Source organism: Pan troglodytes, chromosome 19, assembly GCF_028858775.2.
Source record: "Pan troglodytes isolate AG18354 chromosome 19, NHGRI_mPanTro3-v2.0_pri, whole genome shotgun sequence".
NCBI lineage: Eukaryota > Metazoa > Chordata > Mammalia > Primates > Hominidae > Pan > Pan troglodytes.
Window position 1 is genome coordinate 27020271 of NC_072417.2, and position 144179 is coordinate 27164449.

General features: G+C 40.3%; 14 protein-coding genes across 27 annotated transcripts in view; all 14 read left to right on the forward strand.

The window, feature by feature from the left end:
- Positions 1-16521: 16521 nt before the first annotated feature.
- LOC468245 (keratin-associated protein 2-1) lies at positions 16522-17286 on the forward strand. Its single transcript, XM_523636.7, has one exon. It carries the CDS (start codon positions 16558-16560, stop codon positions 16942-16944), a length of 387 nt encoding a protein of 128 aa, XP_523636.4. The 5' UTR covers positions 16522-16557; the 3' UTR covers positions 16945-17286.
- Positions 17287-22285: 4999 nt separating this feature from the next.
- On the forward strand, positions 22286-23162 carry LOC468247 (keratin-associated protein 2-1). The gene has a single exon (XM_523638.7). It carries the CDS (start codon positions 22350-22352, stop codon positions 22734-22736), a length of 387 nt encoding a protein of 128 aa, XP_523638.1. The 5' UTR covers positions 22286-22349; the 3' UTR covers positions 22737-23162.
- Positions 23163-27107: 3945 nt separating this feature from the next.
- Positions 27108-27938, forward strand: LOC468246 (keratin-associated protein 2-1). Its single transcript, XM_016931076.3, has one exon. The coding sequence runs from the start codon at positions 27195-27197 to the stop codon at positions 27579-27581; it is 387 nt and encodes a 128-aa protein (XP_016786565.2). The 5' UTR covers positions 27108-27194; the 3' UTR covers positions 27582-27938.
- Positions 27939-34662: 6724 nt separating this feature from the next.
- On the forward strand, positions 34663-35450 carry LOC107969030 (keratin-associated protein 2-1). Its single transcript, XM_024350325.2, has one exon. The coding sequence runs from the start codon at positions 34709-34711 to the stop codon at positions 35093-35095; it is 387 nt and encodes a 128-aa protein (XP_024206093.1). The 5' UTR covers positions 34663-34708; the 3' UTR covers positions 35096-35450.
- A 5086-nt stretch (positions 35451-40536) lies between these two features.
- LOC468244 (keratin-associated protein 1-1) lies at positions 40537-41446 on the forward strand. The gene has a single exon (XM_523635.6). It carries the CDS (start codon positions 40590-40592, stop codon positions 41121-41123), a length of 534 nt encoding a protein of 177 aa, XP_523635.4. The 5' UTR covers positions 40537-40589; the 3' UTR covers positions 41124-41446.
- A 5608-nt stretch (positions 41447-47054) lies between these two features.
- LOC743364 (keratin-associated protein 1-3) lies at positions 47055-48045 on the forward strand. Its single transcript, XM_001147177.4, has one exon. It carries the CDS (start codon positions 47107-47109, stop codon positions 47608-47610), a length of 504 nt encoding a protein of 167 aa, XP_001147177.4. The 5' UTR covers positions 47055-47106; the 3' UTR covers positions 47611-48045.
- A 3684-nt stretch (positions 48046-51729) lies between these two features.
- Positions 51730-52573, forward strand: KRTAP1-4 (keratin associated protein 1-4). The gene has a single exon (XM_001147248.6). The coding sequence runs from the start codon at positions 51847-51849 to the stop codon at positions 52210-52212; it is 366 nt and encodes a 121-aa protein (XP_001147248.4). The 5' UTR covers positions 51730-51846; the 3' UTR covers positions 52213-52573.
- Positions 52574-54752: 2179 nt separating this feature from the next.
- Positions 54753-55341, forward strand: LOC743449 (keratin-associated protein 1-1). The gene has a single exon (XM_003315445.5). It carries the CDS (start codon positions 54788-54790, stop codon positions 55310-55312), a length of 525 nt encoding a protein of 174 aa, XP_003315493.4. The 5' UTR covers positions 54753-54787; the 3' UTR covers positions 55313-55341.
- Positions 55342-72808: 17467 nt separating this feature from the next.
- Positions 72809-73443, forward strand: KRTAP3-1 (keratin associated protein 3-1). Its single transcript, XM_001169319.4, has one exon. It carries the CDS (start codon positions 72890-72892, stop codon positions 73184-73186), a length of 297 nt encoding a protein of 98 aa, XP_001169319.1. The 5' UTR covers positions 72809-72889; the 3' UTR covers positions 73187-73443.
- A 7077-nt stretch (positions 73444-80520) lies between these two features.
- On the forward strand, positions 80521-81234 carry LOC745232 (keratin-associated protein 3-2). Its single transcript, XM_001169297.5, has one exon. It carries the CDS (start codon positions 80574-80576, stop codon positions 80868-80870), a length of 297 nt encoding a protein of 98 aa, XP_001169297.2. The 5' UTR covers positions 80521-80573; the 3' UTR covers positions 80871-81234.
- Positions 81235-86248: 5014 nt separating this feature from the next.
- On the forward strand, positions 86249-87028 carry KRTAP3-3 (keratin associated protein 3-3). Its single transcript, XM_001169339.4, has one exon. The coding sequence runs from the start codon at positions 86362-86364 to the stop codon at positions 86656-86658; it is 297 nt and encodes a 98-aa protein (XP_001169339.1). The 5' UTR covers positions 86249-86361; the 3' UTR covers positions 86659-87028.
- A 9100-nt stretch (positions 87029-96128) lies between these two features.
- On the forward strand, positions 96129-107271 carry KRT40 (keratin 40). Its single transcript, XM_054670915.2, has 7 exons — positions 96129-96628; positions 97329-97411; positions 97996-98152; positions 99304-99465; positions 99545-99670; positions 101428-101648; positions 102156-107271. The coding sequence occupies exons 1-7, from the start codon at positions 96182-96184 to the stop codon at positions 102253-102255; spliced, it is 1296 nt and encodes a 431-aa protein (XP_054526890.1). The 5' UTR covers positions 96129-96181; the 3' UTR covers positions 102256-107271.
- Positions 107272-113327: 6056 nt separating this feature from the next.
- KRT39 (keratin 39) lies at positions 113328-123233 on the forward strand. 2 transcript variants are annotated; one of them, XR_010153224.1, is made up of 8 exons: positions 113328-114060; positions 115980-116062; positions 116724-116880; positions 117943-118104; positions 118219-118344; positions 120008-120228; positions 121650-122003; positions 122666-123233. XR_010153224.1 is itself a non-coding variant. In XM_054670908.2 (7 exons), the coding sequence occupies exons 1-7, from the start codon at positions 113593-113595 to the stop codon at positions 121906-121908; spliced, it is 1476 nt and encodes a 491-aa protein (XP_054526883.1). In that variant the 5' UTR covers positions 113328-113592; the 3' UTR covers positions 121909-122092. The 2 variants fall into 2 exon arrangements, 1 of the variants encoding a protein (XP_054526883.1); XM_054670908.2 differs by lacking the exon at positions 122666-123233 and having other exon boundaries at positions 121650-122092.
- A 19741-nt stretch (positions 123234-142974) lies between these two features.
- Positions 142975-144179, forward strand: part of KRT23 (keratin 23) — a 14937-nt gene continuing 13732 nt past the window's right edge. Inside the window, exons 1-2 of one of the 13 annotated variants that reach the window (XM_054670913.1) lie at positions 142975-143274; positions 143667-144179. The exon at positions 143667-144179 is cut by the window's right edge and continues 233 nt beyond it. In XM_054670913.1, coding sequence (XP_054526888.1) covers positions 144017-144179 — 163 coding nt within the window. In that variant the 5' untranslated portion in view covers positions 142975-143274; positions 143667-144016. The other 12 variants (XM_054670911.1, XM_063799607.1, XM_054670914.1 and 9 more) reach the window with 12 other exon arrangements.

Here is a 144179-nt window from a genome sequence, read left to right on the forward strand (position 1 = left end):
TTAATCCACTCATGAGGGTGGTGTCACCATGACCCAAACATCTCCTGTTAGGCCCCACCTCCCAACACTGCTGCATTGAGGATCAAGTTTCCAACACATGAACTTTGAGGGACACATTCAAACCATTGCATTCCACCCTTGGCCCCCCAAATCCATGTCCTTCTCATACGCAAAATATATTCCTTTTATCCCAATAGTCCCAAAGTCATGTTCCATCACCAACTTAAAAGTCAAAATGTAAATCTAAGAGTCTCATGTGACTCTAATATGAATGAGACTCAACACAGGACTTATCCTGAGGCAAATTCTCCTCCATATGTGAACCTATTAAAGAAGTTATCTAGTTCCAAAATCCAATGGTGGGAGAGGCATAGGATAGACAGGCCCATTCCAAAAGGGAGCAACAGGAAAGAAAAAAGGGTAACTGGCCCCAGGTGAGTCCAACAGGGAAGACAGCATTAAATCTTAAGACTGGAGAATAAACTTCGACTCCATGTGCTGTCCCCTCCTGGATGTGCCCGACATGGGGAAGGGCTGCCTGGGGCCTTGGTGTTAGGCCCCAAATGCCCTCAGATAGCCCTGCCCCATGGCTTTGCTGGGCTCAGCCCATACAGCAGCTATCTGATTGGAGTCTCTGCTGCAGCTCTCTCAGGCTAGTATTGCAGGCTGATAGTTCTACCGTTCTAGGGTCTCAGTGGCTGCTCTGACCCCCCGTTTTCCTGAGCATGGCCCTAGGAGGACCTCTCTGCTGTGGCTATAGCCCTAAGGCAGGCTGTCAGAAACATCCTTTCAAACCTAGGTGGACCACCATTGCCCCACAACTCCTGCAGTCTGTGTATCTACAGTCAGTACTACATGAACATCACCAAGGCTCACAGTTTGTGGCCTCTGCAGCAGCAGCACAAGTCTCATCTAAGCCCACTTGAGCCACAACTGGAGCAGCAAAGGGGCACTGTGCTAGAATGTGGAGAGTACCAAGTCCTTTCTGACCTCAAGATTCTCTCATTTGGAGCCTGTGATGGGAGGGATAGCTTCAACGATCTCTGAAATGCCTTCAGAGCCATTCTCCCATTGATCTGATGAACAGCACCTAGCTTCCTTCTATTCATATCAATCCTTGTATCAAAGCATCACTTGGCCACACCCTTGCATGCTTTTTCATTCTTTTTTTAAAATTTTATTATTATTATACTTTAAGTTTTAGGGTACATGTGCACAACGTGCAGGTTTGTTACATATGTATACATGTGCCATGTTGGTGTGCTGCACCCATTAACTCGTCATTTACATTAGGTATATCTCCTAATGCTAACCCTCCCCCCTCCCCCCACCCCACAACAGTCCCTGGTGTGTGATGTTCCCCTTCCTGTGACCATGTGTTCTCATTGTTGGTCAGGCTGCACATTTTCTACATCTATATTCTCTGTTTCCCTTTTAATTGTGAATTCCACCTTTAAATCGTTTCTTTCCTCTTGCATTTTACTATACGCAGTTCAAAGACACCAATCAGCTCCTTCAACATTTTTCTTGGAAATTTCTTCCCCCGATATACTTGTTCATCTTTCTTTAACTCTGCCTTCCATAAAGCCTTTAGACATGAACATAATTCAATCAAGTCCTTTGCCACTTTGTGACAAGGATGGCCTTTACTCCAGTTTCCAATTCTTGTTCCTTATTTCCATCTGAGATCTCATCAGAATAGCCTCTATTGTCCATATTTCTCTCAGCATTCTGGCCACGACCACCTAAATAATCTATAAGAAGATTCATACTTTCCCTACAGCTATTATTTTCTTCTGAGCCCTGACCAGAATCACCCTTAATGCTCTCTTCATAGCATTACAGTATTCCTTCCCTATCTGTGGATTTACTTTCCATGGTCTCAGTTACTTATGGTCAACCACGGTTCTAATGTATTTAATGGAAGATTCCAGAAATAAACAATTTGTAAGTTTTCAATTGCATGCCATTCTGAGTTGTATGATGAAATATCACCAATCCTGCTCAGTCTTGCCTGGGACAAATGTCCTCCCCATGTCCATACTGTATATATGACCACCCTTTAATCCCCGAGTAATTATCTCAGTTACCAGACTGACTGTTGCAGTATTGTAGGATATGCAGTGCTTGCTTTCAGATAACCCTCATTTTACTTAATAATGGCCCCAAAGTGCAGGCTACACTAATTTGGTTGACTTGGACTTTAGAAAATAACGTCACTTAATGCTATTCCGCCATAAAATCATAATAAAATCATGTATTTTGCAGCAACATGGATGGAACTGGAGATCATTATCTTAAATGAAACAAATCAGACACAGAAAGACAAATATCGCATATTCTCACACATGGGGGCTACATAATATGTGCGTATGGACATAGAGAGTAGAATGATAGACCATGGACACTCAGAAAGCTTAGAGAGTGAGAGTGGGGTTGACAATGAGAAATTACTTAATGGGTACAGTTTATGTTACTCATGTGATGATGGCCTAAAAGCTCTGACTTGCTAATTATGCAATCTATGCATGTAACAAAGTCACACTTGTACCTCAAAACTTAAAAAAGAAATAAAATGATAATGTCATTTAGCTTCTTCCCAATACATTTAAACATAATTAAGCATCATAGCTAAAGAATGCTTCTAAGTGATGAGGTTCAAGGCTCAAGTACAGAATAATATGATTCACTTGCAATTAGCGCAAAGTACATTCACGCTAGGTTAAATATATCTTCTGTAATTACATTTACCTTCCCAATTTGTCCATGAATTTTGTGGAAGATGCCAATTTTCCCTTGGTACAGGCCAGGGAAAATTAGCCTGCACATGTCCCAAATTAATAAGATTTTGTTGTATGATGATCAATTATAGCAAGACATTTAGGAAGCGTAGGAGATATTCAGGACATTGTCCTAATTCTTTTCTATGATGTAACCTGATCATCAGAATTTCAGGTAATATGTTAGTCAAGTAATGAATTATTGCCCCAACACACAATACTTCTAGGAATGCATAATGCCAATAGAATAGAATAGAATAGAGCAAAAGTGAATCACTAATGCCATAGTCTTCAATGTTCAGAATATTCACAGGGTCATGTAGGGATTGGCTTAGGGCCTTGAAAAGCCCTGTGTAACTCACAGGTGGGATCACAATAGCAGGTCCATGTGTGCAGATGAGCTTTATGTTGGCCAGAAATGTTCTTTTGGAAGGTCTTTGTTGGGTTTGATATAATCGGAAATTAGGAGTCCTATACAGCTATAGATCATCATTCACTTATCTATTCAACAGTGGTGAGAACTCTCTCATTCTGTTCTACAGACTATGCAGGAACCTCCATACTACTTGTTCTTTAAGACTTAGGTGCTGTTACCTCCACAAGCAAACCTTTCCTGATGCTCTCTGCCCAAGCCACCTCTCCCTTAAGTTGCCCTCTTCTAAGATCCTGGCAGCATGTTTCTCATGTGTTTCATATTGTTGAATTTATTGTTAGCTTTTTGAAAGCTTTTTGGAGATATAATTGACAAGTAAAAATTGCATATATTCAAGGTGTACAAAATAATGTTTTGATATACATATACATTGTGAAATAGATGACCACAATCAAACTAATTAACATATCAATCACCTCACATAGTTATTCTTTTTGTGGTGAAAATACTTATGTTCTAGCAAATTTCAAGTGTACAATACAGTATTGTTAACTATAGTCACATTGCCATACATTCAATTTCCAGAACTTACTGATTTTGGATAGCTGAAACTTTATACTCTTTGACCAACATCTACCCATTTCTTCCTCATTCCACCCCAGGCAACCACCATATAAGTCAGATCATGCAGTATCGGTCTTTGTGTGTCTAGCTTATTTCACTTAGCTTAATGTCCTCTGGGTTCATCCATGTTGTTATAAATGACAGGATTTTCTTCTTTTTAAAGGCTGAATTGCATTTTGAATAATGACATTTATATACATTTTCTTTATCCACTCATCTGTGGATGGGCATGTAGATATTTCTGTATCTTAGTAGTTGTGAATAATGCTGCAATGTACATACAAGTGCAGATATCTTCAAGATAGTGATTTTATTTACTTTGGATATGTATCCAGAAGTGGAATTCCTGGTTCACAGGTGAGTTCTATTTTTAATTTTTTGAGGAGCCTCCATACTGTTTTCCATAATGGCTGCATCAAGTTACATTCCCAACAACAATGTATAAGAGTTCCCTTTACACCACATCCTTGCCAACACTTATCTTTTGACTTTTTGATAATAGCCATCCTAACAGGCATGAGGTAATATCTTATTGTGGTTTTCATTATCACTTCCCTGATTATTAGTGATGTTGAGCACCTTTTCAAAGACTACATTTGACAGTACTTTAGAATTCTCAGGTCAGTTGGGAAGTTGGAACACAAAGGGAGAGGAAGAATGGTGGCTGTTGGATAGAGAGGGATGTAAGAGCTAAATTCTTGTCACACATAACAGTGGGCCAATAGATAATATCTAAACTTTAAAAGTCAAGAAATAGTAGTGTAACCACACCATTTAGAAAGATCTTTTTCCTAGAGTTCTCCCTCCAAAATCCTCATCTTTCTGTTCTCCTCTGCACTGATTGCTTTCTAGGCTTGATGTACGGTTGCCATTTTTGGATTTACCTTGAATGCAATTCTGATTTTCTGACTTGAAATTCCTGTTTTCTGAATCTGTGTTCTCCTCTTTGTCAACTTCTTCTTCATGTTGGTGGTGCACATCCTCCAGACGTTACTTTAGAAAGGGTGCAGGGACAATAAGGATTTTTTTGGACTTTTCATATCTGAAAATGTTACTATTCCTTTGTTTCTGTTTGGTAGTTTGGCCAGGCATGGAATTCTAGGCTAAAAAACATCCCACTGAGAAATTTTAAGGCATTTCCCATTGTCTTCTGGCTTCCGGTGTTGATGTTGAAAAGTGTGATGCCATTTCACCTCCTGAACCTTGGTATGGGAACCACATATTATTTTCCTCATTGGACGCTTTTAGTACCATTTTCATATCCCTAATATTCTGAGATTTCACAGTGATGTATCTTGATGTGAGCCTTACATTCACTGTTCTCAGTGCTGGTGGTCTTTTAATCTGGAGCTCCCCTCTGAAAGAAATTTTCTTATACTATTTCTTTGATAGTTTTCTCCCTTGTATTTCCTTCCTTCCTTCCTTCTTCCTTCCTTCCTTCCCTCCCTCCCTTCCTCTTTCTCTATTTCCCTTTCTTCCTGTCTTCCTTCCTTTCTTTTTCTTCCTTGTCTTTCTTTCTTTTCCTTCCTTCCTCTTTCTCTTTCTTTCTCTCCTTTCCTTCCTCCCTCCCTTCTTTCCTTCCTTCCTCCCTCCTTCCTTCCCTTCTTCCTTCCTTCCTCCCTCCTTCCTTCCCTTCTTCCTTCCCTTCTTCCTTCCTTCCCTTCTTCCTTCCTTCCCTTCTTCCTTTCTTTCTTTCTTTCTTTTCTTTCTCTTTCTCTCTCTCTCTTTCTCTCTCTTTCTCTCTCTCTCTCTTTCTCTCTCTCTCTCTCTTTCTCTTTCTCTCTCTCTTTCTTTCTTTCTCCCTTCCCTTCCTGTCTTCTTTTTTCCTTTTGAGACAAGACTTCTCTATGTTGCCCAGGCTGGCTTCAAATCCCTGGGCCCAAGGGACCCTCTCACCTCAGCCTCCCAAGTAACTGGGACTATAGGCACAGGCCACCATTACACCTGATTCCTTATGTTTTCTCATTTGTCTTTCTAAAATTTTTCTTCATTGAGTGGTAGATCTCCTGAATTGATCCTCTGTGTTATTATAGTTTCTTTAATGTCCATTTATTTCACTTCTTTTTATAATTTTTTTTTACATATCTTCAAGACAGGAGAACAAATTATTTGACTTCTTGTTCTACTTTACCTTCCAAACATTTTACTGAACGTTTTTCTAATTTTTTCTATCACATTTTAATTCTCAAGGTTTCACTCAACTTCTCTGACTGCTCCTGTTTCTTAGAATCTTGTTTTTATTTCAAACAATTTCTTCTCTTAGCTCTCTTGAGTATTTTATTTACAATAGTTCTTGTTTTATAATTTTTTAGTTCTATTCTGCTCCCTGTAGTTTCTATTCCTGTCAAATTTGTTTTTCCCCCTTTTTCTTTTTTTCTTTTTAAATTACTGTGAATTGTCAGGCTGGAGACATTTCCAAAGTGTCTGCAGCATATTGGTTAACATGGCACTAAAAAGCCAATTGAAAGTTCTGTGTGGACAGCAGGGCTTGTTAATTGATCTCTTCACCTCTCCTCCCCTTCATCCACAAAAAGGAAGTCAAGATTTATATGTTTAGTTTCTTTAGAGGAGAATCTTCCAATATCCTGCTTGGAAGGCTTATGGCCATCAGAGTCCTGGATGCTGAGCACAGTGCTCAGATTTTCACTGCATGAGTCTGTTTTCTGTTCTATTCTTGACTTTTGTTCACTCTAGTATTCCCAAATCTGGAGTCTCTGTCACTAAATTTTCTGGAAGATAACCCTTGTTTCTCCTGGTTGGAAGTGGGGGAAGCCTAATGACCAACTTTGTAGGGTGGGGTAGGGATCCAGGGGTCAAAGCAGCCTGCTGCCTACCCTGCCTTCAGGGGTATTACCTGGTGACTCCGGGTTCTGAGCCTTTCTGAGGATTCAAGGAAAACCAGCTTTACACTCTGTGGTACTCTCTCTGCATGCATTCACATTGTAGCTCCTTTTGTTATCTTTAGTTGACCACCATTGCTCTTGCCCCAAATTTGCTACACTTTCTTATCTGCTATTGTCTCCTGTCCTGAGAAAGTAAGATGAGGGTTTCTGTTTTTTAACACCTTTTAAAAGTTGGTGTATCATAATGGATTCAAAGAGGATAAGAGGACATAAAAGTTAATTTTCTGACATTTTAAGGACCTGCTATTACTAAACTGTTAAAATTAGACTTAGTATCTCATATATACACTCCCCCTTAAATGTTCCTGAAGTAAACTAGTTCCCATGCTCCAGATGTTGGTGAGATTCTTTCTCTGTGTTTCCAAAGCATGTTAAATAATCCTGAAGGTTAATTTTATTTTTCAATATTTTATTCACGCCTAAACTGCATTGAAGGGCGAAAAAATTGTGGCATGCCTGTGGTCCCAGCTACTTGGGAGGCTGAGGTGGGAGGATGGCTTGAGTCCAGGAGTTGGAGCTTGCAGTGAGCTGAAATGGTGCCACCACACTCCAGCTTAGGTGACAGAACCAGACCCTGTTATTTTGATCCACACAAGCTATTGGTCATGTGTGAAGGCAATGGAAAGATTTCCTCATAGATTCAAGGACTCGGGATATATAACTTCCCTTTAAAATTCCTTTAAGAAATATTCCCATTGACTGAAATACAAGTCAAAATAAAGAATTCCATTACAGTATAGATGTCATGCATAAAATAATGGTTCTGAGAGATGAAGCTGATAAAATTTTAAAAGATTCAAATATATTCTAAAAGTGGTAGGGGACAAAAAATAGCAAAGAATACACAAGTGGTAGGCAAATTAAAAAATGGGGTAACAATACCTATATTTTCTGGTAATAAAGTGGGTGTGGTGGCTCGCACCTGTAATCCCAGCACTTTGGGAGACCGAGGTGGGTGGATTGCTTGAGCTCAGGAGTTCAAGACCAACCTGGGCAACATAGTGAGACCCTGTCTTTACAAAAAATACAAAAATTAGCTAGACATGGTGGTGCATGCCTGCAGTCCTAGCTACTTGGGAGGCTGAAGTAGCTAGGGGAGGTTGGCTTGAGCCATGGAGCTGAATTTTGCAGTGAGCTGACATGGTGCCACTGCACTCCAACTTAGGTGACAGGGCCAGATCCTGTCTTTTAAAAAAAGGAAAAAATTCAAAAATGAAGATAACATATTTATAAATGTTTATGTGCCATAGAAGAGGTCACAGAAATGAACAAAACAAATACAGTTTTGCAATATGCAGATATGACAGAATAGGCATCATTACTAGTTTGAGGCTCTGATAGATTTCTCAGGCCTAGGTACTTAAGCAATACTGAAATGAGAAACAGCTTGTATAGACCATTTATGGTCCTGGAATAAATTGAAGAGGGATGCCTGAGCCCAAAGATACGATTCTCACGTCGCATTACCATATCAATTTCTGAATATGTTGTTTTGAGTTTTTTGCTTACTTTACTTTTTTATTTTCCTCTTCAGCTAAAAGTTTTGCCTAGAGCTCTTGAGCCTACTGATATCATTTTGATTGATATCATTTTGAAATGGAAGGAAATGGCTTGAAAAGACACAGGAAATACAATATGAACTGAACTCCCAATGCAAAAGGGAATCTCAAAGTTATAAAGGAAACACAGGTAGCTGGGTGACTTGATCCAGGTCATGTGGAGTGAGCCCTAACCTTTGCATGTCTCATAGGTAGACCTGCATGCAAACTCTGCAATTGGAGCTTTAATGGAGCATGAGTGGATGAATATCATTAATGGGTCAGTGAAGCATCTCAAAAATAGAACTCAACTGCAATTCCAATTTGGTTTCCATCACTTTCTTTCCCATAATGACGTGTTTCATCACTCATGCTCGCTGATTTTCCCACTGACTGTATGGCTTCAGCCTAAAATTATGCCTCTTATTTTTCCATAGAACTCACCATGAATTAATCTTGACATATCCCTCCTCCTTAAAAGGACTATAATTTTTAAATGTCTTTTTAATAAGACTAGCCTTCATAAAGATATAAATATTCGGCTGTGATCTGATTCTCCTTCACATAATCTTACGTGTTTGAGACCTGTGCATGTTAACCTGAATTTTCAGAATTGACACATTTTATTTCTATGAATCAATCCTTACGTATGTATTACTTTTCTCTAATAGAATAGAGTCCTTTTTCTCACTAATATTACCAAAATACTCTCCCTGACATATGCATTTAAATTAAATTCATGATTAATTGAATTAATTGAGTGGAGAGGGAAAGGAAAGAAAAATAACTTTCAGACCAGGTGTGGTGGCTCATGCCTGTAATACCAGCACTTTAGGAGGCCGAGGCAGGCGGATCACCTCAGTTCAGGAGTTCGAGACCAGCCTGACGAACATGAAGAAACCCCGTCTCTACTAAAAATACAAAATTAGCCGGGCATGGTGGTTCATGCCTGTAATCCCAGCTACTTGGGAGGCTGAGGCAAGAGAATCACTTGAACCCGAGAGGCAGAGGTTGCCGTGAGCTGAGATCATGCCACTGCACTCCAACCTGGGAAACAAGAGTGAAACCCCATCTCAAAAAAAAAAAAAAAAAAAATCCATGATTATGTTGTGAGTTACCTAAGGGACAAGAAGTGGGTCTCATTCATTTTATGCAATTCCCAGAACCCAATAGCTTGCTAATTGGTTCTTAATTTAATTACAGTAAAAATTGAGTTCTTGTTTTGTCTCAATAAACTTGATGGCAGGTAAAATGAGCAATCTGTTTTGGATAAAAAAATGAATTATTTGGCATTTTCTCTAATACGGGCTTTGGCTGATACATATAATATCAATTTTTTTTTTATTGCCCATACAATAGGAACTCAAACCATTTTACAAATAAATAATCAACAGTAAGAAATACTGAAAGGTCACAAATGTTTTTGATACCAAAAGAGTGTTTATTGAGATATAGTTACTCTACTAGACGTAATTCATTGCAAAGTCCAGACCACACTCGGCAATTGTAAGCTTAGAAGCCTGTTCCAATGAAATAGTGTGAGATATCTGGTCATCTGACTGCACACCAAGCATAGAAGTTGGAGGTTTTGTAAGATATGCATTTAAATTGTTGCTTTTAAAATAGTTGCTTGGTGGAATGAACAATGAGCTATATAAATGTAGTGGTGGATCAGGGCAAGGCCAGGTCCAGTGGAGAAGGGGAATGAGAACGACTGGTACACTGACAACAAGGTGGCTGAACCAGGGCTGGTGGTCAGGAATGAAGTTCAACAGCAAGAGGATTCATAGGAGACTGGACCACAGCAGGTGGTCTGGTAGCAGACTGGACAGCAGCAGCTGGACACACAGCAGCCAGGGTGGCAGCAGCTAGAAGTGCAGCAGAAGGGTGGCAGCAGGAGGGCTGGTAGTACTGGGGATTATAACAGCTGGGCCTGGAGCAGGTGGACACACTGCAGCTGGAGCGGCAGCAGCTAGAAATGCAGCAGCTGGGGCGGCACAGGGACTGGCAGCACTGGGGCCTGCAACAGCTGGACACAGAGCAGCTGGGATGGTAGCAGATGGTTCTGCAGTAGGTGGTCTGGCAGCAACTGGGGCAGCAGCAGGTCTGGCAGAGGCCTTGGCCACAGCTCTATTCAGAGCAGACAGAGCTACAACAGAAGCTGACCATGGTGTCAGATGAGAATCACAGATGACGAGCAGAAGGAGGCACTTCTTCCTGTACAATGTGTCTCCATGTGGTTCAAGGAAGTAGCCACACTCATCAAGCAACAAGATAAATGGTCTTTGACCCACACAAGATTCACCGGAAATACTGATATCCTTTCAAGTCACTAAGTCTTTGGTCTTTCCCGCCTTGTAAAAAAGCTTGGCTCTTTATACCATACTTCACAGAGCCCTACTCCTGATTCATCTCCTTGAGAATACAAAGTCGCAGTTATATTTGAATTTAGGCCACAGTCTTATGGATGGAATTGCACCCAGCAAGGAGTTGATGAGAAGGTCATGGCCTTGGACTCTTCTTGGCATCTTCCTAGAACATCTCAGGCAGTTTTGTTTTTAATAAACATAGATTTCTAGGCAATGCTCTTGGATATGCTGTGTCACTTGATTATTATCCTGAGTAGCTGGGATTACAGGCACCTGCCACCATGGCCAGCTAATTTTTGTATCTTTAGTAGAGACAGGATTTCACCATGTTGGCCAGGCTGGTGTTGAACTCCTGACCTCAAATGATCAGCCCACCTCGGCCTCCCAAAGTGCTGGGATTACAGGCATGAGCCACCACTCCCATCCCAAAATAGAATTTCTAATGAAATAGACATAATCTAATTTGATCTTCTAGAAGTCTTTTCCAAGCCTCACACAAAGATTATTAAAATAATTGATTCTCTACTTTGGTAGATTAGATTATTCCTTATTAATGTTTACTCTCCCCCCTCCTCCCACCCAACTCCAGAAGTATCCTCTCCCACCCTCTGACTTGGACTTTGCCATGTGAGTTGCTTTGACCAATGAGATGTCAGAAGGCATGACCCGAACACTCAAAATGTGAGATTGTTCCCTTGGGCCTTTGTTCTCAGAGGAGGATGGCCCCTAAAATACCGGACACTCCATTAAAATGGAATTCCAGACAAACAACAAATAATTTTTAAATGTAAGTATACCCATGCATAATCAGATATAATTGTAATAAAATTATTTGTTGTTTTTCTGAAATTGACATGTAACTGGGGAATCTGTATTTTTATTTGCTAAATATGACAACTCTCATTCAAAAGAAAGTCCCAAACCAACCTGTGGGCAGAAGCTAAGGCCAGCCTTAATCAACCAAACCCCAACTAACCTACAAATATATGACCAATAAATAAATACTTATTACAATAAGCTATGAGAGTTTGTGGTTGCTTGCTATGCAGCAATAGCTGTCTAATTCAACCATGGTAGCAATGTGAAGCCAGCTTAATACACCAATCAATACACAAGGATGAACAGATGGCTTTCTACAAAGAAAATAAAAATAGAACAGTGGCCAAGTATTTGTGACAGGGTTGGTTTTATGGTAAATTTTGATAAATTTTCTGGAGGGGATAGTTAGTTAAATTTTTAGCTTTATCAATATAATGAGGGTTAATGGATAGTGCAAAGTGAGCCTATTCAAATTAATTCGAAGGAGAATCTCATTTTCATAAGCGTATTTGTGAAAACACAGCTTTCGATTTAGACATGCTTGGATTTGAATCTAGACTGTTATCTAAGAGCCTACAGTTCAATGCTGTTCTGGTCAGGCTATGGTAGAAGCTCAAGCTGGAAGAGTGCTTCACAAAGGAGCCTCAGGCTCAGCCCGCTGCCCTCCCACAGAGGAATGGCAGGTGCCAGCCCCTTTATACTAGGATGAAGGCCAAGGTCCCAGAATCCCAAGGGCCTTTGCCCCTATCTGATGGCTTCCGCTACACCTTGACTTGTGCAGACACCTGCATGGGGCTACTGTAGGTGTATCCCAGCAAGTATGTTACCCAGAAAACCACCATAAAAAGACTGGAGTTATATGTGGCCTGTGGCATCCCCACTGATATCAACAGTGCCCAGGGCTCTCACTTTACCATATACAAAGTGCAGGAATCGGTGGAGGCCCTGGATATCCATTGGCATTTCTACCTGCCATACAACCCTATAGCAGCGGGGCTGATTGAATGGATGAAACAACCATTGAAGAAACAACTCTGGCAGGAGACGCCCTCTCTGGCTCTGTGGACACACTGCTTACCAGCACCCATCTGCGCCCTGAATGAAACTATCCAAATTAGATGTATCACTTTGCAAAATCACATGCCCTGGATGCTTAGTGTGGATCTTCTGCATTAATTAAAACTGAATGTTGCGTATATATATCCCTGATTACTCTCACAATGTAACTCAGGCCGTGCAGGCCCAAGATATCCCTGAATTAACAGGTGTGCTCTCATCTCCCCAGTGCACACACTCTTCTGGCTCAAGGACCTGATACCACCATCACGATCCAGGTTGACCATCCCAGTGTAAGGGATGGTCCCCCACTCCTTTGCCTCAACCTGGGACTCAACCTGGGGCTATGCCCTTGCCATAGGACCTACCCACTGGAGAGCACATCATTACATGGGCCCGGAAATCACAAACCAGCCCCAGTTGATACAGTTTTTTCGCTCCATGGGGCAAGGGCATAGAAAATGATATACAGATCACACCTATTTTACATCCTATTCCTCCTTGTACTTCTAAAATAATCAATCCTAGTCCCCACTTGTGCAAGGGGGTGATCATCCTGTCATTATGGGACATTACAATATCCACACTGTCTTACTGTGGCTGCAACATGTTGCAGAAGTGGGCAATCCATGTGGTATTGCAAACCAGGCACAGGTTGCTGCTGGGGGTGGTGATCTCTCAGAACGACACAACTTCCTGTCTTGTTAGATGGCCTGACTTGCCCTTTCTTCTTTTTTTTTTTTTTTTGGAGATGGAGTTTTGCTCTTGTTGCCCAGGCTAGAGTGCAGTGGCATGATCTCGGCTCACTGCAATCTTCGCCTCCTGGGTTCAAGTGATTCTCCTGCCTCAGCCTCCCAAGTGGCTGGGATTACAGGCATGCACCACCACGCCTGCCTGATTTTTTTGTATTTTTGTAGAGACGGGGTTTCACCATGTTGGTCAGCTGGTCTCGAACTCCAGACCTCAGGTGTTCCACACGCCTTGGCCTCCAAAAGTGTTGGGATTACAGACGTGAGCCACTGTGCCCGGCCAACTTGCCCATTCTTCTACCCACTAGGTATCTCACCTGTCGCCCATAGGTGGTGTACCTCTTCACCAACTGGGTGCAAATGGCAACCTTTCCCCAAAACAAAACAGACTGTTGCATCTGCAGGGAGCTGCCCTTCTCCTCCAGCATCAGCCTGCCATGGTGCATCCAAGCAGCTAACCTCAGTATCTGGAGCCATTTCTATACTTGGTAAAATGACCCTCACCCATTTCCCTTTAGCAATAACCACACTTCATGTGATAAGTTTCCCACCATCAGAGATGAGACAACATATTTTCCACCTAGTATAGGAGCAGGTTAATGTCACCCCTACTGTGGGGTATTCTGTAGATGATGGGCCAGGGTGGACAACAGCAGTATAGATACAGCTTGTGGGCTGTGCACCCACATGTATTAAAAGGCATGATAATAGCATGCCACAAGCTAAAACCAGTAATATGTGATGGCTACCCCCACAATGTAATGTAATCTATTTCTTCAGGTAATAGACATGGAATATGACAGCAATGAAACCAATCTCTTCAGGTAACCAGTGATACTTGACTGCGACGACAGAGTGACTCTCCACGTGGGGGCCTACCACACCCCTTAGGATGGCTGTGGGCATGCGGCATCCACAGTTGGCCTTACTTACCCTATCATTGGACTGGTAGATGCACCTGGGGACATCCTCATTTGCTGGGATACATCGTGCCCAGTTTAGACACCATTCTTACTAATTGGGAAATTGTAAAAGCCAGGCACTGCTGGAAGCATGCATCCCAGTGGTTTTACCAGTTGGCCACTTTTGCCATGTCCCCCTCCCCCCGCCCTCCACCACTCACCACCCAAGTGGTGACAATAGACATACAGCTGCAAGTTGAGGCCCTGGCTTAACATAGGGCTGCAGTCTTTAATGATATCTGCCATGATATTACTCTTCTCACTGAAGAAACTGCCCAAATTAGGTGTGTAACTTTGCAAAATTGCATGGCCCAGGACATCTTAACCGCTTATCAGGGCAGAACCTGTGCATTAATTAAAACTGAATTTTGTGTATATATCCCTGATTACTCTCACAATGTAGCACAGGCCATGTGGGCCCTAGATACCCAGATTTCTGCTATAGAATCTCTATCATATGACCCTGTAACCACATGGTTTAATCAACTCCTGAGTGCTTGGAAAAACTTTCTATACAGTACAATTGTTGTTACATTCATTATTCTTTTTTGTTGTAGTAGTTTATGTTGCTGCTGAAACATCTGGTTGCAATGCTCCTCTGCATATCCTAGCCCCAGGGAAATCTCAGAAGAATGGTGTGATTAGAATGTAAGGGCTATTCAAGGGTATGCTGAGGTGGAGGGTATGGCAGACACATCTGGCAGCAATAACTTAACTTAAGCATACCCTGAGAATGATCCTACAATCAAAGAAGAATGTATGCTTGGAGTTCTGAGCTAAGGATCTGGGAGTGGCCAACCTGGAGATCCACTCCTTATCTATGAAGGACATTTGAGTCCCCACCTCATCCATTAGAACACAGGTCATACTGGGGATTGAGGCCCTTTGTTTTGGATTAAATGGAGGTTGTTAGGTGGAGGGTTCTAATGAAAATACTATGTGAACTGCATGCTTTTTACAAATAGTAGCAGTTCTCCTGTCCAGATACCACCACTGGACCACCCTTGTATGTAAGTTCCACTAATAAACCCTGCATCCTGTTAGCTTTCTCCAGGTCCCTTCTCTAGCCTCTCAGACACATTGTCATCCTTATTGGAGTCAATGGGCGTCCAGGATGACAATGTGTCATCTGGGCAAAACATTTCCCTAATTCTCTTCCAGTACCACTTCTAACCTTGCTGCTGAAAGGAAAGTTCATTACTTTCCTTTTTTTTTAAAAAAGGAAATTTAAAAAATTTAAATTTAAAAAAATTTAAAAACATAGTTTTTAAATCTATGTTTAATATGTATAAATGTAAGAGGTTCAAATGCAGCATTGTTACATGGATATATTGCATAGTGGCATGAAGTCTGGGCTTCTACTTTAATATATGTTTTCTTTCCTGTCTAAAGACCATGGTTTACTGAATCCAATGAGCATAAAACTCATAGTAGAGGCTACTTACTGCAGACTGAGGAGACCTGGATGTCAGACCTCATATGGTGACCTCATTGTGTGACCTTGGTACACTCTCAGGACCTCAGCTGTAGAGTGAGGGCATAGGCCTACATATTCTCCGCAATCCCTTCCCAGACTCTACAGATGCAACGACTAATTCCAAACAAATTACAAATATAATAATTGCAATGGATCCTTGAAGAGGGTTTTACAATCAAGGTAGAAGTTGAGTTTCGATTGGAAGGATGAGGAGGGCATTCCAGGTGAATGATGACACATCAAAACCAAGGCAGGAAAGCCCAGGTCCTAGTCAGGGGAGAGTGACCACACCAGTGGCCAGGGATCCGCATTTCGTGTGGTCCCTGCTCACATGAAAAACCACAAGCCTATCTTTAAGTGAGTCACGGAAGGAGCTATCTGTGAAGCAGATGACTACTGGTCTGCACTAGGATGATGCAATTAACCTGCTACCATCATGCCCATGTGCATTAATAAGGCAAGTCACTGCTTGGGTGCCGGTGATGGGAGCCTTTGAAGACAAGGAATAACATGCTAATTTTAGCGCCAAAGGGCAGAGCGATTAGACACTAATTTAGAAAACACATTCTTTTCTCTCTTATGGGTTAGGAATATTTCAAAGGAAAATTAATCAGAAGTGAATCCAATGTCTAAATTTAGTGAGGTTAAACAATACAAGAAAATGAGCGAATATTTGTGGTGTATGTACATGAATATGTATGAGGTGAAGAGTGACCAAAATACCATTAGTCAATGCTAAATCTTCACTTAATTGGCCAGAAGATGCACAAGAAAATGATCATACGTTGAAGGGTCATCAGCTCCCAGCCAGGGTATATAAAGGGCCCAGAAGGGAACGAGGACATTCACACCTGAGAACACCCAGCTCCTCTCAACAGCCCAACCCACACCAGCCTCAGACACCACCATGACCGGCTCCTGCTGCGGCTCCACCTTCTCCTCCCTGAGCTACGGGGGAGGCTGCTGCCAGCCCTGCTGCTGCCGCGACCCCTGCTGCTGCCGCCCCGTGACCTGCCAGACCACCGTGTGCCGCCCCGTGACCTGCGTGTCCCGCTGCACGCGCCCCATCTGCGAGCCCTGCCGCCGCCCGGTGTGCTGCGACCCCTGCTCCCTGCAGGAAGGCTGCTGCCGCCCCATCACCTGCTGCCCCTCGTCGTGCACGGCTGTGGTGTGCAGGCCCTGCTGCTGGGCCACCACCTGCTGCCAGCCTGTGTCTGTGCAGTCCCCCTGCTGCCGGCCCCCCTGCGGCCAGCCGACCCCTTGCAGCACCACCTGCAGGACCTCCTCCTGCTGAGACCCCAATGCCCCCACAGAGCAATACACTGAAGCCTAAACATCTATCTGGTGTTTTTAAAAAGTTAAAAGAAAAATAGATTTTTTTCACAAGGTGACAATAGTGATTTTTACCATCTGGATACAGCCTGGTGTAAGCAGACGTCCATTACCACCCTCACCCACATTTTCAGGGGTCTACATCAGCCTTAGTCATCATGGATAGTAAATCGACCTTTAAGAATTCCTGGGGTGGACTTTGCAAACACATTCTACAACCTGATGGTTTTTACTGCTCAAACTATCACCATCATCTTTTGCAATGTGTTGCTCACTGTTGTCAATAAACTAATTTTTCCTGGCATAGCAGACTGCCCTGCTCCCTGATTTGTTCGTTAGTACATGTTTATTAGCGTACACAGATAAGCAAGATTTTGGAACCTGCAAAAGGGAACCAAAGCTCAACCTAAGCAAAACCTTATCCATAGAAATCTCATCTATTCAGTCATTCAGGAATTGTTTATCAAGGGACCTCCAGTTGACAGGTGCTGCCTGATTAGTGATGAACAAGCTACATGCCTTGTATCCAAGAAGCTTATGGTCTAATGGAATAGACAAAAGGAAAGACAATGTTCATGAAGAGGGGTAGAAGTGGGAATAGCATATGCCAAGCCCAGAATGACCACTGGTAGTAAACTGACCAGCACAGCGCATCTCATCTTCTTACCACAGTTCCTAGCGTAGCATTTTTCAAAGTGTGGCCCATGCATCATACACAATAGAATCTCTTGCAATTACCTATTAAAATGCACATTCTTAGGCCCCAAACCAAACCTAATGAATCAAAATCTCTGGGAGTGGGGCCCAAGGCTGTTTATTTTCTATCACTTCCATGTAAGTCATTAGAATTTCAGGACCATTACTTCAGAGGAAGACCAGGATTTGAGCTCCTTGAGGGCTTAACAAGCATGGCCTGGAAGCCTTCCAAGAATAGTCACCAGGACAAGCCACAATGAAGACACCCAAAGTGAAGAAAAAATGTAATATAATAATAAGTATGAAACAGCACCTGCTAAACTGTAATCAGAAGAATCGGTTTGGCAGAGAAGTGAATGTAAATGAATGTGCAAAAAAAACAGTATCTTGAGTTTGTCATAGGTGGAATAAAATGACAACAAAAAAAGAGAGACAAAAAGTAAGAGATAAGGAATGAATAAAAAGTGAAGAGGGGAGGCAAGGCAATGAATAGGAGGAAGAGTGAAGAGGAAGATGATGGAGATGATGAGAAAGACAGAAGAGGAACAGAGACAGGCACTAGGATTCCTGGTACAAGTATTTGGTATTTGAAGATGTTACAGGAGAGCTAGGCTAGTCCTCAGATTACCCACGTGGCTAGGAAGTGTGTGCACATCAGGTGGTCTGCTGCCTGTCCTTTGCCCATCTCTACAGATCCATGTCTCACTGCTCCCCACTAAGATTCACTTCAAGCAACACTGACCTTATAGTTATTAAACATTTGCAGTTCTAAATGTTTTGCTTTTCCTCATGTTCTTTCACTTATCTGTTCTTTTACACACTCTCTCTTCACCGTCATCACCTACTTAACTCTGATTCATTTCCAAGATTCAATTGAGTCTTCTCCAGTAGTCCTGTCCCAACCCCTGTATCACACAAACACATGTGCAAATGCATACACACACACACACACACACACACACACACAGGTTAGGAGCTCTCAGCAAGTTCCAATAGCTTACCTCCCTCCCCATAAGGCATTGTATTGAGATTATATGTTTTTTTGCCTCCAAGGAGGGGACCACAGTTTGTTTTTGGCTTCCAATACTGAGCTCAACGTTTAATACGTAGCCAGTACTTAATTTCTGTTTGTTTAGTTGTCAAAATAAAAGGAAATTGTCTTTACCACAAGAATTTTAAAAGGTAGATAATTATTTAAGGCAAAAATTTTGGCATTAGTGTAACTTAACCTCTCTGACTCTCGAGTTTTCTCATCCGCAAAATGGGAAAAGCAACATTTACCAATGTAGATTGACAGGGAAGTTAAATAACAATTATAACTTTTTATGTATGCAAGATGCCTGGCACATAGTTAAATGCCCAGTAACATTCATTTATATTCCTTGTGGTGCATTTGGACATCACTGTATCGAACAGGCTCAAAAGATGTGCTATCTACTGCATATCAACTCATTGGGAATGGGAACAAATTCAGGGGAGGGCTTTACTAACCAAACTTAAATTGTAATTTTTTTTTCAGGATAGTCCACATCTACCATTAGGAATAGATTTTCTAATAAATATAATGAAGAAGGCAAAAAAAAAAAAACCCACAACAACTTGGCATCAGATTAAGGCTGTCTCAGAATGAAAATAATCTTTAAAAATTCATTTTACAAGTCCACAGGAATGAGTCCTAGATTATAGGATTTATGAATAGGAGTGCAGCATCAGGTAAAAGAAGGATTGAGCAACATGTAAGTATCTGATGGTTCGACTCTTTCTTTCACATTGAATCTTCCAAGGGAATTAAACAACTCAAAGCTGTAATAGACCTCAAAAGATTACTTTGCCTTCCCTGACTTTAGGCAAATGAATATCTAAAAACTCAGATGAAATTTTTAAAAAAATTCTAGCAACAAATTCCACCAGTCCCCTGATCATTTAGTTTTTCTGTCTCTCACAACTAAACTATTTTCTTTTCTAATTATATCTAATTAATTATATCCCTTTCTCTGTCTTCCATGTTTGCATGGATTTTATGATAAGCCAGCCTCTGAAGAACACCAGGCGCCGAAGACTCTGCCCATTTTACAGATGAGGAAACCTGGCTAAGGGTAAGTCATTTACTCTAAGTTAGACAACTGCAAAGAGGTGGAGAAAGGACTGGAATCCTTCTTTATCTTCTCCATTTTCCTCCTGCCCTGTGCCCATCAATATTCCCCATCCCATCCCTGACTCTTATGATTGGAGGATATTTTTAAGATTATTTCTGAGAATGAAGTCCTTAAGGAATGTATATTCTAATTTTAGAATTTTAATAATTTTCCTAACATCTAGTGGCTTCCAGACTAGTTCCTAACGAAATATAATTCATAAAACTATTAAGAAGAGGGCATGGCCCACCATCACAAGAGGTCACCAACACTACATTCTTTATCTATCCAACTACAAAAATCTCACAAGTTATTTTCACTGTGCTTCAGATTTACTTGTTTCCATCCTGGTGATTATGCACTTGAAGAATGTGTGGAACTTGAATAACATGACTAAAAAAGTCCATGTGGTAAAGACCAGGGATACACCTCTTGTCCAATAGCTTAGGACTATTAATGTGCTACAGCAAGGGAGACCACATGGCTGAGGACCATGGGGCATCCTCCCAAACAAAGGAGGAGAAATGTTATTACAAAATGTTGAGGAATGGTGGGGTAAAATTACGTGACGTAGTGTTTTCATAGGCTCAAGAAAAACAGGGCTGTGTATAAAAAATAATTAACACCAGACCTGAGCTGTGAAACAGACTTATGGTCCTCTTTCACTGGAAACTGCATAGTTGAGACAAATGGGGAATGTTGTGTCTGCAAGTCACTTGTCTGAAATTCTGTACCTGGGTTGGGTACTGAGGTTGCTTCTCTGTCCAAATGACTTAGATCCTGTCTAGGCAAGAGTGGAATGTTTCCTTCTTACTGATGTGGCTTGGAAGAGCAAGGTTTCTAACAGCCTATAATTTTAGAAAACAGTATTTCTTAGTACTGTGTTCTTTTGTTAACAAAAGCAGTGGATTTACAGACATATTTCTCTTTTTAGTTTGGCATCTCTGTATACATTCCAAAACAAAGAACAGAATGCTAAACCATGTATCAAGTGAGTACTTATTTTATTTCACTAAAGGGAATAAAACTTTTTAATAACTACTGCTACATGTTATCTATTTTGAGTGACTCCGAGTTGGAAAAAGACCGGGAGGCATCACCAGTGTTTCTACTCCACAGAAGACCTGTGGTATTGCTAAATATTTTCCACTCTTTGATCTGTACGACTTTGGAGGAATTCATTTTGTAAATCTGGTCTTCCAAAAACTGTGATGGACTATGATGGATCATAGACTCAAAGGCCTTCAAAGATCAGGGATATGATAGACCAAAGGGTGTATTTTTAAAAAGAGAAAACAAAACAAAACACACCTCAGAGGTAAATTTGCACTGAAGACCATCAGCATTCCTTGGACAATGTTATCTTTAATCTACCTTCCAACTCTAAATTTATTTTCTGTATTCCTATTCGTCTTCGCTATGGCTGGAAAAGACAAAGCTATTTTATTGGTCACCAGCTCAACTAATTCCCCTTGTCTTTTTCATAATGCCACCTTCCCACCTCATAAGCAAACAAAACCCTCAGCCAACAAACTAAAGAAGCTGTGACAGAAAGATAATTGATTCCTTTGTAGATATTGTCCATAGATTTTTAAGTATGTAATACAAAGTGCATATGTCAAAGCAAGAAAGCAAGAAATAGCCCAATTTCAATTTTATTTCTAGGACAATAATCAGGGAAGGGCATTCAGAAAGGCACAGAATGAATGAAATCCCCATTTAGTTTGACCTTATTGTTCCCAGAAAAGTTCTTTCCCTTTAATTGCTTGATTTATCTTTGTCTTGCCTTACTAAAATTTGTGATTACTATGTGATAGGAAACTATTTGAAAGCTATTTTTCTTTCCTTTCCCTCTCCACCCCCAAATAGTACAGTACCATCTACATAATAAGTGTCTCATAAGTGTTAATGAGTTATAAACCAACTCAGATTACTAAAATAAAATCAGTCTAGCAGCTTTGGTGATGATTTTCTTATAAACAAGGTTAGGCAGTGTGTCATTAAACACTGGGCCATTCTTTCCATAGCAGAATCAATACACATCTGCTCTTATGAGCCATTTTGGTTTTTTAGAAATTCTTGCTTGATCTCAATGCCAATCAGAAACCCAGCCTGTGACTCATGAACATTCCAGTCCCATGCTTAAGTCACGGATGGCAGCGAACAAGAGGAAAGTGTGATGGTGGCTGGATTCTTCAAACTTGCACCTTCTCACATGGCATGGCCTGGAAGGACTAGCTGATAGATGAGCAATTGTTCTGATGATATACATGACCAGGTATTCCGTTCTAGGGAAAAAACAGACAGGTAGAAAACAAAGCATTCTTTAGTGATTTAGGGATCGCTGCCTCAGCAGTTAAATCCAGAGTTCTCATTTCAACGGGCAGCTACAACTCCAGGAAATGACCTCATGTCCTGGGGGTCATCAGCATCCAGCTAGGGTATATAAAGGGCCCAGAAGGGAACGAGGACATTCACACCTGAGAACACCCAGCTCCTCTCAACAGCCCAACCCACACCAGCCTCAGACACCACCATGACCGGCTCCTGCTGCGGCTCCACCTTCTCCTCCCTGAGCTATGGGGGAGGCTGCTGCCAGCCCTGCTGCTGCCGCGACCCCTGCTGCTGCCGCCCCGTGACCTGCCAGACCACCGTGTGCCGCCCCGTGACCTGCGTGCCCCGCTGCACGCGCCCCATCTGCGAGCCCTGCCGCCACGCGGTGTGCTGCGACCCCTGCTCCCTGCAGGAAGGCTGCTGCCGCCCCATCACCTGCTGCCCCTCGTCGTGCACGGCTGTGGTGTGCAGGCCCTGCTGCTGGGCCACCACCTGCTGCCAGCCTGTGTCTGTGCAGTCCCCCTGCTGCCGGCCCCCCTGCGGCCAGCCGACCCCTTGCAGCACCACCTGCAGGACCTCCTCCTGCTGAGACCCCACCTCTCCCCTCAAGGCACGAAACATTCCCAGGTGCACAGAAGCTTGTGCAGACTCTTCTACCCCTTCTGGATCAGAAGAGAGACTCCGCCTTTGCAGCCTAGCTGATCCTCAAGCACGAATTCAACAATAACGTCCTATCTATTTTCCCACATAATTATGCAGCTAATCCTGGCCCTCTCTGACAATCTTGAGAAAAATTCCAGCTTTCATCATTCGAATTCCTGGCTTGAAAAAAAAAAAACGAGTAAATAAAAATCAAAGCTCCTCTTGAATAGAACTCTGTCCCACTGACTCATCACCCTTTTTTCTACTGTTTCAAGGTTCTCAGATGAGATTTTTTTCTTCCAGGATAATACTACTTGTATGCTGTATTTTTGCACTGTAAAAAGAAATAAAATTATATTTCTGGGGAAGCAAACACATTTCTTTTTATTTATTGTTTATTGCTCTTCAAAAGCTCATATTTAGCTTACACTACAGCATGCAGAATCAGAAGAACGAAAGGAGAGATTTTCTAAGGGCCATTTTTGAGCTTTAGAATAGGAACAACTCAGGTGGAAGGTCTATAATTTTAATAGCATTTCAAATAAATCTGATCATCTTGTGATTCACCTTCATATTTCGAGTTGCAGGTTTTATGGTGATGCTGACGAAATGGTGAGACTACAGTAGGTCTCTGTAAACATAAACTTGACTTATGAATAATTCACACACATGATAAGGGGGAGGAAGTCTAAGTTAAGTTATAGCCCTATTTGTTCACCAATGTAGGAAACTGTACGGTAATTGATGTCAAACAGGACCTGGGAATCCCTAGCCACTGAACATCCTATGCTGGAGGAACCACTATCCCATCTTCTCCATGGTTCCCGTCAGCACCACCACGGCCAGTTCTACTTCCAGTGGAGTGGCTGCTGCTGAGAAGACAGGGAGAAATGAAGCCTTGGTTGTAATCATCCTAGTTTTGAGCTCCGCATACATCTTACCATTTAAACAACTGCAATGCGGTTGAAATGCTGATAACATTAATCCATACTGCATATATTTTTGATTTTGTTAAATACTTGTATGTTGGTAAGGAAGGCTAACCACTATCATTTTCCTGATAAATATCTTTTTAGTTCCTAGCATGTGATAGAAAAGAGGTTTCTTTGATTGTTCAGCATGTATTCCTGGGCATATCTACCTGCCCATTGAGAGAAGTGAAGCAAGGGAAGCTTTGTGAGGGCAGGGGTCTTTAGTCTTTTTAATTTAAATTTATTTCAAGTTCAGGGGTACATGTGCACGTTTGTTATATAGGTAAATTGTGTGTCACAGGGTTTTGGTATACAGATTATTTCATCACCCAGGTAATAAGCATAGTAACAGATGGCCAGGTGCAGTGGCTCAAGCCTGAAATCCCAGGACTTTGGGAGGCTGAGATGGGTAGGTCACTTGAGGCCAGGAATTCAAGACCATCCTGGCCAACATGGTGAAACCCTGTCTCTACTAAAAATACAAAAAGTAGCTGGACATGGTGGCATGCGCCTGTAATCCAAGCTACTCAGGAGGCTGAATCAGGAGAATCGCTTGAACCTGGGAGGCAGAGGCTTTGGTGAGACAAGGTTGCGCCACTGCACTCCTGCCTGGGTGACAGAGTGAGACTCTGTCTCAAAAATTAATTAATTAATTAATTTAATTAAACAAAAGCATAGTAACAGATAGATGGTTTTTTTATCCTCACCCTCTTCCCACCATCTGCCCTCAAGTAAGCTTCAGTATCTGTTGTTCCCTTATTTGTGTCCATATGTACTCAATGTTTAGCTACCACTTATAAGTGAGAACATGCCGTATTTGGTTTTCTGTATCTGTGTTAGTTTGCTTAGGATAATGGCCTCCAGCTTCATCCACATTGCTACAAAGGACATAATTTCCTTTTTTATGGCTGTATAGTATTCCATGGTGTATGTGTACCACATTTTCTTTATCCAGTCCACCCTTGATGGGTATTTAGGTTGATTCCATATCTTTGCTACTTTGAACAGTGCTGCAATAAACATATGCATGTATATGTCTTTATGGTAGAATGATTTCTATCCCTCTGGGTCCATACCCAATAATGGGATTGCTGGGTTGAATGGTAATTCTGTTTTAAATACTTTCAGAAATCGCCAAACTGCTTTTCACAATGACTGAGCTAATTTACATTGAGGGCCAGGATCTCAACTAACTTTGTTCACTACTAGATTCCCACTGATCTGCACAATATTTGGCACATTGAGTATAATCAGAAATGATGTGTTGAATGATAAATGAGTAAGTTCTAAGGGGATTGGTTAAAACAGAGAAAGACATTATCATTCCATCCCAACTCTCAACTCATGCTGGATATACATATTCTTAAAATAAAACAATAAACCAATCATGAAGAAAGATCTTTTTTCTGGAAATATGGTAAAAGTTTCTCAACAAGAAGACTGTTATATTCAAAACCTTTACATTTGCAGTACGTGCACAATGGAGTTTTATCTTTTTTAACGGTTTGGTAATTAACCAATGGATAGGCTCACAAGTCTAATTTCTTTCTATATATTCTTGATCACTGTTTTCAAAATTAGTTAAGTGCATCTGTTTTTCTCCTCTCAGAGTTTTTCTTGTTAGCCTTCTAGAGACCTCCTTATTTAAAAGTGTTTTCTCAAATGGACAATGCCTTGTTTCCCCTCAAACCTATCATTATTATTGGATCTCATTTATTCCCACAGTCACCCCATTCTCTGGTTGGCTGAAGTGGCTGGTGCAGATCTGGGTAAGCCTATAAGAAACCATGCAAGTGGTGTGATCAATAAGAAGGCTTACACTTGAACCTTCAACTTCAGATCTATTAGGCTGGTGCAAAAATAATTGTAGCTTTTGCCATTGAAAGTAATGCCAAAAACCACAATTACTTTTTGCACCAACCTAATAGAACAGTCTTAGTTGTAAAGGAAAAGGTCAGAACCAAGTAAATTAAGAGGCAAAGACTCAAAAGTGATTGAGTGACATAATTTGCCTACAAGTCATGACAGTTTGAAACAATTAAAAATGACAATTGGTTCCATAAGCAGAAATGAGCCCCAGCATAGCACACAGGGAGATGTTGAAGACACTGAGGTATGGGCCAGATGAGGCCCGAGAACACGTTCAAATGGGATCACTACTGAAGGGTTTTGTTATACCGCAAGACTGCAACCTTCCTCTACATAGACTTGTTTGACTTCCTCACCATATTGGTGGCTTTGTTCACAATACCCCATGATCATTCAGTTATGCCCAACTATGACACTATCTCCTTAGGGTATGTTTCGACATTTTCAGAAGGCTGAATAGAAGGTAATTCTTCCCATTCCTGAGGCTATTGGTAAGACATAGAGTCCTTTCAACCGACTCTAAAAATTAGACATATCATAAATAACAACTGTTTTCAAAGTAAATACACTGTAAAAGCTCCTAAATAAAATAGACATTCCTTAATACCTGGGAATGTGGTACCTACAATCCATTCTTTAGCTACAGTGAGTTCTTCAGCTTTTTGGGCTGATAAATAATGTTCCCACAGATATTTCTGAAATGAGTATTGGCTCCAACACTTACTAGGTACATGACCTTGGGTAAGTCACTTATCTGGTTCCTTATGTGTGAAATGAGAAATAAACAATATCCACATCCTAAGAATGTTATGAAGATTAGATTAATGCATGTATTTTTTAATATGATGCTTGGAACATAGTTACAACTTAATGATACTGGCTATCATGAAGATTACAGTGAAATTTACCTTGGTCTGGAAAGATACAACCATAGAAATCAATGAACATATCTCTAAGACAAAAACCACTGGATGATGGAAACGTACTAAAATGCATTCTTGTACCTCCAAAAAGGGGACAGGAAAATTCTTCTTTTACTGAGAAATCCTGACTTTTAAACTATCCCTGTAGTATTATCCTCAACTTGTTTTGCCCAGGAAGCTTAGCAGTGGCAAAGAATGCTAACAACTTGAGGTGCTCGCTTTACTTCAACTGCTAGCAAGTAATAACCCTCAGAGCATGCAGAGCACAGCAGCTGCTTTGAGCTATCAAAACAGCAACTAGCAAAAGCGTCATTGAATTATAACGATAATTGGAGACTTTGAAGTTAGGGTCATTAAATTCATATTTGAACCATAAATAGCAAAATATAATGGGTCTACACTAAATAAGGAAAATAGACTTTTACGTGTACCTGAGCATCTAAACAATGTCTACAAAACTTACTAATCTGCTGGTGTTATTTCAGGAAGAATAAGTGAAAACAAGGAAATGACCTTGTGTCCTGGGGGTCATCAGCTCCCAGCCACGGTATATAAAGGGCCCAGAGGGGGAGGAGGACATTCACACCTGAGAACACCCAGCTCCTCTCAACAGCCCAACCCACACCAGCCTCAGACACCACCATGACCGGCTCCTGCTGCGGCTCCACCTTCTCCTCCCTGAGCTATGGGGGAGGCTGCTGCCAGCCCTGCTGCTGCCGCGACCCCTGCTGCTGCCGCCCCGTGACCTGCCAGACCACCGTGTGCCGCCCCGTGACCTGCGTGCCCCGCTGCACGCGCCCCATCTGCGAGCCCTGCCGCCGCCCGGTGTGCTGCGACCCCTGCTCCCTGCAGGAAGGCTGCTGCCGCCCCATCACCTGCTGCCCCTCGTCGTGCACGGCTGTGGTGTGCAGGCCCTGCTGCTGGGCCACCACCTGCTGCCAGCCTGTGTCTGTGCAGTCCCCCTGCTGCCGGCCCCCCTGCGGCCAGCCGACCCCTTGCAGCACCACCTGCAGGACCTACTCCTGCTGAGCCACCACCTGCTGCCAGCCTGTGTCTGTGCAGTCCCCCTGCTGCCGGCCCCCCTGCGGCCAGCCAACCCCTTGCAGCACCACCTGCAGGACCTCCTCCTGCTGAGCAGCCCGTTATCACGAAGGGCCCCTCAGAAGATGGCCAGGTCCATCCCGCTGCCCCTCAGGGCTTCACCGCAGAGCAATACACGTTTCCTTGAGAAGCCCATTTCTCATCTCTTCATACTAGCTCACACTATGCATTGAAGACACCTTTTCAGACCAACCACAGATGAGAAATACTTTTCCTAGGACTCCAGTCTAACTCCTATATCATGTTGTCTGCTTTCTAATAAACTCAATACTCCTACCATAGAAATCATGGTCTTTGTGATATTTTCTTCTGGGAGATTGTCTCTTTTTTTCTAGAGATACTCAAAGCAAGATGCAGAATAATCCTCTTATACAGTTCTCATAACTTAAGTCTGAGTAGTTTTCTTATAATCATTGTAAATGGCATTTATGGAGCACAGCTGAGTCAGGAAGATGGATACAACTATGACTTTATCATGTGCACAGAGTCACTTGTGCCCAGAATTCCAGGCATGCATTGAACACCTGAGAAATGTTCTGCAACAAGAAACACGCTGGGAGGCCGCACCTGGGTTGAAACTTACATTCCCAGCCTAATGGTGTGTTTACTGATCCGACACCTGTTGGAACATCATAGAACGCCCAGGGTGTTAGAGGTGGAAGAAGCCTTAGGCAACCTCTGGCCAATTACCTCTGTTTTTGAAGTTAAAGAAACATGAGTAATGTAAGAGTAAATAAGTTACTTACTAATGTAATTATAATCCCAAAAGTTCAGAAAAGACCCTGGAGAATACAAGTTTCCTGCATTTAGACCTCAGGTCAAACACTTCTTAGTATGGTGAGAGACATGTTAATCACAAAATGGTTGCACATTCTACAACTTTATTTTACACTTCAATAGCCACACACACACATATACACACTTCCTAGGAATACATCTAACCAAGGAAGTGAAAAATCTCTACAGAGAAAACTACAGAACACAACTTAAAGAAATGATAGGTGACACAAACGAATGGAAAAACATCCCATGCCAATGGATTGGAAGAATCAGTATCATTAAAATGACCACACTGCCCCAAGCAATCTACAGATTCAATGCTATTTCTATCAAGCTACCAATGTCATTTTTCACAGAACTAGGAAAAAACTATTCTGAAATTCATATGGAACCAAAAAGAGCCCAAATAGCCAAAGCAATCCTAAATAAAAAGAAAACTGAAGGCATCACATTACCTGACTTCAAACTATGCTACAAGACTACAGTAAACAAAACAGCATGGTACTGGTACAAAAACAGAAAGTTTTAAAATATAAAGTGGCATAGACAAAAGGAACAGAATAGAGAACCCAGAAATAAAGCCATGCTCATACAACAATCTAATCTTTGATAACATTAACAAAAATAAGCAATGAGGATAGGACTCCCTATTCAATAAGTGGTGCTGGGATAGCTGGCTAGCTCTATGCAGATGATTGAAACTAGACCCTGACTTTCACCATATAGAAAAATTAACTCAAGATGGATTAAAGATTTAAATGTAAGACCTCAAACTTTAAAAACCCTAGGAGAAAATCTAGAAAACATCATTCTTAACATCAACCTTGGGAAAGAATTTATGACTAAGTCCTCAAAAGCAATTGCAACAAACACAAAAATTGGCAAGTGGGACCTAATTAAACTAAAGAGCTTCTGCACAGTAAATGAAACTATGAACACAGTAAATAGACAACCTACAGATTGAGAGAAAATATTCACAAACTGTGCATCCAACAAAGGTCTAACATCCAGAATCTATAAGGAACTTAAACAATTGAACAAGCAAAAACAAATAATCCCATTAAAAAGTGGGCAAAGGACTTGAACAATCACTTCTCAAAACAAGACATACAAGCAGCCAAACACACATATGAAAAAATGCTCCACATCATTATTCATCAAAGAAATGCAAAATCAAAACCACAATGAGATACCATCTTACACCAGTCAAAATGGCTATTATTAAAAAACTCAGTAACTGAAGCCCCATACTTTCAGAATAAAGAAAAAAATAGTAAAAAAACAACAGATGCTGACAAGGCTGTTGAGAGGAGAGAATGCTTATATGCTGTTGATGGGAATGTAAATTAGTTCAGCTACTATGGAAAGCAGTGTGGAGATTTCTCAGGAACTTAAAGTAGAACTATCATTTGACCCAGCAATCCCTTTACTTGGTCTGTAGCCAAAAGAAAACAAATCATTCTACCAAAAAGACACATGCACTTGCATGTTTGTCACAGTACAATTCACAATAGCGAAGACATGGAATCGACCTAGGTTCCCATCAGTGGTGGACTGGATAGAGAAAATATGGTACACATACACCATGGAATACTACTGACCCATAAAAAACAATGAACTCATGTCCTTCACAGTAACATGGATGCAGCTGGGGGCCATTATCCTAAACAAATTAACCCAGGAACAGAAAACCAAATGCCATATTTTCTCACTGACAAATGGGAGTTAAACATCAGGTACTCATTGACATAATGATGGCAACAATAGACACTGGGGACTACTAGAGCAGGGAGAGCGGGAGGGAGACAAGGGCTGAAAAACTGTTGGGTGCTACACTCAGTCCTGGGTGACAGGATCAATCATACCCCAAACCTCAGCATCACACAGTATACCCACATAACAAACTGGCACATCACAAAATATACCACCTGAATCTAAAGGAAAAGTTGAAATAATGAAAAAAAGATTTGTTCATAATGTTATTGTTAAATGATAATGTGAAATAAAACTCTAGAGTTTGTTACACAAAATCTGTTGTACATCACCATGAGAAATCTGTCTAAATCAATTTGAAGGCTTTTTTTTTTTAAGGATGCTTCTCTAAGACCCCATTCTGTATTGCATGGGCTGTGGGGTTCTCAGTAGGGGTCTTGTTGTTATACACAGTCCTGACAGATATGCCTTCTGTCAGTTCAACAATAGCCTGACTCCCTTCACAGAGGTAAGTGCTCAATGAGAAGGTGCTCTGTTTCTTCCTTCCAGGTGCTTTTATTTTATTTCATGCTATTAATGGAACTTACCACTGAATAATGTTATTTCATGTGTATTGTTTGGTGACTGAGCAGAGAACTAACCATTTGCCATAACAAATATGTTGGTCTTTGTTCTAAACTTAAAGTTTAGAATTTAGAAAGTACCAATGTAACATGACCTTTTGCTATATATACATATGGTATACATATAGTAAATATATATAGTATATGTAAAATACATATAGTAAAATATATATACATATTTGTATATATACATATATACTATATATAGTAAAATACATATAGTATATATGTATATATAAATATGTAATATATTATATTATATATATTTTACTATATAACATATTATATATATTTTACTATATAACATATTATATATATTTTACTATATATAACATATTATATATATTTTACTATATATAACATATTATATATATTTTACTATATATAATATATTATATATATTTTACTATATATGTAATATATATGTACCATATTATCGGGGGACCTGCCCCGATAATCACGTATGTTCTTTTCTATTTTCCTAAGCATCGGCTGGCTTGAGAAATAAAGGGACAGAGAACAAAAGAGAGAAACTTTAAAGCTGGGTGTCCGGGGGAGACATCACATTTTGGTAGGATCCGTGATGCCCCACAAGCCACAAAAACCAGCAAGTTTTTATTAGGGAGTTTCAAAACGGGAGGGAGTATACGAATAGGTGTGAGTGACAGACATCAAGTACTTAACAGGGTAATACAATATCACAAGGCAAGTGGAGGCAGGGCGAGATCAGAGGACCACAGGACCGAGGCGAAATTAAAATTGCTAATGAAGTTTTGGGCACCACTGTCATTGATAACATCTTATCAGGAGACAGGGTTTTGAGATCAACCGGTCTGACCAAAATTTATTAGGTGGGAATTTCCTCTTCCTAATAAGCCTGGGAGCGCTATGGGAGACTGGAGTTTATTTCACCTCTGCAATCTCGACCATAAGAGACAGGTACACCCCGGGGGGGCCAGTTCAGAGACCTACCCCTAGGTGCGCATTCTCTTTCTCAGGGACGTTCCACGCTGAGAAAAAGAATTCAGTGATATTTCTCCCATTTGCTTTTGAAAGAAGAGAAATATGGCTCTGTTCTGCCCGGCTCACCAGCGGTCAGAGTTTAAGATTATCTCTCTTATTCCCTGAACAATTGCTGTTATTCTGTTCTTTTTTCAGGGTGCCCACATTTCATATTGCTCAAACACACATGCTGTACAATTTTTGTAGTTAATGCAATTATTACAGGGTCCTGGAATGATATACATCCTCCTCAACTGACAGGATTAAGAGATTAAAGTAAAGACAGGCATAGGAAATCACAAGGGTATTGATTGGGGAAGTGATAAGTGTCCATGAAATCTTTACAATTTATGTTTAGAGATTTCAGTAAAGACAGGCATAAGAAATTACGAAAGTATTAATTTGGGGAACTAATAAATGTCCATAAAATCTTCACAATCCACGTTCTTCTGTCATGGCTTCAGTCGGTCCCTCCGTTTGGGGTTCCTGACTTCCCGCAACACCATATACATATATAGTATACATACATATATACTGTATACATATATACTATACATATTTTACTATATATGTAATACATATGTATATATACTATATATATTTTACTATATATATAGTAAAAGGTCATGTTACTATATATGTGTATATATGTGTGTATATATATATTTACTATATATATATATTTAACAAATACAAGACACTAAGTGCCAGACATTGTTTGTTCTTAGCACTTGACAAATATTAGCTCATGTAATCCTTACAATTCTGATATGATCTATTATTATGGCGCAAGGACACACAGCCAGTAAGTGGCAGAGCTTTAAATGAGCATTGTCCAGTTTCAGAATAAGTGGGGTCAGAAAATAGGATGTGACTTGCCACCAGTGTCAAACCGCAGAGCTGTCTGTGCTCTTACAACTCTGAGGCATGAATAACTGAAGCATGACCCATATTTTCTCTGCCTGAAAATGAAGTTTGGCTATGGGGTGTGGATAAGTGTCTTAGAGTGAATAAACACTAGAAAGGTTACTGAGTGATGCACAGATTATCTTTTTGGATCTTTATAAAGGGGAGACAGATCCTTATAAAGGGGAGAGACAGATCTTTATAAAGGGGAGAGACAGATCTCTTTAGAATGACCTTGGGTTTGAAGTTTCTGCAGTAGAGAAATGAGTCTTGTTAATGTGATGATTTAAGTCTTCCAAAGAGGCTCCCATTGCATAAAATGTGATTATCATGAAGACTCCACAGCAGCATGAAAATAAATTATGAGATAATATGTCTCGAAAAGAGCAGAATATACAACTTTTTACCTAGTTACCTCTGGTTACCACTTTGAAAAACAAAAATCCCACGTCCATAAACAAAGAAAAGAATGTAAAACAGGAGAGTCAAAGGTCTCTAGCGATGAGATTGTGCCTGATATCTCCCTCTTCTGTTTCCCTAATTGTGACTACCGGGTCCAGTCAATTTACATTCCTTTTAAAGTTTTGAAATTATGCTTGAAATTCCATTTGGGGAGCTTTAGATGTCCGGCCCCAAGGCACATTCTTTCAAATAAAGAAAATGATCCTGAAGTGATTCAAAATCCTGTCTGGTGACTAACAGGAGGAGTAAAGCTGGAAAGTAATGGGACTGTTTCCCCTATGTAGTTCCTGAACTGCCCCTGGCAACACTTCCTGAAGAAGCGCATCCATCACGCTTTTAGCAGTGTCACAGCAGAACACTGGGCAGCCTCCCAATGCGTCTACCCCTGAACAGTGTTCTGGATATGTGTGCAATGTTGGTTGAAAACCCCTTTCTTGTCACTTGCTAATCAGAGCACCTATGTCAAAGTATATATGCATATTTCCTTTTTGATATGGAGTCTCACTCTGTAGCCCAAGCTGGAGTGCAATGGCATGATCTCGGCTCACTGCAACCTCCGCCTTTGGGGCTCAAGTGATTCTCGTTCCCCAGCCTCCGGCACAGCTGGGACTACAGGCACCTGCCACCACACCCAGCTAATTTTTTGTATTTTATTAGAGTTGAGGTTTCACCATGTTGCCCAGGGTGGTCTTGAAATCCTGAGCTCAGGTGATCCACCTGCCTTGGCCTCCCCAAGTGTTGGGATTACAGGCGTGAGCCACTGTGCCCGGCCAACAAGGTATATTCAGAAAAATTTCCCATTACAGAATTCTTCATTACATGCACAAGAAAGGCAACGCTAAAAAATGACATGTTTCAGAGATAAAAATCAGCATCTTATGACCAGAAAGACCAGAGTTGCACAGAACCTGAACTAGAGAAAAGAAAACATGCAAGGCAGTCTTGGAGGTTTTATTCCAATACTTAGTGGTTTGCAAAAATTTTTGTCTGTCCTGTACAACTCCATGAGCTGCTATCCTATTCAAGGCCTATGTATCCCACTATATCAAGTGATAATCAAACGTATTCCCAAGCAGACTACATGAGAGGGTTTGTCTAACACTCGTGTGATTCACGTTTCAATGTAGGTGCTTCCAAGGACTTGAGTCCCCTATTGGGGTCAGGATAGGCTCTACTCAGTGTTCTATGTACTTCTCTATGTTTTTAATTTCTTTTAAAAACGGAAGTTTTTTAGACCGTTTTGTCCAGATTTGATCCAGTGTTATCTACTCAAAATAAGCATCAAGAGCTACTATCACCTCAAATGACGATGAGTTCTTAGATTTTCACCCAGTGTGAGTACATCCATACTTAGAGATAAAACAAGAGCTCTTTAATGAGATAATGAGTGTGTCACAAGCAACCATTAGTCAAAACAAAATTCTACTTAATTGGCCAAAAGGTAAACGAAAAGGGTCACCTGCACCCGGCCAGGGTATATAAAGGGCCCAGAGGGGGAGGAGGACATTCACACCCGAGAATACCCAGCTCCTCTCAACAGCCCAACCCACACCAGCCTCAGACACCACCATGACCGGCTCCTGCTGCGGCTCCACCTTCTCCTCCCTGAGCTATGGGGGAGGCTGCTGCCAGCCCTGCTGCTGCCGCGACCCCTGCTGTTGCCGCCCCGTGACCTGCCAGACCACCGTGTGCCGCCCCGTGACCTGCGTGCCCCGCTGCACGCGCCCCATCTGCGAGCCCTGCCGCCGCCCGGTGTGCTGCGACCCCTGCTCCCTGCAGGAAGGCTGCTGCCGCCCCATCACCTGCTGCCCCTCGTCGTGCACGGCTGTGGTGTGCAGGCCCTGCTGCTGGGCCACCACCTGCTGCCAGCCTGTGTCTGTGCAGTCCCCCTGCTGCCGGCCCCCCTGCGGCCAGCCGACCCCTTGCAGCACCACCTGCAGGACCTACTCCTGCTGAGCCACCACCTGCTGCCAGCCTGTGTCTGTGCAGTCCCCCTGCTGCCGGCCCCCCTGCGGCCAGCCGACCCCTTGCAGCACCACCTGCAGGACCTCCTCCTGCTGAGCAGTGCACTGACTGCCCGGAACGCGTAACTCACCTTCTGAAAAAGTCACACTCCCATTTCTCTACTTTAACAAACCTCCTGCCCTGAGCCCACAAAACCCCACATCAACCAAGCTGGGAACCGAGCACTGGGCTCATCTATTAAGACCTGGGCCATTCTGAAGTCTGTAAAAGAAGCAATTTCCTTCTTCTTAAGATTTCGTGGCATGTTTATTTTCTAATAAATATCTGTTCTTTGGCCTTGCAAAAAGCTTTGGTTTTATTTACTCATTCTAATATTTTGTATTAAATTAATTTTTTAATTAAAAAACTGACACATATTTGTACATATTTATGGGGTGCAATGTGATGTTTCCATACATGTATACATTGTGTAATAATCAAGTCAGGGTGTTTAGCATATTCGTCACCTCATACATTAATCATTTCTTCATGGTAAGATCATTTAAAATATTCTCTGATCGCTATTTTGAAATATATGATACAATATTATTAACCACAGTCACCCCACTGTACATCAGAATACCAAAACTTATCCCTCCTATCTGCCTGTAACTTTGTACCTGTAGACCAATCTCTGCCTATCCTCCCCTCCTCTCACCCTCCCCAGCCTCTGGTAGTCACTATTCTACTCTCTACTTCTATGAGATCAACTTCTTTAGATTTCACATAGGAGTGAGAGAATGTGCTATTTGTCTTTCTGTGCCTGGTTAATTTCACTTAACATAATGTCCCCCAGGTTCATCCATGTTGCTGCACATGACAGTATTTCATTCTTTTTCATGGCTGATAGTATTTCATTGTGTGTTTGTGTGTGAGTGTGTGTCACATTTTCTTTATCCATTCATCCATTGATGGACACTTAGATTGTTTTCATATGTTGGCTGTTGTGAATCGTGCTGCAATAAACATGGAAGTGCAGATATCTCCTCAACATACTGATTTCATTTCCTTTGCGTATATACTCCGTAGTGGGATTCCTGGATCACATGGTCGTCCTATTTTTAATTTTTGGGGAACCCTCCATACTGTTTTCCATAATGGCTATACTACTTTACATTCCCTCCAACCTTGTATGAGTTCCCTTTTTTCCACATCCACACCAGCATTTTTTATCTTTTTGTATTTTTGATAATAGCCATTCTAATTGTGGTGATATGGTATCTCATTGCGGTTTTGATTTGCATTTCCTGATGATTAGTGATGCTGAGCACTTCTTCATATATGTGTTGGCAATTTGTATGTTTTCTTTTGTGAAATATCTATTCAGGTCTTTTACCTATTTTTAATTGGATTTTTTATTATTATTCACTGTTGAGTTGTTCAAGTTCCTTATATATTCTAGATATTAACCCCCGGTCAGATGCATAGTTTGAAAATATTTTCTCCCACATTTTTGCAATCTACTCATCTGACAAAGGGCTAATATCCAGAATCTACAAAGAACTCAAACAAATTTACAAGAAAAAAACAAACAACCCCATCAATAAGTGGGTGAAGGACATGAACAGACACTTCTCAAAAGAAGACATTTATGCAGCCAACAGACACATGAAAAAAATGCTCATCATCACTGGCCATCAGAGAAATGCAAATCAAAACCACAATGAGATACCATCTCACACCAGTTAGAATGGTGATCATTAAAAAGTCAGGAAACAACAGGTGCTGGACAGGATGTGGAGAAATAGGAACACTTTTACACTGTTGGTGGGACTGTAAACTAGTTCAACCATTGTGGAAGACAGTGTGGCGATTCCTCAGGGATCTAGAACTAGAAATACCATTTGACCCAGCCATCCCATTACTGGGTATATACCCAAAGGATTATTAATCATGCTGCTATAAAGATACATGCACATGTATGTTTATTGCAGCACTATTCACAATAGCAAAGACTTGGAACCAACCCAAATGTCCATCAATGATAGACTGGATTAAGAAAATGTGGCACATATACATGGAATACTATGCAGCCATAAAAAATGATGAGTTCATGTCCTTTGTAGGGACATGGATGAAGCTGGAAACCATCATTCTCAGCAAACTATCGCAAGGACAGAAAACCAAACACCGCATGTTCTCACTCATAGGTGGGAATTGAACAATGAGAACACTTGGACACAGGAGGGGGAACATCACACACCAGGGCCTATTGTGTGGTGGGGGGAGGGGGGAGGGATAGCATTAGGAGATATACCTAATGTAAATGATGAGTTAATGGGTGCAGCACACCAACATGGCACACGTATACATATGTAACAAACCTGCACGTTGTGCACATGTACCCTAGAACTTAAAGTATAATTTTAAAAAAAGTACCAAAAAAGAAAATATTTTCTCCCATTATCTAGGCTGTCTCTTCACTCTGCTGATTTGATTGTTTCCTTTGCTGTGCAGAAGGTTTTAATTTTATATAATCCCATTTGTTTACTTTCACTTTTGTTGCCTGTGCCTTTGAGGTCTTATCCCCCCAAGAAAAAACCATTGTCCAGACCAGTGCCATAAAATGTTTCCTGTGTGTTTTCTTCTAGTTGTTTTATTATATGTGGTCTTATATTTAAGTATTTAATCCATTTTGGGTTGTTTATAAATGAATTGAGAAATAGGGTCTAAATGTGCTGCTTGCCTACCATATGCAAGTCACAGGCTATATGGTATAAAATAGAAAGTAAAATTGAATTAAAAATGTTCCCATATTCAAAAAGATTCTAGAGACATGAGTCATATTCACCTATAATTCATCTAAAAAGTAGAATATTAAAAAATAAAAGTACAACACTGTGTGGTGTCAACACAGAAGTCACTGTTGGTTGGGGAAAATAAGAAAGATTGAAAAGAGAAGCTAACATTTTATATAGGTTCAGATTGTGGTGTCCAGATCACAGGGATGGCATTCTCAGCAATAGAAATAGTATGAGCAAAGGTGTGGAGGGAGGGGAACCATAGGGTTGTTCAGAGTACGGTTTGGCTGGGGGCACTGGATATATATAGAGTGATAGTGAAAGAAAGATTTGGAAAATTTGTATGCTTTGAATACTAGCCAACGGAGTACATCCTTAATGCAATAAGCAGTAAGGAGTTGTTGAAAGCTTTGGGGCAGGAAAATGGCATAACAAGAGCAGGGCATTGGGACAATTCTCATGATAGCTCCTTATAAAGACAGAGGTCAAAAGCCAGAGAAATGAGTCGTACAGAACTATACAGAAACTAATCAGGAAGATATTGCCTTGGTCAAGTGATTACAATAAGAGCTCAACTAAGATAATACCCATGGAATAAAGAAGACACAATGAGTATAGCAGATGTAGAAACCCAGAAAGTATGTTAACTTAGTTGAATGTGGGAAACAAAAAACAACTAGGAGGCAAATGTGACTTATTCCAATTATAAGTCTCTCGTCCAGATACTTAAAAGAACTTTAACATATTTGTACTTATTTATTGTGTATTTAAAATCACTACTCCATAGTGCCATCTCTCTACCATCTAATATTTCTATTCTTGTGCTATTACAAAATACCTTTTTTTTAGAAAAAAGACAAAGACAAAGAGCCTTACTAACATTAATTGATTCTGAAAAGCAGCATGGTATAAAATAAAAAGAACTGGTCTAGGAACAAGTGATAGGAATTTTATACCCAGCTCTTCTGGTTGTGTACTGTGTGAATGGAACAAGCCACTTAACCTCTTCAAGACTCAAGAGTATTCTAACATCAACCGATGTTAAGTGAAAATGAAAAGTGCTCCATACCACATCACCAATGTTCCCATTTAGAACTTTGAGACTAAATGGTTCTATACTCAACTCTTTTCCTTGATTAATCCCTCCTATTGCTACTACACTGATTTTTATACTAGAGCAAGATACAAAACAAATAGATGGGATCTTGCTTTCTGTATAAGCCTTTAGTGCTCTGGGCATAGTAGAAGTTAATAAATATGTGCTATTTATAATAAGAATGATGTCAGTTTCTACACCTATAAAATTAAGTGGTGGAACAGGATAATTTACTACATTTTTGATCTCCAACATTCAGTGATTACATATAACCATTTTCAACTTCATACCTACAGTCATGGTTACCATATGACGTGAACATCTTTACTGAAGCTGGCATGACTCACACTGTGATATAACCCCATTCCTGTACAAACAAATGCCACCACCTCATAAAAAGCTAACTATGTGTTTCTATTCATGATTGGAAGGGAGAAATAAACCTACCCCAAGTAGAAATAATATGTTTTTGACCAGCCTTTTTTCATTTATCTCATGTAACCCTAAACTCCCAGTGAAAATTACATTCTTTCTTCTGGCAATGACCAGGAATTGTTTTAACTTTTATTTTGCTGAAATTTTTCTTAATCTCTTTGCATTTATTATACTACACCTCTTGAACTATATTTGGTCACCCATTTTCTAACCTGCCTTATAAAGCAGATAAAAGTATTTTCTAACTCTTGCTTTTTCTTTGATTTATTCCCTTTCCTAAATTCAGTTGTCATGCTCTTTGGTCTAATATCTTTTCACAGGACACATGGTTTAGTAAAGTGAAATGACATAAATTAAAATTAAATTCTGCCTTTGAAAAATTATATGCCAGATAATCCATATACAAGTGATTTTTGTCTTTCATAGAGAAGTGTAAATTTCATTAAAATATTTTGCAATTTTTTCCAATTATTGAATATGAATTTTAGCCTCTTTTTTAAGAGACATTGAAATTGAACAGGTTTTGTTTTATATATCCTCCTGAGTGATCAATGTTTCCTAAAATATGAATGTGAAGTTCAGGAGATATCACAGAAATTGGAAAGATTCCATTTCAGGGAAAAATCTATGAATTTCTATGAATATAGAGTTTATCAGAGTTTCTATCTGGCTAATAAGATTATATCGAGAGAGGATAATCTTATTAGTCCAAAAAATACAAAGCAGTCTTACATAAGGGCAATCATGATTAATAATTCTTTTCTGGAGACCTGAGGTTTGGTCAATATGATCTCCAAAATCACATCACCTTATGGGTGAGAGTCACTTTGTCAGGTGATATACCCACAAGTGCAAACCTGAAGCTGAAGCTCAAGTGGAAATTATACCATTGTCTGTAAACAAAATGTTAACACTTTTACCAAGGACAAACACATTTGGTGAGTATTAGCTGAGCAATAAGGAAAAATCAATTTCGAGATATATTTAAAACAATTCAGCATTTGAACCATCAGAGGGCCCTAGAAAGGCTGGTTTAAAGAGTAACAAGATAAAAATGTTGCTCGCCACAAATAGAGGAATTGGCCCAGACTTATAAAAAGCCGGCAGTGGAATAGGCAGCCATAATTCAGAAACTCCTCCAAGCAACCCAACCTTCAGATCAACTCCTGACACCATGGCCTGCTGTCAGACCAGCTTCTGTGGATTTCCCAGCTGCTCCACCAGTGGGACCTGCGGATCCAGCTGCTGCCAGCCAAGCTGCTGTGAGACCAGCTCCTGCCAGCCATGCTGCTGTGAGATCAGCTGCTGCCAGCCAAGCTGCTGCCAGACCAGCTTCTGTGGATTTCCTAGCTTCTCAACCAGTGGGACTTGTGACTCTAGCTGCTGCCAGCCAAGCTGCTGTGAAACTAGCTGCTGCCAGCCAAGCTGCTACCAGACCAGCTCCTGCGGAACTGGCTGCGGCATTGGTGGTGGCATTGGCTATGGCCAGGAGGGCAGCAGTGGAGCTGTGAGCACCCGTATCAGGTGGTGCCGCCCAGACTGCCGTGTGGAGGGTACCTGCCTGCCTCCCTGCTGTGTGGTTAGCTGCACACCCCCAACCTGCTGCCAGCTGCACCACGCCCAGGCCTCCTGCTGCCGCCCATCCTACTGTGGACAGTCCTGTTGCCGCCCAGTCTGCTGCTGCTACTGCTCTGAGCCCACTTGTTGAAAACCTCCTTCTGCTGGGGATCCTGATAAGATGGCACCTTAAAACTAGCCAAATTAGAATCCTAACAATCTTCTGAACTCCAGTACCTATAACTGGGCTTGCAACCTCTCATCACACAGCCACATAAATTCCCTAGGATGTAAATTCATTTACAATGGAAGACCAAAAATTTTTCCTAGACCTGGTTGTCAGCCAAAGTCCTACAATGTGAAAAGAGTTAGATACTATTTTACTATAAATATCACCTGAAATATTTCAACAGTTATTGGGACTTAAATTTAATAAAAGTTTTCATCTCTTCAATGATAAAGTTGTTGTTTGAACTTTCTTTGCTTTGGAATTTATTAAGAATATTGGGGTACTGGGATTTTTCAAAATATCAACATGACATGACACTATGGTTTTTCTGTACTTTTGCTCTTTTAATGATGATATTTAACAGCAATTTTCCTTTGTTTTACCATTAAATGGTCCAATATTTTGCAGCCAAGACATATGATTAAAGGAACTTGACAACATTTAGGAACTGTTTCCTAAGGTCCTTTCATGTGCAAAGTGGTGGGCTAGGTATTCCAACAGATTGATTCAGCTTCTTGAGGTTTTGCCAAATCTATTCATTCATCCATTCATATATGAGGTTGTATACAATTATTTCTGTCCTCTAAGATATACAAAAGCATAATAAAAATTGTGAAAGAATACAAACACAAGATTATAGAGTAATAGCACGTAACAAATATACACATTTCATTCAAGGTCTAGGCTCATAACTCCCATAGCCCTTTTATTGATGTTAGGGCACTTTACACTTCAGAAGCAGGCCTCAGAAAACAGAATCTCTCTCTCTCTCTCTCTCGCTCTCTCACTCTCGCTCACTCACTTGCTCTTGCTCTCTCTCTCTCTCTCTGGCCTTCTCCCCACCTCTTTTCACCTGCTCCTTTTACTCCTCAAGGCAAGAATCTTCCCCCACTGTTCTTGGCACTGGCCGTCAAGATATTCTCCTACCTACCTTGCCTGATTTTAGGTCATAAGATCCCCATTTCAGAAGAGGTTCTGCCCCATGCCCTGGAGGAAGGAAGGCTGCATAGAGAGACCAAGAAGGATCTGACAGACAGGCCTTACTGGGTTTCACCACTCACTCTACTAACATTAGATCATACTCTTTTTGTCCAATCACGTTTCTAATGGTTGTCCATCATGCCCATCCACTGAAGTCCCCATAAAATGTTCAAAAAAAAAAAAAAAAAACCACAGAGTTTGAGGAGCTTCCAGATAGCTGAATGTGTGGAGGTTCCTGGAATGTGCTGTTCCCAGAGAGGTTATGAAAGCTCCTCATACCCCTTCCCCCACACCTCACCCTATGCATCTCTTCTTCTGTACCGTTTGTAATTGTCTTTATAATAAACCAATAAGCTAAATGTTTCCCTGAGTCCTGGGACCTGCTCTAGCACATTCATCAAACTTGAGGGTGTCATGGAATTCCCAATTTATGGCTGGTTGGTCAGAAGCACAGGCAAAACAACCTGGAGCTTGTGCTTGGCACTGGAAGTAGGGGGCAGTCTTACAGAACTGAGCCCTCCCCCTGTAAAACCTGACACTATCACCAAGTAAATAGCGTTAGAATGGAATTGGAGTGGAAAACACGCAGCTGGTATCTGCTGCAGAATTTATTTCCTTGCTTCTTGATGGGGAGAAATCCCCACACATTAGCCACAGAAATCTTCTGTGTTGATTGTTGTTGAGTGAGAGAGTAGAAAGAACATTTGAGTGTGTTTTTTTTTTCCTTCTACCCAATAGCATAAGATGTAAAAATAGCTTATGCTATTGGGTAGAAGAACAAAAAGCTAAATCAAGACTCCTGAGTTCTAGTCCCAACTTTGTAACTAGCTATCCATGAGTCCTTGAGCAAGTCCCTTCACTTGCCTGGGTACCTATTTCTAATTTGGGAAATGAGAGAATTGAGTCATTACTGACAACATCCCTTCCAGGCATAAGAGGGTAGATAATTTCCTAAACAGGCTACACACTGACCAGTAATAGCTTCAGATGCCCAAAGAGGAAAAAATATACAGTGGTCAAATTATGTTGTATGCTTTATCACCTTTTTGCAAGTTTATAAAGCCACACTGGAATATTAAAGGGACTGAGATGCCCTGCAATAAAGAAAGCTCTACAACCAGTGGCCGGGCTCAGTGGCTCACACCTGTCATCCTAGCACTTCCGGAGGCTGAGGCAGGTGGATCACCTGAGGTCACAAGTTCGAGACCAGCATGACAAACATGGCAAAACCCCATGTCTACTAAAAATACAAAAATTAGCCAGGCGTCATGGCGGGCACCTGTGGTCTTACAGGCTGAAGCAGGAGAATCACTTGAATCCAGGAGGTGGAGGTTGCGGTGAAACAAGATCGCGCCACTACACTACAGCCTGGGTGACAGAGTGGGAGTCCATCTCAAAAAAAAAAAAAAAAAGAAAAGAAAAAAAAAAAAAACAACTCTATAACCATCACTCCCAAACTAACTTAGCCAGAAAACTCTCTATTTTTATGTTACCTGTTAACACCCTGTAACACAAATACTCCTCAAAATATACTTTGAAAAATGATGAAAGGGAGTATCAACTGATGTTTTTATAATACCTGTATAATCTTCTTATGTATTGTGAAGCAGAAAATAAATGTTCACTGCAAGGATGGATTTAAATGAATGTGATGTTGGCTATATACTGTCACCGTTCTTATTCTAATTTTCAGAGAGAGTTCTAGATGAAGCAAGCATTAAATAAAAGATGCATAGTGAGGCTTTCATTCCAAGGGATAAACTTTCGTCATTAAATCAAAGTGGTGAGCCAGTGCCTGGGGGTAGAGGGGTATGGGAAGTGATTGCTTAAAGGTCATGGGGGTGTTCTTCTGCGATGATGGAAAAGTTTTTGAAACTAGAGGGAGATGATGTTGCCCAACATTATAAATATACTATATGTCACTCAATTATACACTTTAAAATGGTTAATTGTAGGTTATGTGAATTTAACCTCCATTTTAAAAAATCAAAAGAATAGGACCTCTGCTAGCACAACTTTAAAAGAATTAGGAAAAGGCACCACTTTGGAGAAGATACAGACAGGGGGGTGCACAGTTTGTTGAGCCTCCAGCTTGATGTAAGAAATAATATGCTCCTTCCTCTGAGTGGACAGAGCCACAAGCCACACATCAGGGCGCGACCTGTACATCTATACACAATGGCCCTACGATGTAGTCAACATTTTATTCTCCTCATTTAGAGCTCTGTTGTCTCTGAGAGGGTTTAGGTTGGATGTACTTTTTAATTAAAAGGACTTTGGCTCAGCAGCACCCCAAAAAAGCCTGGTTGGCATTCAGGAGGGAAGAGATAGATCTTGTGACTTGGCTTAGGATAAAAGTTGGTAGTAAGAGGAGGTCCTTGAAGTTTATGTGTTATCTGGTCTAGATTACTAGGATGGAAGCCCAGAGCAGAAGCACAGAAGCCCTACATAGGAATGTTGTATTCATTTGACTGGTACATCAATCATGTTTTATTTCTCGAGAATCTAACTAAGGCAGTCACAACTGAATTAGAGAACAAGTAAAATGGAGATGAAGAAATTGGGAGAATCCCCAAAACTTGTAACTAGAAAACCAGAACCATGATATCTTAAAGAAAAATAATTTCAAACATTAGTATCTGTGTTAAACCAAAGCCACGTTCAGGAATAACAGACAAACACATTCTTTCTTCTTATGGTACTGGAATGGTCTAGAGCCCATCACTTAAATGAAGTAATGAAAGCCAGAGGGAATCAGCACAGTAATAAGAAATGTGGTATATACACACAACGGAATACTATTGAGTCTATACAAAGCAGGAAATTCGGTCACATATTACAACATACCTAAACTTGAAGGATATTATGTAAAGTGAAATAAAATAAATTTCATTTTCTTAATGTACTTAGAGGAGGTAAGGGAATGTTCAGATTAGTCTTCGTTCTGTGGCACAGGAGTCAAATTCTCAAGTAAGTGTCATACCTTAAATTTTGCATTGAGGAAGATGTTGAAAATAGTGCCACAGTAGAAAAGCCCAGAAAGGGAGAACTGATATGCAACGCCACTGTCTCCAGTGCTCTTATCAATAATGTATTTCAAGTCCTCAGATATCTGAGCCTTTTGCAAAAGGAGACACATCTGTTTAGTATCAAAGATTCTGCTAAATTTAGATCTGAATTAAATAGCTCCTGAGATTGTTGTCATGACACATCCACGTATTTCAAGCATCCAACATAAAAAATATTAGCTAATCAAAGAATCTGTGATGTAGCTTTGCTTAAAAAGAAGCAAGGAATTCACAAAGAATCATATCTTTTAAACCAAATTTGATGTGGGATTTGAAAATATGTCTTAATTCTGACTCAGAAAGAGTTATGATGTAAACTCAAAGCTGTCATTTCTAGAAAAGCAGAACTACCACTTGGTGTTCTGGTTCAAAATCCAAGAGTAGCATCGTAACTTGCATTTCTCTGTAATGAACCCATACTCCATGGAGGCCTGGTCACCTTTTATTGCATCTAAACAAAACCTTTATATTCACCGTCATCAGCTGTCTCATTCAAATTATATAAACTTTCCAGTTCACTGGATTAGTCTCTAATATCTATAATTAATAAACTGCATACAGCCGATCTAACACTCTGTAGTAAATCACATACTCCAGTATTAATATGTTAAAAAGTATAATTTTATGCAGTTAAAAAATCTAAATCTATAGAATATCCTAAGATAAAAGATGAGACAAAGTCACAAGGAGGTTAACTTTTTTAGCACTTAATATTTTCTTGAAGTGTGCTTATTATGCTGTTAATAAATAAATAAAATCTCTAGGAATGGCTCTAGTAAACAGTGTTATTACTTACCCTAAGCTCTCCCTTCCTTCCTTTTGCTCTCAAAAAAGTCTGTAAGAAAGGAAGCAAATTTTTATGGCTTGCTTTCACCCTTGGATTTTCCTTAGAATGACTGCTTACATAAAAAAAGAAGAAAGGAAAGAAAGAGAGAAGAAAGAAAGAAAGAAAGAAAAAGAAAGAAAGAAAAAGAAAGAAAAGAAAGAAAGAAAGAAAGAAAGGGAAGGAAGAAAAGAGGGAAGGAAGGAAGGGAGAAAGACAGAGAGAAAGAGAGAAAGAATTGACTATAGTGTTTAAAGAGTTTAGTCTGGAATCAGAGGGTGTGGATTCAAATTTCAGATTCACTAGATACTAGTGTGAACTTGGGTAAGTTACTTCAATCTGTTGTGGCTCAGTTTTCTCACATAGTTGATGGGAGTGGCAATGATATCTAGCCCATAGATTGCTGTGAAAATTCAGCAAATTGACACATATGAAGTACTCAGAACTATTTAGGCACATAATCAGCGATGGAAAAATGTTATCAATAGCAATTAATGCAAATCTCCCAGGCCCGAGAAAGCATCCCTTTCTGGCCAGCTGAATATAGTCTTGCTTCACAGTCAAAGGGAAGATAAGAAAGTTAGAGAAGGAGCCACAGTTAAAATTGGAGGGAATTAAACTGTCATGTGAGACCCAATCACCCAGTTGTAAGGGTCAACACTGAGTAATATTGACAATCCTTAAAAGTGAGGCATCAGTCAATTATTCCTTGACCATGAGGAAATTTTAAGAAACATGAGGAGTTAGGGATCACATTCCTAATTAATTCCAATGACTTCTTGACCATGGTAAAGAAGCCTAATTGCAGACCAAATAGAATCAACTTTCAAAGGCTCTCAGTAGGTTCAACAAATAATTCAGGGAGAGGCCAATTATCATTCAGAGACAAATTATCAAACGCAAATAAGGAAGAGACTTCAGGAATTATGTAAACAGTAGCTGGCCAAGGCTTATAAAAGGCCCAATGTGGCAGCCATCACCAAAACTCAGAAACTCCTCCAAGAACCCAGACTTCAGACCAGCTCCCAACACCATGACCTGCTGCCAGACCAGCTTCTGTGGATATCCCAGCTGCTCCACCAGTGGGACATGCGGCTCCAGCTGCTGCCAGCCAAGCTGCTGTGAGACCAGCTGCTGCCAGCCAAGCTGCTGCCAGACCAGCTTCTGCGGATTTCCCAGCTTCTCAACCAGTGGGACCTGCAGCTCCAGTTGCTGCCAGCCAAGCTGCTGTGAGACCAGCTGCTGCCAGCCAAGCTGCTGCCAGACCAGCTCCTGTGGAACTGGCTGTGGCATTGGTGGTGGCATTGGCTATGGCCAGGAGGGCAGCAGTGGAGCTGTGAGCACCCGTATCAGGTGGTGCCGCCCAGACTGCCGTGTGGAGGGTACCTGGCTGCCCCCCTGCTGTGTGGTGAGCTGCACACCCCCATCCTGCTGCCAGCTGCACCACGCCGAGGCCTCCTGCTGCCGCCCATCCTACTGTGGACAGTCCTGCTGCCGCCCAGTCTGCTGCTGCTACTCCTGTGAGCCCACCTGCTAAAAGCCAGTTTGCTGATTTTCAACTTGAAATTTCCACTTTCAGTTCCATTCATGAACAAATTATTTCTTCAAGCACTTATGGACAACTAACAAATTCTTCAACCTTTCTTTGGCTTTCTTATGGGGGCTACCAAATATTTTGGCCTCAGAGTTATCTGATTCCTTTCAATTCCAGAAAGACCTTACTCTTCTTTCTGAGGACGCCAAAATACAAATTTGACCCAAGAAATGAAAAAGCCGATTTACCTTGAAACTGAGCCTTTGCAAGCATTGAAGCCCACGCTCTGAGTCTCAGCGCCGACGAGACCATGGAAGAGCCATCTGTCCTTCTCAGGACACTCACTTCCTGTATCCCACCGTCCTGCAAATTGCACCCCCTATTGAAAGAGGAATAATATACCAAGGTCTAATAAATTTTAACTATTGGTGCAACAAACATATCTTTTTTTTTCATTGAGTGTACTCAGGATGTATATTTCATAGAATGTCATATGAAAAACTTTAATCTGCTTTTGATATCCCTTCTCTTCTAATACCACATTAGGAAATTTGTTATCCAGAGGTCCAGTGGAGGTTAATGACCATAAAAACATAGAGTAAATGTAGTTATTTAGGGCCTCAGAAATGGCAAAGGCTCTGTTACCATAACTTAAACTTACACAGTGCTTTCACAACCAGGAAGTTACAGAAATCAAAATCTCTGGCTGGGTACGGTGGCTCACACCTGTAATCCCAGCATTTTGGGAGGCCAAGGTGGGCAGATCACGAGGTCGGGAGTTTGAGATCAGCTTGGCCAACATGGTGAAACCCCATCTCTACTAAAAAAAATAAATTGCATTTCTATATACTAACCATGAAAAATCTGTAAGGAAAATTTTAAAAACAATTCCATCAAAAGAATAAAATACTTATGGCCGGGCATGGTGGCTCATGCCTGTAATCCCAGCACTTTGGTAAGCTGAGGTGGGCAGATCACCTGAGGTTAGGAGCTCAAGTCCAGCCTGGCCAATATAGTGAAACCCTGTCTCTACTAAAAATACAAAAATTAGCCAGGCATGTTCGTGGATGCCTGTGGTCCCAGCTACTGGGGAGGCTGAGGCATGAGAATTGCTTGAACCCAGGAGGTGGAGGTTACAGTGAGCCAAGATTGTGCCACTTCACTCCAGCCTGGGTGACAGAGTGAGACTCCATTTCAAATAATAGTAATAATAATAAAATAAAGAATAAAATACTTAGGAACAAACTTAGCCTTGGAGGGGAAAGACTTGTACACCAGAAACTACAAAATGTTACTGAAAGAAATTAAAGAAGATACAAATAAATGAAAAGACATCCTGAGATCATGGATTGTAGGATTTAATATTGTTAAGATGTCAATACTACCCAGAGAATCTACAGATTTAACGCAATCCCTATAAAAATCCCAATGATGTTTTTGCAGAAATTTTAAAAAAATCCATCCTAAAATACAATGAAATTAGAAGGGGTCCTATATAGCCAAAACAATCTTAAAAAAGAACAAAGTTGGTCTCACATTTTCCTATTTCAAAATTTACTGTAAAGCTACAGTAATCATAACAGTGTGATACTGATATAAAGACAGATATATAAAGCAATGGAAAAGAACAGAGAGCCTAGAAATAAACCCTCAAATACACATATGGTTAAATGAGTTCATTTATTTATTTATTTGAATTGACAAAAATTATATGTATTTATTGTGTACAACACATTTTTTTGGAATATGTATACTTCGTACAATGGCTAAATCAAACTAATTAACATATGCATTACCTCACATAAGTTTTTTGTAGTGAAAACACAAAATCTACTCTCTTAGCAATTTTCAGGACTGTAACATATTGTTATGAACTATAGTCTCTATGTTGTACAATAGATCTCTTGAATTTATTCCTCTTATCTAACTGAAATTTTGTAATCCTTTGACCAACATCTTCCCAACACACTCCACCACCACCCTACCCCCTGGTAACCACCATTCTACTTTCTACTTCCATGAGTTCAACTTTTTCTTTTTTTTGAGTTTTTTTTGTTTTTATTATACTTTAAGTTCTAGGGTACATGTGCACAATGTGCAGGTTTGTTGCATATGTATACACGTGCCATGTTGGTGTGCTGCACCCAATAACTTGTCATTTACATTAAGTTCCACTTGTAAGTGAGAAAGTGCAATATTAGTCTTTTTCTTTGTCTGACTTATTTCACTTAGTATAATGTTCTCAAGTTTAATCTGTGTTGCCCCAAATAGCAGGATTTCCTTCTTTTATGACCAATAATATTCCAGTGTGTGAGTGTGTGTGTGTGTATGTGTGTGTATCACATTTTCTTTATCCACTCATTTAATGATGGACATGGACACTTAGGTTGCTTCCATATCTTGGCTATTGTGAGTAATGCTGCAATGAACATGGGAATGCAGATGTCTCTTCAAAATACTGATTTACTTTCCTTCGGGTATATACACAGAAGTGGGATTGCTTGATTATATGACAGTTCTATTTTTAATTTTCTGATGAACCTTCATATTGTTTTCCATAATGGCTGTACTAATTTACATTTCCACCAACAGTGTGCCAGAGTTCTCTTTTCTCCACTTCCTCTCCAACACTTGCTATCTTTTGTTTTTTTGATAATAACTACCTAATATGTGTGAGACGATATCTCATTGTGGTTTCCATTTGCATTATCCGATGATTGGTGATTTTGAAAATTTTTCATATACCTGTTGGCAATTTGTAGATTTTTTTGAGAAATGTCTATTTAGATTTTTTGCCCATTTTTCAATTACGTTATTTGTTTTCTTACTACAGGTATTGAGTTGTTTGAGTTTCCTCTATACTTTGGATATTAACCCTTTATCAGATATGTGGTTTATAAATATTTTCTCCCATTCAGTGGTTTGCATCTTCACTCAGTTTAGTGTTTTATTGGCTGTGCAGAAGCTTTTTAGTTTGATGTAATCCCACTTGTCTATTTTTGCTGATGCTTTTGGATTCATGTTCACAATATCACAATATTGGCCAGGCAAAAGTCACGGAGTTTCCTCTGTTTTCTTCTAATAGTTTTATCATTTTGAGTCTTTCTTACATTTCAGTCTTTTAATCCATTCTAAGTCGGTTTTTGTATATAATGTGAGATAATGGTCTAATTTCATTCTTCTGAATGTGAATGTGGTCAAATGATTTTCAACAAGGGTGACAAGACTATTTACAAATGGTTAAGATGGTTAATGTAAATGGTTCATAAATTTTATGGTATGTATATTTTACCACAATTAAAAATTTGTAACTATAAACATGTGTAGGAGACCCAAACTTTTCTGAAATATAAGATATATATGTATATATGCTGGTTTATATTTGCAGAAGCAAGGATAAAGGTGTCAAAGAATGTGCACCAAATTCTTAATATTGATTACCTCTAGAGCATTAGTTTTGGAAGAGATGTGTGCATCTTCCAGGAAGGGAAAAGATACTAATTTTTCTTTATATACCTCTGTACTCTTTGACTTGTTACAATGTGTACTCATTACTAGCACATATGTTTAATTTAATAGAGTCAGAAAACAATCTACAAGCAAAAGTCATTAAAGATTTTAGTTAGCAATATGTACATTCACTACTACTGAAGGCAAGAATATTAGATAGAGCTCTGAGGATCCTATAACTTGCACAAATTGATCATAGAAAGGCATACTTGGTTTGAAAGTTGATACATCAGGTTGTAGTTCATGTTTTGATGACACTAATGTTAGTCTTTCCAAGTCTGGACAAATTGTTTATAAAATCATGATCATGGTTAAGTGACCATTTAAGGAAAAATGATCAGTTAAGATAAATTTTGCCTAAAGGTTATCAAAGGACAACTATGACAAAATGTGTCAGGGCGACACTTGGCTCAAGGCTAGTCTGTCATGTGACTTGCATAAAGAGGCACTTCGGTACTTGGCTTCCATGACGAGCCTTCACTTCGCCCAGAGGGCAAAGAAGAAACATAATGAGACTTAATTGTACAATGGAAAAAGGCTATTGAAATGCTATTTATAACTTTATAAACACCTCAGGTATTAGCCAGAGACTCACACTGAAATTGACATCAAGAAAAGGTGTTGGGTAAATATGCAGCTCTAGGGAACATATCAAAGGACAGATATAGAAGGTACAGCCCAAACTCAGAAACCTCTCTTAACACAGCTCTCAACCCAACTCCTGACACCATGGCCAGCTGTTCCACCAGTGGGACCTGTGGCTCCAGCTGCTGCCAGCCAAACTGCTGTGAAACTAGCTGCTGCCAGCCAAGCTGCTGCCAGACCAGCTCCTGCGGAACTGGCTGTGGCATTGGTGGTGGCATTGGCTATGGCCAGGAGGGCAGCGGTGGAGCTGTGAGCACCCGTATCAGGTGGTGCCACCCAGATTGCCACGTGGAGGGCACCTGCCTGCCCCCCTGCTACCTGGTAAGCTGCACACCCCCATCCTGCTGCCAGCTGCACCACGCCGAGGCCTCCTGCTGCCGCCCGTCCTACTGTGGACAGTCCTGCTGCCGCCCAGCCTGCTGCTGCCACTGCTGTGAGCCCACCTGCTAAAAGCCAGGTTGCTGATCGCTTAAGAATGAAAGGGGAAGCACAGAAAAATTGTGCTGATTTCTGAAGAACTGTCCGATTTTACTTGGATGCTAAGTACCATGATGTTGTTAAGCTGCTCAGAGATAATGAAACTCCTAGTTAGGACACGGTGGATGTGCCAAATTCACTTACTGAAACATGTATCAATCAGTGTTCTGGATAGCTTGCGTTGCTTGAGCAGAGGACCAGGATGGAATAGTTCATCATTTCAGTGACATCTCTGCTCCCCCAACTCTCTCTTGATGCTCATGCTCTTCAGACCTGGTTTTTCCTTGAATATCTCTGATTAATTCAAATAAAATGTTTTAATGTGCAAAGCAAACTGAGTTATGTCCTCCTTCTACCTTTAAACATGTCTTCTTGTAGCTGGTATTCAAGAGTGGATTTGCAATTTGATAATAATACCAAGGCATAACCATAAAGTCTAAACCAGAAAGATTAAATACAAAGTAAATTATGCTTGAATCCATCAGCTTAAAAATGCTCCATGAATTAAAGAATTTTTATAGTTCAGATATTTACATGCTCTAATCTATTATGATTAGGTCTAGACCAATAAAGGTTGACCTTTAGCTAAAATGTTAAGGTTGATCAAAGCTATTGATTTCTATCTAAATGTAATTCTACCATCTTTTGTCTCCTTCCATTTAATATACTAAATGTTCTCCTTCATTTATGCCCCAAAATCTAAAGAAATTGCATTACCTTCTAAATAGATTTAAAAATATCTACTAGATACTACCTATTTTCCAAGAGAATTTAGGTTTAATTTCTACACCTTAGCCTTTCACATTCTTCCCACTGATCCCTGAATTGCTCTCTAAGCTTCAACTCCCACTATTCACCTTCATTTGATGTACGTATGCGTAAGGTGTATCTTTGGTCTAAATGATAGTAGAAGAAACAGCTATAGAGAGCACCCGCTGAGTTCTACCATTGCCATTTGTCAGACAGAAGCATTAGAAATCTGAAACAGCTCGATTATATTTTGCACTTTGCAACCCAACTTAAAAGATATTCCCTTAAGAAGTTAACACGCTGGGCACGGTGGCTTACGCCTGTAATCCCAGCACTTTGGGAGGCTGAGATGGGTGGATCACGAGGTCAGGAGATCAAGACCATCCTGGCTAATATGGTGAAACGCACTCTTTACTAAAAATACAAAAAAAAAAAAATTAGCCAGGCATGGTCGTGGGTGCCTGCAGTCCCAGCTACTTGGGAGGCTGAGGCAGGAGTATGGCGTGAACCTGGGAGGCAGAGCTTGCAGTGAGCCAAGATCACGCCACTGCACTCCAGCCTGGGCAACAAGCAAGACTCTGTCTCAAAAAAAAAAAAAAAAATTAACACAACCTAGAACAAAACAAAACATATTTTACCATTTAATTTTTAAATTCTTCATTAGGCATTAGAGTGTAATACACAAAATACAATAGGATGCAAATATAGAAAGAAACACGTTTTCCACATTATTTACAAGCTCCCAGAACTTACCTCTATATTTAATTGGTAGAAATGATGGATTACACACAAAATTATGCAGTTTCCAAGAGGAATAAAGTAGATGGCAGTACATTCTTCAAAGTGTCATAACTCCTAGATATTTTTTCCCGAGCCCGGTTCCACTACTAAATCCAAAAAATAAAATAAAATAAAATAAAATAAACCAAAAAACACATTTCCTAGTCTCTTTACAGCAAATAACAAGACTCTTTCATGAGAAGTACTACAGCTTGAAAGTTCTCTTTAATCATGTTTGAGTGGTATTGATATCCATGAATCAAGCCTTTTACTCCACCTATTCAATAAACATTTATTGAATCAGATTCAGTAAACATTTATTAAGGTTCTACCACAAACTAAGGACTCTGCTGGATACCTTCCTAAATACTATGTCAGTTTGGTTCCCAAGAACAGATTTCTGGTCTGGAACAGGAATAATATTCACACATTCCAAATTGGTTGAAATCAAAGGAACTATAATCGGTAATTCAATAGGACATTGGAACAAAAAAAGGTGAAATCTGCGAATTATATATGACCAAAGGTATTCCTTCAGTTCAGTAGATATCCAGATACCCAAAATTCAATAAAATTTAGTCTATATATCTAGGAGGAAAAAATAATGGTTAAATATAACAGCACAATTATTACTCTTAGCCTTAGAGGTATGGATAGATTGTCACGTGGAATAACTATTATGTAAAATGAGAGCATTCATTTGGACTAAAATGGAAGTACTCTTTGAACATGGGAAACCACAAACATATTCCAAAGAGCAAAGGACTGATATGAGGAGTCCAGAAGAAACTATAAAACAGTAATTTCTAAACTATTGCTCATAATGTGTCACAAGTATTTCAACATAAGCCAATCAGAGATCCACGGAGTAACAAATTTAAACAAAAACAAAGAAAATATGTTAACAATTTTGTAAACAGCAGCTGGTTCAGATATATAAAAGGACCAACGTGGAAGTCACCACCAAACCTCAGAAACTCCTCCAAGCAACCTAACTCTTAACCCAACTTCCGACACCATGACCTGCTGCCAGACCAGCTTCTGTGGATATCCCAGCTTCTCCACCAGTGGGACCTGTGGCTCCAGCTGCTGCCAGCCAAGCTGCTGTGAGACCAGCTGCTGCCAGCCACGCTGCTGTGAGACCAGCTGCTGCCAGCCAAGCTGCTGCCAGACCAGCTTCTGCGGATTTCCCAGCTTCTCAACCAGTGGGACCTGCAGCTCCAGTTGCTGCCAGCCAAGCTGCTGTGAGACCAGCTGCTGCCAGCCAAGCTGCTGCCAGACCAGCTCCTGCGGAACTGGCTGTGGCATTGGTGGTGGCATCAGCTATGGCCAGGAGGGCAGCAGTGGAGCTGTGAGCACCCGTATCAGGTGGTGCCGCCCAGACAGTCGTGTGGAGGGTACCTGCCTGCCCCCCTGCTGTGTGGTGAGCTGCACGCCCCCATCCTGCTGCCAACTGCACCATGCCCAGGCCTCCTGCTGCCGCCCGTCCTACTGTGGACAGTCCTGCTGCCGCCCAGTCTGCTGCTGTGAGCCCACTTGCTGAAAGCCAGTTTGCTTATTTTCAATTGCCTAGGTCACAGTGTCTCTGAACTGTTCATCCCTTGACCACCCCTGGACCACTAACAAGTTCTCAGACTTTGCATTGCCTGTGATGGAGACTACTAAGTATATGAGCTCACAATTCTATCTGATTCCATTCTACAATGAATACCTTGACCCTTCACTGGGGACACAGAAATGCTACAAAGCCACCTGCTGATCATCAATTTGCTTGGGATATACTATTTCTGATATTTCTGCAGGATTAAAAATTACTGACATGTTGTGGAATTTATCCATGAGAACTATCCACAAGTCTAATGTTTCCATGCTTTATAATCTATTTTATCTTGTTTACCTAAAATTTTTTGCAACATCAAAGACACCAAATTATAGCCAAGTGACATTCCTCAAGTCACCAGAGAGAATGGAAGCTCATCACCCAACATTCAGCTTCTAAGAAGTAGGCTGGACTTTCCACATTTTAACATCTGATCCATCCCTTGGTTTTTGGATCATAATGATCTTGCCTGCTGGATATTTCAGTTATATCTGTGATACAATGTCTTCTGTCATTTCTTAATAAATATTATATACTAGGCAAAGAAACCATTGTCTTTGTTTTCACTTGTACATCACCTGGTTTAACTGCTTATAATTCAAGAATGTCTACTTGAGGCCAGGAGCAGTGGTTCACACCTGTAATCCTAGCAATTTGGGAGGCTGAGGTGAGCGGATTACCTGAGCTCACGAGTTTGAGACCAGCCTGGGCAACATGGTGAAACCCTGTCTCTACTAAAAATACAAAAACAAAAAAAAATTAGCTGGGCGTGGTGGTGCACACCTGTAGTCCCAGCTACTTGGGAGGCTGAGGCAGGAGAATCGCTTGAACCCAGGAGGCAGAGGTTTCAGTGAGCTGAGATCATGCTACTGCACTCCATTACACTATGCAATAAACTGCAGTAAGCTCTCAAAATGGCAATTTCCTATATATGACACCAAAGAAGACATAAAGTGCACTAAACAGTTAAGTAATGGTAAAAAGACACATATTTCCAAGTCGAAAGCAAATGTGGGAGCCTTTCTTTTATTGAGGATCATTGGCCATGTAAGGGTAGGTGGACAACGAAAGGGATGAAGCAAGATGAATTAAGGTATTAAAGGATGGAGACAAGAATGAAAAGGGGGAGAAGAGAACAAAATATAGGAGAAAAGACAGAGAGAAGACACAGTGAAAAAGGCTAGGTATGAGAGGCTGAAAGAAAAGGAGGAAGAGTGATGGAGAAGACACACCTGAAGGGAAAGGAGGTGAACCAGCGTGGCCTTGTTAGTACCATATGCTGTGCATGTGCCAGGTACACATCATGCGAACTTTGCTTCACATAACATCTATACTGATCCTGTGAAATAGATATTGTGATCCTGGCTTGTAGATAAGTAAGTCTAAAAGAAGTTAAATAGCTTGCTTACAGTCACATAGCTCATAAGTTTAGAAACAAAACTGAAATCTGAATGCAACTCTGTCTGACTCCAAAATTTATGGAGAGCATGAAATTAAGAAAATAGATATAAAGAAACGTGTGGGGAAGTTTGTAAGATTTAAAGATGGCTATTTCAGAGACTGTGGGCTTCAGAATAAGTTACTCTGTGCTGCTGGTTAAGTTGTGGTCTCAGAACTCCACATCCTCCCTACGATACTCAGCTTTATGATGTTAGTGATGAAATCTGCAAGCCACATTGTTGCTTTTCCAGCTCTCCATATTAGGCCTTGCTCCAGCCAGCCAGCACCCCATCCTCAGAATTCTGAGTCAGGTCCACTGGGACTATCCTCCAAGTTCAGAGACATCAGAATATGTCAAGAAAAAATATGACTGTCAGTTCTGCAGGACCCAGCCTCTAAACGTACACATGTTAATAACTCCTAACTCTTCCTTGTTCCTTCAACCCTAGGGTCAGTAGCTGCTTCCTATAGTTGCTACTTCCGTGTTCAAATAATTGGCATGGATTTTGTCTCCTCACTAGATGCTGACTGATAGAAAAGTTGTTACCAGGAGTGGCCCTGGAAAGTAGACCTTCATAGATGGGACTTGGGGATTGCTTTGGTAAAGTCCCTGAGCTTGAACCCAGTGTTAAACTCCTTGCCAATAAAAAATGAAATGCGTTGCATGCAATAACATCACCATTATTACTTTGGTTGTTTAAATAAAGCACCTATTGAAATAAGTGGCTTGGGGGCGCAAGTTGCTGCTGCTCTTGACTATTAAGACAGTCATGATGATTATAAGCATTGTTGTTGAGGATGTCTTCTGAGTGTACCGTGTGCTTTCAGAAAGAAAAATGGCAAATTCAAGACCTTAATATCTCAGGTCAGGTCATAATCAGAGATCCAGAAAAGATTCAGCAGCAGCCCTAAAATAATCACTTGTTTGTTATAGCCACAGGACTGATACTGCCCCATATTAAACACTAACTAAATTTAATTGTGTGAGTTGCATAATTGAAAGTTAAGCTGAATTCACAGCTTCAACAAGACTGTCACGTGAAAGTTAGGGAATTGATAAGGAAGAAGTTTTAGAATTGAAACCTGGCATAAGGATTTCTGTCTGAACTCAAAGGGGACTGAGGATCTTGAATCTCCAAGTCATTCTGAGCCTCCTTTACCAGTAAAAATAGATTTCCCTCCTGAGTCTGATGAGAACAGCTGTCCACTGCTGGAAAATCCTCTAATAACCTCACTTGGGAAATGTACTTATATGGAATGCCTATTGTGCTGAATAGCCACCATAACTATAACTTTTTCCTACTAGTCCTGTATTTCTGATCACATTTCAGATGCTCCACAGGGCAAATATGATGTATGATCCAGGAAAAATAGCTCATACATGAAAAAACATGCAATATAGGCCAAAATCCAGAATGCTGACAACACCAAATGCTGACAAGAATATGGAGCAACAGGAGCTCTCATTCATTGCTGGTGGGAATGGAAAATGGTACAGCCACTTTGGAAGACAGTTTGATGTTTTCTTACAAAACTAAACATATTCTTACCATACAATCCAGCAAGCATACAACTTGGTATATACCTTAAAAAGTTGAAAACATATGTCCACTCAAAAACCTGCATATGGATGTTTAAAGTAGCTTTATTCATAATTGCCCAAACTTGAAAACAATCAAGATGCCCTTCAGTGGGAGAATGGATAAACTGTGGTACATCCAGACAATGAAATACTATTTAGTGCTGAAAAGAAATGAGTTATCAAGTCATGAAAAGACATAGATGAGATTTAAATGCATATGACTAAATGAAAGAAGCCATTTGAAAAGGCTAAATACTGTATGACTCCAAGTATATGACATTCTGAAAAAAGTAAAACTATGGAGACTAAAAAAATGAGTGGTTGCCAGGGGTTAGGGGTAAAAGGGGTGGACTAGGAACAACAAAAAAGGATTTTAGCGCAGTGAAACTATTCTGTATGATACTATAAGGTGGGTACAAATTATGTATTTATCCAAACCCATAAAATGAACAACAACAAAAGTGAACCCAAATGAAAACTATGGACTCTGGGTGATTATGTGTCAATGTAGATTTATCAATTGTAAAAAATGTATCACTCTAGTGGGGGATGTTGATAATGGGGGAAGCTACACATGTGTGAAAACAGGGGGTATATAGGAAACCTGTGTGCTCGATTTTGCTGTGAACTCAAAACTACTCTGGAAATAAAGTGTATTTTTAAAAAGCATTATTGTATTATTATATATTAGCAGAAACCTGAAGAATATGTGTAAGTGTATTTTTGGGGGTAGTAAACCAAAGAAGATGGAATATGACACTCTAATAATCTCACTTGGGGAAGTTGCTTATAAGGAATGCCTAAATGATGTGATTACACTTAAAGATTCTGGATGTAAATTTTTTGTACAAAGAATTATTTGATTTGTTGGTTTAAACTTGAAATCAACCATGGCCTATGTTTACTGATGCTCAGATGTCAGGACTTTTTTGACATAACATAAAGGAAAGGAATCAAAGACTTAAGGAGATAGGAATTTTGGAGAAGATTTATCATGTTACACTGCACACATACACATCACCAAGTAACTTCCCAAAAGTCCCAGAGAAAACTGCCTTTACTCAAGGCTTTTATATTCATGGGGGACTCTTGCAGTAGCCTAGATATGATGGTGGAGATACTCCCTCTCTTTGATTTCAGTAGAGATAATAGGATCTCAGAGCACTGGAAGCTAAGTCACAAAACTTGACTACCAAAGTAAAAGTAAGTGCAGTTGGCCTGTTTGAATTGCATGGGTCCACTTACACGCAGATTTTTTTTCAACCAAACACTGATTGAAATACAGTATTCTCAAGATGCAAAACTTGCATATATGGAGGGCCAACTTTTCATAAACACTCCACAGGGCTGAGTGTGAGACTGGAATATGTGCAGATTTTGTATATGCAGGAGGCCTGGAACCAATCCCCCCCACCCAGTACACTGAGAGAGAACTGTACATTCACTGTAAAGAGAAACAGAGATATAGTGGTAGCCAGAATGCTTTGACCCACAGGGATCTGTCAGTAGTTAGTTTATTATGGTATCCTTGGAATGAAATTAAGGGGAAGCCTATTAAAATGTTGGTTGATATCTATACTCAGATGTTCAGGGGATTGTATTAGTTTCCAAATGCTCCTCTAACAAATTACCATAAAATTGGCAACCTAAAACAACACAAATGTATTATCTCACAGATTTTGTGGGTCAGGAGTACAGCAGGGCATGGTGAGATTCTTTGCTCTTAGTCTTATAGGAATAAAACCAAAGTATCAGCTGGTTCTCATCTGAGGCTCAGTCTTCTTCCAGGAATTGTTTTGTTGGCAGGATTCATTTCTTTCTCATGTTTTCATATAGTCCCCTCCATCTTCAAACCAGCAGTGGTAGGTCAAGTTCATGTTATACTTTGAATCTCTGATTTCCTACCCTACCCCAACTTCCCTCTCCAATGTCCTCTTCTGCTCTCAGCTGGGAAAAAAATGTTCTGCTTTTAACAGCACATATAATTACATTGGACACACCTGGATAATTCAGGCTATTGTCACTATCTTGAAGTCCACTGATTAGTAACCTTAATTACATTTGAAATGTCCCTTTTGTTATATCCCTTTTGTTATGTAGCAGACATGCTACATAACATCCCCAAGTCCCATCTATGAAGGTCTACTTTCCAGGACCACTCCTGGTAACAACTTTTCTATCAGTCAGCATCTAGTGAGGAGACAAAATCCGTGCCAATTATTTGAACATGGAAGTAGCAACTACAGGAAGCAGCTACTGACCCTAGGGTTGAAGGTACATGAACTTGGGTCATGACACAAGGGCTCAGAGGCCTTGGAGGCTGAAATTCTGCCAATCACAGGAACTATTAGACACTAAGTTGACACTAATTTCTAGAGAACCAAATGCCACTGGTCCTCCAAAAAAAAGTGGTGACTTTTGGTGGTCAGATGATAGTTAGAATCTTGGTCTATGTTTGAATCACAGTGGACCCAGTGGGCCTGCAGAACAATTCCCCAATTTGTGAATGTATAATTGGAATAATCATGCCTGACAACTGGCAGAATCCCCACGTTGGCACTGAGGAATAAAGCTCATTTGGTAAAAAAGGGCCAAGTTGAAGCCCCCAGAAGTTTCCTTGATACAAGAATAGTAAATAAAAAATAATACTATATTGATGGGAAAATTTTGAACATGGGTGCCATTATCAGAGACTTGGAAAAAGCTGGGTTGTGATACCTACCATCTCCCCATTGAGCTTGTTTATCCCGTGGACAAAGCAGATAAACCCTGGAGTATAACAGAACAGTTATGTATTATTATTTTAAATGAATTCAGGTGATGACCTCAACTGGAGATGATGTCCCAAATGTTGTATCTTGAATGGAGCAAATTAAGACAGCCCCTGGCACCTGGTATGCAGCTATTGACAAGAAAATGCATTTTTCTCTGTATCAGGGCAGCCAGAAGTACATTTCTTTGACCTGGCATGGCCAACAGTAACCTTCCAAGCATTGCCTCAGGGCTATGTCAACTATCCTGCTCTCTGTCCTAATACACTCATGCTATTAATCATCTTGACTTTCCATACAACATCATAACAGTCCACTACATCAATGACATCTTGCTGGTTACATTTGACGAGCAGGAAGTAACAAGTACCTTAGAGGACTTGGTAAAACATTAATGAACTCCAGGGCAAGAAACAAACTCTACAAAAATTAAAAAGCTCACAGCCTCAGTGAAGTTTCTTGAAGTCCAATTGTCTGGAACACACTGACATATCCTTTCCAAGGTGAAAGAAAAACTGCTGTATATTAAGCTAACTTCAGCTAAAAAGGCACAACTCTTGGTGGGCATTTTTGTATTTTGGGGTCAACATATGCCATATTTGAGTGTGTTATTTCAACCCACTTAATGAATAACTCAAAATGCTGCTGGGTTTTAGGGCAAGAGCAAGAGAAGGCTCTAAAGAAAAGTCCCAGCTATGGGCGTGGTGGCACGCACCTGTAATCCCAGCTACTTGAGAGGCTGAGGCAGGAGAATTGCTTGAACCTGGGAGACAGAGCTTGCAGCGAGCCCAGATCACGCCACTGCACTCCAGCCTGGGTGACAGAGCAAGACTCCATTAAAAAAAAAAAAAAAAAAAAAGAAGAAAGAAAGAAAAGTCCCAGCTACAATTCAAGCTGCTATTTCGTTTGAGCCTTATAATCCAGCACATCCAACCATATTTGAAGTGTCTATGGAAAACACATGCTCACTGTATATAGCCTCTGGCAAGCATCAATAGAAGAATTACAGGTCAGACTTATAAGGTTTTGGAGAAAATCCATGCCCTCCTCTGAAAATAACTACTGTCCTTTTGATAAACTACTTCCAGCTTGCTAGTGGGCAAGAACTGGAAAAAATGGAATGACTATGCAACCTGAGCTTCTCACGCTTAGCTGGGTGTTATCTACCCACCAAACTATAAGGCTGGATGTGCACAGGAGCAATCTATTAAGGCAGGGGCCCCCAACCCCTGGGCAGTGGACCGGTACCAGTTGTGGCCTATTAGGAACCAGGCAGCACAGCAGGAGGTGAGCCACCGGCCAGAAGCATTACTGCTTGAGCTCTGTCTCCTGTCAGATCAGCTGTGGCATTAGATTCTCATAGAAGCGCAAACCCTATTGTGAACCGCGCATGTGAGGGATCTAGGTTGTGGGCTCCTTATGAGACTCTAATGCCTGATGATCTGTCACTATCTCCTATCACTTGCAGATGGGACCATCTAGTTGCAGGAAAACAAGCTCAGGGCTCCCACTGATTCTACATTATGGTGAGTTGTATAATTATTTCATTATATATTACACTATAATAATAATAGAAATAAGGTGCACAATAAATGTAATGCCCTTGAATCATCCTGAACCATCCTACCCACCTCCCTGGTCCATGGAAAAATTGCCTTCCATGAAGCCAGTCCCTCATGCCAAAAAGGTTGGGGGCTACTGCCGTATGCTATACCCCAAGCTAAGTAAGCTTCATATTAACCTAATTTCATTGAATACTTACATCAATTCTGTAAAATAGATACTGTTACCTTACCTTTGTAGATGAGGAAATCAAACCTAAAGGCAGTTCAATAGTTTATTCATAAGTAAAAAACAGAAATACAAACCCAACTCTGACCCCAAAATTCATGATGAGACCATGAAGTTAAGGAATTGGGAGTAAAGATTGGTGTTGTGAGATTCAGTGGATCCAAGGATATCTCCTTGGGCAGCTGTGGGCTTCAGAATAAGTTCCTCTTTGTGCCCATTACGTTCCTATTTCTCGGCTTCAAGGCCTCCCTTCTGTACTCTGCAAAACACACTGTGGCTTTAACCGCAGTTCTGTTAGGCTTTTCCACTAGGGGGTGACAGAGGAAAACTGCAAAGCTGGAATAGGAAGGCAGGATTTGTTCCTTCCTTCTGCTCCATTTGGGGCTTCCTGTATGCTAAGCAGATCCCAGGATAATCGCCCCAAGTCACACTTCTCACTCTAGCAGGTGCAGATCCTGCCCATGTCAGCACACGAATTCAGTTTGCAGTTTTCTCAACACTTGAAGAACCAGCTTCATTGTCTCCTTTCCAGGGTCACCAGGACCAATCAGTCCTCTCTTAAAACAACAGTTTCAGCTCTACAGGACATCTCCCTCTCTAAGGTTTAATTCCTTGCCTCTTGCATTTAAAGCTAGGCCTTTAAAGCTTCCCTGGAAAACTAGGGCTTTCTGCAGTTTCCACATTTGTGGTATTTTAGGGTCCTCTTTTTTTACCTAGTGAACAGCTTAAAAATTATTTGTATGAATTTTATTCAATAGAAAAAGAAAGGGTTTTGTTCTCATCTTCTGTGGGACCCTAACTGTTTTACTGCCTTTGAAAAATTAGATTATTTAGTGAGCCATTTGTACAGAATGTTCTCTTACTCCCTTTCATTAATCACCATAGTGGATTATGAGAAAAAAATTATATCTGAGCTTTGGAGATGGCAGTCAGAGAATTACAGCATTTTAGACCTGTTAGAATCCAATTGAGAAACTAGAAAGATTACTCAACAACATTAAGCTCCGTAGTTAAGAAAGTTCCACCTTTTCTATCAAAAGCCTTCCATGAAAAGTGGGATGTGCCCAGAGACCTGACTGCAGACGGCCTTTTGTTAATGACTGACTTATCCCCAAAATCATAACTCTGACTTAAGAAACCTATTCTCCATCATGATTATTCTGTTAAATACGATTAGACAGAATTAGTTTTAAAAGCTCAAAGACACAAAGGGATGTTGAGAAACTTGAAGGGAGAAAATGTTGAATCATCACATCAACTAAAGCATGAAAGCCTTGGGTAAGACTGGAGATTTGAGAGTTTAGTAAAATTGTTTTGTGAGGTTGAGAGAGACTAATCCAAAGCACCAAGTATTATGAGCCTATGTTGGGCCTATTCATTTCTAAGCACGTTCTCTTTTTTCTTCTTTGTTCTTGCATTACAAATATGGGATAGAGAAACAGGAGTGGTAGAGTACACAACATGAAAATCAAAATTCCTGGCTTTTAATGGGTTAATATTTAACATACAAAATTTCAACTTTTATTTTCTCAATTTTTTAATATCTTATTTATTTTAGTTGCATGAATGAAACAAACGAAATATTTTCCCAAAAGGATCAGAGAAATCTTGGTCCAAATGGGGCCAGAGTAAAGAACTACAATTATGTTATCTCTAAGACAGTAATGACTTGTTCAAAAGATGACACCTGTGACCCTGGAAAAAAAAGATCCTAGTGGGCTGATAACCTTACGGTAGGAAGAAGGGAAAGAACTCAGGATTTTCAGAGCAACTGAAGCCAGGAAGCATGAGGAAGTTTGAGAAGAGTTAGAGATGGCAGAGGTTGACAGCAACAGCCACAAAAAACTCTGAACAGAAGGAAATTCAACGTTCTCTATTCAGGAGAGGTTGAGGGAGACAAAACAATAGAATCCTAGAGATAGAATTCAGGAAACTCTGAGGTTAACATTTTTGCCCTTTACTCCAACGCTTGTTGGTTTAGTGATCAGAAGGGACCAAACAGAAAGAGAACTGCACAAAAGCCAGGGATAGAAGTTAGAGGGAACCAGAAGCTGAGACTAGAAGTCATACGAAACACTTGTTTTGTGTGTTAACATGTACTAAGCAAAACAAACTTGTTATGTTGTTTCTCAGGGGTCCCCAAGCCCCGGGCTGCAGAGCGATACCTGTCCCTGGCCTGTTAGGAACTGGATCACATGGCAGGAGGTGAGCAGCCGAGGAGCAAGTATTCCTGCCTGAGCTTCGCCTCCTGTCAGATCAGCAGATCGGCGGTGGCATTAGATTCTCACAGAAGCGCAAAGCCTATTGTGAACCGCACGTGCGAGGGATCAAGGTTGCACGTTCCTTGTGAGAATCTGTCTGAGGTGGGACAGTTTCATCCCAAAACCATCCCACCCTCATCCCACCCACAGTCCATGGAAAAATTGTCCTCCATGAAACTGGTCCCTGGTGTCAAAAAGACTGGGGACTGCTATTGTATTTGAGTATAGGTTGACACTTTAATCACTCTAAAGATGTTTTTAACTGTAGGAAGGGACAGAGAGTGGGATGAGAAAGGAATCAGAAGACCTGAGTTTAAAATCCCATATCTACTCACTAACTGACTGTGACCTTAGACAAGTCTTCTCAGAAGCTCAGTTTTTGTCTTGTATATCAAATTGGGGTTCTAATATGTCACAGTATTGCTGTGAATAACAAATGAGGTTATTAATAGTAATATGCCTGGCATATAGTAGGTGCTCAAGAAATTTTATTTTCTATTCCTCTTCTCCACTCAAGTGTATGTCTTCAGGAGCAGAAAGCCCTTTTGGCTATGGAGAGGATAGCATGAGCCAGATAGTCATGTGTGGAAAATAGCTTTAAAAATAGGAAGAGCATTGCTCAGGGTGATGTTGTATTCCATTTGAATAAAATGGATCACATAAAAATGGTCATCTCATTCTCAGTCCAAGCGCTTCATAGTAAGCACAATTTTCATCTATATGTTGGAGCCTTCCAAATCTTCACCTCCAGCACTGAGCGTGGTGTACTCTCGAAAATCAAAACACACAATATTAGTGGGAACGTTTTTCTCATGTTATCTTCCTCCTTTCTGCTCTTTTCATCCCAATGGACTCAGATGTCAAATTTCCACTCAGGAAAACTGACCGGCTATAATTACAAGCTGTTGCAATACATCTTATTCTACAGAGGAAATTTTTAACTGTATCAAAATATAAATTGTGTCACTTCATGTAAATCACAGATAGTAATGAGAAAGAATGAGGAAGAAGTCACGCTCAAGCAGCTAGAGCATTTCTTCAGTCCCCTCTGAGTAATAAATCCTGCTAGGCGTTTGTGATGACTGCCTCCTGAAAAAGGCAACGTGGTAGAGGGGACATGAGGAGTGCACACTGCTTCCCAGTGATCTCACAGGGTTCCAGCAAAGCAAGGTCGAGGGGCACAGTTTCCTTTGTGGAGGCGGGGTCTTCACTGGTTACAAAAACTATAATGAAGACTATCAACAGGCAGGCTTTCCAGGCGTGGGAAACCTAAAAGCTAAACTCCCAAATTTAGCCCTAGATTCCCTATCGTCGGAGAGAAAGAATACCTGAAAATGACGGGGAAGAAAAAAGCTCCAGCCTCCCTCTGCTTATTTAGTAACAACAATCACACCTATTAGAATCATTTATTGAGGACTTACTATGTTCCAGGCACTGCATTGCACATTTTAATGGTTTCTTTAATTTATTCTTTAAACATCCTATCAATGTGATAGTAACATTAGCCATATTTACAAATGAAGGAGTTAAAGAGGTAACTTCCTGCCTTAGAAAAATATATACCAGTGGTTCTCCATGGGTCTACTTAATTCAAGTTCAAACACCTCATCCTGGGGTCAAGACTCTACATCTTGCTTTTATCTCACACAATTGTTCTCTAGACACAGTGCACTATTCATGGCTTCCTAACAACCATTTGTTCTTTTCCACTTCTATGCATTTACTGCTGCTGTTCCCTACAGCTGGAATGCCTTCCTACTCCTCTGCCTTGCATTCAAGCCCTGTGTACCCTGTGAATCCCAGTAAATTCTCAGATATTTAAGAGTACACCATGTCCTGCTTGTCCTTGAATGCCTTAAATCTCCTAGCACAGTACAAAGCAAATAGCAGGTGCTCAACAGAGATAGGTTGAAATAAACCAAGTTATATATTTTCTCTTGAAAAATGCAATAATCAATAATAGAGAAATTATAAACTAATGTATAGTGACTAAGAATGCAGACTCCGGGGCCAGGTGGCCTTGGTTCAGATTTTAATTCCATCACTTACCAGCTATTGACTTTGAGCAACTTACTTAACCGCTCTATGCCTCAGTTTCCTTCAGCTATGAAAGAGAGGATAGCTTTAATACCAACCTCATAGGGCTGTGGTAAGAATTAAATGACATGATACGTGTAGTGCACTTTTAAAAAAATCTGTCACATAGAAAATTCTGTATGAGAATTTGCCCTTACCATATAGCCAACTATATGTTTAGTAAAATAAGCTAAAAACTCAAAGTATATTTTAAAACCATAGTGTCAGCTAATATTTAAATACATAACAATTAAGTCTCTTAATTTCAAAAAATTTCAAGTACTGCAGGAGCTCTTTGGAAAATCAGTGGTCATTCAACTCAATACAGTAGTCAGATTTATCTAATCAATGGAGAAAAAAGTCTCTGATTCAAAATAAATTTATAAAGTACAACTATTGTTAGAAAATAATTCCAAGGATGAAAATTCCAAAGCTTACTCTAGGATAATTGTAAGTTTAAATATCCCAATACTTCACATAGTGGGCAGCTGAAAATTTTATTTTACCAGTGCCTGGCATATAGTAGGTACTCAAATTTTATGGAGTGTCTATTTTCCTAAACATATTAATTTTAGTTAACACATATTTTTATATATTAGTTAATCATATAGAATTATCTGTTACTATCTGTATACTCCACAGCCTACAATAATACATAAGAATTAAACTGAAAGCCTAGGGTTCCCAGGAAAAATAGGTAACACTTCCAGCCAGCTGGCTAAGCAACCACTTGCAAGAATGTTGCATGTGCCACGTGACTGAAAGCTATGAGATCAGCTCTGCATGTTGCCAGATGACAACTACAGAGACTATCAGATGTCCTCAAGTGGAAAACACCACTACTTCCATTTAAAAGAAATTCAATTTGGGGGTAATTTTCAGTGCAAGCTAATAAGGTGATGAGATATATCAGGCTTGACTATAACCAAAAACTGGAAAAAAAAAAAAAAATCTGATGCAACTGGAAAACACTCCCAAAGTTCACCATTTAACCCAAGCCCAGAATCCTTTGTGTGAATTTTCAGCATATAGCAACGTAAACAAAGAATAAATTGATGTCAATGGCAGCCCTGATACCAGCCATTCTTTCTTTCAATCTATACTATAAAGGAATGCACTGGCAGTTTCAAAGATCATGCAATTCAGGAAATGAAGACCAAATGTTTTTATTTACTAGACATTTTTATTAGGATGACAAACTTTAAAGGTTTCTATATCCTGCTTTTGTGAAGGGATGAAGAATTCCAACAGGCTTTAGGAAAATTGAGTGGCCCTAAAGTGTGAAGCTTCCTAACATCCCTGCTGACTCAGGAGGTGACACTGTGGAAGGCGTTTCCCAATAGCCACCCAGAAATTCACTGAGTTGTTGGGAGATGGATATTGGTAAGGCACAAAGTGGCTCACAGCAAAACATGACTAACGCACATAAAAGTGACTATCTCATTCTCAGTCCAGGCACATCATTGTAAGCAAAATTTTTCCTGTATGTTGGAGCCTCCCAAATCTGCACCTCCAGCTCTGCTCCCTCTCACGGCTTCAGGATGCTTCGTCTGTAGGTCCCAAACTAAACTCATCTCCAATCCCTTTCCTATCACCCCAGACAGCAGCTGTTTCTAAGAGTAAATCTGACACCTAGACATGATCCTTGGCTCCACACATCCTCTCAATCAGCATGACCTATCATCTCCACTTTCAAAAGGGCTTCCAAACTCTACCACTTCTTAACAGATCATCAAAAACTAGCATCAACTGTCTATCCTCACACTTTCTAGTCGTGCCAGTTTCCACTTTGCTCTGCTGTAATTCATTTTCCTTTGAACATAAGGAAAATGTTATCACTCCCTTCTTTAAGTCATTCAGTGGATTTCAACACCCTTAGAGTAAAATCTAAACTGTGCAGAACAACTAAAAAATTCTACATGGCCTGCCACCTGCCATCTTCTGTAACCTTATTTCCTATTATACTCCTTCAAAATCCTACACGGCCTGCCACCTGCCACCTGCCACCTTGTGTAACCTTATTTCCTATTATACTCCTTCAAAATCCTACACGGCCTGCCACCTGCCACTTGCCACCTTCTGTAACCTTATTTCCTATTATACTCCTTCAGAATCCTACACGGCCTGCCACCTGCCACCTTCTGTAACCTCATTTCCTATTACACTCCTTCTCTTCACTATAGTCCAGCCACTCTGACCACTCTAACTAAGGTAATACACTCCCTGGCACTTCTCTGGAGTTCTTATTTATTCATTTGTTAGTTTTCTTATTGTCTGTCTCTCCCACTTGACAACAAGGACCTTATCTGACCTGTTTATTGCTCTATGCTTAGCACCTAGCATAGTCTTAGACATTTTGTTGAGGGCATTAATAAATTTAAAAAGTACATGAGCATAATCTACAATTATATAAAATTTAATTCCACAAAAATATTGATTTTGTGCAAACTGTTGCTATTAGGTGAGCCATCGTTCACTAGTAGTGTGACTTTAGAATCATTAATCTCCTTACTCTTGGTTTCATCATCTGGGAAATGGGTACAGTAATAGTGTACCCAATAGTGATCTTAAAGGGTTGTAAGATGTAAGGAAGAAGATGCACAATAATACTTAGCACCATGCCTGACACATGGTATACATCCAATCCATGAAAAGTGTTAGCAGAGGATTAGTGTTCCCATTACCTTAAAAACAAAAATATTAATTTTATTGTGGAAACTGCTGTACCACCCAGATGGTGGTCCCTAATAACTGAATAATGTGATAAGAAATCTCCGGTAACACCCTCTTCTCTATTCCCACAAAACTATGATATCTTCTAAGACACTCCTCACTCCCCTAGAACACCCAAATAGTTTCCTAATTATTGTCCTTGTCTTCAAGTTTCCTCCTTTCTACAGCATAGTCTTTTGATTAAGAAAATAGCTCTAATCTCAACTCCCCTTGTGGTCCCAAGACCTTCAATGACCTGGCCTCATCCTTCCTACCAATCTTACACTCAACTAATCTTGAGGGTCTTCTGCACTGTAGTCAGACAATACCCCTAAAGCAAGAGGGAATCTGGCACAGTGATTAAGACCATGGAGTCTGAAGCCATATTGCTTGGCTTCAAATGCCAGCTACTCACTCACTAGCTACTTAGACTCTCTATGCTGCAGGTTCCTCGTCTGTCAAAGGGCAAGGATAATATCATTGCATACATCATCATAAGGTTGTTGTAAGAACTGTATGAAATAATGCATGCAAAGCACTCAGCACATTACCTAATACTTAGTAAGTGGCAATGATAACCATGATGAGCCTTCCCTCAAAAACTACAGTATCTTTCCAAAATCTAGTCATGTCGCATGCCTATTCAGCAACCTTTACATAATGCCTATTGCCTACAAGATAAAGTTCAAAATCCTAAGTGTAGGATACTAAGCACAGTACAAATTCTTCATACTGTGGCACTAACCCACCTTTCCATCTTCATTCAAACAGATTCAGAACCTATGCTTCAACCAGGCAACACTTTTTGTCATACCATGGAGGCCCTGTGGCATTTTGTTTCAATGGCTGAAATCTCCTTCCTATTTATTTCTATCTGCTAAGCTCCTTTTCACCCTTCAAGATCCAAACAGATGTTCTCTTTTTGTGAAGGGCTTCCTAAGTTTTCTAGGAGAAGTCTGTGGCTTCTACCTCTAAACTCTCATATCATAACCTGGAAAATCTAAATGTACAATCCTTTGTTATTGTTTGCTGGTTTACTTCTCTGTGTCTGTCTTCTTCTCTATGACCCCTGTAAGGGCAGGAGCCTATTGCGACTTTTTGCATGATGCCCAACATACAACAGGTGTTCAATCAATGAGCATTTTATATGTAAATTCTAATTTTGATATGTAAATATCTAAGAGAGATGTAAATTCTAGCATAGGAATCCAAAACTGCAAAATCATTCCAATAAGAAAATGGCTAAAAAGAAAGCAGTTTCATGCTAAGCATTTTTTAAACCCAACATCTTGTTGATTTGCATCTCATTTGGCTTCTGATTCCTCTGCATTGTGCAATTTTCTACTTTAGAACTTGAGCCATCTTATCTGAAAAAATGGGTCAAGAAAATATGTACATGTTTTTAAGCCTTTCTAAGTAAGCCATTTCTAAAGGTTTTACCAGTTTAGTATTTTTCATATTCTAAAGTAATTCTAAATCATCATACTAAATTTTCTACCTTTATCTACTTTTAAAACTTTATTTTTAGAGTTTTAGTGGTTTAGATGAAACTCGGAAATGTCTCTATTCTGGACCACAGAGCCTGGAAGTAAGACAGGGGTGTTCAATGTTTTGGCTTCCCTGGGCCACATTGAAAGAAGAATTGTCTTGGGCCACACATAAAATACACTAACACTAATGACAGCTGATGAGCAAAAAAAGAAAAAAAAATCACAAAAAAAATCTCATAATGTTTTAAGAAAGTTTATGAATTTGTGTTGTGCTGCATTCAATGCCTTTCTGGGCCACAGGTTGAACAAGCTTGCTGTAAGATGTTGCTAAATCTCCCCAAGTATGTTTCATAAAGCGCTGACCTATAGAGCTAATCTCTGAAAACAAACAAAAAGCAGTCCATGGTCAAGTAAGTTTGGAGAAAAATATATGCTATATCTCTGTATTGAAAAGTCATAGAGCATTTTAGCACATTAAAGGCTCCGAGAGGCCCAACAATGAAGAACTCAGCATTTCCCAAACTTACTTACCAGAAAACACTTTCAAGTCCCTTGGAACCAGTGTTCATGGAACTCAGTCTGGTAAATACTGCACCATTTAGCTTCTGAATGGCCCAATACAACCAGCCTTTTGGTTATAAATAATCTCCATTTATAACACAGTTGGATGGAGCTTAAAGGACGCCCATCTTTGTCACCCATGCAGGTCTTCATTCCCACCTGCATGTTCTTACCAAATTATCGTTCAGAGCATATTTGAAAGGAATGCGGAACAAACGATTTGTTATAGCTCTGTTAGAAAGTGCCTCTTTACACAAAACCAAAATCTATTTCTCTATAGATTCTATCCATTCATCTTCATTCAGTTTATTGGAGCCACAAATAATAAATCTAAAATGTTATATCACTTTTTCAGCCTGAGGGCCTAAAGGATCACATAGAACCTTTGGTCACTGGTAGAACAGCAAACAAAAAGCTTACTTGTCCTCTTCATCTGAAAAGTAAACAAAAGAAGTGGGAAAGGTTTGCAGATGCCTGGCATACCGAGCCATTATTAGTGAGGGTATAATGATTAGAAGATAATGGCCCGGTACCTTTGAAGACTGGAATGAAGATTTCTGTGTAGTGACACACTGGCAATGTGAATAGTCCTAATTTGACAACAAAACAACCTAAATCTCTTTTATGAGGTGAGCAGTGTATCTTAGGTAATAAACACTTAAGTAATTAGGCAGTTTTTATGGAAATAACTATAAACTGAAACATGGGGGAAAAACCCTCAGTAATAGGCTGACGCCCAGGGAGATGGGTATATAAGAGCCAGGGCAGAAGAGAGGAGCATCGAGACACCAACAGACTTCTTCTCTCAACTCAACAAAAACCCACCTCCCATTGTCATGGATTGCTGTGCTCTCCGCTCCTGCAGCGTCCCCACTGGCCCTGCCACCACCTTCTGCTCATTTGATAAAAGCTGCCGCTGTGGAGTCTGCCTACCCAGCACCTGCCCACATGAGATCAGCCTCCTTCAGCCCATCTGCTGTGACACCTGCCCCCCACCCTGCTGCAAGCCTGATACCTATGTGCCAACTTGCTGGCTGCTCAACAACTGTCACCCGACTCCCGGACTGAGTGGGATCAACCTGACCACCTATGTTCAGCCTGGCTGTGAGAGTCCCTGTGAGCCCTGCTGTTAACCAGCCGAGTCTGCACAGGTTCCGTGAGGTGGCTGCCCAATGTCCTCTGCACCATCTGGGCTTCAGCACTCACTACTGCCTACATCAAGGCTAAGGCCATCCCAATCCCCGGGGCCAAGTCTTGATGAATCTTCTTAATTCTTTGCACCTTTGGGTACAGTTGGAGACCTCCTTTCTGTCTTTTAGGCTATTTCATCACTCTTTGAGAAATAACCATTTTGACTATTTGTTAATAAACTTTATTCTGGCTTAGCAAATATGACCTTGTGATAATTTATTTTCATGTTTCCCATTAGGGAAAGTGGAATGCCTACCTAAACCTGAACAGTAGGTTATCACACTATCCAAGATTTACCCCAACAGAATAAGAGCTCTCATAGTGGAATTTATCGAAAAAATAGATACTGGTTATTTGTGATAGGTTAAAAAGTAAAAAATGTGGTAGTTCATTTTATAGAAGTTTTTATTTAACAGATATTTATTTAATAGATATTATTGGAAGACATCCACTGTGCAAGCACTATGCTAGAGTCTAGAGATTAACAGAATGTTTTAAAAATACTTGATTTTAGTTTCCATTGATTCTGACATTGATTTTTCTTTCTTCCTTAATTGACTAAATGAATTGATCACTGTGCTGGTGTGTATAAATAATTTGATTATCCTAGTCCTCACAGTCATCTGAAATTCTGAGCTCAAAATGCAAAGCAATTTTGAGAAGTGTATATATCCATTTCTTCATATATGCTGTCTTCCAAAACAATCCATTTTTAATTAATGTTAGCATTTATCGAGTATTCATTGATTCCTCAAATGGGGCTTACATTGGTTTACATTAGTCATGACTATGATTAGAAGTTTGCTAGTCTAAGTGACATATAATATCATGACATTGAAATATGCTTAAAATATCAGACCACAGTGTAGTATTTTCTATACACCAGAAATAGTCACACAATTCTGAGAGCAAAAACACACAGTTTCTATGTTTCTATTAGAACAAAACTACTATGATAACCACTAATTCATGTCCTTATTTATCTTAGAAAAATCTAGGTGCAATTAGGTCTTTGCAAAAAATAAAGGTATCGTGATTATATATATATATATATATACACACACACACACACACACACACTTTTGGACTTGCCTTTGGCCTTTGGGCCAGTTGCTTCCCTCTCAGTCTCAATTTCCCTGTTACTAAAGTGGTTTCCTACCTATAGCGTGGTTTCCTACCTATAGCTTGGTTTCCTACAGGCTCAGTTAGCTTGTTATTACTCTCTGCCTTGCTTTTGTCTCAGGATTATTGTGAGGACCAGATGCCCTGAAGTGTAGAAACCACCGTGTCCACAGCATCAACCTGTTATACATGAGAGACTCTCACCATTACTGCCATATGGAAGTTCCCAACTTTCTCACCAAAAGACATCTTTTAAAAATATTTATTTATTTATTTATTTATTTATTTATTTCTGTAGCTTTTGGGTTACAAGTGGTTTTTGGTTACATGGATGAATTATATAGTGGTGGTGAATTCTGAGATTTTAGTGCACCTGTACCCAAGGAGTATACATGGTAGCTAATGAGTAGTGTTTTATCCCTGGCCTCCCTCCCACCCTCCACTTTTTGAGTCTCTAAAGTCCATTATATCACTCCATATGCATCTGCATACTTAGTTTAGCTCCCACTTATAAGTGAAAACATGGTTTTTTGTTTTCCATTCCTGTAATTTCCCACTCCATTTCACTCAGAATAATGGCCTCCAGCTCCATCCAAGTTGCTACAAAAGACATTGTTTCATTCCCTTAGCAGTGTCAGCAGAGAAGAAATATTGGCTGGATCATTAACTTTGAATTGAAATGCAGAATGTTTGGCAACTCAAACACATTTTCAGTTCAACTTCAGCATCAATAATCAAGGTAAAACAACTGCCCTTAACATTAATAATTGTTTATCCTTGATAGTATAATAAAAAAACAAGATATTTCATTTTTCCTTCAAATTGTTATTGAGGCCAGGCACAGCGACTCGTGCTTGTAATCCCAGCACTTTGGGAGGCTGAGGTGGGTCTACTGTGAGTCCATTAAACTTCTTTCCTTTATAAATTACCCAATCTTCGGTATGTCCCTATAGCAGCGTGAGAACAGACTAATACAGTATGGATGTGTCTATATGTGAGTAAGTGGAAAACTACACTGACACCATTTTGAAACTACAACAGAAAGCAAGTTTGAATGCAGCAACACAACTAAATAAAACTGAAGGAGAGCTCATTCCCTGTCTGATACATAAGAAGTTAGTGAGTTATTTTTACAGAATTATGTAAACAGCAACAAGGATGTTCCGTCCAACATTCTGATGGACAGAAGCCGTGTTCCCTGAGATAGGTGGATATAAAAGACCCATAGAGGACAACCTTGTAGAAGACAGCCTTCCTTTGCCACAAAACATTATCCTGGTCCACTGTCACTATGTCTTGCTGTGATTCCTATCTCCAAGGATGCTGCAGCGTCCCCACTGGCCTGGCCACCACTATCTGCCCCTCTGACATAAGCTGTCAATGTGAAGTCTGCCTACCCAGCACCTATCCTCATGAGATCAGCCTCCTTCAGCCCACCTGCTGTGAACCTGGCCCCTGCCCAGCTGCGTGCCTGACTCCTATGTGCCATCCTGTTGACTGCTCAACAAATGCCACCCAGCTCCAACCCTGAGCAGGCTCTCTGTCACCACCTGCATCCAGAGTGTGAACCACCCTGCTGCTAGCCAAAGAGCTTGCCCACATTACCCTGAGGACCTTCAGTAGTCATTAAGCGCTGCTCAGCAAATGGCCTTTAATGAGGCCATTTGGAAGAAAATATAGCACTGTGCCTTCAGTTTTACAGAAGTTTTCTTTTCCTGTTTTGAACAATGATTTCAAATGAGAAATGGGAAAAAAAATGCTACCATGGATCCCCTTACTTCAAAACTAAATAAACACCACTACTCCCCAAACCACACACTGCCTCAACATTTAATGCTATAATTACCCAACGACTCTTGACACATGCATCATGAACTTATAAATACATCCAGCAGAATTACACTTTCTGATGACATCAACATAAATTTCATAGCCAAAAAGAGGCCTCACAGGCATACGTAGATACCTGAAGAAAACTGTGAGGATAGTGAAATGCATTAGGCTCTAAGCTCAGAATCGTTTTAAATGCCAAGGTCAGCATCTACCTTTGATTTTTATTTTTTCCCTGCCTCTAAATAAACTCACGTGTCCTTAAAGAGGCAGTGAAGCTAGCAATTTGAGATCAACATGCTCACAGAAAGGACCTCAAAGATTGAGCCAAGCCCATCTTTTTCACCGTCTCATTTAGGTAAATCTTTGAATTTAAAAATGTTGGCCAGGCATGGTGGCTCACGCCTCTAATCCCAGCACTTTGGGAGGCTGAGGCGGGCGGATCACCTGAGGTCCGGAGTTCAAGACCAGCCTGACCAACATGGTGAAAGCCCGTCTCTACTAAAAATACAAAATTAGCCAGGCATGGTAGAGCATGAATGTAATCCCATCTATTCCGCAGGCTGAGGCAGGAGAATGGCTTGAACCCGGGAGGCAGAGGTTGCTGTGAGCCAAGATCGTGCCATTGCACTCCAGCCTGGGCAACAAGAGCGAAACTCCATCTCAAAAAAAAAAAAGGTTTTGACAACTGTAAAGCAATTCACACAAAAAATGAATCACTCTGTTTATATAAAGTGTTACTGTTATAAAAGGCCATTATAAAAATAAATAAATACCTTTTTAATTCTAATCTGAAATGTAATCCAATTCAACAAATATTTATCAAATGCCTACCCTGTTTCAGGCATTGTCCTAGGTGCTTGAAAAAGACAAATAAAACTAACATACGATTACCATTTCCAAGAACCTTGCATTGGAGTGAGGAAAACAAATTTAAGTGACAAACTACAAAATATAGCAGAAAGAAATGAGGTTGAAAGGGAAGAATAGGCAGCCCATTTTGTGGGAGCAGAGAAAAGGATGCAAACATCTAGAAGAATCACCTAGAGTTTCTTTATGAAGGGGATGTTTGGCTGAATCTTGAGGGATCAACAGGATTTGGAAACTAGAGAATTGGGAAAGGTCACTTTAAGCTAAAGAAACAGTATGAACGAGGTCACAGAGGGTAAAGTACCTAGGAGACTCCCGCCTTCACTTTATGTAATGTGCTGTATGATTAACATATGCGTGACTCACATAGTTATCATTTTTGTGATGAGAACCCTTAATCCATTCTCTCAGCGTTTTTCAAAAATGCAATATATGGTTATTCACTATAGTCACCATGTTGTACAGTAGATCTCCTGAATCTATATAATATTTCAAAATCAATTTTAAAAGAGAAGTCAGAGAGAACACAGAGAATGGGAGAGGGTCTTCTTCATATATTCTACTTGCCAAGCCACTGGCTTCTAGATGAGAGAGACTGGTAAGTCAAGAGTAAGTAAACATTAAACATTTCCTTGACGATTTCAATACTAGTTCATTAACTTTGAACTTTATAATATACTGGGAAAGCCACTTGAATTTGCTTCTCTGTTCTTCAGTGGTAAAGTGCAGGTATTGAGGCAGGAGACTAGCAAAGGGAATTAAAACTTGGATAAAGGGTGGAGTGAATAAAAGCAGAGACCAGAAGCAAGGTGAAGGGGCAGGTAAGCAAGAAGCAAGATAAGAAGCAGAAGTTAGACCAGGCGCGGTGGCTCATCCTGTAATCCTGGCATTTTGGGAGGCCGAAGCAGGTGGATCACTTGAGATCAGGAGTTCAAGACCAGCCTGGCCAACATGGAGAAACACCCCCTCTCTACAAAAAATACAAAACTTAGCTGGGTGTGGTGGCGGGCACCTGTAATCCCAGCTGCTACTTGGGAGTCTGAGATAGGAGAATCACTTGAACCCAGAAAGTAGAGGCTGCAGTGAGCAGAGAATGCCACTGCACTCCAGCCAAAACAAAAAGTAAGATAGAGAAGAAAGCAAGGCCCCCATGGCCGGCAAGATAAGGACCAAACCAGTAAGGGGCAACTCTTCATGGATAAGCATGTGCATTAAAGAGAAAACGTATCCTTAACATGACCTTGTATGAAAATCAGCTCATTCAGGCTTATGCATATGGACTGCATATCATGTATGTATTTAAAATTATGGGCTGGAGGTGGTACGCAAGCACACAGGGGCCAAAGTAACTAAGCAACACACCTGTCAATCAAAGAGGCAGACACTGGCTAGAGATTAGGCAGCCTTGGGAAGGGACACACACACACACACACACACACACACACACACACACACACACACACAAAGACGCAAACTGCACCAAGCTGGGGGCTGATCTCATCTCACAGAGGTCGGTTTGCTCTCCCCCTCTTCGAGTGTAATACTGTGCTTAATACACTTTTGTTTCTTTGTTTTGCTGTGGGTGTCTCGTCCAATTCTTTGTTTGGGACACCAAAAGCCTGGAACTGCATGGCACCATCTGGTAACAGTATGATGTTCGACACCCTTGGCATTTGTTGTAAATTCCTGCTAATAAAAATGATTTGAAGCTGTTTTCTGTTTTTTTGTTTTTAACTTTTAAGTTCAGGGGTACCTGTGCAGGTTTGTTACATAGGTAAGCTGGTGTCATGGGGGTTTGTTGTACAGATTATCTCATCACCCAGGTATTAAGCCTAGTACCTACCAGTTATTTTTCCTGATCCTGTCCCTCCTCCCACCTTCCACCCTCTGATAGGTTCCAGCATCTGTTATTCCCCTCTATGTGTCCATGTGTTCTCATCATTTAGCTACCACTTATAAGTGAGAACATGCAGTATTTGGTTTTCTGTTTCTGCATTAGTTACTAAAGATAATAGCCTCCAGCTCCATCCATGTTTCTTCAAAGGATAGGAGCTCCTTATTTTTTATGGCTGCATAGTATTCTATGGCATATATGTACCACATATTTTTGTTGTTAAAGAAAAAGATAAACTGGTTGTTTTAACGTGTAACGTATAAGGCTTACCTACCAATGACATTTGATATTTTCCACTGATTTTAGCCAGCTTTCTTCTAAGTAGATCGTACTGGTTTTTGGTAATGTCCCCTCAGAAACAACCTACCCGGAATCTTTGCTTTCTGTTTAGTCAACAAATTGCCACATAACGAGTATGTAATTTAAATTATACAATATTATCTGAAAGGATTTGTGCTGATCATGGACAGGTGTAGGAAGATGTTGGAATCTAGAATATTACACATTTGATATTATCTAGTTCAATCTCTGGCTGACTTAAGTAAATAATGTTGTTTAAGGCATACCTCAAAGGAATTTCAATCTAGTTCAAGATCCAAGGTATGAAAACAAATAAACATGCAAAGTAGGGAGTAAGTCAGTGAAAAAGTGATTTTTATGAATGCCATAGTTCTAAATTGCATTGAGTCAGATTCCCTGCCAAAATCCATGATTGTTCTGTGACTCTTGTGGTTTCTCCTTTTAATTCTTATTTCATCTTATTTTAAAGTATGTACACCATTCACGTGAAAATGAATCAAGGCTGAGGTGGTTTTCTTTTAGTGGTATATTCAACAAAGAATGGCCACTGTGTGGATCCTTCCTTCCAATGAATTTATACTTTGATTCACCACAAGATTGGCATAACTTTGAGAATAGAGACTATTTTAGAAAAAAAAAATCCATAGAATAATACAACCTTGAGAAATTCACTACAGATTTATTAAAAATAATAAAAAGGAGTTTCTTCGTCCTGTACCATTCTACCACTTTGCTTGCTCAATAGAACCTGAATTATAAAATCACTAGATAATGCAAACATGTCCGAGATGCCTGTAGTCACATGAAACATTCATCTGTAAATAGCCATATTCTTGTTGACTTTATTGAGTTGAAAATGGTCCAGTTCATCATTTGAGTTACTCATTCTGAAATTAGTCATTAGAAATCACATTATCCGTAGTATTTTAAATTAAGAGGGAAAAACAAGAAGAGTTTGGCCTCCAAAATTACAGCTGAATTGTCACTTGGATTGATTACCCATAAAAGTCATATAAGGTTTGGCATGCCAGAAACCTGTGAAGACAAAATGTGATGATCTTGTGACAAAAATGACAAGTCAATGAGTCAAAAATATGATTAACTTAATAAGAGCGGGAACTCTTAATGGACATGTAAATGCCAAACTGATTAGAGAATCTCAGTGAAAAAGGGTGCCATAAACAAAACAGGAAGCCTTCCAGTTGGACCAATGCCCACTTGGGAGGGTATATAAGAGCCCTAACAAGAGAGGAGACATTTGTACCTCAGAATCCTCATCTAAGAAACTGAAAGCTAACCAGACGCCCATTGCCATGGATTGCTGTGCCTCTCGCGGCTGCAGTGTCCCCACCGGGCCCGCCACCACCATCTGCTCCTCCGACAAATCCTGCCGCTGTGGAGTCTGCCTGCCCAGCACCTGCCCACACACAGTTTGGTTACTGGAGCCCATCTGCTGTGACAACTGTCCCCCACCCTGCCACATTCCTCAGCCCTGCGTGCCCACCTGCTTCCTGCTCAACTCCTGCCAGCCAACTCCAGGCCTGGAGACCCTCAACCTCACCACCTTCACTCAGCCCTGCTGTGAGCCCTGCCTCCCAAGAGGCTGCTGATGGATGGCTACTTTGCTCAGTGCCCGACAACGAAGAATCCAGAAGCTGTCTCTTCAGTATTCACTTGCCTCAGTAGTTTGCCAGATGTTAAGGTAGACCAGATGACCCAGATATGAAGAACTTACCTTTGGTTTTAATGGGGGAAAAAAAGAAAAGTATTTTTTATGGTTATTTAGCTGAAAAACCATTTGGTTCCTGTGGGCAGGTGAATGAGTTTTATTAGCAAAATACTGTTTCAATCTTTAAGACCTCAGATTACATGTTCTTGATCATATTGCTTCCTGGCTCTTGTTTCTTGTACTGGGTATTTTCATAGAAGAAAATTTCTTGGTGGGTTTTCCAATAAACTATATTTCTCTGGCAAGATGTGTCATTTGTTTATGTTAGTTTTGGGTATATTTCTTCCATTTTAAAAAGGTAAAAACAGGAAACTTAAAGTATAATAAAAAAATAAATAAATAAAAGGTAAAAACAGGATGATTATTTTAATCTTTTAAAGAAGACTATTGGCAGAATGACTAACATTCTTGCTACTACTAACATGGCTTGCTAACTTTTAACAGGTTCTCTTTCATGTTTGCCTTCTCTTCTCTCTTCTTCCTCAGACAAATGCAATTTTGGTGTGAACCAACATTTATTTATCTACTCTTCACCAGTAAATTATTGATTTAGTCCTTAAAACAGCACTAATGGATAAGAAAAAATGAAGTTTTAAGAGTTATTCAACATTCTCAAAGTCATAAAGTTAATTACTTAGAAAATCAGAATTCAGCCTCCTGTATGTCTGACTCTAAAGCCCAATTTTTCCTACCACATCATAGAACCTTCAATACTAATGAAACCAGAAGCTTAATGAGCACAGTTATGAAATAAACCCAAAATATGCAAGAGAAATAAAACATGTAAGATTCTTTAACAAAATCCACATCGGATTATAATAGAAAAAGAGTACATTGGTTCATAGATTAAAATTGGCAAGTATTCAATTCTAAAATTTGGGTATTTTGGAGGTGTACCTATTTCAACTTCATTTTCTCTTAGAGAGAACTCAAAGTGGTCAACTCTAGTAACAAGGCACCAGGGACATACCTCTATTTGCCACCATACTCAGCACAGATGTTCTACCACAGTAATCAATAGAATGCCAATACTTTTCAGGTGTCTCAGGTTGAGAGCTAAAACTGATTACATATGCTTTAATTCGTTACTTAATTTTATCAACCTACTTAATTTTATCTCATGAAGATTTTTCTTTTCCAAGCCTAGAGAGAACAAGTATATATATTATATATATAATACATCCAATACATTTATGTAACACATATAAATATATGTGTGTATGTATATCTATACACAATACATATATAAAGACACAAGTCAAAATCTGAAAATGCATTGAAATAAAACCACAAGAAGACATGCAAGAAACAGAGTAGGACAAGGAAGGGGAGAAGCAAATGCTTTTTAACAAACTTGTTTTAAAATGTCCTCAATGTACCTGTTAGTCTCTTGAGAGAGAAATTTCTCACGGAATTCCATAGGCTTTTTACAGCTCAACCTTAAATGAACAGAACTTAGCAGCCATGGAGTCTATGGGACACTACAGAGGATACTGTCAACAAGAGATCTAGTCCATTCACTCATTCATTTGTCCATATTTCCTGAGTGTTTGCCCTATGTCAGGCATCATATTGACGCCAGGAGTAAAAAGATAAAAGAAATGCTATTACCTCAAGTCTCAAGTGCCCTCAAGTCTCTCCCAAATCTAGTGAAGAAGAAAGACAAGTTATCATAATAATAATTGCAATGCTGAGGGATTCTGCTGTGACTGGGAGGTGAGCAGCATGGCATGCAAGCATGCAGAAAGAATAACTAAAACCCTGATTTGGTGATTCAGTGTCAAAGGTGAGAAATAGCTACGGAAAGCCTCTGAGCTATCCAGTCTAAGCTTTAAAAGATGAATAGGCAGCAGGAGAGGTAGGGAACAGTTGTTCCAGACAGAATAGCAGCTTAATAAATCATGGAGGCAGCGGAGAGGTTGGTGTCTTTAAGCCACAGGAGGTAGTTGGGAATGACTGGATGAACAATGCATTGAAGAGGGTGAGGCAGAGAAGACAGAAATGCAAAGACCCAGACATAAGGGGCTCCTTAAAGCAAAGGGGTTTGGACTGAAACTTTGAAGCAATGAAAGATTTCAAGCAAGAAACCAATGTAATCATGTTTTGCTTCTGTCTCTTTTCATTACTAATCTTTGATTTACATCTGCACTGTCCCAGATCCCTCCATTGACTATAGAAAGATATAATTAAAACTGGACTTCTTGGATGTGTGAGTGTGCGTGTGCGTATGTGTGTGTGTGTCTAGATTTTTAGCACCCCGAAAATCTACCATCTCATCAAGAATCACCATGTTTTTCCTACATTCACTTAAAGAAAAAAGATACGCGTTGTTTTTAAAAATAAAATGCTTAGTATCTCTGACACATAGTTTAAACTTCCATTTCTAACCACATAAAAGGTAGCTCAATCCCAATAGGTCCTATATTTAGTTTTTAACACACTGGCTCCCGAACCATCTAAGGCAAATCATCTCACCTCTCCATGAATCACTGTCATCATTTATAAACAAAGGAGAGTAATTCTCAGGTCTCTTAGACCACTGCAGAGAAAATACATTTTAATAAAGTGCTGCAAGTCTTGTCAATAAAAGAGAAGAGCTTATTATAATAAACTTGTTGCATTACAACCGTTTGTAGTCTGTAACCTTGTCTTATTTATGATTAGAGAAACACAATGTGCTGCATAAACAGTAATAGTTGCTCTAAGCTTTTATGGTGAACTCAAAGTAATATTGTATCCCAGGTAAGAAGCTGATAGCTTTCTGCCATGAAATTCTAATCCTGAGGGTCTGCAAGCCATGTTTCCTTTGTAATGTTTCCCTCAAAATAATTTTTTCTTTTATTTTTTGTCTTTTACTCTTTTTCTTTCCTATTATAACATATAATAGCAGCAGCTTATAATAATATGTTATGTGTATGAAAAATTCTTCCACCAAACTGTAAACTTCATGAGGGCAAGGATGGTGCCTATCTTGTTTATTGCTATAAATCCAACATTTATCACAGCGACTGGCACATAGTAACTGCTCAGTAAATGTCTGTTGAATTACTTTTTAAATAATAAGTGAAATACTAATCAGTCCTAAGTAAAAGGGTGCACACTTCGGCAGGTATTCATACAAAGATAAATCTGGGGAAAGTCCAGGAACCAGAAGATATCATGAATTCTCCCTTTCCATCAGAGCCATAGGGAGCTTTTCAAATTTTTAGGTTTGTTAATTTATATGCCAACCACTTTGTCTAATCGTAGATGTGATTATTTATTTATTTATTTGTATAAACTAATATAAATGTTTGCTCTTTCCTGTAAGGTTGCTCTCTTACTTACCTTCATCTCATTTTCTTTTCTTCTTTTGACTATGTTTCTTTTATCTTTACCTTGCCTTGAATTTCATCTGTAATTTGTTTCAATCATGATAATAATTTATTTTTGCATAGCATTATATGGTTGTCCATGAGCTTTCACCCTTTTTATCACATGTGAACCTCACAGTAATCTTCTAAGTGGAGGAATATGCATGTTATTACCCTGATTTCGCAGAGAAAAAGGATGAAGCTCCTAAAAGTGAATTACTTACCATAACAAGGAAGATAACCAGCAGCACCGGGAACAGTCAAGAGCTATTCTGACTCCTCAGGTGGTCCTCTTGACTACACGTCCCCATTCCCAAAACATACAAACATGCACACCACCATGCACCACTCAACAGGTGTGCCTAAAAGAGGAGGTATGAAGAATGTGAGAAGAACCATGGCTTGCAAGACGCATGAGACCAAGCTGAGCGGAAATGGTTCGAGGTGTATAAATGATATTGGCCACAAGCCCACCTTGTGCTCCCTCTTAAACACTGAACTATGCCTGCAGTCTAAATAGCGTACTGGTACTAGAACCAGGTCTTTCCTACCACAGCTACATTTGATTTCAGGAAAAAATGCTATACCTTGTAAAAAAAAAAAAAAAAAGAAAAAAAGAGAGAGAGAGAATGAAATCAAATGTCAACAGATTAATCTAGCTCAGGCTCATAAGTTTCCTTGGTAACAATTTTACTTGAATTTTAGTTTTGTATTCTTAAGTTATTATTTTATTTAGTCTATATAGACAGAAGCTAAAAATTCAATTTGCCCACAATTAGCAGTGAAGGAAACAAAGCAAGCCAACTCTCAATAGAAGACAGATGGCCAATATGCATATGAAGGAATATTTCAACCTAGCTGGTTATAAAAGAAATACAGACACAACAATCATAAAATTGTGTTTTTCACCAATGAAATTGGAAAACACCTTTAAAATAAAGTATCTGTCAAAGGTATAGGAAATGGGAATTCTTAATCAAACACATCTGGTAGAAATAGATAATTTGAAAAAAAAAGTAGGTAAATAGAACCATTCTGAAAAACAGTATGGCAATGATATGAAAGGCCTTAAAAATACTGGAAATTAACATTTGCCCCTATAATTCTACCAAATAATTAATTCTGTTTCTGAAATAATCAAAAATATGCACAAAGATTTATATACAGAGGTGCTCTGTTGCCAGAATTATTGTAGAGAAAAGTGGAAAATAACCTCAATGCATAATAATATAAAATTTTAAAGTAACATAGAAGTGCAATTATATAATAAATGCTAAGAAATATTAAAAGTAACACTTTAAAATATAAGATAATTATATATATATAATATATATGCACACACACAAAGGCAAGTTTCAGAACCTATGCACAATATGATTCCAGTAATGTAATGTAATGATAAACAATGTACACAAAATATTTTATAGTAAAAAACTAGAATAATAAGCGTTTTTAAAAGTTTTTCCATATTTCTCAATGGCATATTTCTTCATGTTAATGTAATTTTGATCTTCAAAAGCCTCAAAGCTAAAAGAAAGTAAAATTAAGTTCAACTCTTTAAAACAAGAATACTTTATCAGACAAATTGGTATAGATAAAGTGACAGATTAAAAATAAAGCAGCACTGGAGAGCAGGCCCACATATTACAGACTCACTGTCATGCAATATTCCCCAGCAGGGCTGGTGTTGAAAATATAATAACAGAAGGCTTTGGTGATACCTCATAAAGCTTGTGTTCCAGTGACAAATAGCAAGGGTAATCAGTTCAGATTTAGCAATGAACTCAAATAAAAGTTAATTAGGAAAATGGGGACTCTTTACAGAGTCTAAATGTCAAACAAATTAAAGAATAATGGGTACACTAACATAAACAAGAACCAGGAAAGAAGCCTCTTGGCTGGACCAACTCCCAGTGGAGAGGGTATATAAGAGCCCCAGAGAAAGGAGAGATATTCACACCTCAGAAGCCTTATCCTTCTTTTCAATCAAACCCATAAATACCACAGACTCCGATAGCCATGGATTGTTGTGCCTCTCGAGGCTGCAGTGTCCCCACCGGGCCTGCCACCACCATCTGCTCCTCTGACAAATCCTGCCGCTGTGGAGTCTGCCTGCCCAGCACCTGCCCACACACAGTTTGGTTACTGGAGCCCACCTGCTGTGACAACTGTCCCCCACCCTGCCACATTCCTCAGCCCTGCGTGCCCACCTGCTTCCTGCTCAACTCCTGCCAGCCAACTCCAGGCCTGGAGACCCTCAACCTCACCACCTTCACTCAGCCCTGCTGTGAGCCCTGCCTCCCAAGAGGCTGCTAATGGATGGCTACTTCGCTCAGTGCCTGAGATTGAAAAAGTCAACATAGAAGCTTTAGCGTTCACCTATCTCAGTACCTACAACTAATGTACTCTGCTTTAGAAATTGGAACAAGGATGGTACTACCACAATCACCCCTGCAAAAAAAAAGAGACCAAGAAACTTTCAATGACCATTCAGCTATAACCAACTGCAGTTTGAATCAGTGGATGCCTATAGCTTCCTGAAGCTGTTCGATTCCTTCATATTAAAGTGTCTCTTTCTGTGGGTGGTTTGGGAATTCTGTTTTCAGTCTTGGGTGGTATCTTTCTGGAAATTAAGGAAGTTCTTCATGATTATCCTAATAAATTTTACATCTCTGGCATAGCACAAGTGTCTACAATTACTTCTGTTTATTTCTGTTCATTCATTAAATGCGTTTCTTAACTCTGAACATTGGCATTTAAAGAAAAACTGGAAACATTAGTGAAACTGAAAATGGTGGCAGTATGGACAAAAATTTCTTAATTTTGCTGTTCTTGCTGTTTTAAGAAAATTAAACATCCTTGCACGTAAGATGGTCTAGTACATCGGCATATTTGAAAGTAGACTTTTCCTGACTTGTCCTCCCAAAAAATGGTTTCAGACAGGTTGAGAAATACTGAACATTACCCAAACACCAAATATGACAAAATATATAAACTAATCCAGGTGACATGATCTATTTATGAAAAAAATATAATAATGTCATTATTTATTCAACTCAGATTTATTAAATGTCTGTTGTGTGTCCTGTGTTTTATTGTCCCTGCTGAAGATAAGCTAACCATCTGGCAGGTGAAGCAAATACAAACACAACATCCATTTGTTTCTTCCTACGGTTAATAATTATCGAATGCCAGTTGCTGTGTTATAATAAAAAAAGATGTGTTCTACCAGCAGTATTAGTAAAGTGCTGTGGGATCATAAAATTGAGAATGATGAAGACTGTTGTCATGGGGGTAAAGTGGGAAAGACATCGTCAAAGAGGAATTGACTGCAGCTAGTCATCAAAGGGATATGGAGGAAAAGAAAATATCAAAGAAAGACTAGACAGTGGAGTTATGTCACCAATTGAGCCTAGGAGCCGAGAAGGAGAAGAGAGTTCAAGATGGAAATACTCTGTTCTTCTTGCTCTACACAGGTCATGTTTGCAACACGAGTAGCTATATCTAAATGGGGTTTGGAAAGTGATTCTGGAGAGGAAGAAGATATACGTAGGTAAGTAAAGAAGACTGTGTAAAAGTTCTCAAGTACTTACAGAAGGCACAGTTGCAAATACGCTGGCTGAAATTCCATCAGGCATAGCAAAGAGTGGCTGCTGGGTGATTAGAAGCTGAGTGGAGATACAAGAGGTCATTCACTATTAACAGACTTTGAGGTTCCAGCCTAGCCAGGGTAGAAAAAAGGATGGAAAAAGAAATTGAAGAAACCAAGAAGCCTGTGGGAAAGTACCAAGTGGTGAAACGAGGATGAAATTGGAGTCTCAGAATGAGAGGAGTTAAAGAATAGGAAATAAAAATTTGGGAGGGAATAAAAGCAAAAATTTTCGAAATTTGGTGACATTTTATTAACCCATATATTCAAGAATCTCAATAAACTCTTAGCAGGATAATTGCAATACACACACACACACACACACACACACACCACCTACACATATCATAGTCAAACTGCTGAATACCAATTAAGAAAAAAAAACAAATCAAATAGAAGGCAGCAAAGAAAAAATGGATGTCTGACTTCTTTTCAGGTAAAATAGATGTCAGAGGAAAATCAAACCTCATTTAAAAGGTCCTAAAGGAAAAAAAATTGTGAACACTACAGTCTGCAAAAACAACCTTCAAAATTAAAGAAAAAATAAAAACACTTTTAGGTGAATAAAGCTGACTTCTTTTTTAAGTGCCTGAAGATCTACACTATAAGAAACACTAAGGAAGTCCTTTTGGTTTAAGAGTAATTTTACCTCAACGACAAAAAACAAACAAACCAGTTCAGAAATGGACAGAGAACTTGAATAGACTTTCTTCAAAGAAGATATACAAATAGCCAATCAGCACAGGCAAAGGTACTCAGCATCACATCACTAATCATTAGCAAAGTGCAAATCAAAACTACAATGAGATACTACCTCCCACCCATTAGGATGGCTGCCATAAAATAAATAAATAAATAAATAACTACAAAAAAACAAAACAGCCAGGTGTGGTGGCTTATGCCTATAATCCCAGCACTTTGGGAGGCCAAGGCAGGTGGATCACTTGAGGTCAGGAGTTTGAGACCAGCCCAGCCAACATGGTGAAATCCCGTCTCTACTAAAAATACAAAAATTAGCTGGGCGTGGTGGTGGGCTCCTGTAATCCCAGCTACTTGGGAGGCTGAAGCAAGAGACTCACTTGAACCCAGGAGGCAGAGGCTGCACTGGGCCAAGATGGCACCACTGCACTACAGCCTGGGTGACAGAGCAAGATTCCGCCTCAAAAAACAAAAAACAAAACAAAACCCCTTATATATATATACACACATATATATGTAAAATATATAATATATACATTATATATATATATAGAGAGAGAGAGAGAAATTGGGACCCTCAAGCATTGCTGGTAGGAAGGTAAAATTGTACAGTGACTGTGAAAAACAATATAGCACTTCCTCAAAAAATTAAATGTAGAATTGCCTTATGATCCTGCGCTTCCACTTCTGGGTATATACCCAAAAGAATTGAAAGCAAGGTCGCTAAAAGACATTTGTATACTTGCGTTCATAGCAGCAATAATCGCAATAGCTAAAATATGAAAACAAACAAGTGCTCATTGATAGACGGATGGATAATCAAAATATGGTACATCCATACAATGGAATATTATTCAGCCCTAAAAGGGAAGGACTTTCTGACACATGCCACAACATGAATTAACCTTGAAGATGTTGTGCTAAGTGAAGTAAGCCAGTCACAAAAAGATACTATTCACTTATATGCTTTCACTTATATGAGGTAGTTAAAAGTAGTAAAAAAATCATAGAGATGAAAAGCAGAACAATGGTTGCCAGGACACAAGGGCGGGCTTCATGGGCAGTTGTTTGAAGGGAACAGAGTTTCAGTTTTAAAAGGTGAAAAGAGTTATGGAGAAGGACGGTGGTGATGCCCACACAACATTTGAATGTACTTAATACCACTGGATCGTACACTTAAAAGTAGTTAAGATAGTAAATTTTATGTTACTTGTATTTTGCCACAATAAAAAAATTTTAAGAGTAATTATACAAAATGAAGTCTCAGACCTTCAGGAAGGAAAAAAACACTGAAAATGGTAAATACATGGATAAAATATGAGACTTTCTCTTTTTCCTTTTCTCAATATTCTAAAAGACAATGATTTAAAGCAAAAACAATGGCATTGTAGGGTTTCTATATGTAGAAGTAAGCAATTTGACAATAATAGCACAAAGAACAGAAAGGGGCAAAAAGAACCCTACTGTGGTAAGGTTCTCGTATTTTACATAAAGTGCTACAGTATTAATTCCAAGTGGAGTACAAAAATGTAAAGATGCATATCATAATCCTGAGAGAACTACCCCACCCTTTAGAAAAACTATTAAAAGATATATACTTATAAAGCTAGTATAGAAAATAAAGTAGAATGTTTGATTGGCCCAAAATAAGATGAGAAATAAAAGGGAAAGGAAGCAAAAAACACATGGAAATAAAAAACAAATAGCAAGATGGTAGATTTTAAACCAACCATATCAATAATTACATTAAATATAAAGTAAGCACTCCAATAAAAAGCCAGAAGATGTCAGATTGGATTTAAAAAGAAAACCCAGCACTATGCTGTTTAAAAGTGATTCACTTTAAATACAAAAGCACAAGAAAATTGAATTATGTAGTCTGAAAAAAAGACATACCACGCAAATAGTAATGATAAGAAAGAAGTTTGGCCACTTAAATATTAGATAATTTTAAGGTGATATTTCATAATGAAAAAGGGAAAATTCATCAGGTGGTAATATAATCCTTAAAAATATGACCCAATAACAGAGCTTCAAAATAAATAAGGCAAAAAATCACAGAAGTCAAGAGAGAAATAGATGAATCCAAAATCACATTTGGTGATTTTAATATCCCCTGTCAGGATCTGAGAGAACAAACAGATAAGAAAATTACCAAGGAGAAAGAAGATTTGAATAATAGTATCAAACAATTTTACGCAGTTACATTTACAGAATGTTACCCCCTACAATTGCAGAATATACATTCTTTTCAAATGCATAAGGAACTCTCACCAAAATAGACTATATTCTGGGTCATTAAATTTGTCTCCATAAATTCCAAAATCTAACAAAATATGTTATCTGACCACAATGGAATTAAATGAGAAATCAATCAGATACTTAGAAAAATCACCAAATATTTGAAAATCAAACAGCACAGTTCTAATAACCTATGGATCAAATAATAAATACCAATACAGCTTAAGAAATATTATGAGCTGAATGATAATGAAAACAAAAGATTTTTAAAATTTATGGGATACATACAGCATTGGATTAGTAGAAAATATACAGCAAATGATTATATTAGAAAATAAGATTTACATCTTTATCACCTTCATTTACCTCTTCATCAATCACTTAAGTTTTCATTTCAACTAAATAGAAAAAGAACAATTAAAATTCAAAGTAAGGAGAAAGAAATAAATAATAAACATAATATCAGAAATCAATGAATAGAAAACAATGAGGAAATTAATGAAGCTAAAATTTGATTCTTTGAAAGGATTCATAAAGTACTTCTATTTAGTTATTTTTTAGTTGGCAAATAATAATTGTGTATATGTATATTTGTGGGGTACAATGTGGTGTTTTGATTTATGTATGCATTGTGGAAAGATAAATCAAGCTAAGTAACATATCCATCACCTAAGCACCTGATCATTGTTTTATGGTGAGAACATCAAAAATCTACTCTTTCAGCAACCTTGAAATAAACAATACATTAGTATTAATCTGATGAACATCAAGCCAGATTGATGGGGGAAGCATGAGATAAAACACAAATTACCAATATCTGGAATTAAATAGTGAGAATTTATAGACACTGCAGATACTAAAATTCATGATAAGGATTATTATGAACAACTTTATTTCAGTATTTTTGCAACTTAGGTGAAGTGAACAAACTCCTTGAAAAATGCAACTTTCACACAAAATGAAATAGAACAACTGAATAGCATTGTGAGGTTTCTATAAGTAGAGGTAAGCAATTTGATGTAGAGGTCAGCAAATATACATATATTTGTGTGTGTGTGTGTGCGTGTGTGTGTGTGTGTGTGTTTGAAATGGAGTCTCACTCTCACCCAAGCTGGAGTGCAATGGTGTGATCTCGGCTCACCGCAACATCTGCCTTCCAGGTTTCAGCAATTCTCATGCCTCAGCCTCCCGAAAAGCTAGGACTACAGGTGTTCGCCACTATGCCCAACCAATTTTTGTATTTTTAGTAGAGACAAGCCTTCAGCATATTAGCCAGGCTGGTCTCAAACTCCTGCCCTTAAGTGATCTGCCTGCCTGGGCCTCCCAAAGTGCTGGGATTACAGGCTTGAGCCACCGCGCCCATTTTTTTTCCTAGTTAAAAACAAAACACAACTTTTTCACATGGGAGACTCCTGGAAGAGGTGGCCTCACTGGACTCCATCAAACATTTAAGGAATAAATAACACTAATCTTACAGAATTTCATGAAATAAAGAGGAAACATTTCCCAATTTAATTTATGAACAGTATTACTCCATTCTCACACTGTTATAAAGAAATATCTGAGACTGGATAATTTATAAAGGAAGGAGGTGTAATTGAGTCCCAGTTCCACATGGCTGGGGAGGCCTCAGGAAACTTACAATAATGGTGGAAGGGGAAGCAGGCACTTCTTACATGGGGGCAGGTGACAGAGAGCGTGGGAAGGAGGAACTGTCACACACTTACAAAACCATTAGATTTCCTGAGAACGAACTCACTATCACAAGAACAGTATACGGGAAACTGCCCCCATGATCCAATCATCCAGGTCCCTCCCCTAACACGTGGGGATTTGGGGTTTACAATATGAGATGAAGTTTGGGTGGGGACGCAGAGCTAAGTCATATTGTGAACCCAGTATGTAACTTGATACCAAAACCTAACAAGATCATTAGAAGAAAAGAAATTTACAGGAAATATTTCTCAAGAACATAGATGGGGTGGAAATCCATTTGCTAATCCTATCAACTAACTGAATAAAACAATTTACATAAAGGATAATGTAGAGTGACCAAGTTATTCAATATGATTGATCATGTTGTAGGGTCACCCAGATCATCCCTCCACTTCCTTCTTTGCCTTGGGAAACAGATTACCTTGACCACCCTGTGGCCCGGCCAGCTGTGTGTTTCCCCTGCAGCTTGAACCCGAGCTGACCCTTGAACATTCCCAGGCACTGTTAAAAGTTATTTAGGTTGTTGCCCAAAACAGTGAAAATCAACCAAGTTGCTGCATGTGGATACTAGCTCTGGCCCTGAGCCAAATTTCTTAAGGCCTCATGTAAACTCTTATAACCTGTCGCACAAATGTTAAAAGCAACAAGACAACTGCTATAGCAGAGGTGTGTGCAAAGTGCTCTGGGAGGAGCCACATCTCCACATGAGGCAGTTGAACGACGTTTCAGCTGAGTCTTGACATGTGAGTTCATCCAGGAAAGGAATAGCAGAAGAGCATTTGACCAAGAAAATAGTACCTACGAAGCTTGAAGGATGGCTGGAGCTTAGGGTTTGTGAGAGAGAACATCAGGAAGTGAGCCCAGAAAGGTAAATTGGCACCAGGTTAGGGAAGGTCATATTTGCCAAGGTAGAAAGTTTGCATTCCATAAGTGGAAGGCGACAAAAAGCAGGTTTGTATTTTAGGAAAATGATTCTGGCAGCCTAGGTGGATGTTGTAAGGTAAGAGCATAGTATTATGCAAAATAAACTACCGTGTTGTTGTCGGTTTTTTTTTTTTTTTATCATGGCCTTTCATGACATCTATTTCTTTTTCTCTATTCCCAATGTTCCTTTCTTCTGGTGATGATATGCTATAGAAATTGTCACGGGTGATTAGCAACTATCTGGGGCTGGTGGCATGGGGGTAAGAAGAATTTATCAAGATAGTTGTGGGTAAAGAAAGGCAGATATATTAGAGAACGTATGAAAATACGTTGCAAGGAAGCAATGGGCAGCACAGCAGAGAAGGGGCTGTCTGCAAGGAGACAAAGGAGTGCTGGAGATTTTACAGGATGGTGCTTGTACTGTGTGCTGAAGAGGGTTTGTGTGGTACTGATAACACTAAGGTTGCAGTGAGCTAAGTTACATTTTTCTATCAGCTGAAGGTCTGGTGATAGCTGGGTGCAGGAATATTGTGCAGGAGGGCTATGTGTCCCGGACCATGAAGAAGGTGAGTCTTATACATGACCTGCTTTCTTTCTTTGTTTTTTGTTTTTTGTTTTTTTTATTTATTTATCACATTGTGCAGGTTAGTTACATATGTATACATGTGCCATACTGGTGCGCTGCACCCACTAACTTGCTTTCCTCTGGTCCTGCCAGCCTGACTTCTTTTCCCTAAGGAGGACTCCACAGAAATGAATTCTGGGTGATTTCTATATTCTACGATGGAGACTATAGCTATAGATCATTATACAACACTACCTAATTAATCAAGACCAAAATAAATAGTCCTACCTGCAGGACAATAACCAGTAACAAATAATTTACAATTAGAAATTAGTTCCAGACAGAAGGAAATATTTCTTATTTTACCTGCACTTACATGACTGCATTTTAGCTAACTGGAGCCTGTGATGGACAACCAAAACATGGGTTTTCTTCACAGATATTTTTCTTTTGACTCATTAGGTTACTGTGAAAAGATAATTTTCTTTCAGAGATTTGTAATTTTTCAGAAGTGTTTTTGAATCCTTGAACTCATATTTGTTGCAGAGCAGCGTCAATATACCATGAGACACTCTAAGAACTTTTTGCATAAGTGTTGATGTGTAAAGAGAATCACTAAATTCAAACCCAGCTCTGCCCAGGGAGTAATAAATCCTAAGAGACTATTTTAACTCACTTACATATGTTCTTCTGGTTTGGTTTGGTTTGGTTTCTACTATCAGGTACCTAGGAAGTAGCACTCAAGATTAGGAGAAAAAATAAGTTTATTCTGGATCAAAAATTTTTTAACTTTTTCAGATTAATGTGTTTTTTTCCTATAATGTTCTTAAAAATTCTAGAGACAATTTTCTCTATGCACCTTTGAAAATGAAATAAATGTAACGACTAAAACCAAGCAAAGTGAAATAGATTATCCTTCACAATGGAGGTGAAATCCAAGAGATAATTCAAAAAAATTACGTATCTCAAGTTCCTGTCTGTCAGATTTGGCACCAGAGATTTCATCCAGTGGAATTACTGATTTGGAACCTAAATAGAATTTTATTTTCCAAGTTCCAGTATTTTTAATTTTCATGAAATTCAGGCCTTCATAAATAAATAAATAGGATAAAACAGGCTCTACATCTCAGAAGAAAAGATTCCTGTGGGTTCCTTGCCCCTACTCTGAAGTATAATCATTAAGGAATTCCCAAGGGAGTAAAAGGTTATAACTTAGAATTTATATTTCACTCTTATTAGGAATACAGGTAAAATAGTATAACTTATCTAACAATAAGAAATGAGAAATGTGGAGAAGGCAAGTTTCAGGAAATCAAAGATCATAATTCCAGCTCTAACCAATTTATATTTTTGCCTGCAGAAAAACAAGTTATTCCTATCAGTTATGTAAAGAGACTTTTCCATTTGTATGCAGGTAGACATGGTTTGCACACACACAAACACACACACACACACACTTTAAACCCAATATATAGCTCACTCCTCCAGTCTTTATCAGCACATGCTCTGAGATCACAAAAAGCATTGAAAGATTACTAATCACACTGACCATTTTTAGGGTGGTGGCACAAACAAATAATTGTCATTTTGTGAGCTGTAATACTAATTTTAAAAGGCGACACAAACAATCAATCCACAGAATCAAAATCTGTGGACATATTATTTTCCTGATTTGTAATGAGTTGTATCTATAATTATTCATTGGCCAAATTTTCTCTTTCTTTTATTATTCTGTCAAAAGCACAATGCTTCCTATGACGATTTTCTGAAATAAGTGTTTTGTCTTGCACATGGAAATGGTGTGGGTCCTGCTTTGGTAACCTGAAGTTATCCCTATTTTATGAGGCATAAAACTCTTCCTCAGTAAATAAACAACTCTAATGAGATGTTTGTACGAAAACTGGCACCATCAGTGATAAAGAAAACATCCGGTGCAGTCTGTAAACACCCATTTTGGGGGGGTTATAAAACTCTCAGGAGAGGAGAGTTTTGGAGTCAAGGCAACTGAAGTTTTGCAGCCAGTCTCTGTCTTTGCTTCTGGAAGGATGACTTCTGACTGCTCCTCCACACACTGCTCTCCTGAGTCCTGTGGCACGGCTTCCGGTTGTGCACCTGCCTCAAGCTGTTCCGTGGAAACAGCTTGTCTCCCCGGTGCCTGTGCTACATCCCGATGTCAGACTCCAAGCTTCCTATCCAGGTCTCGCGGGCTGACTGGTTGCCTCCTGCCATGCTACTTTACGGGGAGTCGTAATAGTCCCTGCTTGTTGGGGAACTGTGCCTGGTGTGAGGATGGGGTGTTCACCAGCAATGAGAAGGAGACGATGCAGTTCCTGAATGACAGACTCGCCAACTATCTGGAGAAGGTGCGCAGCCTGGAGGAGACCAACGCAGAGCTGGAATCCAGGATCCAAGAACAATGTGAACAGGATATCCCAATGGTGTGCCCGGATTATCAGCGTTACTTCAACATCGTTGAAGATCTCCAACAAAAGGTCTGTGTCCTGTTGCCCTAGTGCTCCACCTTCCTGATCTATGGTTTGCTTTATCTTTCTACTAGAAGGGGCTGTTTTACAGAAGGAAACCAAGGGAAAGGAAAATTCTAAGAGTTAATGATACATAGGGGAGAGCACCGGACTGAAAGTCAGAAAACCTCAGCATCAGCCCCAGAGCTACCCCTGATTACTGAGTGACTATAATAAAGTAACTTGCCTGTAGACTTTTCCTTCATCATCTATAGAATGCAGAAAAACTGTATTATATCCAAAATCGCTTTTGTACGTGACACTGAACATTTACATTATCTGAACACAGATCATGAAATGCCATCTTTTTAACTACCTAGTAATCATTTTCTTCTCTCCTTCACGAATTTCTATTATTATGGGAGAGGATATACTCATAATACAGACTACTGATGGAGAAAGCATTAATGGTGTTCAACTGCCTGGGAATGTTGCAAAATGTCTTATGTTATTAAAAAACTAAACCTTTTTATTTCATTATTTTGTTTCTAAATTGGCTCTGCTTTTTTTCTTCGTGAAGTGACAAGGTTAATAAAAAAAGCAGGCTGAGGGTGATTTTATACTTTGTTATAAAGACTTTCAAAAGATAGCTAATGGCATAACTGTTGGATAGAAGTTTATTTAGGTTTCTCTCAAAGAATCATTTATCACATAATGACTTGCTTCCCAGATCTTATGCACGAAAGCAGAGAATTCTAGACTTGCTGTACAGCTTGACAACTGCAAACTGGCCACTGATGACTTTAAGTCAAAGTAAGTTTAATTTAATTTAATTTAGTTTATTTATTTTGAGAAGGAGTTTCACTCTTGTCACCCGGGCTAGAGCGCAATGGTGCTATCTCGGCTCACTGCAACCTCTGCCTCCTGGGTTCAAGTGGTTCTCCTGCCTCAGCCTCCTGAGTAGCCGGGATTACAGGCAGGCGTGCACCGCCACACCTAGCTAATTTTTGTATTTTTAGTAGAGACAGGGTTTCACCATGTGGGTCAGGTTAGTCTCGAACTCCTGACCTCAGGTGATCTGCCCGCCTTGGCCTCCCAAAGTGCTGGGATTACAGGCATGAGCCACCACGCCCGGCTTTAATTTTAATTTGAAAATAACTTATGGCTCTCTCTCTCTCTCTCAATCTCTCTCTCTCTCACACACACACACAAAAATATTCTCTATATAATATTTTAAAGTTAAGAATGTTTTAAAAGCTTGAATTTATCATTACTTAGGAATTAAGAGAAATTATGCACATGGCTTCCTGAAGTCCATGTGTCGATCCTCCATGTATCCCCACACTTTGCACAGCGTTCAGCAAAGTAAGCGTTGGATTTCTCTTTTGCTGTGAAAGGTACGAGAGTGAACTGTCCCTTCGCCAGCTGTTAGAGGCTGACATCAGCAGCCTGCATGGGATCCTGGAGGAACTGACCCTGTGCAAATCTAATCTGGAGGCCCATGTGGAGTCTCTGAAGGAAGATCTCCTTTGCCTTAAGAAAAACCATGAAGAGGTAAGGAAAGTGGCAACTCCGCTGAAGGACTCCGAGAGTAACGTACTTACATTGACAGATGATCTGTTGATGTTTGTAAATCGAATTTGGGCAGATGTTGTTTAAGCTGGAATAAAACTACTCGAGGCAGGGCCAGGCATGGTGGCTCACGCCTGTAATCCAAGCACTTTGGGAGGCTGAGGCAGGAGGATCACAAGGTCAGGAGTTCGAGACCAGCCTGACCAATATGATGAAACCTCATCTGTACTAAAAATACAAAAATTAGCTGGGCATGGTGGCAGGCGCCTGTAGTCCTAGCTACTCGGGAGGCTGAGGCAGGAGAATCACTTGAACTCAGGAGGCGGAGGTTGCAGTGAGCCGAGATCTTACCACTGCACTCCAGCCTGGGTGACAGGGCGAGACTCCATCTCAAAAAACAAACAAACAAACAAACAAAAACTACTCGAGGCATTATTACTATTCAACCTGATCATTCCAGTGTGTCTCTGATTTAAGGTGTGAAATAACCCCTAGACAGTGCCAGATGAAGGAATCAAACTCTTCTCCTGCCCTTGCCTTTGTGGAGGAGGTAACTTCACAAATGGCTTCCTTTGGAGGCTTTATGCCACCCCTAGCTCCAGTCCACAGGGTATGAAAATCAGGCTGAGGAACAGACTGTGAAGTCCATTTCAAAAAAGGGATAAAGACTGTGCACTATCTGGACCAGTGTTTTTAAATATTCCGCATTTATAAACTTCTAAAAATCATAAAATATACAGCCACTGATATATTGATAAAGCTAGAAAATGAAAAGCTGAATGATGTAACAAAGTACATTTGCTCTTTGAACATTTGTTGATGACAATCATAGCTAGCATTTATTGACACCTTACTATGTGTCATAATTAACTTTTATAAGTTAATTATGTATAGATTGACTCTTCTAGATCTCACAATAACTTTCTGGAAAAATGTCCAATTATTATGTCCATTTTACAGACGAAGAAACTGAGGCCCTTCTAAGTGGTGAAAAGAGATTCAGCCCAGGCAATCTGAATCAAAATCTCACACTTTTACCCACTGCTCCAAAAAACAGAAGTAGAATGCCATTGGATGTCAAATGGATTTTTCCCCACCATTCTGTGACATTCTTTACACCATCCCACTTTCAGGAAGTCAACTTGCTTCATGAACAGCTTGGCGACCGCCTCAGTGTGGAGCTGGACACTGCCCCCACCCTTGACCTCAACAGGGTCCTGGATGAGATGCGCTGTCAGTATGAAACGGTGCTTGCCAACAATCGCAGAGAAGCTGAAGAATGGTTGGCTGTTCAGGTCAGTACCCAGATTGAAAAAATGTCAGGCTTACAGACTTCTGCCTTTTTTGAATTCTCTAATGGTGTCTGTGTTTCAGACAGAAGAGCTGAATCAGCAGCAACTGTCCAGCGCGGAGCAGCTGCAGGGCTGCCAGACGGAGATCTTGGAACTGAAACGCACAGCCAGTGCTCTGGAAATTGAGCTCCAAGCACAGCAAAGCCTGGTGCGTGAGGCAAAGGCAGTGTCCGTTGTGTCACTGATAAGTCAGGCCCTGAGATGTTAAGCCCTCTTCCATATCCGAGGATCACATTTCCTTGCCTTTCCCAAGTACTGCCGTTTACCCAGCTATTAATAGAAGCAGAAGTGACAGGTCCACAGCTTGTCCTCTAAGATGCCTTACCTTCACTCCTGGGCTTGAGTCTGATGCTGCGGCAGCCTTCAGAGACAGGGAGGGAGAAGCAGAGCTGGAGAGAAACCTCCGGGCCATGGTCACTTAAGCATTCCGGCAGGTTTTAATTCTCATTTGATTCAGGCCAGTTTTCCAGGCTCACTGTTATATCTAAAACAAAGAATCATTTTCAAACATTTCATCCTACAGTTTCCCAGGGTCTACACTTCAACCTTATCCTTCACTGCACCACCCCCCACTCAAGCAACAGGAACACCATGCGTTCAAGATGACATGAACCAGTTCTGGTCAAGCACCACTGTGTGCATGTCATTAGGCCCTGCGGAGAACACCTAGAAGAACGATAGCTGAGCATTCATCCTGTGAGAGGCACTATGCTCATTTAAGGCTCACAGTAACTTTACCGGATAGATACCTTTATCCCATGACACAGATAAGGAGAACTGAGACTCAGATTAAGTAACTTGCAAAGGATGCAATTCTAAGAGGCAAACTTGGAAGCTGAGTTCAGCCAGTTGAATCCCAGAGTCTCTTCTCTCTCTCTCTTTAAATTTATTTTTATTGATATATAATATGCGTAAATTTTTTTTACGTAGATGTGATATTTTGTTACATGCATAGAATGTGTAATGATCAAGTCAGGATATTTAGAGCATGCATCACCTCAAGTATTTATCATTTCTATGTGTTGGGAGCATTTCAAGTCCTCTCATCTAGCTATTTTGAAATGCACAGTGTATTGTTGTTAACTGTAGTCACCCTTCTCTGCTGTCCAACATGAAAACGTATTCCTTCTGTCTAACTGTATGTTTGCACCCATTAACCAACCTCTCTTCATCCCCTTACCACACATATGCCCATCCCAGCCTCTGGTATCCAGAGCCTCTTCTCTTAACAGCACTATACTACCCACCCCCGCCAAGAGCCCAAACTCAATCTTTCCTCTCATATGTTGTGGATAGTCCTTAAGCTTCACAAATATGTCATGTATTGCTATAGTCATAGTGGTGGTAGTGATAGTTGACACGTAGAACAGTGACAGTATGGCTGGCACTGTTCTAAATGCTTTACGCACATTAACTCTTTTTTTTTTTTGGACGGAGTCTCGCTCTGTCGCCCAGGCTGGAGTGCAATGGCATGATCTTGACTCACTGCAAGCTTTGCCTCCCGGGTTCACACCATTCTCCTGAGTAGCTGGGACTATAGGCGCCCACCACCATACCCAGCTAATTTTTTATATTTTTAGTAGAGATGGGGTTTCACCATGTTAGCCAGGATGGTCTCGATCTTCTGACCTTGTGATCCGCCCGCCTCGGCCTCCCAAAGTGCTGGGATTACAGGCGTGAGCCACCGCGCCCAGCCCGCATATTAACTCTTAATCTTCACAACCGTCTAATGAAATAGATACTTTGTATTCTCCACTATACAGAGAATAAAACTGAGACTCACAGAAGCTAAATAATTTGCGAGTGGTCACATAGCTAGAAAAGGGTAAGCAGGAATTTGAAAGTAGGCACTCTGGCCCGAGAGAATGCACTTCATGGTCCTTTGGACAATGTTTCCTCCCGCAGACAGAATCTCTGGAATGCACCGTGGCAGAAACCGAGGCCCAGTACAGCTCCCAGCTGGCCCAGATTCAGTGCCTGATCGATAACCTGGAGAACCAGCTGGCCGAGATCCGCTGCGACCTGGAGCGACAGAACCAGGAGTACCAGGTGCTCCTGGACGTGAAGGCCCGGCTGGAGGGTGAGATCAACACGTACCGGGGCCTGCTGGACAGCGAGGACAGCAGGCAAGTTCCACAGTTACTCATGAAATCCCCCAGAGTCACAAAGAGGCTGATGTAAAAGAATCCTGTTTCCCCAAAGTCTGGACAAGTTCAGACCTCCCCAGTGTGTTTAGGGATCTTCTTAAAAGAGTGCTGAAAAGTGGCTGAGGTTAAGAACATGACACTAGAGATATTTTAAAAATATTCTAAAGGCAGATTAATTATTAGTGTAACATCTCATGCTGGCATCTCCCTTTGTTCCTGTTTTCCACTAAAGGAAAATCAGGAATAGGCCTAAGATAACATTTGCAAAATCAAGAAAAAATATAAAATACTATTCAACTGCCACTGCTACAGTGAACATGAAGTGGCAATTCTGGGTACAGAGAAGAAACAGGCTTCAGTCAATGCTATTGTGCAGAGTTTTTTTCAGAACATAATTTGTAGGGCAAATTTTGACACGGTTTTTCTGAGTTGCCATTTTATCAAGATTCCCTTGTTAAGCTTGGCTGAAAATCGATTTTTCCCCAGGCTTTCCTGTAGCCCATGTTCGACCACATGCACCTCGAGCAACACTTGTGAGCCATGCTCAGCCTATGTCATCTGCACTGTTGAAAACTGCTGTTTGTGAATGTTAAGGACAGCAGGTAGAGGAATCAAAGCCAGCAGCATCCTAGAAAGGAGATGGGGCTTCAACCAGGGACATCCAAACCGGAAGCACAAATCCAGGAGGCTCTCATATCCTGGAATTGCCCTCCAGGTATCCTCAGTCTTTCTGCTTTACTATTTCCTCTCCTTCCAGCTTATTTGTGGTATACTGGAAGCCCATAAAGCATTCTTGCTCATCTCCAAATAAAACGTGTTTTATTCCTTTAGCATGGTAAATATAGCTCTATGGCTGATTACTGTTGATAGAATATTCATTTTATGGCAAGGAAATCATCTAAACCCATAACCATAGTTTCAATGTACATAAACCCAGGCTGAAAATATTTTTTAACTCCTCAAATACAAATAAATTAATGAACCCATGAGAAATGTCATATATCTTAGAAAATAGTTGTGTGTATATTTCTGAGGAAAAATATTAGGAATAAAATACGATAAAATGTATTTTTTGATTATAAAAGCACTAGATTCTCTTTTTTTAAATTTGGCTCATTAAAAGGGAAAAGGTCACTTATGATTTCATCTTCCAAACAGCCATAGTCAATATTTTGGGGTACTTTCTTCCAGTTTTCTTTCTTACGATAGATTTTTCCACACATCTATAATCATACTAACATATGCACACACTTGTGTAATTTTTCTTTCATTTATGTCATCTAAGCATTTTTAATTCTAATAAAAACATAAGATTGTATTGTAGCCATCACTTTTTTTTTTTTTTTTTTTTTGAGACAGAGTCTCGCTGTGTCACCCAGGCTGGAGTGCAGTCTATCTGGGCTCACTGCAACCTCCACCTCCTGGGTTCAAGCGATTCTCCTGCCTCAGCCTCCCAAGTAGCTGGGACTACAGGTGTGTGCCACCACACCAGGCTAATTTTTTTTTTTTTTTTAGTAGAGACAGGGTTTCACCGTGTTAGCCAGGATGATCTCAATCTCTTGACCTTGTGATCCACCAGCTTCAGCCTCCCAAAGTGCTGGGATTACAGGTGTGAGCCACTGCACCCAGCCTGTAGCCATCATTTTACTGGTTGCATAATGTACCATAAGGTACATTGATCTGTTATTGGACATTTAGGTTATAAGAATAATTATTCTCATATATTTAAAAAACAAGGTAGAGAACTTCCAGAATGATGTATATTTCCATATTCCTCCTCCTAAAAACCCTGGAAATTACATATCAAATAAATATAAGAGGACTCTGAAAGGTAGAAGAAGAAGCCAAACCACCTAAAGATGTTGAGACTCCAGGAGTGACACTGTGGTGAGCTCCCTGGATTAGCTTTTTATCTCATATATTCCAGACGGGGAGCTGGAGAAACCAACTACCAGAAACACCAACAGGTGCAGACAAAACAAACAAACAAACAAACAAACAGAAAGAGCTTGCTCTGCTTAAAGAACCAGAAAAGAGGCAGCCTAGAAAGGCGGAAAACCTTTAGACACTAACCACTCAACTCAGCCAAACACCACAGAAAATATCATTTCACCCACCCATATCCACACAAGGAAAGGCCAGGTGGGGAGTCCAGACTTCTATCCTTCCCAGGCTGTAATAAGGCACTCAAACTTCACCACTGGGGTGAAATCAGGGAAGGCTAAGTGAGAGATCCAGGACTTTCATTCCTACTATGAGACATGGAAGCACTCCCTGCCCCACCATCATGGTGTCAGTGGAGACCACACGGGAAGCCTGGACTTAACTCTACAGGCTGCAGTGAGGCTCTTCTTTTCTCCTCTTAGTGTCACAAGAGTCCTACTGGACAGTCAGAACTCTTTCCCTCCTCCAGCAGTACCAAGGCCACCCCCATGCAGTGTCAGTGGAAGCTGCATGGGAGCAATAACAAGATATTCCTGCCCCTCCTGGCCAGGGTGGTATCAGCAGAGGCCACGTAAGGAGTCTAAAATCCTCCCTCCCAGCAGTGATAAGGGGGGCCCTCCCCTTGGGTGTCAATAGGGGCAAAGTGGAGAGAACCTGTATTTCTACTCCCACCTGGTAGGAATGAAGCAGTGTCCCCCTTCCCCTACCAAAACAGTGTCAGAGGAGATCTGCTAGAACATAAGATTAAATAGTATCCTGAATCTCATAACATAATGCCCCAATGCCCAGGTTTCAATCAACAATTCCTCTTTATACCAAGGATCATAAAATCTCAACTTACATGAAAAAAGATGATCAACAAATTCAAACATCAAGAGGAAAAAGATGTTAGAATTAACTGACAAGGGTTTTTAACTTTTTATTTGTTATTTTTCTGGGTACATAGATGTATATATTTATGGGGTACATGAGATGATTTGACACAGGCATGCAATGTGTAATAATCACATGGAGAATGGGGTGTCCATCCCCTCAAGCATGTATCTTTGGTGTTACAAACATCCAGTTACACTATTTTACTTATTGACAATGATTTTTAAACAGTCATCATAAAAATGCTTCAGTAAGCAATGCTTCAATAAACTCTTACAACAAATGCAAAAATAGAGAAGACTCAATGAAGAAGAAGATGGAAGGACTCCAGTGGAAATTTCAGAACGGAAACATACCGTAGAACCAAAATAGAAACCTCAATGGAGATGGGCTTAACAGCAGAATGCAGGCCAGAGAGGAAAACATCAGGGAATTTGATGATACAATAATAGACATCATCCGACCTGAAAAACAGAAAAAAAAATAGTGTTAAAAAGATAGAGTCTCAGGGAATTTTAGGGCTATATCAAATGATCTAACATTCATGTCAGCGGAGTTCTGTAAGGGAGGATAAAAAGTGAAGCCAAAAACATTTGAAGGAATAAACACTGAAAATTTACAAATATGGCAAAAGACAAAAACCTACAGATTCCAGAAACCAAGCAAACCCCAAAAATGATAAACCCTAAGAAATCTACACCAGGAAATATCATATTCAAACTTTTGAAAGCTAAAGACAAAAAAATTATGAAAGCAGTGAGAGAGAAATGACACCTTACCAATAGAAGAAAACAATTTAATTGATGGCAGGTATGTCACCATAAACCATGGAAGCCAATATGAAGTAGTACAATAGTTTTCAAATGCTAAAAGAAAAAAAAAAAAACTGTCGGCCAGGCGTGGTGACTCACACCTGTAATCCCAGCACTTTGGGAGGCCAAGGAGGACGGATTACAAGGTCAAGAGATCGAGACCATCCTGGCCAACATGGTGAAACCCCATCTCTACTAAAAATACAAAAATTAGCTGGGCACGGTGGCGGGCACCTGTAATCCCAGCTACTCGGGAGACTGAGGCAGGAGAATTGCTTGAACCTGGGAGGCGGAGGTTGCAGTGAGCAAAGATCGTGCCACTGCACTCCAGCCTGGGTGACAGAGCAAGACAAAAAAGAAAAAGGAAGGAAGGAAGGGAGGGAGAGAGGGAGGGAGGGAAGGAAAGGAAAGAGAAAGAGAGAGAGAGAAAGAAAGAAAGAAAGAAAGAAAGAAAGAAAGAAAGAAAGAAAGAAAGGAAAAGAGAAGAGAAGGAAGGAAAGAAGGAAAAAGAAAAGAGAAAAGAAAAGAAGAAAAGAAAGGAGGGAGGGATGGAATGAAGGAAGGAGGGAGGGAGAGAGGAAGGGAAGGAAGGAAGGAAAAGAAGAAGGAAAGGAAGGAAGGAATGAAGGAAGGGAGGGAGGGAAGGAAGGAAGGAAAAGAAGAAGGAAAGGAAGGAAGGAAGAAAGAAAGAAAGAAAGAGAGAGAGAGAGAAAGAAACTGTCAACCCAGATTTATATACCCTTTGAAAATGTTCAGAAAACCAAAGAGAAATCAAGACATTCTCAGATGAAGGAAACTTAAAAGATGTGGCCAGCAAACCAACCTAAAACAATGACTAAAGAAAATTCCCTAAACACAAACGAAACTATAAAATAAGGAAACTTGGAAGATCAGACAGGAAAAAATATAATAAAAAATTAATATACGATTAATTTAAATAAATTTCTTTCTCTTCCTGAGTTTTCTAAATTATGTTTCATGGTTGAGGCAAGAAGTATAACACTGTCTGATGTGGTTCTCAATATATGTGTAGAAAATATTTAAGACAATTATATTAAAATGGAGGCGAGTAAAGGAATATAAACAAAGGTGAGTTTTCCACACTTCACTTAAACTGATAAAACGTTAACCCTGGTAGACTATGGTAAGCTATGCATACAGCATGAAATACCCAGAGCAACTATTTAAAAAGCTATGCCAATAGGTATACTAAAAAACACTATAGATAAATCAAAATGGAACTCTAAAGCATATTCAAGTAACCCACAGAAAGGCAGGAAAAAGAATACAGAGAAACAAACAAAAAACAGAATGAACAAACAGAATACAATAAATACAATACAGGCTAAATATAGAAAATTACAGCAAATGGAAAGAGTCTAAAGACATAGAAAAAAGACAGATCTTGGCAGAGTGGATAAAAAAGCATGATCCAACTGTACGATACATTCTGCAAAAAGCTAAATATAACAATATAGGTAGGTTGAAAGTAAAAGGATTGAAGAGATGCACAATTGTTCATAGCAGCTTTGTTTGTAATAGCCAAAAACTAGAGATCACAGAAATGTCCTAAAGATCTCAAGGCCATCATGCCGAGTGAAAAAGGGCAATTCAAAGGGCCATATATTTGATAATTCTATGTATATAACGTTCTTGAAATGACACAATTATAAGAATGGAGAACAAATTAGGCATAGGACAAAGGAAAGCTCTGTGGTGATTGAATAGTTCCATATTTTGATTGCACCACCCATGTGAAGAAAACATATATGTGGCCGGGTGCGGTGGCACACACCTCTAACCCCAGCACTTTGGGAGGCTGAGGCAGGCAGATCACGAGGTCAGGAGTTTGAGACCAGCCTGGCCAACATGGTGAAACCCCGTCTCTACTAAAAATACAAAAATTAACCAGGCATAGTGGTGCACGCATGTAATCCCAGCTACTTGGGAGGCTGAGGCAGGAGAATTGCTTGAACCCAGGAGGTGGAGGTTGCAGTGAGCCGAGATCGCGCCACTGCACTCCAGCCTGGGCGACAGAGTGAGACTCTGTCTCAAAAAAAAAAAAGTGCCCACGATTCAGAAATCTAATATTTACAATATTAGATTTAATATTTTAAATATTTAATCTATGTAAATTTAATGTTTACAATTCATGGATTCCTCACTGGCTCTACAGAGGCAGATAAGGCCTTCCTATCACTCAGCTACTGGTCTCAGGCTGGCCCCAGTGCCCATTCTTCCTATGTTGTGCACAACCCCTTTCTCAGAAAGACAGGGGCAAAGCTGTCAAGAGAACTTTCTATCACTTCCAGATTCGATCTTCCAGACAGTGTGGACTTGAGTTTTTACATCTGAGATTCTCCAAAATGACACTCAAAAAAAGAAAAGAGAAGAGAGAAGCACTTCTAGAACAGCTGCCTTCTCAGTGCCTGGGACAGGGAAGAGACAGTCCAAAGATCTTGAACCAGAAAACAAAGCCTTGATAATACCCTGCCTAACTGCAAAGGGGCAAGAGAGGGTAAGCCTCCCATGTGCCCAAAAGGAGAGGAGAACCAGATATGCGTGAGCCCGAGTCTCTTTCAGAACAGCCTTGAAACACACAGATGAGGAAAGGTAGAGGGAACCCCCCACAATAAATGTGCAGTGGGGGGACGGGGCAGGAAGAGCTTGGGGAATAGCAAAGGATGCAGTTGGGCTAGAATGTATAGAGTGGGTCAGGGGTCCTGGAATATGAGGTAAAGTCAGCTGGGTCAAGATTGTGGAGGGTCTTGGTTGCCAGGCAAACAAGAATTTGAGCCTTGCTCTGTCTGTAGGAAGGTTGAACTTTCTGCACCGGCAATGGAGCTATATGAAGGTAGATAAAGAAGATCTCCAAAGTGGAGTATGTGGTAAAGTAATTTACAGGCTAGCAAGATTGACAAAAGTTAACAAATGACCTGGTGGTAGAAAAATAAAGACAATAAGTACCCACTATTCTGTCAAAAGGTCTGGTAATGAAAAGAAGGCAGAAGCCACCTTCATGGAAGAAGTGCCTCATGGTTACAGGTCAGACATTGTAGGATCAGTTAACAGATGTGCTTATAGGGAAAGAAAAAATGATCCAGTAGTAAAGAAGACATGAAAGAGGCAAGAAAAGGGGGAGCATAATGGATGAAATGTGGCCCTGAAGAAATCAAAAGGGAATCAGCCAAGGAAGGAACAACTCTGCATGTGAGACACAAGAGGAAAAGAATAAAAATTATTAGAAAGGTATGGAGGCAGAAAAAAAGTCTAAGAAACTAATGAAGCAGAAACAGTTTTGCAGACAATTTTTCTAATGATTCTAAAAGGGATACATTCAATTTGTGGAATTTGTGGAATAAAAACAAGAAAATAATATTCATCAATAACTATAAAATGCAAAGAATTTCACTGCTAACCTCTTGATTTATTTACTTTCAGTATTTTTCATACATTTTCAAACTAATGGACTATTTCAAACACTGCTATTTTATGGAGTCAAATTTACCGAATTTTTTACAGGTTCTTAATTTCAAGTCACTGTTACAAAGGCCTTCCTCATCTGAATTTGTGAACGTATTCTCCTATATTTTCTTTTAGTACATTTATGATTTTCACTTTTCACATTTGAATCTTTGATCCATTTGTAATTTAAGTATATAGATAAAGTAGTGAACATTCATGCAGCTGCACAGTTGTATCAAATCTTAACTTTTTATGTTAACTCCACTTTATTGAGATATAATTTTCAGACAATAAGATGCATCAATTGAAAGTGCGCAGGTCAGGCTGGGCACAGTGGCTCACGCTTGTAATCCCAGTGCTTTGGGAGGCCAAGGTGGGAGGATCAGTTGAGGTTAGGAGTTTATGCCAGCCTGGGCAACATAATGAGGCCCCATCTCTAAAAAAATTTTTTTTAATTAGCCAGGCATGGTGGCATGTGCCTGTAGTCCCAGCTACTTGGGAAGCTGAGGTGGGAAGACCACTTGAGCCCAGTAATTCAAGGCTGCAGTGAGCTATGATCATGCTACTAAACTCCAGCCTGGGCAATAGAGTGAGACCCTGTGTCTAAAAATAAAAATAAAAGTAGGCAGCTTCATGGAGTTTGAAAGCACATGAATTTGTGTAATCAACACCCAGATCAAGATACAGAATAGCATTTCAAAATGTAGAACATCAACCTTAGAAATTCTTTCTTGTTGCTTTCCAGCCAGTATATCTCTCTGACAGAGACAACCACGATTCTTATCTCTAACCATGTCAAAGATGAGTTTTGCCTGTTCTTGAAGTTAATATAAATGTAGTCCTACTGTTCATACTGTTTTGTGCCTGACTTCTTCAGCTCAGTATGTTTTTGAGATTTTTCCATGGTGTCATGAGTACCAGCAGTTCATTCTTTGTTGTTGTTGCATACTACTCCATTACATAAACATGTCACAGTTTGTTGTCCATTATTCTGTTTATGAGCAGTTATTTTTATTTTAGTGCTATTAAGAATATAGCTGCTATAAGCATTCTTGTGCAAATATTATTGTGTGTATAAAATATATACATTCATCTCTCTTGGACATATACCTAACCATGAAATTGCTAGGTCCTTGGGGGAGGTCCTTTGTCAGAGAGAGAGAGAGAGAGATAGTATATTACTGTATAAATAAATATGTTTATTTATTTTTATACACATATTTATTTATAGAGTCATGTGCCACATAATGACATTTCAGTCAACAATGATGGAACATACACGTACAAAAGCTGTCCCAAAAAACTATAATGTCATATTTTTATTGTACCTTTTCTATGCTTAAATGTGTTTCCAGATAACAAATACTTACCATTGTGTTACAGTTGCCTACTGTATTCAGTACAGTAACATGCCGTGCAGGTTTACAGCCTATGAGCAATAGACTATACCATATAGCCTAAGTGTGTTATAGGCTATACCATCCAGGTTCATGAAGTCCACTGTGATGTTTACACAACAACAAAATCACTAGAGGTGAATTTCTCAGAATATATTCCCATTGTTACAAAAGATATGACGTTGTGTATGTATGTGTTCTAATGTTTGTGTGGGGGGGTGGTGGGTGTATGAAGAGAGAGAGAGAATATTTTAACCCAGGCTGTAGCTTGCCTTTTCACTTTCTTAGCTATTTATTTGATCAACAAAAGGTTTTCATTTTGATGAAGTCTAATCTATTTATTATAGTGTCCTCCATGAGCTTAGAAGTCTTCGCATGGCAGAAGGTTATGAATATAATCTTCTGAGTTTTCTTCTAAAAACTTTAGACTTGAAATCTTCACAATTAAGTGTTTAATCCAACCTGAATTAAGTTTTATACGTAGCGTGAGGTAGAGATCAAGACGTATTCATTTTGGCTATACAAGTATCCACTTGATTCAGCAACAAGTATTGAACAGTATTGAAAAACAGTATTGAAAAAGCTTTCCTTTTCTCATTGACTTGCTTTGGGATCTTTGTCAGAAATCAATTGACCACATATATGTGAGTCTATTTCTAAACTCTATATTCTTTCTCATTGATCTACTTTCCAACCCTTATGCCAATATCACACTGTTTTAATTATAGTAGCATTATAGTAACTTGCATGAATTTACACTTCATTGCCACAAGCAATGAGAGTGCTATAGGCAGTGAATGTATCTGTTATCAAACTTTGATTTTTTTCAGTTTGATAGGTGGAAAACTAAAATATCTCAGTATAATTTAAATTTACATTTCTCTTTTCATGAGTGACATTGAGCGTTTTTTCTTATTTTAAGTGCCTTTTGTATTTTCCTTTTGGTCACTGTCTAGAGTGTAATTGTAATATTGTTTCCCAGTTTGTCATCTTGTCTTCTGGTTTTACAGGTCGTATTTTTCATCCAAGCACAAGTTCAAACACTGTTATTTTATGGAGTCAAATCTAACAGTTTTTACGACTTCTTAATTTTGAGTCATCATTGGAAAAGTCTTCTGACTCCAAATTTATAAAATAATTATCCTTTTGGGCATATTTATTATTTATTTTTCATATCTCAATCTTTGATCTACTTGTAATTTGTCCCACTGTAAAGCATGAAGTATGGTTTCAACATTCCCTGCCCCCACACCAAAGGGAATACAAAATTGTCCCCAAAGTACATATAACGGTCTACCTTTTCCCCATGGCTTTTATTTTGTATTTTATTTTATTTTATTTTATTAAAAATGAAATCACACTGTGTTGCCCACCTGAACTTGAACTCCTGGGTTCAAGTAATGCTTCTGCCTCAGCCTCCTACAGAATGGGAGAAAATTTTTGCAATCTGTCCATCTGACAAAGGGCTAATATACAGAATCTACAAGGAGCTTAAACAAATTTACAAGAAAAAACAAACAACCCCATCAAAAAAATGGGCTAAGGATATAAAAAGACACTTCTCAAAAGAAGACATTTATGTGGCCAACAAACATATGAAAAAAGCTCATCATCACTGGTCACTAGAGAAATGCAAATCAAACCACAATGAGATACCATCTCACACCAGTTAGAATGACGATCATTAAAAAGTCAGGAAACAACAGATGCTGGAGAGGATGGAGAGAAATTGGAACACTTTTACACAGTTGGTGGGAGTGTAAATTAGTTCAACCAATGCGGAAGACAGTGTGGCAATTTCTCAAGGATCAAGAACCATAAATACAGTTTGACCCAGCAATCCTATTACTTGATACATACCCAAAGGATTATAAATCATTCTACTATAAAGACACATGCACATGTATGTTTATTGCAGCACTATTCACAATAGCAAAGACTTGGAACCAACCCGAATGCCCATCAATGATGGACTGGATAAAGAAAATGTGGCACATATACACCATGGAATACTATACAGCCATAATAAAGGATTAGTTCATGTCCTTTGCAGGGACATGGATAAAGCTGGAAACCATCATTCTCAGCAAACTCACACAGGAACAGAAAACCAAACACCGCATGTTCTCACTCATAAGTGGGAGTTGAACAATGAGCACACATGGACACAGGGAGGGGAACATCACACCGGGGACTGTGAGGGGGTGAGGGGCTAGGGGTGGGATAGCATTAGGAGAAATACCTAATGTAGATGACAGGTTGATGGGTGCAGCAAACCACCATGGCACTTGTATACCTATGTAGCAAACCTGCACGTTCTGCACATGTATCCCAGAACTCAAAGTACAAAAAATCTCATAATTCAAGAAAAAAAAAGGATGAAAAGGGGCCACTAGCTGAGGATGTGGAGAGCCTGTAGAAGCTGGAAAAGGCAAGAAAATGATGTTCCCCTAGAGCCTCCATAAAGGATTAGCAGCAAGTAACTTTCTGAAGAAAATGCTGAGTAAGTATTCCTCAGAAAGAAAACACACCCCTTTCAATGAATCCTATTTAAACATCCAGTATAAACCAACACTGTGATACATTTTTATCTAATGTAATACCACAAGCAAACACCAAGCACTAAAAATGTTATAAAATGTGGACTTTGGAAAACCAAAAGAGAGCTAGTCTCTTTTCCAAGAAATTTCTTATTAGCAATCAAACCCTACCTTTTCCCCATGCTTTTATTTTATTTCATATTTTATTTATATTTTATTTTATGTTATTACATTTTATGGAAAGCTAAAACATAAATCTAGCAATTATCTTTAAAACAAGACTTTTAAAAGACTAACATTTTAATTCATACTCACATTGTCCTGACACTGAAAATGGGGAAACCATTTGGGCAGAACAAACTAAAATATTGACTTCTGATTTCTAAGTTTACCAATAATTATTAGACATTAATAGTTTCCCTTTTCTAGAGAAGAAAGGAAAAGAAGGATGAACTCATTCCTGGTTAAGCTCAGTGCCAAGTGGAGAGGTCAACAAGAATGTAATGAACTTAGTATACTCACACCTGCTTAATAATGGATGCTGTTAGGACAGTTCCTTTTGAAGACATAATTTGAAGCTCTGGGTCCAATAGACAAGTAGTAGTTATGATGGGTAATAACTTACTAACAGCCTAAATGCACATTTTTATGAGACAAATAACTCTTCTTAAGCAAGTAAAAAGCAGACTAATAAGATGTTCCTACAGGATTTGATATAAACCTGAGAAAGGAAAACATCCCACCTGTGTGACACCACGTAGAAGAGAGGCTATATAAGCACTTCAAAGAGGAAAACACCAAGAGCCTTGGAATTCAGACTCTGTGGAGGTGGCTTGAGCTTTTCATCCTGGTGACCACAGACCTGGAAACAAACTAAAGCCAGACACATACTATGGACACAAAGGGCTGTACAACAACCAATTCTCCTTCAACCCCATGTCAAAACTGCTCTAGGATTACAAATGTTAATACCATCTCTTCTAACAACGGCTGCCATCCTGGTGGCCTTACAGTCAACAACTGTCAACCAGCTGGCCACGTTCTCAGAATTCCCTGGGACCAGGGCTGCCAACCCACTCCTCGCTTTTGTCGCAAGCCCGTCTACCTAATGAACAACTTCAATGCCCGTTTTTCTCTGGATGACTGCAGCTGGTATGGTGAAGGCATCAACAGTAATGAGAAGGAGACCATGCACATCTTGAACGAGCGCCTTGCTAACTACCTGCAAAAGGTGCGAATGCTAGAACGAGAGAATGCTGAACTGGAATCTAAAATCCAGGAAGAAAGTAACAAAGAGCTCCCTGTTCTATGTCCTGATTACCTGTCTTACTACACTACCATTGAGGAGCTCCAGCAGAAGGTAAGATTCCTAAGAACCTGTTTAATCGTGTTGTGAATTAATGGTTTCCAAGCAACAGTTATTTGCTAAACTTTAATATTTTTTGTTCAGTTGATGCTGAAAAATTTTTTGAAGAATAGAAAAATTTCTTGAGTGAAATTGTCATCTTGAGGCAGCATTCAGAGTCTGATAGTATTTCTGGTCAGGCGCAGTGATGCACACCTGTAATCCTAACACTTTGGGAGGCTGAAGCAGACAGATCACTTGAGCCCAGGAGTTCTAGACCATCCTGGGCAACATGATGAAATTCCATCCTTACACACACACACACACACATACACACACACACAAAAAAATTAGATGGGCATGGTGGCACATGCCTGTGGTCCCAGCTACTTGGGAGGCTGAGGTGGGAGGATCACTCGAGCCCAAGAGGTTGAGGCTGCCATGAGCCAAGATCCTGCCACTGCACTCCAGCCCAGACAAAAGTGAGACTCTGTCTTTAAAAATCAGAAACAAAAAGAAGAGTCTCATGGTGTTTCCTTTCTCCAGAAATACACTCTACCATTATAACTAGATGACTCAGGACCAAAAGATGTTAACAGCAAGTTGTTGCCATTTTTTATTTTTTATTTTTTATTTATTTTTTTTACAGCTAAAATCATTGTTGCCATTTTTTAAATAAAAATAGGGAAACAGAGATCAGAGAAAATAAATTTTGCTTTAATGAGTTTCTAAGCAATTTAGTTTTTATCCATTTTTCAACCATCATCACCTTTTTCTCTTTTTATGCTTATGTTATCATCTCCACATTGCTTGGTTTGTTTCTACACCAAATCCAAGTTTGTTATGCACAGACGTATTCTGCTACTACATATCTGGATTTATTCAGTTTTATTCATTCAATAAATGTTTACTGAGCAGCAACAACATTGGGCCAAACATTGTTCTAGATTCTGGGAAAATACTGGTGACCTTTAAAAAGTCCCTGCCCTCATGGAGTTGACATTCTAGTGGATCATGGTATTTATATAAATTTAGGATGGATTTTATTTTATTTTATATTTATTTATTTATGTATTTATTGAGATGGAGTCTCACTCTGTCACCAGGCTGGAGTGCAATGGCGCGATCTCTGCTCGCTGCAACCTCCAGCTCCCGGGTTCAAGCGATTCTCCCTCCTCTGCCTCTCGAGTAGCTGGGTCTACAGGCACGCACCACCACACCTAGATAATTTTTGTATTTTTTTTTTTTTTTTTGAGACGGAGTCTCGCTCTGTCTCCCAGGCTGCAGTACAGTGGCGCGATCTCGGCTCACTGCTAGCTCCGCTTCCTGGGTTCATGCCATTCTCCTGCCTCAGCCTCCCGAGTAGCTGGGACTACAGGCACCCGCCACCACGCCCGGCTAATTTTTTTTTTTTTTTTTTTTTTTTTTAGTAGAGACGGGGTTTCACCGTGTTAGCCAGGATGGTCTTGATCTCCTGACCTCGTGATCCACCCGCCTCGGCCTCCCAAAGTGCTGGGATTACAGGCGTGAGCCACTGCGCCCGGCCAATTTTTGTATTTTTTAGTAGAGACAGGGTTTCACCATGTTGGCCAGGATGGTCTTGATCTCTTGACCTCGTGATCCGCCCGCCTCAGCCTCCCAAGTGCTGATATTACATGGGTGAGCCACTGCACTCAGCCTGGATTTTATATTTTAACAACAACAAAAAAAATACTTAAAAGTTTCTAGTTAAGTACTTTTTGCTGATCTTTTAGGAAAATAACAGGAAATCTGACTTTCTGAAGTTTTCCAAGCTTCATGAGCATAGCTATGAAGATTAATAAAAAGTCTACTTAGCCTTCCCCTGTTACTTGACACACACACAAGCCCCTTGGTTCTTAAAGAAGGAAATCTTGGTGTTTGCTTCATTTGTGTGTACAATCTCTTAATTCTAGATCTTGTGTACCAAGGCCGAGAATTCCAGACTGGTCTTGCAAATTGACAACACCAAACTGACTGCAGATGACTTGAGAGCCAAGTAAGCCCACCTAACACCGTCATCAATGACAGAGCTCACCCTGAGTCTGACCGAGACGCCCTCAACAAAATTGTCCCCATGTCTACTAACCCTCTTGCCCCAGATGATGTTGGCACAAGCCCAGAAAAGACTTTCAAATTCAATGAATGATTAAGATTAATAACTGCTCACATGTATACAGTACCTATAGTTTCTAACTTGTGAACCCATTTGATTACCTACACAATAGTTCAGTAAAATAGATAGGACTAATATATTGTTACCCTCTTTAAGGTGAGAAATCTGTGGCTTAGTGAGGCTAAGTTACTCACCCAAAGGTAAGCATAACTAGCACAAGTCAAAACCGAAACTTGGACACACGTTTTCTGAGCCCTAATCCAGTGCTTTCTTCACTTACATTGCATTGCCACTAGGGGCAGAGGAAGGACAATAAATTCCCATATCTCAAAGGATAGCAATGTAGATCCCCCTAGCAAACTAATTTGGGAATCATAATTAAGTTATGATCTATATCAAATGGTTTCACCTCCAAAGAGAATAAAACTTCTAATAGAAATACACTAAGTGAGGTGCCCAGAGCAAAATGCAGATGAGAGTTCTGCTTGGCTTGGTTTGCATCATCTCCTTCAGATGTCTCTCTTTTCCCATCTGGTTTTTAAAGATATGAAGCTGAGGTGTCTCTACGCCAGCTGGTAGAGTCAGATGCCAATGGCCTCAAGCAGATCCTGAATGTGCTGACCCTGGGCAAGGCCGACCTAGAGGCACAAGTCCAGTCTCTGAAAGAGGAGCTCCTTTGCCTCAAGAACAACCACAAAGAGGTGAGAGAAAGACCAATAGAGTAATCACAAGCTAAGTCCCTAAAAGTAGCATCAGTTCCTTTGAGTTGCACCTGACAAAGGGTGTGCCCGCTTGTATTAGTTTGTTCTCACACTGCTATAAAGAAATAACTGAGAGTAGGTAATTTATAAAGGAAAGAAGTGTAACTGAGTCACAGTTCCACATGGCTGGGGAGGCCTCAGGAAACTTACAATCATGGCTTAAGGGGAAGCAGGCACATCTCACTTGGCAACAGGAGACAGAGAGAGACCAAAGGGGGAAGAGCCCTTTATAAAACTATCAGATCTTGTGAGAACTCACTCACTATCCTAAGAACAGCATGGGGGACACCACCCCCATGATCCAATCACCTCCCACTAGGTCCCTCCCTTGACACATGGGAATTATGGGAATTACAATTCGAGATGAGATTTGGGTGGGGACACAGAGCCAAACCACTGCTACGTACTACTCTGGTTTAGCCCTGAAAATACCTACTGCTACTAGCACTGGTTCAAGGTAGTATTTCAAATCCACTGGCTCCAACACAATATCTGGAGCCATAAGGGGAAGAAAGGCCTCCAACATCCCCTCCAGCTTTTCTACAAGAAGGAACCCAATTTTTCTGTCCTTACAGTCTTCCCATGTTTGTAGGCATCCCTACACAGGCTTCTGCCACCTCCCATTGGTACAAGTCAATATTGGTGCAAGTCAATATTGGCACAATCCCGTATTTGCACCATAGAGACTATAATCTCTCATGATCAATTCCACCTTTATCCTGTTTCACCCATTATCCAGCCCTGGAAATGATCTAAATTTTTTGGAACTCTGGTCTTGCTACTCATTTTTTTTAATTTTGCACACATTTAAACACACAGTCCTACCTGAAAGAGTCTTAAATCATTTTATAGCATCTCAATAACACCTGTAAATCATGTATTCCTTTGTTGTGGGCTATATTTTAGACACAATTAAGCTAAATCGTAGCAGTTAGAGTGAAACAAGAACACAAAGGGGTTATCTGTTCACCAAGTGACTTCACAGTCTTTTTCTTTCCTTAGGAAATCAATTCTTTACAGTGTCAGCTTGGGGAGAGACTTGACATTGAAGTGACTGCTGCCCCTTCTGCTGACCTAAACCAGGTTCTACAAGAAATGAGATGTCAATATGAGTCCATCATGGAGACAAACCGCAAAGATGTGGAACAGTGGTTCAACACGCAGGTGGGGGATATAGAAAAGTCAAAAACAATAAGCTGATGCTGCATTTCTAGGGCCCTTTAATCAAAGTCATGTTTTCCTCCCATAATATTCTCAGTCTCTGGCTGTGTGTTTCAGATAGAGGAGCTGAATCAACAAGTGGTGACCAGCTCTCAACAGCAGCAATGCTGCCAAAAGGAGATCATAGAACTGAGACGCAGTGTGAACACTCTGGAGGTTGAACTGCAGGCCCAGCATCGAATGGTACTGAGCAAGCTGACCAAGCCTAGCTCAGCAAAGATGGAAACAGTCCCTTACACCTGTGTGTTGCAGTATTTCCCAAACTGTGTCTTTCAGAACAATAGTTCCTCATTTGTTAAAGCGTCTATGGCTGAAAAAGAGCTTTGTGGCCAAATAAGTCTACGAAATGCTGGACTAAACCAAGGTTAAACAGGGTGCCTTCCTGTGAGCCATTAATAAGCTAATATACACCATGAATCTCCAAGAAGGGGGTATGTGGTATTCAGCATTCCAAAACTTATTTGACTGTGGATCCCCCCACTTTTTTTAGAACATCTCATGGTATTAATGATTCATGAAGTACACTTTGGGAAACACTGGGAGAGCATTTTATTATATGCAAAGCATTTTTACAAGCTATCACATGAGATTTATAAAGCAATCCTAAGAGGGGGGGTGGCATAATTATTAACGAATGTTACAGATGAGGCTCCAAGAGCTAAAGTGATTTTCCCAAGCAAATCCAAGGTAAGTTTCAGCCCACCTATTTTATAGAGACACTGAGATCCTGAGACATTAAGAAACTCATCCAAAGTCACAAAAGAAATAAGAGTCTGAGCCAGAGTTTAGATTCCAAAGCCAGTATCATTCTGTCTCATGATAATGCCTCTCTGAAGTAGAGAATTGCTTACATGCTCTGATGTGAAGGCTTTTGGGAAGACCTTGCCCCACACTGGTTTTGTCACCAGCTAGTCATGTGACCTTGGACAACATATTGAACCACTTGAACCTCAGTTTTCTCATCTATAAAAATTGGGATAATCATGCAAATAATAGGCGATTAAAACCTAAAATCCCATCATTATCCATAGACTTACAGAATGATAGAGCAAGAATGAAATTTACTCATCAGTTTCAACTTTCATATTTTACATATAAAGGAATTGATCTGGTGGATAAATTGTATATGGTAAAACATTGCTTGCTTCCTTTTTTAAGACACGAACACTCACTGAATGAAGTGCCATAGTAATGCTTTTTTTTTTTTTTCTTTTTGAGATGGAGTCTCACTCTGTCGCCCAGACTGGACAGCAGTGGCACGATCTCGGGTCACTGCAACCTCCACCTCCCGGGTTCAAGCAATTCTCTGCCTTAGCCTCCCAAGTAGCTGGGATTACAGGTGCCCACCACAACACCCAGCTAATTTTTTGTATTTTTAGTAGAGACGGGGTTTCACCATCTTGGCCAGGCTGGTCTTGAACTCCTGACCTTGTGATCCACCCACCTTGGCCTCCCAAAGTGCTGGGATTATAGGCGTGAGCCACTGCGCCCAGCCAGTAATGCATTTTTAATGCCTGGGTGTGCATTAAGTTATTATTTTTTCTCTCCTAAGTAGGAAAGTGTGGTGCGAGATTATTGGTTGGTCAAGAAAGAGAAAGTGAAACAAATACTTACAGAGAAGCAAAAAGAGAAAGAGAGAAAGAGGGAAGAGATAAAGGAAAGCAGATTTTAGCATAGTTGATCATTTGGGTTTTGGATTTATTTGATTAGGAAACAATAAATAAAGTTCTTGGAGATCTATCAGTAGTGTCACAAAGAAACCATTTTTTTTAAATGATACAGGTCACAGGTGACCTGGGCTTAAAGGAGTCATCATTATAAATCCTACTATCCTTCTCCATGGTAGAGAGATTCCCAAGAGCGCATCCTAACGGAGACAGAGGCTCGCTACACGGCCTTGCTGACCCAGATCCAGAGTCTGATTGATAACCTGGAAGCTCAGCTGGCAGAGATCCGGTGTGCCCTGGAAAGACAGAATCAAGAATACGAGATCCTGCTGGACGTCAAGTCCCGGCTGGAGTGTGAGATTACCACATACCGCAGCCTTCTGGAGAGCTCGGATGGCAAGTACGTAAAATAACAGCAACTTCTATGACAAAAAAGTGCAAATGAACGCAGATATATGTACTGCCACTGGCAACAGGGGTCAAGTGCTTTGTTTGACCTTCTTGCCAGTGATGGGGAGCTTGGACAGAGGCATCCACACACCCTCTCAAGCTGTGCCATGAGGAAGACTTGCAATTGTAACCTTATCCAAATTTGAGGCATTGGCTGACCTGAGCTGTTCTGAAGAGCCCATGGGCCAGGTTAATTTCTTATAGGTTGCTTACCTTCTTAGAGTTTTAAAAATTACTAGAGAAAAAATGATTTCCCCATAGATGAATATTCCTGGTGACCATTACAGATGTTTCCTCACTGAGATGAACGTCTGATTTTCATGAGCTTGTACAAAACAACCCAGGCTCCTTTGGAGGAACATTCTGCTCAGGCTGAAACCCCTAACCCTATCTAGCCACTAGTCCTTGAGGCCAACAGAAGCATGTACACATGTATGTTTTAGCATCTTTTTTAAAAAATAAAAGTTATAATTTTTGTAAGCAATAAGAAGCTAACCAACCCATAAGTAAACATATATGGAGGATGAGTTCTTTGAAGCAACTCAGTCGAAACTAAAACCCCAGAGACTTAGTTACAATTGCAAAGGAGACCTACTTCCCGAAAATAATCAGTGAACTCTTCACAGCATTCTTTTAATTGGCATGACCACATTATATGAGCACAATGGTCATCAATGCTGTCACCTTTAGGAGCCGTGATCATATACCAAAATACCTCGAATCATCAAAGAAAGATTATGTTTATAAAAAGAGTGTTTACTATGAACTGCTTTTTACTTCAGTTCTCTAAAAACTATGCATAGACAGCCAGAAGGCACTTTGAAGCTTCCTGATGACACAGTGAGGACTCTTTCATAGCTGGGGTTCAGGCCACCACTATTAGTATGACTAACTCCTCAATGAGAAAAATATCTGGTTAATTTCCATTCCTCGGATAATAATGCCCTCAACTTGTTCCTTATCACTGTTGATCCTGTGGGTTTAGTTTCCATTATATCCATTCTGCAGATGAAAAACTAAAGGTTGAGTACGTTAAATGACTTAGCTGAGGTCACCAGCTGGTAAAGGACAGAGCTGGTCTCTGCCTCAGTCTTTTGACTGCTAGTGCAGTATTCTTTCCACAATGTGACGGTATTGACTAATGGAAACTTACATAATCGAATACTTCTAAACCTAGGATGCTGATTTCCAATGGATTTGATCTGATTCTTTTTCTTCCAGTAACTACAGTACAAAATAAATGAATAAGCATTTAGAAGTATGTACTTGTCTTGAGCAACAAGTGTTAAAAAAATTAGCCACAATCATTTTTCTCCATGACCATCATCGCCTTCCCTCAATCACAGCTAAAATTGTGTTTTTTTTCCTTAGGCGTCCCTGTTACCCACGTGCCACCAAATGTGAGCCTTCCCCTTGGACATCTTGTAAGTCCGGAGCCATAGAAAGCACGGCCCCAGCTTGCACATCCTCATCCCCCTGCAGCTTAAAGGAGCACCGCAGTGCCTGTGGACCCCTGTCCCGGATACTGGTTAAAATTTGCACCATCACCAAGGAGATTAAGGATGGGAAGGTCATTTCTTCTTACGAGCATGTGCAGCCTTGTTTCATCATCAGACCTGCCAAAGTCTAACATCCCAAGGTGATGAAAATGACCCACATTTATGAAACAGAGGCCAATACATGCTCCTGCCAGAGAGGTTTAAGAAAACTCCCCAGTCCCTTAAGGTACTTAGTTTCTTACTACTACAGCGGGTCCCCATTGCTAGGTAGAATATCTTTTATTCTGCTCCTTCCCTAACTCACCACTGCTAACATGATAATAAATTACATTTCTCTGGAAGGACGTTTTGCATTTATCTGAGGGATGGGAACTGATTTGTAAGCACCCAGGAAGATGGCCTACATTGCTTGACTACGCAGGTGATTGATGGGCAGGTCTCTCTCTTGTTTACTCAGGCCTTGTTTACTGACATTCCTCCTTAGAGCCAGTCAGACAAGTTTAGGGTTGTTTTTGGCCACTGGCACCTGAAGGTGAAAAGCTACAACCTTCCCTTCTAAATGTCTTTGGATACAGAAAGAAACATACATGGGAACAGTATAAATAGGGGAAAAGATCTTTAATATTTAATTCACTTGTGTAGATAGTCACGAGTATGGATCCTATTAAACTCTGCTGTCTTAATTATGATTTATCTATACTAACATACTTTACCTTTCCAAAGATATTTTTTTAAATGTCCATGGTCTCCAAAACTTTGTGACCTATTAGGCTCTCCAAATATTTTATTCGAGAATCAGATAAGTTGTGGGAGTGAATCTAGAACACTTTGAAGAAATAGCATGGGTCTTTTCATTAAACATTTGCTATTTCTCTTTCTATTCTTTAGGGAATGGGAGTTTGTTCTGATTGTTTGACAAGGAACATTTAGCTGGAATTCTCAAGAAATAACCCTTCTTCCCCTCCCTGTGAAGAGTGACAAAGAAAAACATAGCTTAGATTCCTGCTTCAATCTATCCATCAGAGTAAATGGACATAATATCCACACATTTTGCAGAAAAGCAATAGTGAATAATTGCTGCTTGTAAGTGCAAGGCAGTCCCAATGTGAGAAGGCATCATTTATATACCAGCCATCATCACAGCTTCTTACAGGATAGTCTCAGAATATGTAAGTCATTCCTGACAATAATCATTGGACATTGCCAGAGGTTTTAAGAAATAATTCAAAATCAAACACAGATGGGTAGTCAAAAGGCCTGAAGTCCTACACCTGCATTTCCCAGCTGTGACCTTGGGGAAAACATTTAGACTTCCTCAAATTTAATTTCTGTGTTTGTTAAATGAGGATCATGCCTACTTCACAGGGTTGTTGTGAAGATCAAATGAAATGGTTTATGTGACACTGCTTTGAATGCTGGAAAGCACCACCCAATGTAATTTTTATGTAAGTTTTGCTTTTAGCTACAGCCCTAGACCTATTTTTGTAATTATCTCATTTTAAAATTCTTTCTTCATGAATTTAGTTATCCAGTCATGATTTTGGAGTTTTAATAGTGTTTAACTTTTAGGAGAAAAAAAAACATGATTTCCTGTGATCAGGCCCACAATTCTACTCAATAAAGCATTTTTCAGTTCTTAGGGTATGTATTGCATATCAATGAGTCAATAATGCCTGATGCCCACATCAAAGACACATGCATTGTGTAACTTACAGCTTGATGATTTACTTCCTCCAGACAAGTAGCAACTTACACTAGGCAAGTGGAATGCAGAACTCCCAGAATGACCTCTTTTAAATCAATAATTTCTCTCTCATCTAAGTGGGCAGAGTACCTCCGGTCAGTAGTTAACTGCGTACTATCTCAGGCTGCAGGATGAAAATGTGGAAAGAGCATGGAACTGGGATTCAGAAACCTTGGGACGGAGTCTCAATCCAGCCTGGGCATGTATGACCTCGAGTAAATAGGATATAACAATATAAGCCCTGCCTACCACACGGCTGCAAGGATAAAATGGAATAATAATGGTGAAAGGGTCTCGTAAACTGTAAGGTGCTTTGCAGAAGGGCATTCCTATTCCCTATATTGAAACCTAGACACATCATTTCCATCAACACCTTCTTCCTTTCTTTCTGGTTCAGTGCTGGGCCCAGGTGGACCTTGATATATATCATCCACACTAAAATCTGCTCCGAGCTACAAAATTAGGGTTGAGGAATCTCACTGGACTCAAGCTAAGATTGAACTGATGCAGCAGTGCCATTTTCAGTTTATCCTAGAAGTAGGATGCCTTCCTCCTATGGAGAGCAAAATATCCCCCATGCCATTCATGGTTTTAAAAAATATATGATTATAAGCTGCACAGTAAAGAGGGGAGTTAGCCACTCGAAGGCTTGCAGTTTTTTGTTTTTTTTTTAAGTGTCTTCTTCGTATAAGAGAAAGTAAAACCATTTGCTGGTTGTATGCATGTGGTCAAAACTTTTAAAGGCACTAAGGAGACTGGATTTTTACTAGGAGGCTAAATAAGTATCCTACACAGCCACAGGAGGAAATTTAAGGTTTTATGACAGTTCAGCATAAGTCAGCAGCTAGAGCAGAAAAGGGGCTCGTGGGGAGGGAAAGTGTAATTTTAGCACAGTTCGAAAGACAACCATGAATCAGGAAACACAGCATGCTGTCCAGAGCCTGAGGTCAAATCCTATATCTCTGCTTCTCACTCTGAGGGTCCATAATTATATTTCTTAAAAAGGTAGATATTTTAGATATATTTTTTCTAGATTTTTTTCCTTTCTTCTTGTTGACTCCACTTCATGTCATAGCTAGTTTAAACTCTTCCAAATACAGAGGTAAGTAACCACGCTTCCCCCTTTCTCCTTGCCTCTCACCCCTTAACTGTCCCCCATCACCTGCCCCCATCACACAGCCCACACCCTTTGCATCCTTACTTCCCAGAGCCAATTCCAGCAATTGCTGATCAGAAGAGACTACCCAGAAACTTTTCCTCCAGAGTTCAGTTAGTGGTAACCCCTTACCTGACGTCCCACCAAAATTTCTCCAGTGTGACCCAGAAGCCACCTGCAATTGCATTAATAGGGGAGTCTGTATCATTCAGATTCCTGGGCCTTACCCCAGACCTCCTGTATCTGCATCTCCAGGTGTGGGACCTGGGAATCCAAATTTTAACAAAAGTCTCAGCTGAAGTGTGTGCACGGAATTAAAAGCCACTGCTTTATCACTGATAGGGGGCTTTTGGCTTAAAGATCTGAATGACTTGATGACTTATTTGAGGCTTTTAGATTTGGGCATAGCTTGATAGACAACCACACATGCATATTCCCCCCTCCTTCGTGTCTATTCGCCTGTTTATAAAATGGAGTTAATCAATAATGACCAATAATTTAATAAATATCATCAACTCATTTAATCCTCACAACCCCATCATGAAGTAGATATTATTAATAGCCCCATTTCACAGATGAGGAAACTGCTGGGCAGAAAATTTAACTGACTCATCCATGCCGCACAATAATGGGATTGAATTATCAGTACTTTTATTTCCTTAGAAAGGTCAAATAGCACCTGATACAAGAACAGAAATAATCTGTAGTAGCAACAGCTTGCTTTTCAACCCTTCAAAGCACCCTTCTCCAGCTTGCTCATCACAGCTTCCAGTGAGAATCATCCAAGGAGTCTTTACCCCTCATCCAGAAATGCACAGAATATGTGGATTTTTGAATGCGGAAGGTATTGGATGGCAGCTAATAGCATTTTTAATGCGAGAGATGGAGAATCTGGGGCACAGAAAGAACAGTAACTGGTCCATGGTACGTGGGTCGAAAAGAGGACCAGTGCTCTTTCTTCTGCTCCTCACTCTCCTTGTTCCCCGTCTTCTGCTCCTCGCTCTCCTCGTTCCCAGGCACATCTGTAGTGAACAGGTGTGGACTGAGGCCTAATGTGAAGAACACTGGACCCCAAGACAGTGAGCTCAGGCTCTAACTCTCAGAAGTACCATTTGGCTTCTCTGTGCTTAGACTCTGGGCAGTTACCATGGACTCTTCAAAGCTTACGTCCTTAGTTTCTCTTACAAGCTCTGACATTACTTATCATGTCTAGCTTTCTACCTCTGTAAATAAGAACTGACACCAAAAAAAGTCTTCCAACCCCTGCCCCCACCCCACTTTGCCAGTGTCTTTTAAAGGCAATTGGATGGTATCAGTGAGATCTTCATGTCTTTAGAAGATAATGACTCTATGTTGTTATTAATTCCCATAATTTCCATTTTTCAAACAATGAAGAAAAGTATCTTACTCTAGACAGAAACGGATCCCTTACCTGAGTAAGTTTATCCTATTTCTGTCCATTTTGATTTAAAATTAAAGTTTTTATAATGAAAACACATTTTAAAAGCAAACATCCACTTTAAATGAGAGAAGGGGGGAAACATTAAAATTCAAGAGAAAAGGAAAGTGTCCCCAAAGAGAAGAGAATAGGTCATTATTAGGTTAGGAAGAATTTCTAGGCTGAGGCAATCAGCATCCGTGACACAGACTTGGGTTAGTCTCAGGGCAAGCAAACCTTGAATACATTGTTTCAACACTGTGATCAAATGTCTTTTATAGGAAATGAATCCTCTGGGTATTGGGCTGGCTAGAAATATCTGATCAGTGTGTTCATGAATGATTCACAAGTTTCATGGGAACAACCCACGCACCCAGTTCAAATGGGAACAACCCTGTTTGGCAACATTGAAAGGTTTGCTGTAATTATCCTTTCAGGTTAAACATCATATTTGGAGAGCTTTCCTAGGTGATGCTTTTAAGCCACAGGCTACCACTTACATGCACATGGGAAAAAATGTATATCAATGTTTCTAAACATCTTAAGAAGGCATCGCAATAGCAAAATTTCTGAATATGTTTTCTTGATCCTCTCTCTCTCTCTCTCTCTCTTTCTCTCTCTCTCCCCCCACCCCCCCTTCTTTCTCTCTCTCTGGAACAACCCAATAGTCAAGGCGGACATACTAGTCGTACCTGGAGAAAACATCTCAGACAGTAAGATCTCTTACTTTTTTCAGGAGGAGAGCAAGTTTGGGACTCCCTTCTCTTTTTCCTTCTCCAAAAACAAAAAAAAAAAAACAGAAACAAAAAAGAATCAAAAAGGCCTTTCTGCTAATCCAGAAGCAAAAATTTCCGATATTACAGCTCATTATGGAGGGCCACTGGGCATGCTAGTGCTCAAGAGTATCCTGGAAAGGGTTGTATCCACCCATTTGGTATCTGTGGCCCTTAAAGAAACTGCCTAACTCTACTGACCCAGAAGACCTAGAGAGAGACCATGCTTTGGGCTGAACATCTCTAAACCTGGGTAGCTGGTCATAAAGAACTACCCATCAACTGTATGTAAGAGTAAAAAGGTCTTCTCTCTGCACTTCTGTGGAGGATAAATGTCTGTCAGCTCATTTTCCATTGACCGGAAAAAAATAACTGTGTTCTCTTCCTTCACTGCCACTTTCTAAGAAACACCCCCATCCCCACTCCCAGCATAGACTCTGGTTGCAGGGAGAAGTCTCACAGTGGAAGGTAAATAAAATTACTACCCATGTAAGAGGACTCTGTTAAGTTCAGTGGGGAAAGGAGACTAGGATGAAATCTCAGAACAAGCACCCTTTTAAAGGTATTAGAAAAACCTAGAAAAGAACTTTGGCCACCTTTGTTTAAAAAGCAGAATCATGTACTGATTAATAACACATACTTGAATCTAGACCAGCTGGGTCTCTGATTCCCAGCCCTGCCACATACCATGAGATCTTGGGCAAGTTACTTAATCTCTCTATTTCCTCATCTTTAAAATGGGGCTATTAATAGCATCTACTTCATAGGGCTGAGATGACATCATTAATTAATGCATGCAAAGCTCCTAGAGCACGCCTGGCACCCAGTAACCTTGTTAGTAGGATTGCATTATACTGCTTCGTGAAGCTTACTTCAGTTGGCAAAACAATCACATGAGAGCTAATGAATTATTTCACTTGAGCCAAATGACAATGGCATAGTCATGCAAAGCCATTCTGATAACTAATGAAAGTGCTATATTAAGGATAGAACCTTTCTTTTTAAAAGAAAGCTGAGTCACACCTGACCCAAAGTAAAAACCACATAAAGGTCCAACTCTTCTGTTTTCTAGAATGTTAGGGAGCTCAGTTGTAAAGGACCTCTCCATCATGTATCAACCTTCACAATCTTTGCGGCCAGTAGGAAGAAGATAGCCCTGGAGGAGAAGGGAGAACAGTTTGAAGTCATCCCTGTAACAGGATCACTTTTGTGGACAACTGAAATGACAGGGCAATTCAGAGAGGACTGATGGCCCTTCTCCTAGTACAATATCTGTTACCCTTGTCTCTTGTGGCCCTGATGTTTCCTGGAGTCAGGTTATGGTGTCAATGGAGAAAACAGCTGGAAGGCTTCTCCACCGCCAACACATAATAAAAGTAATCACAGATGCACAGAAGCCACAGTGTCTCCTAGGGCCAAAAAGTAGAAAGAGCAATGCTTCTTTCATTCAATTAAAAACTGATTAAATATTATGCCTCTAGACATTGTGCTACATGCTTTACATGAATTATCTCACTCAATTCTCACAATGGCCCTACCATACTATGGTTATTACCACATTACTAACAAGTGAACTAAGGCTTACAGAAGTTAAGTAATTTGCTCAGTGTCACAGCTAGTAAATGTTAAAGTCAAAATCTGAACAAACTCAAATCCTCTATTCCAAATGCCCAATCAATTAAATAATTACTCAAGTTTGAAAATGTCATACATGTAGCCTAATGAAAGCTATAAAGAATTAAAGAAATAATGCTTGTCTTGGAGGTCTGAAGAAGGTGAGCCATATCCCTGGTGGTTCAAGTGGTTAAGAAAATATTTTAAAAAGAGAAAGTGAGCCCTAAAAACACAACTCAACAGTGTCCAGCCCAATCCAGGAAGGGGCAACACTGAACTCATGAACACCATCTAAGCACGTGTGGACTTGAGGCAGTTTTTCAACCTCATTCCTCAAGACCCCATATCCCTCTTCTAGTTCCATTTTTGACAAAAGCCTTCATATTACAATTGGGTTTCTCTAATTCTTAGGTACAACAAAGAAGGTGCATTGATTTGCAGTTGGGAACTCTGTGTTTGCAAAATGGATCATCTTTCAATGTTAAATTAATAAGTTTGTATTCTGTCTCTTTCATCTGGCACTTAAAAGTCAGGTTACTCTGAGTCAGCTCCTGAGAATCCCTTTGGTTCTGGTGCACTAATAACCCACCAGCCTAAGAACAGACATAGACCACTGTGGCTTCACAAGAAAGTATCACCTTGTGAAGTTCTGCTTTGGAGACCAGATGACCTAACTCAACAGCATCTTCATCTCTTCTCATTCTAACCACAACAATTAGGCTGTTGGATTTGTGTGAAGTTTATTGCTAGAAGATTGGCACACTATAGCCCTGCTCTACTAGATATAAAGCCAAGAGGTCTTGAATGGAGAAGCATCGGGAAAGTGTAGGTCTCATTTCTAACTTAGTTCATATTCATGGCGAGCATAGGCTCAAAACAATGAATGCCGGACATTCATGTTTCCAACAATTTGTGGCTTCATCAGCAATTGTGGGCTGCCAAAGCTGCAGGGGACTTCCTGGTTTTGACCCATCCCAAGAGTAACAGGACACAAGGCTGATAGGATGAAATATCCAAAGTCCACCCCCAGGATTCCATTTTTTTTCTTTTTTTTTTTTGAGACAGAGTTTTGCTCGTGTTGCCCAGGCTGGAGTGCAATGGCACGATCTCGGCTCACCGCAACCTCCACCTCCTGGGTTCAAGTGATTCTCCTGCCTTGGCCTCCCAAGTAGCTAGGATTACAGGCATGCGCCACCATGCCCAGACAATTGTTGTATTTTTTTTTTTTTTTTTTAGTAGAGACAGAGTTTCTCCACGTTGGTCAGGCTGGTCTCGAACTCCTGACCTCAGGTGATCCACCTGCCTTGGCCTCCCAAAGTGCTGGGATTACAGGTGTGAGCAACCACGCCCGCTGCCCCCCCCACCCCCACAGGGTCCCTTTTAAGAAAGGCTACAAATTATAATTAGGGGGATGGTAATCAGAAATGAAATCAAACGTGTTGGGTTCAGAAAAAAACAGAAGATGCTATATTGGTGTATTCAGGAGAGGCACTGGGAGAAATAGACAAAATAAGAAAGAGAAAGGAGCAAAATGGATATGTTTTTGTGGCTGCAGAGTAAGAAGAACCAAGAGGTCATTTGGAGCTCACTTACATGGAACAGAATGTACAGTGGGACTAAGATTGCAGGGACCATGTCCAGCGTCCCAGTTACAGCACCGTCTCTTTGTAGTAATGACACGAAGACTATGTAGTAAATAATAATTAAGGATGAAAGACGAGCTGTGGACAAAGGGTGAGATCAGGAGGGAAATAGGCTTTGGTTGTAAATAAAAAACGCATATTCACATTTGCCCTAATGATGGTTCCCACGTGCCGTGGATCTTCAGGAATAGCCTTCCTTTTATGTAATTTTATGCTTCTCCGTAAAAATTATTTGTAAAATGTTTAATTAAATGTGATTTAAATTCTATAATTTTCTGAGGTATATCATATATATTAATTTGAAAATTTAAAAATCCACCTACAATTTGCCTTTTTAGGGTTTATGAAATATAGTAACTATAACCATCTTTGCTGTTATGCTAATAATTAAAGATCTAGACTAAGTATGTGTATGGAAAATATGTTTTATAAATCACATGGAAAACATATTCTATTCACCTTGATTTAATCTTTGTAGGAGATTGGTCAGAGTGGTGGGAGAAACTATAGGGAAAGGATGCAAACCTTCTGAAAGTTCAGAAGGCTCTGCATAGCTTCAGGGGAGAATAAGCTGAAGGCAGCTATTCTCTGATCCTGAGGCAGAGGGCAAGGAGTAGGTACAAGGAGGTGTAGGGGAATTTATCGTAAACAGGCTTGTTTACTTAGGTTGTCCAGAAACCAACCTTTGATAATCTGTGCACATGACTGCTCCCTGAAAAGGGGAACAATAATGTTAATTACCCGCAGATTGTGTTTGCTCCAGGCTTTCGGCATCGTGTCTGTACTGAATAAAAGCAAGCAGCTTCAGCTGTTCGCAGCTGCTCTCTTCTTTGGCCCTAAGTGCCAGCAGACCCCTAGCTGCTCTTACACTGCATGCCTGTGTTGTCAGTACTCCCTTCATCCGACGCTCGGCCAGGGTCTGCAGGACAGACCTGGCAAATCTTCAGCAAAAATCCATCACCAGAGTTCCTACTGGATGTTTCCCCCACAAACACACACACACTACGATGTTCTACTGCCACTGTAACAAAGTGACATGCATTTCATGGCTCAAAATAACACAAAACACGAATTTACTATCTTACTGTTCTCTATTTCAGAAATCTGACTTGGGACTCAGTGTACTAAAATCAAAGTGTTGGAGGTCCTGGGGGGGATTTGTTTTATTGCCAAACTTTTCCAGCTTTCAGAGGCTGCCCACATTCCTGGGCTTGTCCACCACTTCCATCTTCACCATCAGCCATCTCGTCACCCTTAACTCTGCCTTCATCACATCTCCTTCGCCAACACTGACTGAACCTTCTACTTCCCTCTTCCACCGTTTTTTTTTTTTTTTGAGACGGAGTCTCGCTCTGTCACCCAGGCTGGAGTGCAGTGACGCGATCTTGGCTCACTGCAACCTCCGCCTCCCGGGTTCAAGCCATTCTCCTGCCTCAGCCTCCGGAGTAGCTGGGATTACAGGTGTGCAGGCATGCAGGCATGTGCCACCATGCCCAGCTAATTTTTGTGGGGTTTTTTGTTTGTTTGTTTGTTCGTTTAGTAGAGACGGGGTTTCACCATGTTGGTCAGGCTGGTCTCGAACCCTTGACCTCGTGATCCACCCACCTTGGCCTCCTAAAGTGCTGGGATTACAGGCGTGAGCCACCGTGCCCAGCACCTCTTCCACTTTTAAAGACATTATGATTATCTTGGGCCCACCTGAATAATTCAGGATACTCTCCCTATTTTAAGGCCAGCTGATTAGCAACCTTAATTCTATTTGTGACTTTAATTACCTTTTTGCCAAGTAACATCAGCTATTCACAGGCTCTGTGTATTAGGACCTGGGCATCCTTCGGGGACCATTATTCTTCCTCCCACACCAAAGGAAACAGAGAGAGGGAGGGGAAAAGAGACAGCCCATGTATTATCTCTCTAAAACCCCAAAACCAAAACTGGAGTAAGCAATAAAGTCACGAGTGTTTAAATTCACGAACCAATCAAGCTTCCCGGTTGCACTTCAACCCTCAGGGAACATTCTGACATAAGGAGAGCATATGTTTAAGGCTATATCTTAACTAATAGTTTGAAGACGTAAACATACTCCATAACCTTGTGGGGTCATCTCTTTAGAGCAACAATAATAACAATTAACATTTACTGAGTGCTTCCAATGTGCCAAAGTGTTAAGTGTTCTCTATGTGCATTTGCTATACAACTACCCATTTTGCAGATGAAGAAAGTGAGGCACGAGAGGTTCACAGCCAGTCACACAGATAGTTAGTGCCACAGCCAGGATTCACACCCAGGACCATGGGACTCCAAATCCTGCACTTTTAACCGTCATGAAAAACTGCCTCTTCCTCCTTTTTTTTTTTTTAACCAATATACACTTTGCAATAATTTATTCCCTAATTGACAGAGCTAGAAGGAAAAGACCAGAGTGGGACCTAACCGAAGGCATTTGGAAATGGCTTTTACCTGTATTTGGAAACTCAAGCCTTCCTAGGGAAGAACTATGAGTTCACTGCTCCACTCTACCTTAAACTCCAGTTATTATAACACGATGTGAACATTCCATATGTTACATTGTTCACATCAAGTTATAATAACTGGCGCTTAAGGTAGAGTGGAGCAGTGAACTCATAGTTCACTGCTAGGGTGGAAAGAGTGCCCGCCCTAAAATATAAATAACTTTAAACAGATAACATGATAATAGAATAAAATACAGCAAAACAAAAAATTGGGGATTATGTTTAGGATATAATTTATATAGAAAAGTGAGATTTTAAAAGCCACAAAGCATATTAAATTCTGTAAGTTTAGAACACTTTATAAAAATATATATGACTTCTCAGCAAAAGTATCCAAAACCAGAACATAGATATAGGCTTATTTCACCTAGCTAAAATAGAGTATTCTAACACACTCACACATACACACACAAACACACACAGACACATTTTCATAATAGTACCACTGAGTACTTTTTAATGTATAATGCATAGATTATCTCCTTTTGTTTCCACAATAACCCCATCAATCAGGGCTGAGTATTAATCTCAGTTCACAGCTGTGGAAATTAAAGACTGAAGAACTGGGTAGCAATGGCAGAATTGGGATGTGAACTGACAGCTGGTAACCAGGGTATTCATCAGCATAAATCTAGACTGACCTTTACATGGACTAAGTTTATAAAATGTAAACTCCTGAAGTTCCTGTTTCTCCTTAAGTTCACCTGGGGACAGAACTATAGCTTTTAGGCTAGACTTTTTCATCTAGCCCTTGTGACTTCCTGACAACTTCATCGGTCTCCCCTCTGTCCAGACTTGTGGGATCCTGACTTCAGGGTGGAATACGGGTGTTTTTTAATCATTCTCCTCCTCTGCCCTCATCTCTGCACAGCAGTCTACAGATTACAAAGCTTGTATGTGTACACTACAGACCTATTACATAGCTTCTGTATGTATATTACATACAGATTACATGTATCATGTGTGTACATTGCTTGCAAATTACATAGTTCAAGTATGTTTGTTACATACCAATTATGTGGCTCATGTATGTAAAGTACACACCTATTACATAGCTAATGTATATATACTACATGTAGATTACAAAGCTTATGTATGTACATTAACTCACTTGCTCCCCACAACAACCCTCTAAACTACAAGGAAAATTATTGGCAGTCTCATTTTCATGGTAAGAACTTTGAGACCAGAGAGGTTAATGTTGCTAGGTGGGTGGGTTAACAGCAGAGCGTGGACTTTAACCCCCTAGCCCAAAATCCTTCCCACTAGTCCAAACTGCAACAAAGATGCAGAAAATGTCACCATCAAGAAGATCTTCAAAAATTTAAAAAAAAAAGTTTTAGTTAGAATAACAGAGCTTTGAAAAGCAAATATTCCAAACCAAAAGAAAGGACGGAAGGGGAAAGAAAAACCTGTATCGCAAACTAAAAATCGAGTCGATTAGTAATCTATGAGCAGTAAAATAGGTGATGAGAACAGCATTCACGCATATAGAAGGGAGAAACCTAGAAGTAAATGTGAGAAGACACTGTACACATGGGTAAAGTCTCTGTAAGCACATGGGTGAAATACGAACCAGCGGCCATGTAGGGACTGGGCTCTAGGGCCCCTTTGCCATTAACTCACTGCACAACCTTAGGCAAGTCTTCCTCCTTTCACTGCCTTAGTTCTTACATCCATAAGAAAAAGTCCGTCATGGTAGTTACTTGTCCATAAAGCAAGTTGAGAGCCTTGAACAAAAAAATATTTTGGCAAAACATATGATTACTCCCTGTCTAAAAGCACACTGAATAGGACACATATCAAACATATACAGTTTAAGGTACCATAATAGACACCGTGTCTATTATGCAATCCTCTCGAATAACAAATGCAGCATATACACACCACAGGGTCAGTTTATTGACATAATAATAGTCAATTTATTATTGACTATTATTATGTCTTCTTTCTCACGGCAGAAAAGTAGTTAATGCTGTGCTCTTACTCTAATATCCCTGAATATCTTACTAAGTCAATCAAAATTAACAAGCAAACTTCCATTGTCTCTCTTCTGGACAGGGGCAGTCCCTTCCTGGCCATCCCCACCACTTCACTCTCACCCTCATTCATTCTCCATGAGACAGCTAGGGTGATCTTTTTGAAGATCACAGTGCAGTACTCCCCTGCTTAAAATCTTCATTTTCCACATCTCTTGTGTTGAAGATCAAAATACTCAGCAGAGCTGAGAAAGCCCGGAACGACCCCGTGTCCAGTGCGCCACCAGTGTCCTCTCACCCTGCCCTCCTCCTCACCCTCTCTGCTCCACACAGGGTAGGCATTCAGTAAATACTTGTTCAATGAATGAAAAGGCAAACAATGGGTTTTTTGTGTGAACAATGTATTAAGGTTTGTTTCTGAATAAGAAGCAACATTGGCCGCATGCAGTGGCTCACGCCTGTAATCTCAACACTTTGGGAGGCTGAGCCAAGCAGATCTTTCGAGGTCAGGAGTTTGAGACCAGCCTGGCCAACATGGTGAAACCCCATCTCTCCAAAACTACAAAAAATAGCAGGGCATGGTGGTGGGCGCCTGTAATCCCAGCTGCTCAGGAGGCTTGAACCTGGGGGGTGGAGACTGCAGTGAGCTGAGATGGCGCCAGTGCACTCCAGCCTGGGCAACAGATCAAGACTCTGTCTCAAGAAAAAGAAAAAAAAGAAAGAAAGAAAAATGAAGAAGAAGAAGCAATATTTGAGTGAACCAAACAAATACATGATTGAGTTTCAGGCAGCAACAACTATCATGTGGGGAAGAATGCTGGGAGCAAGGACCTTCCAACAGCCTTGCATACTCTTGCCCTGCCGCAACATGAACCACACTGGGCTAAAGGTAAAACCTATAAGGACAAGACTTCAGCAAATTGCATGAGATGATGTTTCAGCTACCAACACCACAGTTAACTCAAAACATCTCCTCCTAAGGCAAAAGAAAGTAACGCCCAGCGAGGACTAAAGCTAACAGGCAGGTTAATTCCAGGATCACTAACAACAACGGTCTTTGTGTAAAGGATTTATTTGATTACCTATCATGTCCATCAGATTAAGATAATCATAAGGAGAAAAAGAAGAGTAAAGTCGTTTCGGCTTTGCAACAGCACTTCCCACCCATTTGTGGGGATCTGTTTTTCCTGCTGTTGTGTTAAGGGAATGAAATCACTGCAACAGGCCTTTTGCACAGAGGCAGTGCAAAAGGATTTAAGGGTCTTTCTAAAACCAGGCTTAAGTCAGAGTGTTCTGGCAGTCCTTTGAAAGAAGTTATCTAGCTGAAACATCACTTGCCTCCTCAGAAAGGTTTGGTGTCAGCTGGAAAAGGAAGGAAGCTGGAAGGAGGGAGGAGGTGACCTCCTTCTCTGAAGGTCATAATGATAAATGAGGGTCAACTACCAGTATGATGGGCTAGGCCAACCCATTCTTCTCAGGCTTATACCAAGGTACTGAATGATAAGTATATCACTCAGATGATGATGACTTCATCGCAGCTATGTGAAAAGATCTTGACAACCAGGTTTTCTCTACTGGTGATGGTGCTAAATTGCTTTGTCTCCTGAGCACTGGCAACTCTGAATTCCAGGTATAAATGGGTAAAGATCAGTAACTGCTCCTAAGCACCCCAGAGCAGACCCTCACATAATAGGTTGTGTCATTTGACAGAATACTGAAAGGCCAAACAAAATAAAACGAAACTGTTGGATCTAGAGGCTGAAGGATCTTTAAAGGTAGGAGTGGGAGGGAGTGAGGGATAAAAGACTGCACATTGGGTACAGTGTACACTGCTCTGGTGATGGGTGCACCAAAATCTCAGAAATCACCACTAAAGAACCTATCATATGAAAAAAGGCTCAACATCATTGATAATTAGGTAAATGCAAATCAAAACCACAAGATACCAACTCACACCAGTCAGAATGGTGATTATTAAAAAGTCAAGAAACAACAGATACTGGTGAGGTTGTGGAGAAATGGGAATGCTTTTACATTGTTGGTGGGAATGTAAATTAGTTCAACCATTGTGGTAGACAGTGTGGCAATTCCTCAAAGATTTAGAACTGGAAAGACCATCTGACCCAGCAATCCTGCTACTGGATATCACCCCAACAGGCCTGGTGGCCTGCCAAAAAAATATTAAATCATTCTATTATAAAGATATATGCACATGTATGTTCATTGCAGCTACTACTCACAATAGCAAAGACATGGAATCAACCCAAATGCCCATCAATAATACACTGGATAAAGAAAATGTGGTACATACACATCATGGAATACCATACAGCCATAAAAAGGAACAACATCATGTCCTTTGCAGGGACATGGATGAAGCTGGAAGCCATTATCTTCAGCAAACTAACACAGGAACAGAAAATCAAACACCACATGTTATCACTTATAAGTGGGAGCAGAACCATGAGAACATCTGGACACAGAGAGGGGAACAACACACACAGAGGCCTTTCAGGGGAGGGCGGGTGGGGAGAGCAGTAGGGAAAAGACCTATTGCATGCTGGGCTTAATACCTAAGTGATGGGTTGATAGGTGCAGCAAACCACCATGGCACATGTTTACCTATGTAACAAACCTGCATATGTAACCCAGAACTTAAAATATAATAATTTAAAAAAATAGATGGCATCATCTGCAAACAAAAAAAATCATTAATGTAATTGAAAACCACCTGTTTCCCAAAAACTATTAAAATAAAAATTTAAAATAGTTTTTAAGTAGGAATTGTGTCATATTAGTCTATTTATAAAACCAGAGTACCCCTAAAGGAAATCTTCAATAAAATTAATAACTAAGTTAGAAGATTTTAAGTCATATGATTCGTGGCTGTGGAATTCAACCAATAATGAAACTGGAGATGAAATGCACAGTTTGGGGGTATGAGATAAAAAGCAATAAAAACATTTTAAATATAGCCAACCACTTTAAATGAGCAGGTGCTTGAATCAATATCCCACAACTGCAAAAATTTTAGTGAACCTAAAGTATTGTCTCTATGGCAAAGTAAAAAAGGAAGAAAGAAGAAGAAGAAGAGGAAGAGGAAGAGGAGGAGGAGGAAGAGGAGGAAGGAGAAGAAGAAGAGAAGGAAGAAGGAGGAGGAGGGAGAAGGAGAAGAGGAGGAAGGAGAAGAAGAAGAAGAAAAGGAAGAAAAAGAAGGAGGAGGGAGAAGGAGAAGAGGAGAAAGGAGAAGAAGAAAAGGAAGAAGAAGAAGATGATGACGAGGGGGGAGGAGGAGGAAGAACAAGAGGAAGAAGAAGGAGAAGGAGAAGAAGAAGAAGAAGAGGAGGGGGGAGGAGGAAGGAGAAGGAGGAGGAGAAGAAGAAGAGGAGGAGGAGGAGGAAGATGAAGGAGGAGGAGGATAAGAAGAAGAAGAAGAGAAGGAAGAAGGAAGAAGGAGGAGGAGGGAGAAGGAGATGAGGAGGAAGGAGAAGAAGAAAAGGAAGAAGAAGATGACGAGGGGGGAGGAGGAGGAAGAAGAAGAGGAAGAAAAAGAAGAAGAAAGAGAAGAAGAAGGAGAAAGAGGAGGAGGAGGGGGAGGAGGAGGAGGGGGAGGAGGGGGAAGAGAGGGAGGAGGAGAGGAGGGGGAGGACGGGAGGAGGAAGGGGAGGAGGGGAGGGGGGAGGAAGAGGAGAAGCAGGAGGAAGAGGAGAAGGAGGAGAAGGAGAAGAAGAGGAGGAGGTGGAGGAGGAAGAGGAAGAAGGAGAAGAAGGAGAAGGAGGGGGAGGAGAAAGGGAGAAGGAGGAGCTCAATGGCAACAGGGAAGGAAACTAAAGTTTTACATCACTGGATCCTGACTTTTTAAACTTATATACTCCTTTGAAAAGTTAATGAGGCCAGGTGAAGTGGCTCATGCCTTTTATCTTACCTCTTTGAGATGCTAAGATAGGAGAATTGCATGAGCCCAGGAGTTTGAGACCAGCCTAAGCAACGTAGAAAGGCCTCGTCTCTACAAAACATTTAAAAAAAGAATTTGCCTGGTGTGGTGATGCACGCCTGTAAGTCCCAGCTACTGGGGAGGTGGAGGCAGGAAGATCACTTGAGCCAGGAGGTTGAGGCTGTAGTGAACCATGATTGCACCAGTGCCCACAGCTCAGGCAACAAAGTGAGACCCTGTCTCAACAAATAATAATTAATTTTAAAAAATTTCTTTTGAGATGGAGATTCACTCTTGTCACCCAGGCTGGAGTGCAATGGTGTGATCTCAGCTCACTCCAACCTCTGCCTCCTAGGCTCAAGCAATTCTCCTGCCTCAGCCTCCAGAGTAGCTGGGATTACAGGTGCATGCCACCATGTCCAGCAAATTTTTTGTATTTTTAGTAGAGACGGGGGTTTCACCATGTTGGCCAAGCTGGTCTTGAACTCATACCCTTAGGTGATCAATCCACCTGCTTCAGCCTCCCTAAAGTGCTGGGATTACAGGCATGAGCCACCAAGCCCGGCCTAATTGAAATTTTTAAATACAACAGTTAATAAAAGCTTCTATTCCTCAGAAAAGCAAGCATATAAGCACGCAGAGAAATTTTTGCATATAGTTTTAGAGATTTTACTAACTTCTTAAAGTCTATCTATTGCATTCCATGTTTAAAATTGCAGCTGCAATTGAAGCACTGGATTGATTGTTTTCAGCTGGGAACATTTTCCCAATGGATAAGATGCTACAAGGGCGTAAGCATGAGTGGTCAAGTAAAGCTGATATAAAACACTTTGTTACAGCATGATCCTCAGACCGTTTTCTTATATTTCTATTTGTCCAGGAAAAAGGGGCCAACAGAGAGATGATGTGAGTTACGAAGTCTTCAATACAGTATTTCAAACGAGGAAGAAAACAACAGCCAACTTAAGAGTCGCTTACAAATAGTATCTGTATATAGTGTCTGTTCATGTCCTTTGCCCACTTTTAATGGGCATGTTTTATTTCTATAAATGTCTAATCTTCTTATGTAACCTTCCAACTCATAGGATAATAGCATAGCAATTTTGCCTGAAGACCTACTACTCATCTGTTCTGAAATATCATGTGTAGTAAAAATGTATTTGAGAGTCATTTTGGCCATCTTTCTCTACTATAAAGAACGGGTGCCTATAAAATGCTTCATTAATGGAATGGTTGTCTTGAAAAGGCACACAAACAGACGGTGTACCCAGTTCATGACAGCTACCTTCTGACAGGGCTCCCTTCTGACCCCAACACACCCACATGCAACCCCATGCATTCACTCAACAGCTGAGCTCTCTTACAAAGTACCCACTCCCTTTCAAGACAACAACTGAGTTCATCAGAAAGATGAATCAAATGTGAAAACTACAAATGTTTCAGCCAGAAAATCATGCAAAGCAGAATGATTTTGATTCTGAACAATTTGCACTCTACGGAAATACCAAAAGAAATCCTGAAACCATATTGCAAGTGAAATGCTTGTGAACCAAAAGGATCAGTAAATGTTGGCCATTTACTGAGGAAGCAGTTGGAGGCTTCATCCCTCGCGTTCTTTAAGAATACTTCAAAAACAAGCTCAGCACTCTGCCGTTGTCCTCCCTAAAAGCAAAAATCTGCAACAAGTGGCTCAGCGTTGCTTTTCTTTCCAGTCCTGCGATTCCAAAAATCCTGGCATTTACAGGCCATTTTATCCTTCTTAAAAATGTAAAATTTAAAAGAATGTGATGAACGTTTTTAAATTCTAGAAAAACTATGTCACTAAAGTGAATTCATTTTAGTTCCTTATTTGCCAATTAAAATGTGTTAATTGACTTAAGTTTTTCTAAAATGGAATAAGTCGCAGGAGCCCATTTTTCCAATTATTCTAGCCATTCTTTTGTCTTCCAATGCATACATATAGTATCTGAAAGGATGTTCACCAAATGTCACCAAACGTTGTGTGTGTGTGGTAGAATTTTTAAATATTTTTTCCTGTACTATCATGTATCACTTGATTTTGTATAATAAGCATGTATCATTTCTTTTAATGCTTTTTAAAAAGCATCATTTCTTTTAAAATCCAATGGAACTCTACACATTAGAAGTTATGGAAAACCGGGGCCGGGTGCGGTGGCTCACGCCTATAATTCCAGCACTTTGGGAGGCCAAGGTGGGTGGATCACGAAGTCAGAAGTTAAAAATCAGCCTGGCCAACATGGTAAAACCCCGTCTCTACTAAAAACTACAAAGATTAGCCGGGCGTGGTGGCACGTACCTGTGGTCCCGGCTACTCGGGAGGCCGAGGCAGAAGAATCGCTTGAACCCGGGAGGTGGAGGTTGCAGTGAGCCACGATCGCATCACTGCACTCCAGCCTGGGCGACAGGGCGAGACTCTGTCTCAAAAAAAAAAAAAAGAAGTTATGGAAAATTGGCTGGGCAGGGTGGCTCATGCCTGTAATCCCAGCACTTTGGGAGGCCAAGGCAGGCAGATCATGAGGTCAGGAGTTCAAGACCAGCCTGGCCAACATGGTGAAACCCTGTCTCTACTAAAAATACAAAAAATTAGCTGGGCATGGTGGTGCGCACCTGTAATCCTAGCTACTCGGGAGGCTGAGGCAGGAGAATCGCTTGAACCCAGGAGGCGGAGGTTGCAGTGAGTCAAGATTGCGCCATTGCACTCCAGCCTGGGTGACAGAGCAAAACTCCATCTTGAGAAAAAAAAAAAAGAAGTTATGGGAAACCATCATATAACAGTACTGGAAGAGACTATTTCTCCCCAGTGCTCTCAGATCTCACCACCAGTTTTTCCTGGCCCTGGTCCTGCTATGATACAAGAAATCTTTTGCTCAAGGATAAGTCCTATAAATCAAAACTCCCACACATGGACATAAAATGAGACCGTGGCCAAATCTATGGGGTTGATAAGTCACTGCCACTCAGACATGCCTGAAATGATTAGAGAAGCATTAATTCCATTGTAGATTCTGGTGAGAGAATTTAGAGAAAGGCAGTGCAGCCCGGCCCTTGCACATGCTAAAGGTAAATGTTTTCTTCCTTGGTAAGTCTGGGTCCAGGCGAACAGGAACCAGAGCTGACCATAACTTTGATGACCAGGAACCGTCCACATCCACACAACACTGGTTGCCACCACTCGCCAAACAAGTCTCTCTAGTTCCCTCATTTGCTCTATTTTTATCACTTGTCTCTTTTGTCTTTTTCTCATATCTGAGATGTAAGTGACTGTCGGCACTCTTTCTAAGCACTCTCCAAGCTTCCCTGAGGCTTGGAGGCTCATTTTTCCAGCTCGTGCACAGTGAAATAAAAAATATTCAGAGACTCTTCCCTGATAAGGTTTTGTTGTAAGACTGGGAGGAGCAGAGCTGGTGTGCTTTTGGGTGGCTTTATTTGTAATTGGAAAAGATTGGCCTTCGTGGATGGTTAATCTATACCCAGGAGAGGCGTTTTCCTACTTTCTAGTTCTATAACTCACAGTTCTAAAAGGAGCAGAAGTTGATGGCATCAGGAGACCTGTGTTAAAATCCTGACTCTAAAAAGTTTATGATTGAGTCAACACACATTTGCAAAATACCACCAAGAAACCAGACTTTGGTGCTCAAAAACGGAAGACATAAACTCTGCTTTCAAGAAGCCTGCGGTCTCAGAGGGGTGTGGCAAATGCAGTATAATGGGGTGAAAGAACGGAGTGGACTTCATCCCAGGCACAGGAGGTGGCTGCACCTGGCTAGGGGCTCCCAGCTTCCACCATGAGGTGGGATGCCAAGGTGTCTGCCCCTCTGGAGGACCTCGGCATCCAGAAGAGGCAGTTTCCTCCTAAAGCGTCACCCAACTCATGCAGGAGAATTCAGAAAATGATTGTTGAAGGAGGTAGCCCTTGAACTATAGAGGAGGTAGGGGTGAGTGACTTTCCAGGCAGGGAGGACAGCATAGACTCGGGCAGTGTCACCTATGAATTCATGTGCTCAATTACACTGTACATGCAAATCAGCTCTGGATCATTCATCCCTATGAGACCCTGATTCTTTGTCTGCAAAATGAAGACAACAACCCTTGTCTGGATACATAAAGAGTTGTGAGGATTCAGTAAAGAATATAAAAGAGCTACACCAATTGGCAAGTCCTATTATTATGAAAGAGAAGTGTGGTACAGGACCTGTCAAGATTCAACCCAAGATAACAGTGCTATGTGGAGAAAGAATCTAGCCCTGGCTCTGCCACTAACCTCCCCACCACCATAGGCCTCCGCTTTCCTCATCTGTCCAATTAGTGGCTTGGAACCAGAAAGGCCAGAAGCCCTTCCTGCGCTGATATTTTATTTGTAAGTCCCTTTTAAATCCAACTGCCAGTAACTAGCACGTGGCTCCCGCCCCCAGACTGCTTCTTTATTCATTCCTAACCTTTACCTTGGCAGATGAAATATAAGATTCATCAACCACATTTGACAGCCCATGGCAGGTTTCCTGTTTTCCATCGTCCCTCTGCAGGTCACAGACACACAGAGCCCAGCCGTGGCAGGCTCAGCCAGGGTCCGGGGCTGCTAACAACGGCTACGTTCCTCCCCCAGCCAAGGGAAATCCTGAGCGCAGGCCAGGGTTGTTTGGTTTTGAGGTGTGCTGGGATGAAAGGCACCCCGGAAGTGGAAGGTTCGGTCATTCATTAATTAATTATATCTATAATTGAGGGTTTGTTCTTAAGAGCGAGTCCTTTGAAAGTACTTTCCTTCAAACAGTGACTGCCACAAAGGCATCAGATATTCACCACCTTCTCGGCTGCCTCAGCACAGCAAGCTTTATTCTGGGACCCGAGATCCTGTTCTGAGCTGGCTTTCCCTTCTCCAGGCTCGCTCACCCTCCCTTTAGAGGTGGGGCTTATTGGGGGTGGAAAAAGGTGTGTGTATCTCTGTTGTTTAATGTCTGGTTTTTTGTTGCTGTTGTTGTTGTTTGGTTTTGGTTTTGGTTTTTGGTTTTTTTTAAGGAAATCTATACTACATCGAATATGCTTTCTTTTGGGTGGACTTTAACCTAACCCTTTCCAGGTAAATGAACAATGGAAAAACTTCACGGCAAGATTAGAAAGATACCTGAGCCTAATACCCGCCTGATGTCGTGGGCCACACCTCCGGGTTACCAGGGGAAGGGAGGAAGCAAACTGTCATATTGATGTGGCTCTAAACAACAACAGTGTGCGAAGGCCCAGGGGCACTTTGGGATTGACCAAGAGGAAACACAAGTTGCACAATGATACGATCTTGTTGGTACAATTGTCAGAGAAGGGAACTCCCACAGCAAAGGCCATAAAACCATCCAGGGCAGTCTGGGGCGGCTCAGTTCTGCGGTGCCAGGGAGTGGAGCAGAGCTCAGCCCCGTCCCAAACACAGATGGGACCATGAACTCCGGACACAGCTTCAGCCAGACCCCCTCGGCCTCCTTCCATGGCGCCGGAGGTGGCTGGGGCCGGCCCAGGAGCTTCCCCAGGGCTCCCACCGTCCATGGCGGTGCGGGGGGAGCCCGCATCTCCCTGTCCTTCACCACGCGGAGCTGCCCACCCG

What these genes read in the sequence shown, in the direction of transcription:
- LOC745232 (XM_001169297.5), top strand. Translation starts at nt 80,574, where the DNA reads ATGGATTGCTGTGCCTCTCGCGGCTGCAGTGTCCCCACCGGGCCCGCC.
- KRTAP1-4 (XM_001147248.6), top strand. Translation starts at nt 51,847, where the DNA reads ATGGCCAGCTGTTCCACCAGTGGGACCTGTGGCTCCAGCTGCTGCCAG.
- KRTAP3-1 (XM_001169319.4), top strand. Translation starts at nt 72,890, where the DNA reads ATGGATTGCTGTGCTCTCCGCTCCTGCAGCGTCCCCACTGGCCCTGCC.
- KRT40 (XM_054670915.2), top strand. Translation starts at nt 96,182, where the DNA reads ATGACTTCTGACTGCTCCTCCACACACTGCTCTCCTGAGTCCTGTGGC. An exon ending in TTAAGAAAAACCATGAAGAG is followed by an intron (nt 98,153 to 99,303) that starts GTAAGGAAAGTG and finishes TCCCACTTTCAG; the next exon opens with GAAGTCAACTTGCTTCATGA. An exon ending in CTGGACAGCGAGGACAGCAG is followed by an intron (nt 101,649 to 102,155) that starts GCAAGTTCCACA and finishes ATTTTTCCCCAG; the next exon opens with GCTTTCCTGTAGCCCATGTT.
- LOC468244 (XM_523635.6), top strand. Translation starts at nt 40,590, where the DNA reads ATGGCCTGCTGTCAGACCAGCTTCTGTGGATTTCCCAGCTGCTCCACC.
- KRTAP3-3 (XM_001169339.4), top strand. Translation starts at nt 86,362, where the DNA reads ATGGATTGTTGTGCCTCTCGAGGCTGCAGTGTCCCCACCGGGCCTGCC.
- LOC468247 (XM_523638.7), top strand. Translation starts at nt 22,350, where the DNA reads ATGACCGGCTCCTGCTGCGGCTCCACCTTCTCCTCCCTGAGCTATGGG.
- LOC107969030 (XM_024350325.2), top strand. Translation starts at nt 34,709, where the DNA reads ATGACCGGCTCCTGCTGCGGCTCCACCTTCTCCTCCCTGAGCTATGGG.
- LOC743449 (XM_003315445.5), top strand. Translation starts at nt 54,788, where the DNA reads ATGACCTGCTGCCAGACCAGCTTCTGTGGATATCCCAGCTTCTCCACC.
- KRT39 (XM_054670908.2), top strand. Translation starts at nt 113,593, where the DNA reads ATGGACACAAAGGGCTGTACAACAACCAATTCTCCTTCAACCCCATGT. An exon ending in TTGAGGAGCTCCAGCAGAAG is followed by an intron (nt 114,061 to 115,979) that starts GTAAGATTCCTA and finishes TCTTAATTCTAG; the next exon opens with ATCTTGTGTACCAAGGCCGA. An exon ending in CTGGAGAGCTCGGATGGCAA is followed by an intron (nt 120,229 to 121,649) that starts GTACGTAAAATA and finishes TTTTTTCCTTAG; the next exon opens with GCGTCCCTGTTACCCACGTG.
- LOC468246 (XM_016931076.3), top strand. Translation starts at nt 27,195, where the DNA reads ATGACCGGCTCCTGCTGCGGCTCCACCTTCTCCTCCCTGAGCTATGGG.
- LOC743364 (XM_001147177.4), top strand. Translation starts at nt 47,107, where the DNA reads ATGACCTGCTGCCAGACCAGCTTCTGTGGATATCCCAGCTGCTCCACC.
- LOC468245 (XM_523636.7), top strand. Translation starts at nt 16,558, where the DNA reads ATGACCGGCTCCTGCTGCGGCTCCACCTTCTCCTCCCTGAGCTACGGG.